Consider the following 141,168-nt stretch of genomic DNA (forward strand, 5'->3'; position numbering starts at 1 on the left):
ATTAACCTGATCTCCCTCCCTGCTCCTTCCTCGTGATTGTCAGTTTGCACTTGTTGAATCCTAATGCCTTTCCCTGGTGCAACAATCTGCTCCTGTTCCCCAGACGCCTTCGCCCCCAGAGCACAGGCTCCACTTCTATTTTGCCTCTATGAGCTCATGCTCCAGCTGCCTGAGGAACAGCAACAGCTCCCACTCCTTCGCGGCAAAATTCCACTTTTTTCAACATTTCCCATTAGCCTTGGGAAAGGAAATCACCCAGGGATTGCAGTTTTCCACTAAAATTTTCATTTTTCAAAGCTGTTGTCTGTAGGGTTTTTTCAGTGACAGTTACAGTGCTGTGGAATCATGGAATCATGGGATGGTTTGGGTTGGAAAAGGCCTTAAATCCCATCCAGCGCCACCCCTGCCACGGACAGGGACACCTTCCACTGTCCCAGGCTGCTCCAAGCCCCAATGTCCAACCTGGCCCTGGGCACTGCCAGGGATCCAGGGGCAGCCACAGCTGCTCTGGGCACCCTGTGCCAGGGCCTGCCCACCCTCCCAGGGAACAATCCCTTCCCAACATCCAATTTAAATCTCCTCCCCTCCAGCTTAAAGCCATTCCCTCTGTCCTGTCAGTCTGTGCCCTTGTGCGAAATCCATCAGCATGTTCCTGTTGCAAATGTTTCCTGCAAAAACTTGAGGAGAAGGAATCCAGACTCTTGTCAGATTCACAGATGTCCACAGGCATTTTGTGCAAAAGCCCATTTTTTGGGGGGGTGGATAATTTCCCTCAGCTCCATCTTGACCAAAAGCCCATTGATTTCAGACAGGAGGCACCCAGGCTGTTCTCAGCATGCAAAACATTTCTTGAGGCTGAAAAAAAGAAGCTCCTGAAAGGAATTGAGATGTTTTGGAGACATTTTAGTCTTTGTGTGACTCAGTTCCCTGAGACTGATGTGGGAGCACAGAGCCTTCCAAGCTTCCACGTGTGGCGACAGCGGGCACAAAAATGTTTGTGAAGCTTCCAGCTTTCAGGGGAATATTTTCAGGTTGGATATTTGGAAAATTTCTTCCCTGAAAGGGTGGTCAGGCATTGGCACAGGCTGGCTGGGCAGTGCTGGAGTCGCCATCCCTGGAAGTGTTCAAAAAATGGGCAAAGGTGGCACTTGGGGATTACTGGGCATGGTCAAAGGTTGGACTTGATGGTCCTGGAGGTCTTCTCCAGACTCAATGACTCCGTGGTTGTTTCCATGCTCCTACAACACCCATGGGCACCATGTGGCCAGGGAAATGCTGAGGGTGGAGCTGTGGGGGGGGTGAATTTGCAGCCCGGGAGCAGGGAGGCGAGTGCGGGACGTGGCACCACGGGGACACCGAGGCACAAAGCCCGCTTTCGCGCCGTGTGGGAAACCAGGGCCCTGCAGCAAGGCAAGGCAAGGACAAGGCGCTGCAGAGGGCCCAGGGACAGGTGGGATTGCTCACGTGCATTCCCATGGGAACAGCCTGGCACAGCTGGGCACAGTGAGCCCAGGGGAGGAGGGAGCTGAGGGATTTCACCCCAAGCCCAGCGTGCACCGTGAGAAGAAGCAAAGGGGACGCCCTGGGCCCTGTCCTGGGCTCCAGTGCCCTCTCCCCTGGCTGGCCACTGCTGAGATCCCTCGGGGGGCAGAAGCAGAGCAGGGACCAGAGCTGTGCTCCCCACCCTTGGCAGAGCTCCCAGGGCTGGCCTGGGGGACAGGAGGTGGCCTCCGCCCACCTCTCTCAGGGACTGGCACCTCACTGCAGGCCGCTGTTACTGAGCTTCTGCTTCCACTGTCAAGCCTGAAATAGAACCAATCCCACAGCTTTTTTTTCTGTTGAACGCATAGTTTTTGTCTTTCCAGTCCTCCTGAGGCAAAAAACTTAAATTTGGAAAAACGCTGATATTTCCATTGGGTCCAACTCTTCTGGCCTCAAGGATTACTGGGATGTTGAGTGGCTCAGCTCCCTGCTGAGACTCAGGCGGGAACACTGAGACTTCCAAACCGCCTCGGGAAGTGGCACTGGGAGCAAAAAAATGCTGGAAAAGTTTCAAGACACTGACGTGGCCATGGAAATGCTGAGGGTTGGGGTGGGGTCCAAATTCAGAGAATGAACCTGCACCCCAAAACACTGTCATTAGAGACAGCTGGGAAATTTGCCCAGAGCAGCTGTGGCTGCCCCTGGATCCCTGGCAGTGCCCAAGGCCAGGCTGGATGGGGCTTGGAGTGGCCCGGGACAGTGGGAGGTGTCCCTGCCCAGGGCAGGGGTGGGAGCAGATGTCCTTTAAAGGCCCCTCGCAAGCCAACGCATTCCATGATTTTATAAATGCTGCCTGTTAGCTGAATGCTTGGGATGGAAGGAATATAAATGCCATAATTTTGAGGAGTTTTCTGTTATTCTTGTGGGTTTTGTTTGGGTTTTTTTTAACTTGTATGTCACCCTCAGAGCAGTCCAATCAGGATCTTTCATTTGCTGAAAAGGAGGAGTTTGGGAGCAGCTTCCTGGCACTTTGCTGCTCTAACAACCAAAGCCCAGGTGCATTTTGGGCAGATGAGAGGTCACCAACCCCAGCCCTGCTCTCCAAGCACCTGGAAAAAACCACTGCCTACAATGCTGATAAAATAACCTCCCTATTTTCCAACATTTAAAAACCTTCCTGGCTGGCTGGGAAGCGCCTGGACACCACAGCAACGAGCAGCAGCCCATTTTTAGTGCTCTATCCAGAGCAGGGCTGGGGGAAAGAGGCCATGCATGAAGCAGTGCCTGTGGGAAGCAGAACCGAGCTGCTCTTCCACCCCCGGTGCTCTCGAGGTTGAGTGAGGTGAGGCCACGTTGGGGGGGGAATGATGAGATCATTTCATTCCTCATCTGAAGAAATGTTTGCCAGGATCTGGCCCCATGGGGGGCAGCCCTGGAATTCCTACCTTATCCCACCACAAGGTCGCTCCCCAAGCCAGGCTTTCCAGCTCCAGCTGCCCCTCCTGAGGGGGGAAATGTCTCGGACCTGATATAGTCCTCTGGTAGTGAAACACAAGAGGAAATGTGAAGGAGAAACCATATATAAGTGAATTTATGTATTTGGGAAAGATGCTGATTGTTGCTCAGTTCAAGATTTAAATTCTGAATATTATGTGAGCCCTGGATGAAAACACAGCAGTTCGAGCCCAAATCCCACTTCTGCTCCCACCCTTTGAGGCCACCTGGGGCATTTTACTCACCCAGAGCCTCCATTTCTCTATGAGCAGCGACAACACGGGGCTGAGCCCTTCCTGCAGGGAATGAGGTGTGGAAGAGCAGCTCTGCCTTTCTCTGTGACACTCCTGTCACACAGGGCTCTGGGGACTCTGCTTTGGCTGTTGAAGACGGGAAGAAAAGGTCACGGGAGCTCTAAAGGAACAGGGTGCAAACACCTTCCAGGGACTGCCCCCATTCCCTGGCGAACCTCCAGTGTCCAGCACAGCACCTGGGCTCCATCCCCCCCAGGGCAGCTGCCACATCCCAAGTGGGCCAACACAAGGCAAAGCAGGCCTGGAGCAGGGGAGAGGGGGAGGCTGGCCTTAAAATAAAATTCTTGGGGAAAGAAAAAAAAAAGAAAAGGCAAAAAAACCCCCCACCACGCCCCCTCTCCAACTGAAATGCTTTGGAAATGTGAGAGTTTCTCTGAGGCTGAGAGATGACAAAGAAGGAGCCCCAGGGAGAGGGGCTCAGTGGGAAGGAGAAAGCCCCAGGAACAGCAGGGCTTTGCCAGGGCCTGGGGGGTGCAGGGGGATGCCAGTTATCCTACCACAGCACATTTGTTTCCTTTCTGACTGTCCTGCTGTTGCTACAGCCATTAAAAGCTGCCCGTAAATAGCTCGGTGTGGTGATTTCCTAATTGAGTTAACTGCTGCAGTGGCTGTGCTGCTGAGGGATGTGGCTGGTGATTAGATAAGAGCATTACCCCTTGCAAAACGAACACCACAGCGAGGGGTTTTTCTAGGTCAGGCCGGGCTGCTCAGCACAGCTCCGGCAGAGCCCAGAGCCCGTGGCCCCAGCCCATGGCAGACACTCATTACAGCTAATGAAGGGCTGTGCTCTCCTTCCCCCAGGGAGCCAGCATGGAAAACAGCAGCATCTTCAAGCTGGAGTTAAGTGTCCCCTGCCACAAAGTCCAGGGTGGCCAACTCAGGGTGCTTGGATTTGCCAGGTCCTGCTGGGCAGGCGGTGAGTGATGTGTCCCCGAGCCCTCAGTGGCTCTGAATTCCCCCCAGGATCAATCGCTGGTCGTGGACCTCAGTGCAGAGCACAACAGCTCTGGAGTGTGATGGTCCCTCAGCGCAAACCCCGCTGGAGCCTCCCCTGCAGATCTGTTTCTCCCCAGATGTGCCAGCCCCACGCTGACCCTGGCCAAACCTTATTCCAGGGCAGCAAACTCTGGGTCAGATGGTTCCTCCCTGGGTCACATCTCCGGTGCATCTCCCAGGGTGCTGAGAGCCAGACCCACATCAGGAGGACCCACAGCCCCAGGTGCAGGGCTTGGTGCCCTGATTCCCTGGGATGCCCACAGGAGACTTGATGGAGTTGGTGGATCGCAGAATCACAGAATCAAGTAATGGTTTGGGTTGGAAAGGTCCTTAAAGCCCATCCCATCCACCCCTGCCATGGGCAGGGACACCTCCCACTATCCCAGGCTGCTCCAAGCCCCACTCAACCTGGCCTTGGGCACTGCCAGGGATCCAGGGGCAGCCACAGCTGCTCTGGGCACCCTGTGCCAGGGCCTGCCCACCCTCCCCGGGAACAATTCCTCCCCGATATGCCATCCGTCCCTGGGCTCAGTCATAGCACCAGCAGCCCAGCCTAGATGCAAAATGGGTGATGCTGAGGTGCCACCAATCCCCAAGAGTTTCACCCCTCCAGAGTCAGCCCAGAAGGACAATGAGATGCAGCAAGCCCTGGGGTTTCTCAGTCCCTCATGTCCTCCAGCTCGCAGTGACAAAGAGTTGGAGGCAAACCCTTCATTTCTGATATCACAGAACTCAGAGCAAAGGGGTTCTTGTTCCCTTGGTGGTGCTGAGGCACCTAAACCTGCACTATATCCCAAAGGAGTGGCCAAGGGAACAGCAGGGCTGGGGACAAGCCATGAGGAAAGACTACCACAGCCACATTCCTGGATTCACTCCTCCACCCAAGTGCTTCCAGCCTGGAGGAGATGTCCCACTGGAGAGCAGCTCCATGTCACACCCCCAACACCTGTGCTGCTCCAGGGCTGAATCCAGAGGCTGGTTCTGCCTGGCTGAAAGCCCAGAGGGAGCTGCAGGACATCTCAGCTGCCCCTGGAGCCTTCTCCTCTCCAGGTGAGCACCCCCAGCTCTCCCAGCCTGGCTTCAGAGCAGAGGGGCTCCAGCCCTGGAGCAGCTCCGTGGCCTCCTCTGGAGTGGCTCCAGCAGCTCCAGGTGCTTCCTGTGCTGGGCCCCAGGGCTGGGGCAGCTCTGCAGGTGGGGTCTCGCCTGAGTGGGGCAGAGGGGCAGAATCCCCCCTCCCTGGGAACAGCCCAGGCTTGGGAGGTTTCAGGGCTGGGGCAGGTCCAGCCCTCAGCCACCAACACTCAAACACCAGCTGAACATGAAATACACCCCTTTTAACAAGAACTGAAAGTTTTAAAGAGTGAAATCCTATTTTCCCTGTCAGCCCAGAGCTGGAATTGGCAGCACAAAAGCACCTGCCAGGGCTGGGCTGGAGTCATTAGCAGGATCAGAGCCCTGGCAGAGCAGCGGGAGCCTGGACTCGCTGACCTAATTTGCGTCCCTTCCAGCTCCGAGAGGCCTGTGATGTATTTTTAATGAAGCACACACAATAAACTGCTAACATAATATTAGAGGCTCACTTCAAAGCTCCATCAGGCAGGGAAATCAAGGTGAAAGTTTCTGGATTCATCATTATTTTGTGTCACTCATCTTCACTATGACAACCCCTGGGCACTCCAGATGCTTCCTTTCCAGCCTTTGGAACGTGGTTTGGAGCCCACTCTCCTCCTCATTTTTTTCCAAGCAAACCAAAAATAACCTGGAAAGTAGAAATCTTGCCTAGATTCCCCTTATACACACATGCATTGTTCCCGCACCACAAAAGCTTTTGCAAGCAGCAAAATTTAGCAGCTCTGGAGAAAGCTGAGGCCACCTTAGACAAGTTTTCGGCCACCTGGGTGGCTCTTGTTCTGCTCACCCCTTCGGAGCTGGCATCTGGGAGGTTTGGGATGTGTCAGGGAACAGCAAGAGCACTGCTGTTCCCTCAGGGAAGGCCAGGATTAGGATGCTACGACTGGAAAAGGCCCCTCCAGTCACAGCTTGGCCCAAAGGACCTGGGTGAGGGAGCAAGACCAAGGGATGGTGGCCAGGTCCAGCCCGCACAGCTCCAAGGGGAAGCCAGGGAATCAATCCACAGGTCAGGACAAGGTCCAGGGATCATCCAGCAGAGTCACAGTGAGGTGACAGCTCCAAGGGCAAGCCATGGAATCACCCCATGGAGAAGCCAGGAGGGACACGGCAATGGCCAGTGCAGACCAGCACCCCCCAGTATGGCCTGGAGGCACCAGGCTGGACAAAACTGGAGCTCCTGGGGCCAGGGTTTGGGTGGAAACACCAAACCAGGCTGGCCAGGACCAGGAGCACCCAGAGTTAGAGCAGGGCCCTGGCAGGGTGGGAGCTGCACCAACAAAACAACAGAAAATGGGGGCTCTGAGGTCACTTTGCTCCTTCCCTGAACTCTCAGGCCACTTCTTCTCCCAAGTATTTTCTCCCACAAAGCCAGGCCCAGGGTGGGGTTGTTGGGGTGTCTGTGCAGGGCCAGGAGTTGGACTGATGATCCTTGTGGGCCCCTTCCAACTCAGGATATTCCATGATTCTACAAAACCCCCCTTCCTTCTGGGATGGCTCTGCATCCCCCAGTGGCTGGAAATCATCTCTTAGGTTGTTTAAAGCCCACAGATCCTCTGGAAATAAAGAATATATTCCAAGGGTAGGAACAGATCAAAACCTCAACGGTCCTCTGACTTCACCTAAATATTCCTGACCCCTCCAGCTGACAACAGCTGGCCAAGAGCAATGTGGTCGAAGTCCAAAGCACCTCTCAGGTCCTACCAAACCGACAATGTAGAACTTACCCACACGGAGGAGTGTGGAGGAAGCTGGTATTGAACCCCTCTGGTGAGCTGGAATTGCTGGAAAATTCCTAGAGGTGACACACAAATTAAAACATAGAGAGCAAAGTTAAACATCCTGGGGGTTTTCCACTCCCACCCCTAATTCCCAGAAATCAGGTGTGTGTCTGGGAATGCATTCCCAGACTTCACATTGCTTCTCCTTCGTCCCCACATCCCAGCAAGGTCACTCTGGCAGCATGGCAGGAAAAGAGCAAAGAAAAGGCATTTAGTGAGATACAGAATGTAACAGCCTTGCTCGGGAACCTCGTTAGAATTCCAGCTTTTACTGCCCAAAGCGAACGGGAACATTTAGTCCCGGAGTCTCGAAGTGAAGCTGGCTGGGTGCGGGCGCCTGCCGGGGGTGAGGAGCCGCTGCTGCTGCCCAGGCTCCCGCAGCTCCCGCAGCCTCCCTGCGGGCAGGGCAGAGCCCAGGCGCGGTGCTGGCTGCGGAGCGGGGCTGGGGTGCTCCGGGCGGAGCGACAGTGACGGATGCCTGTGCCGGTGTCAGGACACGAGGCACGGGAATGTCACCGGGACTTGCGAAGCGCTTGTAAGTAACCACGACACACAGCACTCGGAGTAAGGATCACAGGAGATAACTTCCCGAGCCCGCTGCTCCGGGAGGGCGTTCGTACAACCGCTGGCTCTTCTTGACATTTCTGCAAACAGCTCATGAATATTCCATGGCAGCGGCTGCTCCCGCTGCTGCTGTGGTTTGAATGGAAATACCGGGGAGAAGAGAGCAGCTCTGCCCTTACTGAGCAGCGTGCGGCTCAGTCCGAGTCCTCAGGCAGCCACTCCAGAGCTGGGCTCCGGTGAGAGCAGAGAGCAGCCGAGCATCCTGCCCCTCTCCTGCTGCGGGAGAAGCTTGGATGCGTCTGGAGACCCAGCCCACCGCACCCAGACGGGCCCCGGGAGGGACTGAAGGACGCACCCGCCGTGTCACCGTGTCGGAGGCTGCAGCATCTCCCCGGCTGTGCCCCAGGGCTCAGAGGCAAACAGAGCTCCTCGGGATGATGTCTGAGGGTCTGGGGCAGCTCCACGTGGATTTGGGCACTGTGGAAGGAAGGTGCTGGGTCCCTCCTGGCAGCCACAGGCACGGGAGAGCCCAGCACAGCCCCTGCCCAGGGCAGCGGGAGGGTCCCCAGCCTGTCGGGGCACCTGGTGAAAGGTGCTCCTGCTGCCCATCCCAGGAAACTCCTGCTCCTTCTCCAGAGGTGCTGGATCCACCTGCACTGGGAGGCTGGTGCAGAAAGCAGAGCAGGATGTCCCAGCTCAGCAGGGAGCTGCAGGAATTACAGTTGAAACCCCAGCAACCACCACCACCAGAGAGGTGCAGCCTCACTGCTTCAAAACGTGAGCTGCCCACTCCCATGGAAAAGCCCAGCACTCCCTCCTCACACCAGACCTTGCAGTTGTTCCCTTCCTAGTTGAAATTCCAGGGATAACACTCCGGACCAGCCACGGAACAACAAATCCAAGTGGGATCCAGCCCCAACTACACCAGCAAAGAGGAGCTGAGCAGTCAGCAAAGCACTGCCCACAGACCCGACCCAAAACAAACCCCTGAAGGTGGAACCTGCCACAAATAAACCCCTGCAGGAGGACCCTGACACCAGTAAAGCCCTGCAGGTGGGCACTGGGACCAGTAAATCAGTGCAGATGGAGACTGGGACCAGTAAAGCCATGCAGATGGACCCCAACACCAGTAAGGCCCTGCAGATGGACCCTGACACCAGTAAAGCCCTGAAGGTGGGCACTGACACCAGTAAGGCCCTGCATATGGACCCTGACACCAGTAAATCAGTGCAGATGGAGACTGGGACCAGTAAATCAGTGCAGATGGACACTGGGATCAGTCAGGCCCTGCAGGAGGACCCTGACACCAGTAAATCAGTGCAGATGGACACTGGGATCAGTCAGGCCCTGCAGGAGGACCCTGACACCAGTAAATCAGTGCAGATGGAGCCGCCCACCAGCGAGAGGCTGCGAAGGAGCCCAGCCCGTGAGTCATGCGAGCAGCGCCCGTGTCGCTGCCATGTGGAGTGCAGCAGGCTATCAAAAGCGATGATTTCATCCCAAAAAACGGCCCTGTTTTTGTGCTTGATGACAGCTGGGCCTTTTTGGTACCTGCTGACCTAGAACAAGTCTCTCCACCAGCACTGAAGGTGGGTCACTCTGAGATTTGAAGTGCCTCATCCTTCAGTGAGTGGGCAGGGTGCACCGTTATTTCCATTGTGCCTCTTTTTGCCAAGGCTCTGTTATCCCTATTTATAGATACCTTGGGATGCAATTCCAATAAGTCTCACCTGCCTCAGCAGTTCCCCCTGCAGTGTCCTACTTATGGCACAAATCAAGGGGGCTCTAATTAGAGTTTCTGGCCCAAGCCAGACTCAAATATTTGACTTTGGATTTATAAGAAAGCTTTTCACAGATTCCTTGCCCTCACTGTGGTCATAGGCAGAGTTCCTGCTGTCTCCAGAGCTTCCCACCAGCAATCCTGCACCGTGGCCCAACATCATCCCTAAAAACTCCTGTCTCTCCTGCCTGTTCTCTGCTCTCCTGCCCACCCCCAGCTCTCAACAATTCTTTTTTTTATCCTTTCCTGATTTTGAGAAGGAGGCAGAACAGCAATAACTCTACTCCCTGACTGCCTAATGATGGGGAACTAATCCAGAAACACAGCTTGGAATTAAAAACCCTTCCAGCCTTTATTATTTCTATGCATCATGTTTGTTTGGAGCAAAACTCAGCAGCTCGGATAATCTGCTCCGTGTCAGAGCAGAGATGTGGAAACACGGCTTGCTCACAGGGTTATGGGGAGTCTCTTTAGGAGCAGAGATCTCATCCCTGTGGAGTCACAGCCAGCTGGGAATTTGCCACAGGATCTTCTTTTGGGGAAGGATGGAGCAGAGAGGCCACCTGCCTGCAGCCCAGGTGTCCCCACGGACAGGTGAGGAGAACAGCTCCCTGACACAGCTCTCAGTGCTCTCCTCATTCTTGTGGCATTTGGGGTTTTCCCTTGGTTCCCCAAGTCCTGGGAGGAGTGGGGAGACTCCAGGCTCAGATGAGAAAAGCCTGGAAAAAGAATCCCCAGTCCCAGAATGCAGCTAACAGGACTCAGGTGAGCTTTGTTAAGGAGCTGATTTCAGCTCGGGAAGCTGAGCAGGGGGAGAGTCCCAGTGCTGCTGTCGGGAACAGCTTGGAAACGGGAGCTCCTTGTCCCAGGAGAAGGGCAGGAGAGGCAAAGGCAGCTCCTCCCACATCCAGTGAAAGAGGGGGAAGTGGGGAAATAAACACATTTGAGGCAACTGTCGATTCCTCAATCTGAAGCCAGGAGACACCACCAGAGCAGGCACTGAGGTGAGCAGGGACAGCAGCCAGGGAACGGCTGGAGATCAGGGGAAGGTTCTTCCCCCAGAGGCTGCTGGGCCCTGCCCAGGCTCCCCAGGGAATGGGCACGGCCCCGAGGCTGCCAGAGCTCCAGGAGTGTTTGGACAGGGCTGCCAGGGATGCCCAGGGTGGGGTCGTTGGGGTGTCTGGGCAGGGCCGGGGGGGATTCCGTGATCCTTGTCCCATCCAGCTCAGCGTATTCCGTGATTCTGTCATTCTGCATGGAGCAAAATGCCTGGAACACTCCTGCGGACACAGCCTGGTGTGGACAGAGGATGTCCCCCAGTGCCTGCCATGGTCCCTTTGGCTGCCCCTGTCCTGCTCCCAGTCTCTCCCAGTCACCTGCTGGGGCGTTCCCAGCAGGGCTGACTCAGCAGCTGCAGCCATGAGCTCCAGTCCCAGCCCCATGGGGCACTGTCCCTGCCCAGACTCGGACTGTCTGTGTTGCAAAGGCTTGCAGGGGCTCTGGACAGGGACAGAGAGGAATCCTCAGGAGAACACAGCTTGTACTCGAACTGCTGAGCCACAGTGTCCGAGCAGCTCAGTCCTTCCCGATCCATGGCCAGGATATCTGCTGAACCAGGCCATCAGTGGGGCTTCTTCCACACTGCATTCCCCCTCTCTTGCCTCCAGCTTTGATGGGAAAGGTCTTGCTGATGGAAATGACATCAGCGCCACAGCACCCCTCCATGAAGTTTTGATCCCGGTGAATCACAGTTATCCATTAGCAAAGGAAAAAAAAAATCTTTCAAAACCAGTTGGATGAAATTCCTCTTCCATAGAATCTGTCCACATCAAGTGTTGCAGCTTGGCAGCAGAGATGGGGTCCCCCGGAGTGAGGGTCACCACACCTGTGTGTCAGGGACCCATTTAGGATGAGACAAATCCCCACCTGTAGAGGCCTTTGGGATCCACTTCCCCATCCACAGGCAGAGGAGCAGCCCCATCCCCTGTGCAGGAGGGTGGGAAGAGGGAGGGAGGGGCAGAGGATCAACACCCTCCCCGTGTGACCATGACAGGGAGGGGCACAATCATCTCATTGCCAGCTTGGGTTGTCCTTCCAGGTGGACCCGAAAACCTGCAAAAAGGGTTTCTCTTTTGGTTCTGTTCCTGCTTGGAGCTACCAGCCAGCAATCCCTGGAGACAAATTCTGGAATTAAGGATGAATGTGGTGTGTTCCCACCGCTGCTGGAGGGGCTGTGGTGCCGCTCCTCTTCAGCGCTGCCAGGGCTCTGCGTGGGGACGCTGCCAGGGGGCAGTGGGTGCTGGGGGGTGCAGCTCTGTGCTGGTGATGGGGAGCCCATTCTTCCCAGGGATTCCATCCCTCATCCCTCCTGGCTCCTTGCTGCTGACTTGATTTCATTGCTGGCATCAATGTCAGGAGCAGGAAATTGAGTGTGACTTGCACAGGAGAAAGGAAGGGAGAGGGAGGATCCTGAGATGAGGAACAGCCAACAGGGTCCTGAGCCCTGCTGGGTGAATCCCACTCAACTCAGTGACATCCGAGTGTAAAATATGTCTGGGAATATCTGGAAGAGTTGTCCCAGTCCCAGCATGGCACAAAGCAGGAGCAAAACTCCCTTCATTTGAATTCCTCTCCTCCCTCACCAATACCAGAGCTCAGCCTTTGCCTCTTCCAAGCTCCTACGGGAATTCCTGCTGCCCACTGCATCCCCTTCTTCAATATTTGTCATTCCAATGGCCTTCTAATGCCTGTAAACACAGGAATTGGCATCTGGACAGCAGGAAATCTAGGAAATTAGCACGAGGGACTCTTCTGGGCTTGTGGCCAATGTCTAGTCCTAGGAGCCACTGAAAGCATGGCAAAGTCGAGCTCTAGAAAGCGGGAACGGTGTCACTGGGTTGGCAGAGCACAGCTCCTGCTCCGTTCAGGATAACGACAGGAATTCCTTGTCTGCTTTGCATTATCCACAGGGAGCCAAACTCCTGAGACCCTGATCTGGGCAGGGCAAGCCCAGCTCCCAGCTCTGCCCTTCCGCTCCTGGGTGGAAATGCCACAATGGTCTCTTTTTTCTCAATTTTTCCTTTCAGGTCTATCCTACATTTTTGCCACCTGGTCTGGCTTCCTTGTGCCCATGGAGCAGGAATCTGGACCACAAGCCTCGCTGATTACTGTACAAGGGGGTCACACTGAGCCTATGACCCAAACAGGAGGTTCCACGGGAGCCTGTCACAGCAGAAATCTTCCAGCTTTTCCACGGGCTTTGGGGCGGTGCTGACCCCATGACCAAGCTGCTCTCTACTCCTGAGCTTCAGATTCCAGTGCAGCTTTGAATCCTTCAGGAGTCTCGATGATGCATTTTGGGATGAGTGGGAGAGGACAGGGAATGCAGGGCCTTGGGAAATCCTTCAGCGCTGGCATGATGGGACAGATCCGAGCAGGAATGGCAGAAGTGGCTGGTGAGGTCCCAGTCAGCGGCCTGTGAGTGTGGACAAGTGCACACCAGGCTGGGCACACCCAGCAGGGCTGGCAGGGCTGGCCAGCTCACCCCGGCACTGTCCCAGCACATTTCCTGCTCCATCCTTCTGGCAGGACAAGGAATTTGCACCCAAACACACCTCAACCCTCTGCAGAGGCTGGATCGTGGAGCTGGGCTGGCAGGAATCAGATCTGCTAGGATCCGAGGGCTGTTCTGCACAGCAGCTCCTGCCTAGCTGGGACGGACAGACCTGTCCCCATCTCGGTGACACGAGGAAGATGTTCACTCCCGGGGCTCTGTGCCACACCTTTTTGGCAGCTCCAGGTGGGGATTTGGAGACAGATCACGAATGCAGCGCTTTGGGCACTCCCTGTCACTCACCGAGGTGGGAACTGGCTGCGGCAGAGGTGGGAAGAGCCAGCAGCACCCCAGAGTGGGACACAGCCCCTGCCACGCTGCCCTGCAGCATCCCGGGGGGAACATCGGCCATCCAAGCATCTTCCCATGGTTTCTGCTCCCTCCTCATGAGCCATCAGGCCCAGGACAAGGCTGGAGTAAGCCACAGCCCTGCTGATGCCCATCACTCCTGGCTGCCAGGGCCTCACTCCATCTGGGAAGCTCAGCACCAGCCCCAGTGCTGGGAACCCCAAGGGATGGTGCAGCCTGGAGCCCCCCCAGTCTGACTTCCTCACATAATCCTGGAGTGCACGTTCCCTTCGGACTGTGGCACTGCCCTTCTCTGGCCTCCATCCCATTCCAGCTGCATGTGACAGGCTGCTCCTGCCTGCACGGAGCTCCAAACCCCAGCAGGACAGAGGGGCACAGGAGAATCTCTGTGGTTTGATGAGGAGAAGCAGCCTCCTGATAAGCTCTGTGCCCAGCCCTTCCTAGCCTGGCCCAGGAGGTGGCTGCAGTGCCAGGAGGGCACAGCCATGTCCACTTTATGGCCCACTGGGTCCTATGGGGTGGCATCCACTGTATGTGGACAGCAATGGTTTATTCTTTCAGCATCCCAAGGTGACCCTGGAGATGAAGCCACTGGCACGGTGACCCCAAGGATGGACACCTGAGCTGCCAGGCTGGGAGCTGTGTTTTTGAGGAGATACCTCCCCATTTCCTAAATCCCAGTGCTGCTCCACTCGGGATCTACCACAGAGCTGAGCCCATCTGTGCAGAGCAGGAGAAAAATGGCCCTGCCCAAATCTTGGGATTGTTGCTGACATTCCTCTACCCCAGCTCTGAGGGGCTGGGCCAATATTTCCTGCTCTTCTGAGCATCCTGGAATCTGAATGATGCCAGGAGAAGGTGGGACAGTTTGAAGAGAAACAGGAGCATGAGCAGGGCATGTTTCACACGACCAAACCCTTTGCTGGCACCAGTTAAAGGTTGCATAACCATCCAAAAATGCCTTATTTATCACTGTGGTGTTAAATGCTCAGATCACACTTCACATCCCTTTAAATTTTCAGCTTTTGAGCTGCTCCAACTCCTTCACCCCTCGCAGATGACAAGCACTTAGGAAAAAGAAATCTTTATTTTATAGGTTTTTTGTATACTTGTACACAAGTAAAATAAAATGCATATCTATATATACTGCAATCTTGTGGAGGGGCAGGCAGCATTCTTTAACAAATGCTGCCCGTAAACATGGAAGGATGGAATGGAGATGGAAAAACTGCAAGAGTCATCAACATAGGATTAAAACAGCATAAAATCCATTACCTCTGCAAATGGGAACCTGCAACATTGTTCAGTGTGATGGTGAGTTACAAACAGATTTTGGACATTCTTTTCAGAGCATTTCTTACACTTCTTTTTTTTTTTTTCCTGTAAATAAACCATATTTCTTTACCATCTGCTGTAGCAAAAGCTGCTTTGTGGGCAAGTGCAGTTCCGAAGACCAAAGGTATAATTCACAGGTTTCAGGACAAATAAATTATGTACATCTCAGTATTTGTCTTTTTGTTTTGTTTGTTTGTTTGTTTGTTTGTTTTAATAAAGGCATCCAGTTAAGTTTTGTGTAACAAAGCTTTCTCAGGGTGGATGGGAGTCCTGCTTTTGTTTGCAACATTTATGGAGGTCAGCAAAAGTCGAGTATTAAAGTGTCATCAACCCAGGAAAAGAGTTAATTTTAGCAGAACAACAGTAAGCTCCACAGCAAGGGGGGGATCAAAAGGCTTAGGCTGAGCTGTAACGTGGAGCTGTTCCCCTGCTGGGTGAGGCGGCACTGGGCCTTTGATCTGTTCTTTTTAGAGCAGCCCTGCCTCTTTTTGGTTGGGACTGTGGAAGGTTCAATGGGCTCTAGAAATTCGGGTCTCAACTTGGTCAAAGGAGGGTCTACAATGCTGGGGAAGGTCCCAAAGGGGGAATCGTTTATCTGCTTGTTGCTGCCGTTTTTGGAAGGGTCCGTCTCCATGTACTTGGGCCTGGACATGTTCTCCTTCTCCTTGAGGTGGTTGTTGGACGAGCGGCTGCTGTGGGAGGAGGGCCCTGCCTTGCCTTTAGCTTCGTAAATAAAAGACTTGTCCATCTCAGGCTGGCAGCACTTGGAGGAGCCATCGTGGGAGCCCAGCGGGGGGAGCCCCGTCGGGAGTTTCCCCGACCTGGTTTTGGTGCTAAAAACGCTGGTGCGGATCTGGTTGAAGGAGTCCACGCAGCCGTCCAGGTCGGAGCTCTGCAGCCGCTTGAGGTCCCGCCCTGCCAGGCGAGGGGGCAGGTGGCACTCCAGCTCCGAGGAGGAGCCCTTGAACTGCTTAAACCAATTCCAGAGCGAGCGGGCCTGGCAGTCACAGATCCACTGGTTGCCGTTGAGGCGCAGGTACTGCAGGGACACCAGGGGGGCCATGGTGTCCCCCGTGAGCACGGTCAGGTTGTTGTTGAACAGGTACAAGGTCATCACCTTCCCCAGGTCGTGGAAGGCGCGCCGGTGCACCAGGCTCACCCTGTTCTGGTGCAGCAGCAGCCGGTCGAGGTTGATCAGCCCACGGAAGACGTTCTCCGACAAGCTCTTGATTTTGTTCCCGTGCAAGAACAGGTACGTGAGGTTCGCCAGGTCGATGAAGGTGTCGTCCAGCAGGATCTGGAGGTTATTATCCTGAAGGTAGAGGTACTGCAAGGAGAACAACCCTCGGAAAAGCCCCGTGGAGAGCTCCAGGAGCCCGCAGCGGTCCAGGTGCAGGGTGTGGAGGTGCACGAGCCCCCGGAAGGTGACGGGGTTGATGGATTTCAGGTTTGTGTTGTCGCTGAGGTCCAGCTCCTCCAGTTTGGTGAGCCCGTAGAAGGCCCCAGGCTCGATGAGGCTGATGTTGTTGGAGTGGATCCACAGGATGGTCATGTTGCGGCAGGAGGTGAAGCTGGTGGCCCTCACCAGGGTGATCCGGTTGTTGTGCAGGAAGATGCGCTGGCTCTGGATGGGGATCTCCGTGGGGATCGCTGTCAGCCCCTGCTGCTGGCAGCTGATGGTGATCTTGGGTTCACTGTAGCATACACACGCCCCGGGGCAGGACTCCACTTCTGATGGGATGTTCAAACAAAGCACCAAAATCAGCAGTTTGCTTCCTGAGGAATGACAAGAAAAGGGTGGGAATTAGGCAGGGTCATGGAGAGAGCTTCTCCTTGCAGAGGAGCCTGCAATCCCCCTCTGAGTGCGGCACCACCAACCACAACCAGATGCCAGGGCAGCCAGCGATAAAAAGGTAAGATTAAAAATGGGATCCTACCACTCAACTCAAAAGCCTAAATCAATGTACACTTGTAGAGATGGAGTCTGAGTGTCTCCTCTGCCCTGCACCCTCGGGACATGAAAGAGAGGGATCGGCACTTGGATTTGCACATCCAACACCAGCCCTATTCCCAAGATCTTACCTGAGCAAAGGGACTGAATTTTAGGGCATTTCCCTCTGCCATGGGCACACCTGGCACAGCTCAGCCCCTGGAAAAGCACCTGGAATGGACCAGGAAACTCCAAATCCCATCCCAGCACTGCCACCAGCTCCTCGCTTCGCAAGGTCACAGAACAACTCTTCCAAACAAGCAGGTGTCCCCACACTGCTCTCAAAACAGAACTGTGGCTTTCCACAAATAATTTTGGACGGATTTGATCTTCCTGGGAGAAATAACTGTGAGACATTCCCAGAATAACTTTCAGGTCAGACCTGCCTGGAGAAGTCTCAGGGCCAAGAGGATCCTTTCCTTCTCCTGCTCAAACTTTCAGACACATATTCCTGCTTCCTCTCTCCCCATTTGTTTTTTCTTTGAACCTGTGCAGCCATGGAGGAAGAGGAGGAAACAGCAGGATCTTCCACGGTGCTGTTGTAGGAGAAAGGCACATGGCAGGCTTCATTCAGGGATCCCCCCCCCAAGTATGCCAGGCAGGAACAGATTCCATGTGTCCCAAGCGTGCAGGCAGCCCCATGGGGCTGGAAAACTCCTGAGAGGAACAATTTTTCCTGGTGATGCCCACCTGCTTCCCCAGGAGCTGGGCTGCACTGGAATCACAAGGAAGCATTTTGGTTCACCAAATTCCCCAGCTGGGGAGCTGGGAATGAGCCTGGAGGGAGGGAAGGGATGGACAGAGCAGCAGCTGCTGCTCTTTCTTCTCCAAAGGGACCTCGAGGGTCCCTGAAGCTCTTGCGGAGACACCTGAGGAGAGCCAGGCTGTTCCCTGCTCCCGGTGGGGAAGGGAAGCAGTGCCAGCAGTGCTTTCCCAGCAATTAGCAGTCAGTAATTAGTCTGATTCCTCCGAAAGGGAGCTGAAATGAATGGGCAGCAGCCGGAGAAGCGGGGGGCTCCATTTGGGAATGCCACGTGTGAGCAGGGACACCGTGTCCCCTTCCCAGCTCCTCACAGCACCTCTGGCAAAGGGACGCGGCCTCCCCGTGGCTGGGAGTCTCCAGCCCGGGGACAAGAGTAGCTTTGCCTCTCTTGTGGGAGGGTTTTTCCTCCTCTGAACCACTCAAAACTTCGTTCAGGGATGTTGATGCCTCATTACGAAGAAAGGTGGAAAAGAAGAGTTCAAAAAGCCAGACAGGAGAGCCCAGCGGTGCAGAATGAGATGAACTGGGGAGACTGGAGCTGCATCCAGCCTTGCAAATTCCCAAGGGGGAACCCAAAGGCAAAACCTGCTCCTCCCTTAGAGCCTGGCAGGTGCTCATGTGGCCAATGAAACCACATCAAACACCAACAATAACAGATTAAATCACACGGAAACCTCGCCAAATGTTTACTGCAGGAATAACAATTGGAAAAGCTGAGGTGGGAAAGTCTCTTTCCTGCAAGAACAGGCCGGGATCCCAGGTGTGGGTGTCGGCCTGGTCAAAACGATTCCCCGTGTGCAGTTAATAAAGCTGGTGTGATCCAACAGTCCCATATAGGCAGGAGGCTCCCATATATCATATTCCACGAGGGATAAAAACCCCAGCTCAGCATGCAGAGATAATTGGGGCCTGATGTTATCAGCTGCTGAGCCGCCCTGCAAGGCAGAGTTTGAGCGCAGTGTTGTGACACATTTTGGCTGCCTTGTCATGTTTTGACGTGTCACGTCCCATTGCAGGAAGCACAGTAACACGAGACAGCTGAAGTTCCCCGCTGGAGCCGTGGCACACCAAGAGCAGCCTCCTGGGAAATTAAAACAGTGCTGGCGACTCTCCGGCCATCCCTCTGCAGCTGATAATGAAACCCCATGGGCAGGGAAATGGGACTTTCTGGAGCCTCTCTCTTCAGCTCCGTGACTGGGGTGATGGGGATGGGGTGACACCGGAGCAGTGGGAGTCACCTCATTATGCAACACCTCCCACTCCAGCAAAACAGCTTGGACTGGGACACTGTCCCCAGCTGTCCCCAGCTGCTCCTCCCTGCCATGGCCTGGGGCAAATCCAGCCACAGCCCGGGTGCATCCCACAGGCTTTAGGAATACATGGAAACAGCGGTGGGAGTGCAAAGAGGAACCGCAGTGATGCCATCCCTGTCCCAGCTCCAGCCAAGGGCACGATAAATCCATGTAAATCCATGTATACACGGGGAGAGAGGAGAGGACAGGAGGCAGCTGGCAGAGGATGAGCCATGAGCATCACCCTGCCCGGTGCCACCCATCCTGGCAGCTGAGCGCGCACGGGTGATCCACAGGATCTCTCTTCCCATGGGAAGCTCCCGGGCCGGCAGCAGGGTCCTGTCCCAGCTCCTGGGTGTGCCCAGAGCCGGAGCACTGCGGCTCCTGGCTGGCACAGAGGAGCAGCAGGGAAGGGGCACATCCTGCTCCGCTCCGAGCCTCGGCTCCCCCTGTCCCGCTCCGATGCCCCGGAGGCTGCCAGCAGCGGTGAGTCAGTGCCACTGAGAGCGCTGCCAGCCAGCAGCACGGGGAAATTAATTACAGCAGGGCCAGGCTATGTGCTTTAATTAGGGACCTGGTGTTCATGAGCTGCTCGGATTAGCTCCTTCCACCGAGACAGTTCCTGTCAATCATTCCCCAAAGCCTTTTTCCAGTGACTTTCCCGCCGTGCAGCTCAGCCGTGTTCTGACTGATCCACGACAAAGCCCAGCCGCTGTCAGTCCCAGCCAGGGCAGGGCCAGAGGGACGGGCAGGAGTGGATGAAGCCGTGGGAAGCCAAGGTGACACTTTCATCCCCAGCCAGGCTGGGTGTGCTGTGACAGAGACCCCAGGGACCCTGCCGTGGCTTTCCCTGCTCCTCCAAAATCCTCCTTCAGTGCCTGGTGTCCAACCAGCAGCTGTGCCTGCTCCAGCATGTCCCAGACCCCAGTGGCCACCAAATGCCATGAGCCACCCAGACTTTGCACTGGGATATTTTGATTTGTTTTCCTGGAGCACTGGGTTCAGCTCTGGCCATGGGGTCCTTCCTTTTCCAGGAAAAACACCCCCTGCCCTTAGGCCAGAAGTGCAGGAGATGTTCAAGGCCAGGTTGGACAGGGCTTGGGGCAACCTGGGACAGTGGAAGGAGTCAGGGGGTGGAACGAGATGAGCTTAAAGGTCCTTCCCAACCCAAACCATTCCAGGATTCTGTGATTCACGGGTGTTACAGGGAGGAGGGAGGTCAGAATGTTCCCTGTCTGCCCATTCCCAGAACATGCCATGCTCAGCTCCCAGGGAGGAACAGCATCCTCCCCTCACCGTCCAGATAAACCCATGCCGAGTTCTGTATGTGCAGTGAGCTCCCACCACCACTGGATGCTGGATCCTGCACCTCCAGCTGGACTCTTCCACCTCAGGACCCCTCTCAGTGCCCATCCCTGATGAAAAGCCTCTTGGAATGACACCCATCCACTCCTCTCTTAGCTGAGAAACCATCCCTCCCTCTTGCAGAACATGATTAAAACTTAACTTGAGAGTTCCTGTCAAAAGCAAAAGATGAAAGAAATTCCAGAACCTGGAACCTTCAGTCCCTCCAAGACTTTGGCTTTGAGTTTAGCATTTGTTCCTCCAGAGCTTTCTTAAAAGCCAGAAAGCTCCTTCAGTGAAGCTGCAGTGCTTCTCCTTTGCCATCCCCGAGTGTTCTGACTCATGGAACTGGAAGCAATTAAAGTGGGTCCATTATCTGCCTCTCCGCTGCTCCCCCGGGCCATCGCCTTGTCAAACGTGGCAATTAGAAAGAAAAGGCTCCAGAGACCTCCAACAGATGCTTTGCAAACTTTTTCCAGGAGGCCAAAGTGAGCAGCAATTTGGTGCCGTTTGCAGAGCCACGGCCTCTCCCTGCTGCTCTGCTCACGCCTCGATTGATTCGGAGATATTCTAATGTGGCTTTCCTGCAGTGGAGGGTCAATAACCATCTGAGTTCTCTCCTGCTCGGACATAAAGGGAGTACTTCACAATACGAAGCCTTTTGCTGATGCACACAGCGTTTTGCCTTTGTTTATAGTAGGGACACACTGGAGCTGCCGAATTTCCGGCTCGGAGTGGGCATCGTTTGAAATTCCGTGGGCATCGTTTGAAATTGCGCACTTGGCTGCTCCCGGTGCCTCCCGCTTTGTCCTGCGGCCAAAGGTGGGGCTGTGCCTGTGCCGCAGGGAAGGGGGCAGCGCTTTGATGCATTTCAAGTGAAGGTGAACCGAGAGGTCAATGAGGAAGGACAACTGGTTCGGAGTAATCTGGAGTTTCCCTCCCTTCTGCTGCGGAGAGGAAGGATGGAGCACGATGATGCAGCTGGAGCGGCTCCAGCTGGGAGGAGAGGACGGGGTGAAGCTTTGGCACCATAAAACACCGGGGACAGGCACCAGAGTCACAGCTCCGGGGCACTGAGGCCTTGCGGCAGGGACAGAGCAGGTCCGTGCCGCCCTCAGGCAGCTGCAGCACAACATTTTGGGGCTGAGGCAGATCCTGGGACACCTCTGCATCTCCGTGGGGGTGTTGGGGTGTCAGACACCCCTCTGAGGTGGGACAGTCAGTGGGGTCACTGGGATGAGCGAGCTCTGGAGTTCTGAACCACTCCCGAGGCTCTGCTGGGGATGCACCCTGTCCAGGGGCTGGAGCTCAAGCCCCAACTCACACCAAAACACCAGTGATGATTCCCAGCGGCCTAAAAAAAGGGAGCTAATTCCCTTTTGGACACCCTTGGGGGCCTGAGGCAGCAGGAATGGTGCAGGCAGGTTGGGCACAGCTCCCATGTGAGACCTGCACCAGCCCTGCCTGGAGCTGCTGGGATATGAGCGCCAGTAGGAGCAGCAATTTAGGCACCTGTCCCTGGTCCCACATCCTCTGGGACTGCATCCAGAACCATTAACCTTTGGGACTGTGGTGCTCTTCCTTGCCTTTGGCAGCACAGCCCTGCTGGAACATCCAGGCTATGCCCTGGACAGGATTTGAGCAGGAAAATTCTCAGCTGTGGCCAGGGCTGAAAGGTCATTTCCGTAATGCATCCCGGCAGGGAGGCAGGCAATGGCTGTGCCATTTCCTCACTCCGGGGTGTTCATCTTTTCCTCTTAAATCACACTCCCTTAATGTGATTTTTGGACTTAATATTGCAGGGATATTTTGAAGGGAAGAAGGTAAAAACGAGTTATATCTTGTGCAATTCTTCCACTCCATCCTCCCAAACCTCCAGGGGGGTTTGAATGCTGATTCTTCAGCATCGCTCGGGGCTGAGCTCCACAGCTCATCCCAGGAGCTCAGGGCAGCACAAACCTTCCCTGGGACGGCTCCATCCTTTCCTGGGGTGTTCCAAAGCACCTCCGACTTGTGGGGCTCCCCATCCCTCGCTCCCAAAATTTTGGCGGCAGCCTGGATTTAGCCTAAGAACATTTAGGCGGGGTTACGCTTTTGGTGCTTTGCCAGCATTTCTCTCGGCAGCAGCACGGAGAGGAAGGAGAAGGGGAGAGTGAACAGGTTGTATTTCAGCCCATTTGAATGAGAACTCGACAAGGAGCAGAAAAATTAAAGTTTCTTCTGTAGCCAGAAGGTTTTCATCCTGCTGGATTCCCAAGGCCTGCTGCAAGGCACCGAGGTGTGAGAGCCTCGCAGAGAAAAGGTCACCAGAGCCCTTCCGAGGGGAAATATCAAGGGATTTAACCCCAGGAGTCATCAGGTCCCTGGTTAACAATAACAATTATCAATTATTACAGCCCAGGAGTGCCCTGGGAGGCCAGGGAATGGGAAAAGTCCTGATTCCAATAAAAGGAGGTGAGAAGAGCTGCAGGGAGACAGGCCAGGGACATCTGGGCTGGGCTGAGATGGGATCCAGCAGCAGACAGAGGTGGGAATGCAACTCTAAATAGTGAGAGCGTTTCCCAGGCAGCTTCTCCAAGCCCTGGGCACACAATGAGGCAGAGCTTCCCTGGCTCCCTAACAGCCATAAAACCTTCTTTCCCCTCTTCAGGATTCTTCCAGGCCCTAGGTCCTTGTGGGAATGCTGCTCCAGATGTTTTTGCTGTTCTTCACAGCTTTTCCTCTTCGCTGCAGGGGTGGGAGGGCGATACTTGGGATAGCAGGGTAGCGTGGGCCATCGCAGAGGTGCGGATGGAATTGGGCAGAGATTTAGACGGAATTTTGCAGAAATTTAGGTGGACTTGTGCAGAAGTTCAGATGGACCACTCCAGAGGTTCAAAAGGACTTTTGAAGTGTTTTAGATGGACTTTTGCAGAGATTTAGATGGACAATTCCAGAGCTTCAGATGGACTTTGCAGAGTTTCAGATGGAATTTTGCAGATGTTTACATGGACCGTTCCAGAGGTTCAGATGGACAATTCCAGAGGTTCAAAAGGACTTTTGCAGCATTTTAGATGGACTTTTGCAGAGGTTCAGGTGGACAATTGCAGAGGTTTCAGCTGGGCCATTGCACAGATTTAGCTGGACAATTGCAGGGGTTCAGATGGACTTTTGTAGAAGTTCAGATGTTCTGCTCTGTCCCGTAGTCCTGCACTCTTCTGCCACTGCAGGCCCCAGGCTGAGCGTTGCAAAGATCCCTCCCCGGAGTCCCCGGGTCCCTCTGGTGAGTGGCAGCAGCTCATTCCCAGCCCCTCTCTGTGTTTGTTCAGGGTGGCTCCGGGCTGGCTGCCAGGGTCCATTAAAGCTCAGCTGGGCTTGGGAATCTCTCCATGAACCCCTCATGCAACAAATCCCGTGCCCAAACATGCACTGCCCTTCAAGCAGAGATGTTATCACAGCTCACAGTGCCCAGAGCTTCAGAGGTCAGCTGGCTGTGAGCAGGGACATCTCCCTGAGCCTTCAGCCAAGCTGCAGCAGGAGGTCACAGAAACAGCCATGGGATCACAGAATTATGGGATGGTTTGGGTTGGGAGGGACCTTAAAGCCCATCCAGTGCCACCCCTGCCATGGGCAGGGACACCTCCCACTGTCCCAGGCTGCTCCAAGCCCCAATGTCCAACCTGGCCTTGGACACTGCCAGGGATCCAGGAGCAGCCACAGCTGCTCTGGGAATTCCATTTTAGTGCCTCTCCTACCACAGGGAACAATAAATAAGGACTTGGCCAATCCTACACAGGTTAAAGATGGTGTTTGAAGTGGTTTTCATGAAATCAGGAATAATCTTTGAGGTTCTTAAGCACTAAAAACCTGACCTAGCTATCCCTGTTTCCTATGGATAGGCATTGGAAAATCCTATGGATATACTGGCCCTCTTTCTAGTGAGTGTTCCTGCCTGTGCTGTGCTCTGCCCCTCAGCTGCTGGGGCTCTCTCTGACACGTCAATCAGCACAAGCAGAATTTTCAGCTCTTCTCGTGTAATATGGAACAAATCTGCATGGTTGACACCTGTTCTCTTTCCATTTGGGCCATATCTGGAAGGGGAAGGCTCCTGACCTTTTACAGGGAGAAGATGATGAGCTTAAAGTAAAACATGGGGAATTCCTGTGGAAAAGGCCTCTTAGGTGGGTTTATTCCAGCCCTGGGCTTGACAGAGTCCAACCCTGGTCCTTTCTGTGCAGACAGTGCAGGTCCCAGGTGCTGCTGGCCCACCCAGAATCCCAGTTCCCTTTTCCTTCCTCAGAGGTGGACTGGTTCCCCCACTGCATGCAGGAGTGTGGCCCTTTTTGGGATGTGATCACATCTGCAGCTGGAAAAACCATGGACACGTCCCATTCTCCTCAACACCTAATGCAAAGTCTTGTGCTGGTGTCCTCTCCACCCGTGTGACACCACAAAGCCCCTGCACCACACCAGCAGGCTCTGGACCCCGTGGAGCACGTGGGATTTGCAGGGATTTGGCTCAGAGCAGGTGAGTTGGACTTGATCCTTTGCCAGGTACCAAATTCCACAGCGACAGCAGGAGGAGAGGCCAAAATCTCCTGGAGATGCACCGAGCAGGGGACAGGCTGTGCCAGAGGCAGGGATCCAAGGCTGTGGGAGCTGGATGAGAGGCAGCAACAGCCCAGTGCCCAAAGGGAAGGTGAAAGCACATGGCCTGGAATGTGCCTTTGGAGAGCTTGGGGCACACCTGGGGAAAACGGGCACAAAAAGGGGAAGAGAATGGGCAGGAGGGCTGCAGGACAGGGGGACATCCCTGAAAGCCTGCACGTACTTGCTGGACTCTCCAAATCCACCTGAATTCACCTTGGACAGCAGCTCTGAGTAGCTGCTGTGATCCTGATCCACCTCCCAGGGCTGTGCCGGGCACCTGCCAGGCTGGGCCTGGCCACACTGAGCTCAGGGGCCAAGGAAGAGGGAGGCCTCCTCCCTCACAGCCTGGGAGAACCAGATGGGTTGGAAAGAGTTCATCATCAAGGTGTCTTCCCACCCAGACCATCCCAGGGTCATATGAAATGTCACAGCTGCATTGTCCCAAGTGACAGCCACCGATGGCCACGGTATTGTCCCAGCTATCACAGGACTGTGGGATGGTTTGGATGGGAAGGGACCTTAAAGCCCATCCAGTGCCACCCCTGCCATGGGCAGGGACACCTCCCACTGTCCCAGGCTGCTCCAAGCCCCAATGTCCAGCCTGGCCTTGGGCACTGCCAGGGATCCAGGGGCAGCCACAGCTGCTCTGGGCACCCTGTGCCAGGGCCTCCCCACCCTCCCAGGGAACAATTCCTTCCCCAAATCTGTCCCTGTCACGCTGCCTTTGCCAAGAGTCCCATGGCCAAACCCACACCCAGCCCAATAAAGCCAAACCCAGCAGCTCCCTAAGAACAGAGCAGCAAAGCCGTGCCTGGTTCCAGTACTGTGCTAGGGCATCCTAAGCGGTCTGAATCCTCGTTCCCATCCTATCCAGATGGGATGCATCCAGCACACTGCACGAGCAGGATCATGTGTGATCCTGCCACCATTCCATCCCCACGCTGGGGAGAATGAAGTGACAAAATATTCATTGTGAATCACAAGCAGCTCCTCCAGAAGTCAGGATTATCTGTGCCGTATCTGTAAAAAAGCAGGGACAAACAGGTGTCCAGAGGAAGGAAACTCAGGTTCCCGAGATGATTTAGGTCTCCCATGAAGCACAAAGTACCTCAGGAATGCTTCAAAACCCTCCTAGGAAGAAGGAGAGTTTCCTGCAGCTCCAAGCCTGGCGTTGGTGGCTGCTCTGTGTGTGAGTGACTCAGAGACAGGAGAGGTGAAGCTCCAGATGGGATTTACACCTGCTCCCCCCCAGCCATCTGCGACTGCACCCCCTGCCAGCTGCAAATCCCGCCCCCACAGCTTCTGGAAGAGCCCCCTCGCCCGAGGCAGCATTCGCCTCTAAAATAACATTATCTCCGTTTTTGCTCGCAGCCCCAGCATCTGCATCATGTGGAGTGAGGGACGAAGTTTAGGAAAGAGCCTGGAAGGGAAAGTTGTTCCAAACATCCCCCACGGCCTCAGCTTGGTTGTGTGTGTGGATGCAGAGTGACCAAACAGCCCTGGGCAGCTCAGGCAGGACAGGGAGGGGGAAAACATTCCAACTCGAAGCTCGGACACAGCCACGTTCCCAAAGAACAGCTGGAAATGAAAACATGGGAGAGCAGACACGCGGGACTGGAGATGACGTTCTCTGGCCTGCTCACGACTTGTTGCTCCCCTTGCTGTGCCTGGAGGACCAGAGCTCTCCAGACATCCCAAGGTTTGTCACCTGGAGCAGGGGGGGAGCAGTGGAGGAGCAGAGCTGTGCAACCATCTGTGAGGTCTCCACCTCAATGTTCCTTTCAACGGCTCAGGTCATTTCTCATTCCCCCTGGGACACCCAGCCCCTCCAGCCTGGCCATGATCCCCCTCTCCCTCCTTTCCCCTTTTCCCTCAGCATCTCTCCTGGCTCCTGGCACACATCCCTGGCTCGTCCTTTCATTCCCAGATAAAGCTGGGAGTGGTGTTTGATAAGTGTGTGTGTCTCAGGTGAGTGCAGCTCACTCAGCCACGCTCCCCAGGTGAGGAGCACGACACCCACAGCTCCATCAATAAATATACTCCTCCGAACATAACTCTATAAATAAACATATTCCTCTGCAATGTGCAGCTCTGTGAAGCCAAGCTAAACACGGACTCAACAGGCTGCTAATGATACAACTTCCTGTTTTCCTGGAAATTGGGAAGGGAGCAGTGGGGAAGGGATCCTGCAGCTCATCAGGGCTTGAGCCCCCGTGCTGGGCTGAGCTCACCTCACACCCACCCTGAGATCCCACAGAATTCCACCAGGAATTCACACCAGATTTCCATGCCCGAGGCCTTCAGTTCAAGGTCTCATTACAGGCAGAGGGATGACAGCCCCTTCCTGCTTCTCATTCCCGCTGGATAAAAGCTCCCTGTTCTGCTGCAGCCTCCCCTTTTCCCCCACGCCCGTGCCCATCCATTTCCCCACTCCAGGGCCTTAAATGTCCATAACCACCTGTTCTCCAATGTGGTCTTAAATCAGTTTTAGACCCTGCGGCTCCCAGGCTGCCGGAATGCCCCATTCCCTGTTCCCAGACGGATGGCCAAGCATCTGGCTGGACTCAGATTCCTGTTGTTTCCCAGTCGCCAGTCTCCCAAGCAGTTGCAGTTGCTCTGCATTAGAGCCCTGCCTTCAGCTTTATTTATCAGGGCAAAATCTCAGCCAGCTGCCAACTTTACGGGCAGTAATTTATAGATATTTTCTGGATCATTCATGGAAAGAGGGAAATACAGCGGGGTGGAAGCTGAATCCCGCAAAGCTCCTGTGCAAGCAGCTTGTTCTGCACTGAGCCTCCACCAACAATCGCATTTGGAGGGCTTTAAGCTGCCTGGTTCTTAATCCATTTAATAACTGTCCATTGATTCCATAGACAGGATATTCTCCGCCGCAGAAATCAAGCGCCTGACATAAATCTGAATTTATTATGATAATCCAGATCCATGAGCAGAGGCTGGGGGAGTTTGTGCACATCTCATCCGCCAGGACATCGGTCCAGGCCTGGGGCTTGCTGGCACTGAGGGGATGCCATCAATAAATAATTGTGACAGCAGGACCTTTAAAAATAATATCAGGAAAAAAAAAAAGAAGACAACTGTGCTTAAGAAAAATTCCTGAGAAATCTAGCAGCAGAAATTATTGGCATTTCATGGAATCGTAGAATCAATAAGGTTGGAAAAGCCCTCTAAGATTTCCAAGCCCAGGTGTCAACCCAGTACCATTGAACCACATCCCCAGGTGCCACTGGAGCACTCCCAGGGATGGTGACTCCCTGGGCAGCCTGTTCCAGTGCTTTCCCGTGTATTTGTCTCTGGATTTCCATGCCTCCATGGAAAACATCTCCTCCTTCTCCACAGCACTGATCCCGAGCTGAGCAGCCTCTCCTCACCGCCGGGGCTTTCCAACTTTCTGCTTCCAACCTTCCCTGGCCTTCCCTGCCTCTGGGAATCCTGTGGTTTTCAGGTTTATAAGGAATTAGAACCAGGATCTTGTCAGCAAGTCCTGGCCATGCTCCCACACACAGTCCTTAGAAAGGGCCTTGAGCATCCATCCGTGTGGGATTATTGTCCATAAATGAGCCTGGTGGGTGGGGTCTCATCCCAGCTGGGCATCCCTCTCCACAGACAAGTTGTTTAAGCATTCAGGATCATTTCAGAGGAAAGAAAAGATTTCCTTGAGCAAGAACAGCATTTTCTCCTTTCCATGGGAGTTGTTTTTCTGCAGGACTGGGCATTCCCATCACCCCAGCATGCCCTGGTGGTGAGGCCACCTGTCCTTCCTCTCCCACACCAAGCACACAGGGTCAGGCTGTCCCTGAGCTCAGCAGCCCCTGGAGCTCATTTCCTAATTAAGAGAACCAAGCCATGAACGTGATTGAAGACAATCACCATCCCATAGCCGAGCCCTGCAAATCCCCTGGGGCACAGAGAATTCCCACCCTGCAGGTCCCTCCCTCCAGCAGAACCCTTCCAGAGCAGCAGGGCTCACTTCCCGTAAGTGCCTGTTAATATTTCATGGGACTAAGTGAATTTCTTTCCATTTCATTTCCCATCTTTGTTTAATTCACCTCCTTCAGCGCCCTCCTTGGAAGGGAGACCAGGGACCAACTGCTGATGTGGGGGAAATATGAATCATCTCGTCAAAGGAATGAACTCAAGTGAAAAAAGGAAGAAATCGGTCAAATTAGGAATAGAAATTACAGCAGAATCACAGAAATGCCACTGGAAAGCTCAAACCTGCAGGGGCAATAGCATCAGGCACCCAAATGGCACCTCATAGGAAATATATGCATTTCCAAGCAGAATACCCCATCTCTTCCAACCTGGAAAAGCCTCATCCCAGCATATTCACAGTTATTTTCTTCATGATTTCTCATATGATGCAAGTCAAGGAAAAAGAAGAGTAAATTTTGTGGATTTGAAGACAGAAATAACCATCTCCTCATGTCCTCCTGCTCTTTTTCCCTGGCAAAGTGGAAGGAAACTCTCCTTTCCCTGGGGAAGTCATTTGTGCCGCTTCTGACAGGAGCAAGGACAGGGAGCACAAACCCTGCTGCTTCCAGCGGGAACTCTACAGACATCACTTCCCAAAATGTGCTTGGTGCCAGCCTTGGTTCCCAAACCTGCTCAGTATTCCCACCTCCCAACCCCAAAGCTCCACAAAAACTGCCCAGCAAATCCCCTCCCAGCCTCTTGTGGGGCATCAGGCCTGGGACCTCTCACAGGAAAACCAGGAATACTTTGGAGTGAAGCTGGGAATTCCAAATCGTCCTTTTCCTCTGGTGCCTCTGTCTCTGCCTTCCCTTCCTTAAGGACTTTTTCAGAGCCAGTCTCCCCTCAGTTCCAGAGTCCAAATCCTACATTACCACTCATGGAAATGTGTAGATACAAAAATGCTGCTAGCAAGGATTTTCTTGCTATTTTCTAAGTCTGTGAGAGACTTTTCTCTCTCACAGAAGAGGTAGCAGAGTTATGTAAACACCCAAGCCACCTGCAACCTTGGAAAGTCTTGTTTATGGTATAGTAGAAAAATATTTTGACAATGGATGTTTTAGGATTTTAGCCAATCACCCCAAGGGGTGGCTGATCCTTTGTCCAATTAGACTATGAAGAAAAAAGTCTATAAAAGAGTTTGTAAAATAATTAAATAAATCAATCTTGCTGCACAATTCCTGCCTGCTGGATCATCTCTCCTCCTCCTCCCTATGGCTGTGGGACACGGTGATATACCGTAGGAACCAGGCCTGCGGTAATAGAAATGTTTCCTCCCAGGATGTGATGCTGCTGGTTCTGCTTCACTGATGCCTTTTCCTGGTCTTAAAACCAAGAGTCAAACACGGTTAGAAGGGAAAAAGGGCTTTTACCTCAGCATTTATTTTAAGGACCCTTAGGTGCACACGTCCAGGTGGAATGCACTGAAATGCACACCACAAAGCCCCCACACAATAGACTGGGTATGTCATTATAGGTCTTACTAATTAGCAGATCTATCAAGGATTCCCCAGTGAGAGGCTCGAGTGAGACCCCCTCCCCAAGGAACCTTCCCCTGGATGGTTCTATCTTAGTTTACAGAATGTGTTCTGGAGAGGACCTTGGGGTCTGGGGTTTTCTGATCCCTAGCTACGAGGTTTCTAAGATGTTTAGTCTCCTAGCTTAACAAAATAAGTCTAAGAATGTAGGCTTAAAAAACACTAAGAATACAAAAAGCTGTAAAAAGGTATATAAAAGGGGTAGAAAAGAAAAGGCAAAAAATCATCATGGCATCATCACCACCCATGGCCTCTCTCTTGCTACTTTCCTGCTGAGACGTTATTTGGGGGAAAGCAGCCCAAACCCTCTTCCCTTGTGCACAGCCTGGTCAGACCCACACGGGGCAGCGCCAGCTCTGGGGGTTGGCGACAGCAAATCAGGGTGGCAACAAAGAAACCAGGGGCAAATTCTGCTCTCTTTTGTGCATGTCCTGGGCTGATCCCACAGAGTGGGGGACCAAGGGAGGGGATTCTGCCCCTCTGCCCTGCTCAGGTGAGACCCCACCTGCAGAGCTGCCCCAGCCCTGGGGCCCAGCACAGGAAACACCTGTAGCTGCTGGAGAGAGTCCAGAGGAGGCCACAGAGATGCTGCAAGGGCTGGAGCCCCTCTGCTCTGGAGCCAGGCTGGGAGAGCTGGGGGTGCTCACCTGGAGAGGAGAAGGCTCCAGGGAGAGCTCAGAGCCCCTTGCAGGGCCTAAAGGGGCTCCAGGAGAGCTGAAGAGGGACTGGGGACAAGGCATGGAGGGACAGGACACAGGGAATGGCTTCCCAGTGCCAGAGGGCAGGGCTGGATGGGATAGTGGGAAGGAATTGTTCCCTGGGAGGGTGGGCAGGCCCTGGCACAGGGTGCCCAGAGCAGCTGTGGCTGCCCCTGGATCCCTGGCAGTGTCCAAGGCCAGGCTGGACATTGGGGCTTGGAGCAGCCTGGGACAGTGGGAGGTGTCCCTGCCCATGGACTACCTGACATTTAAGAGGTCCCTTCCAACCCCAGCTGTTCTGTGGTTCCATGAGTGAAGCAGCAGCAGTGACGTGTCCTTGGGACAAGGGAGCCTCTTGCAGTGGCAAATGTCCCCAGGAGCTGCCAGCACCTGAACTGCAGCTGCCACGGCACCTCTCAACCCAGCTCCCTGGCACGTTTAGGTGTGAAATTTAGATGAAATCTCAGGCACTTTTCTGGCACGGGAATTCTGTTGCCACGCTGCAGCGTGAGGGTGCGCATTTCCATCCCCAGGGCTGATGGAACACGCAGTGTTTGCTTGGCCAGCCGGGCACGGGGGGGCTTCCAGAGGTCTGCAGGGGTGTGTGACCATTCCTTAACCACTCCTAAGGCACCCGGGAGCACAGTGGAGGGAGATCTGCTTGTTTGATCCTTCCAAAGCCTGGCTTGAGGCAGAGCCCTGCACCCTCACCCCACAGGCAGGACCACACCATGCTGCAGCATCAAGCTGCTCATTCCTGCTGGACTAGGGGAATGACTTCTCCACGTCATTCCATGGAGGAATCCCTCCTTCTGGCTGGGAGATCCCAACTCAGTGTTAAGTGGCTGATGTATGGAGAGGAGGACACTGTGCTGTGACAGGCCACTGGGACCACCATCACACCCAGCCTCATTAGAACTCTCATTAACGATCTAATGAGAAGGGGAGAAAATAGCAGGTTAATTAAATCTGCCCTTCCTGAGCCGGGGAAGGTTTCAGCTTTAGTGGGGATGGATGAATGACAGGGAGGGCTGTGGCAAGAGCTGGCAGATTGTTCTAGGCTGGAAAACTGCTCCTTGTGGGGAAATTGAGGCTCCTTCCACCTCATCAGGAAGGGGAGAGGCTGCAGATGAAAGAGTCGTGTGTGAGGAGCTGCCAGGAGCTGAGAGGTGATGCCTGATAATGAGAGAGGGAAGGTGGGGGCCTTGGGAGGGAATTTTTTGCTCTGAGCTTGTATTGCCAAATGTTACTCCTTGCCTGGGGCTCCTGGAGCCGATCAGAAAGAACCCAATTGTTATTGATCCCTGTTCCAACAGCTCTTAGGGGCTGATGTTCTTCCTTAGCCAAAACACCAGGAAACTCAGAGAAAGGGGGAGAGAAAGAGCTTTATCCACAGGTGAACTTGGAGCAGCACAGGGGGGAATGTCAGAGCTGGAGAGTCCTGGAAATACAGGAGGAAGCAGTGTGGGGCAGTAAACTAACTGAGCTGGAGGAGGACAAGCTCCAGGACTTCCAGGGCCCATCAGCAAGGAGATATGGAAAGAGTGCAGGGAAGAATGCTGTGTGATCTCTCTGGTTCAAACTGACCTCCTAACTGAGCTGTGCCGTGATGGGAACCCCCGTGTAGGAGGGTACCACAAGGCCCCAGGGCAAGGGCACACCAGGACAACACCTGGCAGCTCGCAAAGAGCTGGCAAAACAAAAGCACCCAGGAAATTATGGGCAAAATAGCCCCAGCTCAATGTCTGTGTTACCCTGGGACACGGCAACTGGAAGGCTTGGAGCAGCCTGGGATAGTGGAAGGTGTCCCTGCCATGGCAGGGGGTGGAATTCCATGATTTTTAAGGTCCCTTCCCACCCAAACCATTCTGGGATTCTGTGATTTGGTGTAAAATCATCCCTCAGACCAGCACAGCACCAGAGGTCAGCGCTGTTTGGCCTCCTTTCTGTCATCCCTATCCAAGGGAAAGGAAGAGAAGGACATTTGGTGCTCCACAAAAATAAATATTTTAGGAGAAAATGCCTGCAGAAAAGGAAACAACAAAATGTCGCCTTTCCAAGGCAGAAATGTGTGCAGAGTGTGTCTGTCCCAAGTTCTGCTCTCTCCAGAGTCAGAACTTCCCTGGAATCCTCCAACTTAAACCAGCTGCAGTCCAAGTGCTCTCTGAAACCACATTTAGTCACAGCAGTGAAAGACTAAATGACTTAAACCCTTTTCTAAAGGCAGGGACTTCAAACAAGAGGGAGAAGATAGTCAAGGCAAATGTGGAAGTATGACTACTTGAAACAGCTCCTGAAGAGCAGAGACGAGGCAACAAAGCAAGCTCGGAAAAAAAAGGTGTTAAGGCTTGAGAGCAGCATTAATGCACAAAATCAAAGCAATTTCTCTAAGCTGTCAAAATAATCTCTGGATGTTGGGAGGAGCAGACCCACAATTGGAGAAGGAAGGGATCCCTCCTGCCTGGGGGGTGGGAATTCAGCCATTCCTGACAATCACAATAGGAGCAAAGCCCATGGCTGAGTGGCATTTACAGGAGACTGAGAGGAAAATCTAAATGAGAAAGAGAGAATTGAAAAGCCCTGGCAAGCAGGGACACAAAAGGTTTCTGTTGAGATGCTTGTAAGCCTTGGTGCATCTGAGACGTGCAGAAATTAATAAATCAGTGGTGTAGGGCTCTGATTAAAAAAATAAAACCATATATAAATAAGAGGTTTTCAGCTCTCAAATCCACGTTGTGTCACCACCAATCAGATCTCACGCAGCATGAGCAGCTCAGCACCAGAGTGAAATTAAAGACAAAAGGCACAAAATCAGCATTTCTGACTTATGAGCTTGTTCTAAACTCCCTCACTCGAGAGGAGAAACCCTCCAGGATCAGAGGGATAGACCAAGAGGCTTCAGCTGAGTTCTGGGTTGGAGTGGAGCTCCTGGAGGCTGCGCAGCTGAGGAAGGGCCTGGAGCATCTCCGTGCCCAGCACAGGCTGAGGGAGCCGGGGCTGCTCAGCCTCGAGAGGAGCCCCAGCTGAGAGGGGCCCTCAGCCCTGGCTGTCCCTGGCTGCAGGGAGGGCTCAGGGCAGGGCCTGGGCTCTGCTCCGGGGCCCAGCAGCGGCACCAGAGCACCGGGCAGGGCCTGAGCCCGGCAATTGCCCTGCCCAGGAGGCAGAACTGCTGCCCTGGGCAGGGCCCGGCCCTGAGCAGAGCCCAGAGAGGCTCTGGGGTCTCCTCGCTGGGGATATTGCAGAGCTGTGGGCACACACTGCTGTGCCCTGGGCTCTGGGATGGCCCTGCTGGAGCAGGGGGTGGCACCAGTGACCCTCTGTGCTCCCTTCCAGGCTGACCCATCCCGGGATCCTGTAACTGTGATATTGGAGACTCTGAGAACCTGTGGCACTTTAAAGAACATTTGAAAGGGCTCTGATGGAGCAGAGGATCCCACCCAGCTTTCCCAGAGAGCCGGATATCAGCTGAAAGGGCACATCCCCACCTCTGCCTCTTCTGCATTTCCCTCTCCCACCTGAGGTGTGGAGATCAGCTGGAGCCCAGGATAAGTTTTCCATCCCTCACCCTGTCCCTGGGACTGCCTAGAATGACAGGCAGGGGGAGGGAAGGGGCCACAGCTCTGCCTGAGATCTTTACCAACATTTGCACGAAGGCCCAACCTTTAAGAGGAGTGGTCTGAGCTAACCTTCAGCTGAAATCCCTGCCCCAGTACCCCTGGAGGAAGCACAACCCATGTGACATTTTGGAGCACGGCCTCTGCGGCGACTCTGACATTACAGAGAGAGAAAACAACGTCAGACTGCAAGGAAAGTTAACATCAGCTCCAGAAACCTCGGCTGACAGCAAACACCCAGGGCTGGTGCCAGCCCAGTCACAGCCCCAGCACTGGTGTGACAGTCTGGGCTCAGGAAGAGCTGAGCTGGGGACCGTGGCCAAGCACAGCACAGCACAAACAAACCCAGATGCTGATGGGCTCCATCCCTAAGCAAAAATGGAGATGTCAATTGAGAAATTCTTGCTTATGAAGAGATCTAAACATTTTAGACCCCTTTAACAACAGTGAGTCTGTGGGCACAGCACGGCACAGATCCTAGGAAAATGGAATTCAAAGGGTGGGAAGCAAAGCCCCTGGGTGTAAATCGTGACCTTTTAACAACCAAGCCCCTCTTGGATGATCAGCTGCAGCTCTGTCCCAGCACCACAGCATGAAGCTCTGCTCACACACTGGCCACACTCTCACACCTGCCCAGAGAGGAGAGCCATCCCTCAGGTGCTCTCCAAGCACATAAATCCTGGGAGCAGAGCTCAGATCCCACGTGCAGGTTAAAAATCACCAGCTTCTTGCAAAAGGCAGCACCAGCATTGATTCACGGTGATAATGTTGATGCAGGGGTGTCACAGCATGAGGAGAAGCTCCTCCACAGACCTGGTGTCCCATGAAACTCCGTGTCTACCTGCACTTCCCAGGCAAATTCCCAAGCTCAAAGCTGTGCCTGTGCATCCCAGAGCATCTCAGTGCTTGGTGGGAGGTTCCAGAGAAGGGGGGAGGGGCACTCAGGCATGGAATTCTCCAGCTCACAGCCACATCCAAGTGGATTCGAGAGGAGTGATCGGGCTGGGTCACGAACCTTGTCAAGAAGGACTGGAAATTGAAACAGTTCTGCCATGACAAATACAGCCAGAGCTTGCACAAAATGAGGCAGGAGATGAACTGGAGAGCAGGACAGAGAGCAGAAGGAGAAGGTTTATTTCAGGCCCTGCTCTGAGGACTGTTCCTGTATCTGACATGACACAGCTGGGAATTAAAAACCAGCAATGCTCTGCTGAGAAGGGAGGAGGGGAAAGGGCTCCTTCCCTCCTGCGTGTTCCTGCTGTCCTCTGCATGCTCCCTCGGGATCCCTGCACTGCTGGATGCATCGGGGATGGGAAGGAAAAGCTGCAGAGCACCACTTCCCTCTCCCTCCCTTCCCAGTGTGTCCATCACTTGGGGTGGCCGCTGGCAGCAGCCTGGACCAGGGATCTCAGCCTCTGCCTTGGCTCCCCCATCTCAGAGCCTGACGGTGAAGCACGGGCAGGTGTCACCCTCAGGCTGCCATGAAGTATTTGGAATTCATTCCTTGCTGACCCCTGCTCCACCTGGAGCACTGCATCCAGCCCTGGGTCCAACAGCAGAAGCACCTGGAGCTGCTGGAGCCACTCCAGAGGAGGCCACGGAGATGCTCCAAGGGCTGGAGCCCCTCTGCTCTGGAGCCAGGCTGGGAGAGCTGGGGGTGCTCACCTGGAGAGGAGAAGGCTCCAGGGAGAGCTCAGAGCCCCTTCCAGGGCCTAAAGGGGCTCCAGCAGAGCTGGAGAGGGACTGGGGACAAGGCATGGAGGGACAGGACACAGGGAATGGCTTCCCAGTGCCAGAGGGCAGGGATGGATGGGATATTGGGAAGGAATTGTTCCCTGGGAGGGTGGGCAGGCCCTGGCACAGGGTGCCCAGAGCAGCTGTGGCTGCCCCTGGATCCCTGGCAGTGTCCAAGGCCAGGCTGGACATTGGGGCTTGGAGCAGCCTGGGACAGTGGAAGGGGTGGAACAGGATGGGTTTTCCCACCCAAACCCATCCATGATTCCATTGTCTTCTGCACTTCTCATGTTGACTTTATTCCTCAGGAGCTCTAACACTGCATCCCGAGGGTGCCACATCCCCTGAGCACAGCAGGAATGCAGCTGTGCATTATCCAGCAGAGTCGTGTGGCTCAGCACTCTGGAGCTGAGGAGCTGGGGTTGGCTGGGTTACCATGACCAGGTGTGGGCACCCAATAGGGCACATTTGGTGTGTAAAAATAATAAATACTTGAGTGAGAAGTTGTCAGGCCCTGGAGAGAGCGAGGTCACCGAGGGTTTGCCATCCTAAGATATCGTCTTCCCAACAGCTGCCACTCAGCTCTGCTCTCCCACTGCTCCTGCAGCCTCTCCCTGTGCTGAACTCCAGCTCTTGCTCCCCTTTCTGCACCCCAAAAACGCCCCAGCCTGTCAGAAACCCACAGCTGGGTGCAGGTACAACATCCTGGGGGAGGGATGACATTCACCACCACTCCCCCGACACTACAGACAAGAAGCAGCTCTGAAATGCCTTTAAAGCAGGAGAGCTCAGAGAAGTGTGGATACAAAAATGCTGCTAGCAAGAATGTTCTTGCTATTTTCTAAGTCCGTGGGAGACTTTTCTCTCTCACAGAAGAGGTAGTAGAGTTCTATAAACAATGAAACACCTGCAACCTTGAAAAGTCTTGTTTATGGTAGAGTAGAAAAATATTTTGACAATTAACCCAGGGGGTGGCGGATCCTTTGTCCAATTAGACTATGAAGAAAAAAGTCTGTAAAAGAGTTTGTAAAATAATTAAATAAATCAATCTTGTTGCACAAGTCCTGCCTGCTGGATCTTCTCTCCTCCTCCCCACGGCTGCAGGACACGGTGATATTTTACGGCGTTAATAGAGAAGGAGCTCCAAACATCACCTGTGGTTTCCTCGAGACAGGCTGACCCAGGGGAGGTTACAGAGCTGTCACCCGCTGCCAGCACCAAGGGGAAATGATGGGATCAGGCTGCTGGGGAGTGTCTGTGACCCCGTTAAACACAGGCTGCCCCATCTCTGGCCGCCCAGGGATGGCAGGGAGGGGGCAGGAGCCCCCTGAGCTCAGCCCAAGGCGGGGAATGTGTGGCACTCCCACGCTGCAGCTCTCGCCACATTGCAGGGTTTGGCACTCATCTTGAGCAAATTTTTTGAGGTGCCAGCTTCCGGATTCGGGGGCTCCTCACATCTTTCTCTACAATGCTATTTTATTTTTCTGGCAAAGGAGATACAAACATGAACTCTACCAACCCTCAGAGAGAAGGAGGGATATGAAATATCCCAAACCGTGTTCTCTGGGAATCTCCTTCCCTGTTCCTGAGGTTTGAAGCTGCTGTTTGCAAGCAGAGTGCATGAGGAAAGGCTCAGGGACAGGTTCCCAAATCACATCACCCCTGGAGAGAGCAACACCCCTCTCCTCAGGAACACGGCACCATTTTCCACGATTTTCTAATTTCAGGAGGGCTCCAAGCAGGGCTGGGTGGAAAGATCTGGAGAAGGGGTCACAACCAGAGCCCGAGCACTGAAGAGGATGGTGTGAAAGGACAGGGGATGGTGTGGAAGGACAGAGGACCGTTTGAAAAGCCAGCAGGGAGGGAGGACAATGCTGACAATCCTCCAGCACAGGCTGAGCTCAAGGCTCGGCTCAGCCCGGCCTGCGGGCTCTGATTTACAGGGTTGTGCCTTCTGGAGCGCAGATGACCAATAAGTGCTCGTCGCTTTTAAGAAAGCCCTTGTGCCTCGCAATAACTCAGCGCTGATTGCCCGCATTTCCTTAAAAGAGCTCATTTAGGGTTGATTTAAGCACTCCTGGGGAGGGCAGGCAGGCGGGGGGGGAGGTGATTTATAGGGCTGGTGTAGCCGCAGAGGCAGCTCGGGCTTGCCTGCCTGAAATGTGGGACTGGCTGGAGAATGGGAGAGCCAAGGACTCCCCAGAAAGGGTCCTGGAGCTGAGCCGTGGGAAGGATAAATTCTTCTCCCCCTTTTTAAGGGCCAGCTCTGCTTCCAGCACGGATTTGCTGTGCACCACAGGTGCCAGAGGTCGGGTGGTGTTTGTAATTGCATTTCACCGCTCGCATTTGGGGGAGGGCATCAGTCTGGGCTGGCTCTGGGAAACCGGGGAGTTCAGGAGGAAACACCACGCCCTGGACTCCACTGAGCACAAAGGTGACCTGCAGGGACTTTCAAATGACCAAGTAAACGTCACTGGACAAGGAGATTGGACGCACACATCCCCACGGGGCTGGTCCCTCTGTTCTTGCAGCGACACCTCTGCAGGAGCCTCCAGTGAGGCCCTGTGGGCCCTGACGGGAGGAGGTTTTGCCCTCCTGTGTTACAAAGCCTCCTCCCTGTGTTCTCCTGGCTCTGCAGGGAACTGCTCCCCTCGGGACAGCCCTGGGAGCAGAGGCTAGGGAATGTTCCCCCATTCCTGAGCACTGCAGGACATTCCTGCTGTGGCAGAGGTGTCTGGGAATGACAGGAAAGTGATCCCCAGGACTGTCCAGCTCTTCCTGCTCAGCCACAGCCTCTGACATTCCCAGGAGCTGCCTGGCAGGTGCCTGCCATGCTCCTGGCAAAAGCAGAAAAGCAGGAATAATCCAAACTTTTAATGACACATCTCCTAGTCCTGTAAGTGTGCTGCCTCTTTAAAACACTGCCTGATATTTCTGTGCAGTCTGGAAGGGCTGGAAAAGATTGAGAAAAGGAATGAGGAGGAGAAAAGGATCAGTTAAGAAATGAGCAGAATGGGGCGATTTCTGCTGTCCTGCCCTCCCTGTGCCGAGTCCCCCTCTCCATCCCTGCCCACCCAAATTGGGAGCAAGGCCAGAAAACCAAGGAGCTGCCCCATGTGTGCCCCAGCGAGGTGCAGCAGAGGCTCAGAGTCTCTCTCCTGCTCACTGCTCCCCACCCTGGAGCCTTGTCTGTGATTCCTGGCTGGCTGAGGGCTGGAGCTGTCAGAGCAGGGCCTGGTTTCCATAGCAAACGCGGTGTTAGCAGAGGGAGAGGCTCAGGCCCACACTCAGCAGAGCTGAGAAGAAAAGCCTTTATTTCCCCACGAGCATGAAGGGCACGGAGAACTCCGGTGCCACGTGTGGTTTAGTTTCCATGAGCTTCTTCAAAGCCGGAGGAGCCTGTGAGCCAGGTCCTGCTGGCAGCTTTTCTCTCCAGCTCGAGCCAGGGGTTGAAGCCTTTGTAGTTCTGAGCTGAGTTTTGCTCCCAATTTAGGGATTTGTTGTTCTCCCGAAGGATCCAAGGCTGTGTCCAGGGGGAGGATGGGCTGCTCCTGCCCCACGATGCACAGAGGGAAACCTGCCCCAGGGCAAAGGGCAGTGAAGGCACCAGGACCTCCGGGCAGGACAGAAGGGAGATGGAAATGGCCAAGAATGCTGAGTCCTGTGGGAGGCAGGGAAAAACCAGGTCCAGGCAGGTGGGATGAAGGCCCTGGGCTACCCCCAGGGAGGTGCTGGGCATTGCCAGGGCCACAAGAGGTGAGAGCCCCTGGATCAGGCGGGGTGGGACACTCCCATTATGGCTCTGCTCTGTCCCACCCCGCTCCTGGGGACACTGAGGCTGCACCCAGGGTGTTCCCCCTCCCACAGCAGCCAGGAGAGCAGCACGGGGACAAACTGTACTCCCCCCAGCACAGCCGGGTCACTGCCACCCTCCAGCACCTCTGCTGCTCGTGCCAAACTGCCTGCACAGGGACACACCCGTGAGCTTGGCTCTGGCTCCATGGAAAACAGGAGAGGACGCTTCCCACATCCACCTCCCCAAGCACCATCCAGATCATGGCATCTCCTGTGGCTCACCAGCGCTGTGGGGCTGGTGAGCTGTGGTTCTGTGTGTGCATCCAAAGGGCTGGGTTATCTCATCTCTCCTCTCTGCCATCAGGATCACAAACTGCTCCCAGAACCGCAGCCCTGCTCCCAGAACCGCAGCCCTGCTCCCAGAACTGCAGCCCTGCTCCCAGCAGCTCCAGCCTTCCTCAGGGATGGGGCTGCAGAGGGCTGGGAGGGGACACTTGTTTAGCTGACAGAGGAGAGGCAGAGGGATCCACTCCCAAAGAGACAAAGGGTTGCAGAACCCGTTATGGGAGTTATTTCTCTGCTCCCCTGTGGGTGAGGATCCCCAGCTCACTTGGCACAGGCCGTGTGCCAGGCAGTCCCTGTGGTGTCCCCTGCGAGGCTTTGGGGACTGGGAAGGGCTGGGGGGTGGTGGGGACATCTTTGCCTACATGGGGGCTGGTTCCACATTCCCAGGGGCACACGGGAATCCATCCTCTCCTGGACTGCTCCTTGGCAGTCCCCCAGGAGCAGAGGGATCCCCCTCTGGTGAGGGTGTCACAGGGCAGCTGTGACAGTCCTGTCCTGTCCCCTGGCAGGACCTGAGGGCTGTGTCCGTGCCCTCCTGAGCAGGTTCCTGAGCAGAGCAGGCAGAGCAGGCCTCCACCCCTGCTCCAGGAGCAGAGATCTGCATTTGCAGTGGACATTAAATCCACAGCGATGATAAAAAAGAAAAACTGTGCTGCAGCCACAAAGCTCCTTCCCTCAGCCAGAGCCCTGGGAGTGCCTGCGGTGGCAGAGACACTGTCCAGGCCAGGGGAGGCAGGAGGGGACACGGGTGACCTCTGAGAGGTCTCACCTTTCTCACAGCTACCCAAGGGCAGGACAAGCATCCAGCTCTTCCCCTGCTGGATTCCCATGCAGGAATGTACCAGAACACTGGGAATGTGCTGGCAGGAATTCCCTCAGCCCCAGCTGCCCCGGGGCTTTTCCCTGGCTCTGGGATGGTCAGGCATAGCTCGGGGCTGAGCATTCTGCAGGTGGAAGGGAACACTCCTTTTCCCAGCTGGATGTTGGACACAGGCTCTTCCTGCTCCCTTGCCCCATGAATTCCCTTTCCCGTGGGAGGTGGGAACAGCCCATCCTGCAGCCCTGTGCTGGGAACAGACCCCCGCCCTGGTGCAGAAGGAGAACTCCAAACTCGTTTCCAAAGGGCCGGTTAAGGAAAGGCAGTGAAGGAGGGAAGATGCTCTTTATGTATTAATTAGACATTAACTAATTTGCTCTAGAGCTACACCAGGAGCACAGGAAGAATTACTGCATTAATTAGGGAGTAAATGACCCTGAACTCATCCCTGCCAGGCTCCCAGCCCTGGCAGCCGTTTGTCACCAGCAAGGAAAAGCCCCAGGTCTCACTGCAGAGCAGAACAACGAGCGACCACACACTCAGCACTTCAGCGTTCCCCTGCTGGAGCACAGGGAACTCGGCTGTCCCGCTGGAATCAGCCGGAGCCGCTCCATACAACGCTCCCAGCATCTCACACCTTTGATTTTGGGACCAAGAGATTTTTCCTCCAGCTGAAAATCTCTGCAGCAGCACATCAGAGCAATGACCAGGGGCAGCTTTCAGTCCTGCACAGCTCATCCCCTGCCAGAGCCCCAGCAGCCTGTGCATTCTTAATTGACAGAATTAGGAAGCTTATTTGAAGAATACTTGAGTCCTCAGAGTCTAATTTCCTGCTGTATAAATAATACATCAGCAACAACAGGCTCCGGGAAAACCAAATAAATAAATAAATAAATAAATAAAAATAAAGAACCAAAGGAGCCCAGATGAATATTCCAGCTTCCATCACACCGTGAGAAATCCTTTGCAGAGGCTTTTCACAATAGCCCCCAACTGCATTGTACCATTTCTCGCCTTGTCTGCTGCAACCAAGGGGATGGGAGCTGAAAATTATTCTTGGGGGCCTCTCTCTGCAGGCGTGACCACACCTTGTGATGAGCACAGCAGCGCTGGGCTGGCCAAAATAACCATTCCAGCCTCCCAGAGCCTGGCCTTCGGCTCTACATCCAGGGAAACCACCAGCATTCCCAGGAGACCCCCCAGCCCTGCTGCCACAGCCACAAAGGCTCATGACAAAAAAACCACCATGAATTTCCCAGCCAGTGCCAGCTCCCAGTTCAGCCAGTGAAGCCCAGACTGGTTTGGGCGGGAAGGGATCTTAAAGCTCATCCCATTCCACCTCCCTGCCATGGGCAGGGACACCTCCCACTGTCCCAGGCTGCTCCAAGCCCCAATGTCCAGCCTGGCCTTGGACACTGCCAGGGATCCAGGGGCATTCCTGCCCATGGCAGCCCCGGGGCTGGCACAGTGCCAGGAGCTCACATAGCAGGTGCCTGTGGGATTGAATCCCGGGCAGGGAGGGGATGAGAACTGCACAGGCATCTGGAGTTTGGGCGCATTGCAACCTGTTAGGGCTGCGTTTGAAGCTGCCAGCTCCCTCAGCAGGTCCAGCCCCAGGGTGACAGGGCAGTCTGGGCTATGGGGCCCATGTCCCTGGAGCTCTCCATGTCCCAGCACCCTCCCTTGCTCCCGGCTTCCGTCCCAGGAGCTGCACCACTGCCGAGCAAAGCTGCACTCAGCAGCTGCCCCCCAGATTTACCTGGAATTACTCAGCCCTGGCCCCTCTACATTCTGATTTCATTCTTGCTTCAGTTCCACACTGCTGAGAGATCCAGGGAACCAGAGAAATCATGGAATGGTTTGGGTTGGAAGGGACCTTAAATCCCATCCACTGCCACCCCTGCCATGGGCAGGGACACCTCCCACTGTCCCAGGCTGCTCCCAGCCCCAATGTCCAGCCTGGCCTTGGGCACTGCCAGGGATCCAGGGGCAGCCACAGCTGCTCTGGGCACCCTGTGCCAGGGCCTGCCCACCCTCTCAGGTTAATTCCTTCTTAACATCTGATCTAAATCTCTCCTATTTCAATTCAAAACCATTTCCCCCTTTTCCTGTCCCTGCAAAAGCAGCTCCATGTCCTACAGCCCGGGAAGCACAACAGGCCTGTGAAAGGCTAAAAGGAATTGAGCAGGAGAGCTCCAGGACTTCATGGGAAGTGTTTCTGCAGCACAAATATTTGTACTCCTCTGCTGTGGGATTTACAAGCACACACTCGACTCCAGCAGGGAGAGCCTGCAAACAGAGGCGAGGTGTCTGTGTACTCACCACTTGCTCCTGCCTTTCTCCCTCCCTCTGGCTTCTCCCTCATGTTATCTCCATTTTTTCCTGTGCCTGACCCAGGGAATTGTGGTTTCTCACAGGAGAAAATCGTCACTGGGTGCTCTCACCAGAGGCAAAGCAGCCCCTGAGAAGGGGAGCACACACTGCCTGGCTGCAGAATGACCACCCAGACTGTCCCTTTCCTTCCTGGAATCATGGAATCACAGGGTTGGAAAAGCCCTCTAAGGTCATTGAGTCCAACTGTCAGCGTAACACTGCCAGGGCCACCACTGACCCCTGTCCTCCACATCCACACGGCTCTTCAATCCCTCCTGAGACGGGGACTCCAGCACTGCCCTGGGCAGTCTGTTCCAATGCTTGACCACCCTTTCCATGAAGAAATGCCCCCAAATTCCAACCTGCCCCTCCCCAGCCCAGCCTGAGGCCGTTCCCTCTCCTCCTGTCCCTGTTCCCTGCGAGCAGAGCCCGACCCCCCCGGCTGCCCCCTCCTGTCAGGGACTTGTGCAGAGCTACAAGGTCCCCCCTGAGCCTCCTTTGCTCCAGCCTGAGCCCCTTTCCCAGCTCCCTCAGCCGCTCCTGGGGCTCCAGCCCCTTCCCAGCTCCGTTCCCTTCCCTGGACACGCTCCAGCCCCTCCAGGTCTCTCTTGTCAGGAGGGTCCCAGAGCTGCCCCAGCACTGGAGGTGCCCCAGCAGTGCCAGCACAGGGGGATGTGGAGGGACGTTCCCGGCCCTCGGGGCCCGTGCAGGGATTGGGTGGGACACAGGGGCAGAGGTGCCAGGCACCCTGAGCTGATGCACCCCGGGCCTGAAGCAGGGCGGGGACAGCCTTGGGGCTGCCCTGCTCCAGACACCTCCATCTCCACAGGAACCTCACTTACAGGATCCCTACGGCTGGAAAACAGCTCCAGGATCATCGAGTCCAGCCTTGGACCCAACACCTTCAGCTCCCTCTCCACCGGCAGCCCCACAGCTTCCAGGCATTCCCGTTGTTCCCACCTGGCAGAGTGGAACGGGCAAGGCTGTGGGACGTGGAGCTGTTCCTGTCCCCAGCTCTGCCTCGGAGGAGTGGCCTCGTCTCCACCTGGGAGCACCGAAATGTGGAGCAAACGGCGCAGACAAAGGGCCCTGTTAGAACCAGCACTGCCGATAAATAATTCATGGGAGAGAAGTGGGGCGTCTCCAGGGAGCCAGCGCAGGGATCTGTGAATCCGGATGAGTTTGCAGTGCTTTAATTATGCAAATTGACAAATGTCTCTACACTGAGAAATTCTGCTAGCCCTGCAAAAGAGCAAGAGCTGGAAAACAGCAAGAATTTCCCAAGGCCGCGTGCCCAGCCAGCTGCCAGCCACAGCTGGCAGGGGAGCATCCCCCAGGCCTCTCTGGAGCTGGCTCTGCTCCTTGGAAGGGCAGCCAGGAGCATCCGCCATGCAGGAACAGGGGGGCAGTGCCTCGACAGCCCCACCTGCCCTGCACAGCCATGGCCTCAGAGCCTCCCTGGCTCCAGCACCTTTGCTCCCTGCCGGCTCAGGGAGAGGGGGTGAACACCCAGCTCAGGGCTGCTGTCAGATCACAGGTTATGAGTTTGTGGAATCACAGTATCACAGGATTTCCTGACTTGAGAGGAACCCACAAGGACCATCCAGTCCAACCCCCGGCCCTGCCCAGACACCCCAACAACCCCAGCCTGGGCATCCCTGGCAGCGCTGTCCAAACGCTCCTGGAGCTCTGGCAGCCTCGGGGCCGTGCCCATTCCCTGGGGAGCCTGGGCAGTGCCCAGCAGCCTCTGGGGGAAGAACCTTTCCCTGCTCTGCAGCCTGAGCCTGCCCTGGCCCAGCTCCAGCCGTTCCCTGGCTGCTGTCCCTGGCCCAGGGAGCAGAGATCAGAGCTGCCCCTTGGGAGGAGCTGCCACCCCTGGTGAAGTCTGAGCTCAGTGTCCCCTGCTCCAGCTGAACATTCCAAGTGCCCTTGGAGTCCCCCCCCCCCGGCCCTGAGCCCTGCACCAGTGCAGCCCAGCACCCAAAGCACGGAGAACCCGCAGGTGATGCCCTCTTGTTCCCAGACACATCCAGAGACGATCCACCATGGCTTGGAGAAGCAAAGCCTTTGCCTGTGGAATACTTTTGGAAAGCTGAGCCTGCCTTGGCACCTCGATGGGCCAGGCAGAAGTAGGGCAGAGGAAGCCGAATCCAGGGCACCAGGGGCTGGCACAGCCCTAGCAGCAGCCAGCCCATATGGGGCCTGTGGGAATGTGCTCCATTCCAGAGCCTGTGTCCCCTGGGACCCAGACAGTGTCCAACACCATCTGCCACCAGAGTGGATTAATTAGGTGCCTTAATTAGGTGCCTCATCCAGCTTCATTAGGATCAAACCAAGGAAGGGGCAGAGAGCAGGAGATGGGCACAGGGAAATCCCAGCACAGGGAAGGCATCGTGGGCTCCGGGTCATGAGGAGCAGGATGGAGCCGAGGGCAGGGACACTGCTGTCCTCCCTGTGCTCAGGGCTGCAGGGCTGAGGGACACAGCATCCCCCGTTCCTCTCTGCAAACCCTTCCCCAGGTCGTTCTGGTACCCCCACTCCATTACCTGTTAATGGTTTAATTTCTGACAACTGAGTTTTCCTCGGTTTGGAGGGAAAATATTTGATTTGCTCTCAAAATATGCAGTCCTCTGTTACCCAAAACCAGACACTTTCACTGAAAAATTAACACTCCCTCTGAATTATTTTTGGGCTTGTCTCTTTGGAAGACAGTGGGAGAAGGAAGGAAGGGAAGTGTATCATTGAAAAAAAATGGAGAAATGTCAATGCAAACAATATTTCATGCAGAAACGCCTGCTTTGATTGAAAATCCATTTTCTTGCAAAATAAATTTTTCATGAAAACCCTGTCAGTGCCAGCTCCAAAGAGGGACAACCTGGAGTGGAGACAAGTCACCGTGTTCCTCTGCTTCTGATTTACGCCAGGCTGGGAGCAGGAGCTGGTGGCAGCTGCCTTGACCTGCCACATGCTGAAAAAGTGGTTGAACCTCCCCATCCCAAGGCTCTGGATGTTGTTCAGGTTCTTTCCAGCACCTTGGCATTGTATTGCTGGCTGCACCGATGCCTCCTGAAGCAAATCATCCTCTTCCCTCACATTTTTGGGATGCTTCGGGTGGGGCAGGATGAGGGCAATGAGATGGAAGGCCTGTTCAGGGTGATGTGCTCTGGACTGGCGGGGCACAGCCCTGCCCCTCATGGTCCCCGCTGTTCCTCGGAGGGCTCTGGGACACACGGAAAAGGAGGCACCCCAAAATTACCGTGCTCCACACGGCTGCAGAGCGACTCCTCTGAGGTTGGTCCCGATCCCGATGCTCCCATCTCTGTGGGGATGGAAAAACTGCTCCTGACGTTCCTCGGGGCTGCAGCAGAGTGTGTGACACATCCCGCTCCGCCAGTGCCTCTGGAAATGTTCAGTCCCAGCAGGACGGGCACCCAGGGCACTTCAGGGCACTGGGGATGCTCTGGGATCAGCTCCGTGCTGGGGGCAGGGTGCTGGCAGCTGGAATCTCCATTTCCCACGCACTCTGCCCTGAGGGGTTTTCCAACAGCAGCGGTGGAGATCCATCACTGTGCCCTGCAGGTTGGGCTCACAGCCGCATCAGGTCACGGGATGGAATTTGGGAGGGGGTTGGGAGGGGTTTTGGAGGAGCAGGGTCTGCTGACTGCCCTGCCCCTCCCACAGGAGCTCCGGCCAGGGACGGAGCCGGGTGGAAGCACAATCATCCCAACGCTCCAGGCGCAGTCAGTGGAGCTGCTGCCACGCGGAGAACAGGGAATGAAGCTCTTGAGGCACCGCTGGGGCACCTCCAGTGCTGGGGACAGTTCTGGGCCCCTCAATTCAAGAAGGACCTGGAGGGGCTGGAGCGTGTCCAGGGAAGGGAACGGAGCTGGGAAGGGGCTGGAGCCCCAGGAGCGGCTGAGGGAGCTGGGAAAGGGGCTCAGCCTGGAGCAAAGGAGGCTCAGGGGGGACCTTGTGGCTCTGCACAAGTCCCTGACAGGAGGGGGCAGCCGGGGGGGTCGGGCTCTGCTCGCAGGGAACAGGGACAGGAGGAGAGGGAACGGCCTCAGGCTGGGCTGGGGAGGGGCAGGTTGGACATCAGCAGGAATTTCTCCATGGGAAGGGTGCTCAGGCCTTGGCAGGAGCTGCCCAGGGAGGTTTGGAGTCCCCATCCCTGGAGGTGTCCAAGGAAGGCCTGGATGTGGCACTCAGAGCTCTGGGCTGGGGACAAGGTGGGGATTGGGCATAGCTTGGACTCGATGGCCTGGGAGGGATTTTCCAGCTTCAGAGATCCTGGGATCTCTGAAGAACTTCATGTGAGAAAGGTGATCTGGCCACAGCCCCTCCCTGGTGACGAGCTGCCATGCCCTGGTTGTTCCCAGCACCTCCAGATGTACCATGAGAGCTGGACATTGGTTATCCCCTGACCCCCAAGCAAAGGCCACCAGCCCCAGGACAGACTGCAGGAGCCTCGACTGGATTGGAGCAATTCCTGAATGGATTTTTGGGAGTGTCTTCAGGTCTCTGCACTGCCATTCATCTACCAGAGCCATCAGCTCTGCGAATGCATCATCTCCAGCCGCCCTTCCTGCTGCCCCTGGCGGGGAGCTGAGAGCTCCCCTGTGCCAGCAGGACACACAGCCCTGTGTCCCTGAGAGCACAAAGGGACCCGGGCTTCTCCCCAGGGCCTGTCCAGCCCCAGACCTGCCACGAGAGTGACACAGCATGGTCCTACTGCAGAGCCAGCGTTTGTCCTCTGCAGGACAGGGCTGCTCCTTTCCCTGGAACCAGAGAGGCTCCTGACCCGTTGCAGCATCAGCTCCATGGAAACACAGAACCATGGAATAGTTTGGGTGAGAAGGGACCTCAAAGCTCATCCAGTGCCACCCCTGCCATGGGCAGGGACACCTTCCACTGTCCCAGGCTGCTCCAAGCCCCAGTGTCCAGCCTGGCCTTGGACACTGCCAGGGATCCAGGGGCAGCCACAGCTGCTCTGGGCACCCTGTGCCAGGGCCTGCCCACCCTCCCAGGGAACAATTCCTTCCCAATATCCCATCTAAATCTACTCCATCCCAGTTCCAGCCATTCCCCCCTGTTCCATCACTCTGTGCCCTTGTCCCAAGTCAGTGGCCACATTTCCTGGGGACCCTGAAGCCTTTGCAGGGCAGCTCTGGCTCTTCTGCCTGTTCCCTGCTCCTCCTCTCCCGGGAGGGTCCGCAGGGATCCGTGCCAGGCCCTGGGGGGAGCACGGCCTTGTTGTGCAGTTCTGCCTGGGCAGCTTGGCCAGGTGCTCAGAGAAAGCTGCAGCTGCCCTTGAGCAGGGGTCAGAGGTCGGTGCCACCTGGTGCACTGGGCATGGCCAAAGAGGAGAAGGCCCTGTTATTTTCTGCCTCGGCACTGGAGACAGACAGCAGCGCCTTAAAACAGGATCCTCTCATCAATCATTTATTGGATTTATGCAGCTTCACTTAGGAACCTGATTTATATTTCCTCTCAATTTACTGCGTTTGAATTGTTTGCAAATGGGCACGTGAATCATCGGCTGGAGAGGGAAAAAAAGCTATTTTCAAGCTTCATTTAGGCCTTTCCAAGCATTAATTTTTAGTTGCAAAGGCTATTTTTTGCTAAATTGGTTTTTAGATGTTGTCTTTCTTGTGCTGGGTTATAAATTTAGTGCTGCTGGAGCAAAAATGAGCAGAATTGGATTCTTTTCAGCCTTCTGAGGCAGGTGCAAGGGCCCAGCCCTGTGCTGGGTTGTGCAGCGGGACGAGAGGATGGAATTTGACAGAAATACCCACCCTGCCCCCAGCACAATTCAGCACAAGGGCTTCAGAACAAGCACTGTGCACACTCCCTTGTCTTTCCTTGGTATCAGGATTGGATCTTTCCTTCAAGAAGATTACAAATCCTTCAGCTGCACTCCAAGGGTGCCTTTGCTCCTGGAGCATCACCTCAGAATGCAGCAGGAGAAAAGCCTCCAGCTCAGCTGTTTTAGAGGTGAACTCATTCCAGGGCCACAGCCTCCAGCAGCTTGTGTGGGTGGCTGGTGGCTGATGTTTTATTTAAACACAAAGCCATGAGATTCCAGCTCAGTTAAACAAATCCTTTGCTGGGAAAATATGCACATATTTTTGACACAAATCTGTCCGCGGCTCTATTAATTCTCCACCAAAGTGCTTTACCTGCTGGAGCAGATGATAATTCAGCAATGTAAACAGAGCCTTTTAATTTCATTTTGGGATCGTGAAGAGAAACAAACTGATTAACAAAAGCAGGGTAAACAATGGTTCTGCCTTCTCCTGTTAGGATTAATATTCGCCTGGAATTGATGCTGCTCTCCCGGGAGCCGGTGCCACGCAATGCCATGCCCTGCTCGGGGCCTGGCACATCCAAGGACATGGGACAGGGCCAGCAGGGTGGGTTTGGCTGCCTGGACACAGGGACAGTGCCTTCTCCACACTGGGATCCACCAGCACAGAGGGAATGCATCCCCTCAGCTTCTGCAGTGCCCCAGTGCCCCTCTGTCCCTGCTGCCAGGGCTGCCCCACCACCCACAGGGTCAGCTCATGGAATCATCACATGGAATGGTTTAGGTGGGAAGGGACCTCAAAGCCCATCCAGTGCCACCCCTGCCATGGGCAGGGACACCTCCCACTGTCCCAGGCTGCTCCAAGCCCCAATGTCCAACCTGGCCTTGGACACTGCCAGGGATCCAGGGGCAGCCACAGCTGCTCTGGGCACCCTGTGCCAGGGCCTGCCCACCCTCCCAGGGAACAATTCCTTCCCAATATCCCTTTATATATATATTTATATATATATATATGTATATATATATATGATAAAGTGTGAGATATATATATATATATTTATTTATATATGTATATATCACACTTTATCAGTGTGAATCCCTTTCCCCCCTTGTCCTTGGCACTCCAGGGCCTTTAAATTGTCTCCCTCCATCTTTCTTGTCATCTCCTCCAGGCACTGGAAAGCCACTTCCTTGCACGCCCGATGCCAACACTGCCAGGGAGGGGACATGAAAGTCCAGGGTGGGATTGTTGGGGTGTCTGTGCAGGGCCAGGAGTTGGACTGGGTGATCCTGGTGGGTCCCTTCCAGCTCAGGAGATTCCATGGTTTATATGATTCACTGGGCAGGTGAGCCTTCAGGCAGCCCAAAAAAGTTTTGTTCAGGAGCAAGGGGAAGGGACAAATCTCTACCCTCGGAGGTTTTGTCCCTGAGAGCAGCACGGAGTGGCAGCCCCAGCCCCAGCCCGGCTGATCCGGGAACTCTCCGGAGCTGCAGGAAGCGCTGGGAGTGCCACTGCCCCTCTCCAGGTGTCAGGAATGCCTGTGGGTTCAGTGCAAACACGGGGGAGGGACAAAATGGTACCCCAGCTGCAGCAAGGGCACAGGGATGTGCTCAGAGCTCTTTTTCTTGGCCCTCATCCCACGCTGCAAACCCAACATCCAGGGAAGGGCTGGGTACCCCAGGGGTGGCAGGGCACCGTGGGGCTGGGGCAGGGGACATCACGGCTGCTCTGTCTCCTCAACACCTGAGCAATAAAAAACAGTTCAAGCAATAAAAGAGAGCAAGATGTGGCTGCTGGCTGGTCAACAGCTCCATCCCATCCAGCTAGCTGGATCTGATCCATGCTGAGACGCAGGCAGGGAGGCAGATGGAGAAGGGAAAGGGCCTCAGGACAAGTACAGAGATCATGTTCAAGCCACAGGCTGAATTAAATCTTGATGATCTCGTTCATGCTGCAGCTGCCAGAGGAGGGAAACCCAGAAGGCAGCAAAGTTTTGGGGCTACAAACACAGGTTTTTCTTGCTTGATTTCGATGCTGCTGGAGAATGCCAGGCTGGGCCTCTGCAAGACAGAGCAGGATGATGACTTAGGATTTTAGCTTTTGTATTTTTCATATCCTGCAATTCTTTAGTGTTTACCTCTGAACTCCACACAGCCTGTTAGCTGCTGGTCTCCCATCTTGGTCAGAGAAAACAATTCCTCTCCAGGCCTGGGAATCAAGGGCACCTCACTGCCTCAGGCCCCGAGAAATGTAAACAACAGTGAGTTGGGGGAGCAAACTTGGGGTGAATGACTTCATTACCTGAAGCTGTAATTGGAGGATTAACCCCTGATATCCAAATGGACCAAACCTATAAAAGTATGGAAACTTGTGACCCCTGTGCTCCATTCTGGGTATAGCTCCTGGGTGCTTTGACTGCCCTGAATGTACCTGAAGGCCCTCCAATAAATATCACAGTTTTTATTCTCTTGATTTGGTCTGGCCTCTGGTTTTAGGTAGTCCCCTCAAGGTGTCAAGGGGAGCATCTCCTCACACACCTGTGAACCCAGAGTGGGCCATGGGTACCACGGTGGCAGAGCTGGGCTGGAGAACAGACACTGGCATCAGGGAGTACCATGCCCATGGGGAAGGGATCCCTGGGGAAGCCCCAAAGGAAGTGTTTGTGTGTGGGGACAAGGAGAAGAGGGAGAGAAGCCAGCTGGGCTCATATGAGGTGCTCACAGGAGACCAGGGAGGTGAAGGGAAGGCACAGCATCCACACCTGGCTTTGCTGGGCCTGAGCTTAAGGAGGGGATATCTAGACCAAGAACTCACTAAGACAGCTCAGACAGGTATCCTGAACCTTTGGATGCTAATAGCAGATCTCTCTGGCTGTGGCAGAGTGGTTAGCCTCATCCTGGGGCACTCCAAGATGCTGGAGATGTCAAATCAGAAACCTGGGAGAGATCAGCAGGACATCTGATGCTGCAAAGGCTGGAGCCCCTCTGCTCTGGAGCCAGGCTGGGAGAGCTGGAGGTGTTCACCTGGAGAGGAGAAGGCTCCAGGGAGAGCTCAGAGCCCCTTCCAGGGCCTAAAGGGGCTCCAGCAGAGCTGGAGAGGGACTGGGGACAAGGCATGGAGGGACAGGACCCAGGGAATGGCTTCCCACTGCCAGAGGGCAGGGCTGGATGGGATATTGGGAAGCAATTGTTCCCTGGGAGGGTGGGCAGGCCCTGGCACAGGGTGCCCAGAGCAGCTGTGGCTGCCCCTGGATCCCTGGCAGTGTCCAAGGCCAGGCTGGACATTGGGGCTTGGAGCAGCCTGGGACAGTGGAAGGGGTAGAACAGGATGGGTTTTCCCACCCAAATCCATCCATGATTCCATTGTCTTCCTGCTCAAACTGTGGCAAGTCCAGGTCAGGGGGAGAACTCCCACTGCTGCTGGAGGAACTGAGGAAAGGGATGGAAGGAAATTCACGGAGAGTGGTGAAGTACAGAGCTCCCAGGCACCATCAGAGCGTTGCAAGGAAACCATGAAAAATAAGGGTTCCAGGAAAGTAATTCAGGAATTGTGTGGGAACAAAGTACCCACCTGTGTGCTTGTTTGTTGCAACTTAATTTGCATTCCAAGGGTGTCATAGGTATTGAATAAACAATGATTTCGGAAATGCTCTTATTGCAGGTTCTTTGTGAAGGAGTGAAAAGGTTCCCATGGAAAGGGAAGGAGGAGAAAAATGAGCTCAGATGAGTGGGGACACCGAGGGCCTGGTGTAGTGCGGGAGCTGCAAAGTGCTGCAACGCCTTCTTCCCACTGCAGTTCAACTGCCTCTTGCAAGAAGAGGCAAACAGGCACAAAACCATCACTTGAGGGTCTCATTTTCTTATCCAAGAGATTCCTTCTCAAATCCCCTGAAGAGCATTTCCTCAGCAGGCCCTCAGGCGCTCGAGGGGCAGCAGCAGCAGGATGCCAATATAAGGAAGCCCCAACAGCAGTAGAATGAAAAGCTCCCTGTGATGGTGTCTGGGATGGGTGTGGATGTGATTCCAGAGGCACCAGGACATCTCTGGACCCTGCACATGAGCTCTGTGGTTCTCCCTGCCAAGGGCACACACGAGAAGTCACAGAACCATGGAGTCATGGAATGGTTTGGGTGGGAAGGGACCCTACACATCATCCAGTGCCACCCCTGCCATGGGCAGGGACACCTTCCACTGTCCCAGGCTGCTCCAAGCCCCATCTAACCTGGCCTTGGACCCTTCCAGGGATCCAGGGGCAGCCACAGCTTCTCTGGGAATTCCATCCCAGCCCTTCCCCACCCTCCTGGGGAGGAATTCCTTCCCAATATCCCATCCATCCCTGCCCTCTGGCAGTGGGAACCCTGTGTCCTGTCCCTCCATGCCTTGTCCTAAGTCCCTCTCCAGCTCTGCTGGAGCCCCTTCAGGCACTGAACAATCACAGAGCTAAGGTTGGAAAAGCCCTCCAAGGCCATCGAGTCCAAGCACTGACCTCATTAACCAGACCTTGCCCAGGCCACCACCGAACTCTATCCCTCCATCGCCACATCTGCATGTGCAGGGATGGTGACTGCACCCCTCCCCTGGTTCATACACCAGGCAGGACCTTCTGTGGTGTGGAACAGAAGTTCTGTTCCCTCTGGCCAGGGCGGGTCAGCTCTCCTGGCCATGTTCCATCCCAACTCACGGGCAGAGCCTGGGAGCCTGAAAACTCCTGGATTTGGAGTAAGCACAGCTTGGCACCAACCACAGCCTCAGTGTGTTCTCAACATTATCCTCACACCAAATCCCAAACACTGCCCTGCATCAGCTCCAGGAAGGAAGGGATCCTAACCCAGCCCAAACCAGGACAGCAGGACAGTGGTGACAGCAGGACAGTGGTGGCAGAGGGACGGTGGTGATGGCATCTTGCTAAAGGTGCCACGAGGTCCAGCCAGAGCAACTCCGACCTCAGCACACACAGAGAGGGGATGGAAAGCTGGGACAGATTGTTCACCACCCTGCATTTGTGGACTGGTGACATCAAGAGTCCTGAGCACAGAAACGTCCTCGGAAGGTGACAGCCAGGCCCTGGCTCAGAGCGAGCTTAGGGAAGGAGAGTTCCTGCTCTCATCCCACTCCCAGCAAAGCTTCCAGCCGAGACAGCAGAGCACGGAGAACTGGGAAGGTCAATGATGTTATTTGGGATCTTCCATTTAAAAAGAATTCCAGCTCTTTCAGAACACCTGCAGTGATTTAGGGAATTTGTGTTTGCCATGTGATCCCTGCGACTGGCACAGAGCAGCTGTGGCTGCCCCTGGATCCCTGGCAGTGTCCAAGGCCAGGCTGGACAGGGCGTGGGGCAGCCTGGGACAGTGGGAGGTGTCCCTGCCCAGGGCAGGGGTGGGACTGGATGGGCTTTCAGGTCCCTTCCCACCTAACCCATCCCACAATTCTGTGATACTCATTTCACCAATCAGCTGCAGGGTCTGTGTGTCTCTGGAGACCAAGCAGGGTGCATCAGCGTGCTGTGGATTTTCACACTCACACACAATAAACCAATCAGAAATCCACCATCTGTGGGTGCTTTTTGGTAATTTTAGAAAACCATTAAAAAAAACCATAAAACGACAGACGAGAGCCAGGACGAAATCTGCAGCTTCTAAAAGTTAAATCCCTGTTTCTGCAGCACCCAAGCAGCTCGGAATCTGGGTCTTGGCCGCTCCTGTGAACCCTTTTAAAATGCTTTCTTTGTACAAGCCCTGGAATATTGAAGCCCTACAAAGACCATGGGGCTTTCATCCTGCTCTGGCACAGGCAGAGGCTCCACGTGGGTCTGAGCAGGTGACAGGGCAGAGCGTGACAGCCCTGCCCTGCCTCTCTGCCAGAGGGAACAGGCAGCACTTGGACACTTCCAGATTTGGGATTATTCACATGCACCACCCGCTCCACAGCCACAATGGATCCCAGGCAGCCACTCTGCCTTTCCTCTCTTCAAACTCACTCTGTCCTTTGGCTCCCACAGCATCCTGGAGCAAAGCCCTCCACGAGCGATGGATGTGTGGTGAGGTTCCAGCCTCACCTGTTCCCTGAGTGCCACCAGGGTGAAAAATGTGACCAGTTCCTCAGTGCCCCCCTGCCCTGCTCTGCACACCTTTGGCAAAAAGGTCTCCAAAAGTGTAAAACCTCCCTGAGGGTCCTTCCTTACCCCAGCCCTCTGCTCACCCTGGCTGCCCTTCTCAGCAGCTTTTCCTTTACTCCAGCATCTTCTCTGAGACAAGACAATGAGAAATCCATGGATTATTCAAACCATGGACATAGCATATGGCTTATTATATCCATATTAAAAACCCTTCTCTCTTAGTGGCATAAAATCTTCGCACATTCAAAACAAATTGATTCCTTGTTAGCATTAAAAAGGGATCTCAGCTTGCAAGGCACCAAGTGGCTGTAAAATTCCTGTGCACGCGGGCTGACATTTCCAAAGGGAGCAGGATAAAATCAGCCTCGTGCTCCAGGCAAAGGGAAAAGGGAAGGGTTTGCTGAAGAATTTCAATGCCTGAGGTGCTCAAGTCCCAATTAGTTCAACCTGGAAACTCTGATCGGGTAAAAAATCACAGAATGGTTTGGGTTGGAAGGGACCTTGCAGCCCATCCACTGCCACCCCTGCCATGGGCAGGGACACCTTCCACTGTCCCAGGCTGCTCCAAGCCCCAGTGTCCAGCCTGGCCTTGGACACTGCCAGGGATCCAGGGGCAGCCCCAGCTGCTCTGGGCACCCTGTGCCAGGGCCTGCCCACCCTCCCAGGGAACAATTCCTTCCCAATATCCCATCCAGCCCTGCCCTCTGGCACTGGGAAGCCATTCCCTGGGTCCTGTCCCTCCATGCCTTGTCCCAAGTCCCTCTCCAGCTCTGCTGGAGCCCCTTTAGGCCCTGGAAGGGGCTCTGAGCTCTTTCCAGAGCCTTCTCTTATCCAGGCTGAGTAATCCCAATCTCTCAGCCTTTCCTAATAGGAAGAGTGCTCCAGCCTTCTGATCATCTTTGTGATGATTGATGATTGATGATTGATGATGATCAATCTTTGTGACCTGTAAGGTCAAATCACAGCCCCTGGATGCCTCCCAGTGCATTAGAACTGGACACTGAGCCTCAGCAAATGTGCCTGCATCATTCCTACAGCCAAGCCTTCCCTTTCACTTCATGTCTTTCCGTATGGATGAGCTTTTTTAAGCCTAACCTTAAGAAATCAACTTCAGAAGAAGAACAAGTCTCCATAGGAAAGCTGGGAAGCTGCTAAGAAACTAATTAAAGGAACAAGCACAAAACAACCACTTCAGCAGTACCAGCCTCTAAGAGGAGCAGAAAATGAGGGAAAGAAAATGCAGCCCCGCAACATGAAAAGAAATAAAACTCATTTAAATTTTAAAAACTTTTAAAAAATTTATTTATTTTTTTAAATTTTTTTTCCCAGTTGCTTTGTGCTTACCCTGGTTTCTCTGCACACAACAGCCCTGGGCCACAGATCAGCCACTGCCACCTCACACCCAGGGAATTCTGAGCAAAGCTGCACTTTGAAGCTCATTTGGATCACCAGATCCTCCAGCAGGGTCAGGAACAGTGTCCAAGGCAAGGTGTGTGCCTTCAGGGAGGATGTCCCTCCTCTTGACATGCAGTCATAGAACCTGGTTGGAAAAGCCCTCCGAGACCACCAGGTCCAACCATTCCCAGCCCTCCAGGGATGGAGCCATGGGCTGGGCACTGTCCTGCAGCTCCTGTGTGTGCCAGGGCGAGCAGGGGGCTGGGAATGCAGGTGACAACACCCTGTCCCTGCAGCAGCATTCCTGCCTGGAATCACTGGACAGAAAATTGTTTCTCTGACCTCCTCAAAAGCAGACACAACAAAACTCCCTGGGTTTAATTCTGTCCCACAGCTGGTCAGGAGGGAAATGCCAACTCTGCCAGTTGCCCCAGACCTGCCCCCCTCCCTGTGGCAGCAGCCTCCTCCTGCTCCTCAAACAGGGGTTTTAGCTCCAGCTGCTGACACCAACCCCTGCCTGACCAAAGGAGCTCTTTGCACTCCGGTGTCTCAGTGCTTGAGCCACTCCAAAGTTCTCCAGCCCCAAGGTAGGAGCTGAGCTGGGGCGGGCATGGCCATGGTGGGATGGAACCCACAGCTCTGGGCAAGACCTGCTGGGAAGAGATCCTGCCCCACACAGCCCCTGCCTCTGCATGGTGCTGGTGTGAGCTGCTCCTGCAGTGTGGAATCACAGAATCATGGAGTCATTCAGGTTGGAAAAGAGCTCCAGGGTCACTGAGCCCAACCTGTGCCCGATCCCCACCTTGTCCCCAGCCCAGAGCACCGAGTGCCATGTCCAGAACACCTCCAGGCATGGGGACTCCAAGCTTCCCTGGGCAGCTCCTGCCAGTGCCTGAGCACCCTTCCCATGGAGAAATTCCTGCTGATGTCCACCCTGCCCCTCCCCAGCCCAGCCTGAGGCCGTTTCCTCTCCTCCTGTCCCTGTTCCCTTCGAGCAGAGCCCGACCCCCCCCGGCTGCCCCCTCCTGTCAGGGAGTTGTGCAGTTCCCAGCTCTGCCCTTGCATGGATCCCAGGGGCCTCCTGCCTCCTCCAGCTCCCAGTGCCACATTCCTGGGATCACTGGGCTGCCCTGACTTCATCAGGGAAACTCAGAGACCCAAACCATCAGCAGGACCCAGTACAACCCAGTACAACCCAGCACAACCCAGTACGACCCAGCACAACCTTGTATGATCCAGAAAAATCCAGTACGACCCAGCAAAACCCAGTACAACCCAGTAAAACCCAGTACGATCCAGCACAACCCAGCACAACCCAGTATGACCCAGCACAACCCAGCACCACCCAGTACGATCCAGCACAACCCAGTATGACCTAGCAAAATCCAGTACAACCCAGCAAAACCCAGTACAACCCAGTAAAACCCAGTACGATCCAGCACAACCCAGTACTACCCAGCATGACCCAGCACAACCCAGTACAACCCACTATGACCCAGCAAAACCCAGACTAACCCAGTAAAACTCAGTACGATCCAGCACAACCCAGTACGATCCAGCACAACCCAGTACAACCCACTATGACCCAGCAAAACCCAATACAATCCAGTAAAACCCAGTACAACCCAGCACAACCCAGTATGACCCAGTAAAACCCAGTACGATCCAGCACAGCCCAGTACAACCCAGTACAACCCACTATGATCCAGCAAAACCCAGTATGACCCAGCACAACCCAGTACAACCCAGTATGACCCAGCAAAACCCAGCACAACCCAGTAAAACCCAGTACGATCCAGCACAACCCAGTAAAACCCAGTATGACCCAGCACAACCCAGTATCACCCAGTACAACCCAGTATGACCCAGCACAACCCAGTATCACCCAGTATGACCCAGTACAACCCAGTATGACCCACCACATTGTCCTCCCAGAGCAGCACCAGCCCCGTACCCGTGGCAGAGCCATGTGTGGAGGTCTGCCAGGACCTTTCACCACCAGCCCTGCAAAGGGTGGCCCAGGTGTCCCCAGCCACCCTCAGAAGCAGCAGCTGGGGACACCAGACAGGTCCCTCGGGGTCCAGCTGCAGCGCTGCTCTCTGCCAAGCACAGGCTGTGTGGGGTCGGAAGGGTTCCCAGGCACTTCCCAGCCTGAGCCTCGCACTCAGGAATTGCAGGGAGATGGGAAAGGTCGAGCATTAAGAGCCCTTGATGTGATTCTTTGCTGAACCACTCTGGAACCTGGAAACGCTCAGCCTGCTATTTACAGAGGGGCTTTCCCAGGAGACGGGCCTGGAGCAGACAGTGGGAGAGGATGGAGTTATTACCCTCCCTACACTTTGTCTAGGAGAGCTTCCCCAGCCTAAACCCCATGGAAACACCTGAAATGGATGTTGCAGAAGCTGTGGGGGAGGGGATTCCTGCAGGGAACACGGCCAAGCGTGGGAAAGGAGGGAAGCAAGCAGTGCCTGCTCGGAGGTTTGTGCAGAGCCCAGTGTCACTGCCGGTCTGTCACCTGTAGCAGGACAAGCCCCAGATGAGGGAGCTGTGGATGTGATCAGGCTGGATCCTTGGGAGATGTGGAGCTCCCTGCAGCTGAGGGAAGTTCTCCTTGCTGGTGGGAACAGATCATCCATGGAGGGAAACAGGGAACAGGGCAGGGGAAGCTCAGAGCCACCAAGGACACAGACACCAAACAGCTCAGCACAGGAGGACACAGGACCAGGCACCCTTGGGTGAACCACGGGTCAGTGGGTGCTGTCCCTCCTGGGATGGAGGTTTTGTAGGATTTGAGACAGTTCTGCCTAAAATCAGACTGTCCTGCCCAGCTCCCAGAGCTCTGTGTCCTCTCAGACACGAGCAAAGCCACTGGCTCTGCACCCTCCCTGCAGACAGGGACCTGATCCTGGGATTCACGGTTGTCCTGGCTGTCCTGGAAGCCCCAAGGAAAGCCATCCCATGTCGAAAGTCTGCCCCAGACAGTGCTGGCAGCCTCAGGAAAGGGTCCTGTGCCAAAGAAGAGGGGCTGGCTCCTATTTCCAAGGCTCCTGGTTCACCCCCCTGCCCTGGGTGAGGTGAAAATACTGATTTTTCACTTTCATGGAATCACAGAATCCCAGAATGGTTTCAATTGAAAGGGACCTTAAAGCCCATCCCATCCCACCCCCTGCCACGGGCAGGGACACCTTCCATGGGCAGGGACACCTTCCATTATCCCAGGCTGCTCCAAGCCCTGTGCAGCCTGGCCTTGGACATTGCCGGGGTGGGGAATGTGTTTTTTTCCAGGGAAAGGGAGTATTTCTGTGAAACACCTGGAGCTCAGTGTGAACACAGGAGGAGAATCAGCGAGCCAGAGGGATTTCACTGGAGAGATTGGCAGGGCAGGGGAAGAACCTGGAGCAGCTCTGTGCAGGTTCACACCTGCCTTGGTTACACCTGCAGTGCTCATCCCCCCTGTACTTCCCACCACATCCCTGACATTCAGGCACCAGCCGTCATCCCCCCCAAACTTAAAACTGGGAACTAAAACTGTCACTGCCCTGAAGGCACTGCTGAAGGACCCTGATGGTTTTAGCTCCACATCCCCAGGATAACCACGTCCTGGGAATTTCTCATGGAACTACCACAGCTGCCAGGAGTGGAACAGTCAGAGGGACCTGAGAACCTACTGATCCAATCCTGGCTGCAGCCTACATGGAGAGGAAAGGGCTTTGAGAGCACAACTGAGCAGTGATGTCCAGCTTGGGAGGAACAGGAGGTGGCTGAGTGTGCCCAGGGCAATGCCTCATCCCTGCAAGTTGGTCCCAAGTGAATTCTGGTGCAAGGCTTGGTGCTGCTTTCCCTCGCCATCACTGCACTATCCTCGCTCTCTGCAGCAGGAGAAGGGAGCCGGGATGATGGGGTGCTGAGGGCAGGACCTCCAGGGGTGCACAGGTGTAGGTTTAGGGGTTCCGGGGTGCTGGGGTTCAGTCGGGACGGCCGGACGTAGACGGTGACGGATGGAGACGAGAGATCTCTATAGGCAGGTCTCGGGACACAGTTGGTTTATTGTAAAGGGCGTGGGTATTGGGGCACTGCTCAGAGCTGGTAGACTCAGCTCTGAGCAGGCCCAAGAGAGCAAGAGAGTGAACGAGTGAGAGAGAGAGTGTAAGAGCAAGAGTAAGAGCAAGAGTAGAAGTGGAAGTAAGGAAAGGAATGAATAGAAGTGTCTGAAGTCCTGGTTACAATACAATAAATCATCTTCTGTACTGAATATTCTAATTGTCACTAACCAATCTAATACAAGATACAAATCCTATAGCATTTACATACAGCCTATAAGAGTTCTTATATTACCATAGAGTGTTACATCTTAACTTCTAAAAACTACTCTTTGGACCCCTTCTGCTGAGCTAGTAGGGTCTGCTCTGACCCTTGGACCTGTTTGCAAGCAGAGGGTATTGTTCAATCAAGAGGGGATTACTTCAGTCGGCCATACCATTGTTTTCCAGTTGTTCAGTAACTAAGACTTGGTATTTCAAAAGTGGCTTTCATTTCGATGTTGCCTGTAGTTTTCATATTCCCAAAATCTTTTGTCAGGCAATCATATTTACAAAGCTTTCCTGTTTCATCTTCCCCAACACACAGGAATGGGCCTGGGCTGCACAAGCAGTTCCCTGCTTTGGCCGTGGTCCCCAGCTCTCTCGGGTGGGCAAAGGCCCTGGAATGCCTTCTCTCTCCAGCTGAGCTGGCATTCCTGGCTTCTCCAGGAGGATGACATTTCCCTCCCTTCTCCCAGGAGGCCTCAGGATGCAGCTCCCTCCAGCTGCCACAACCAGGCCAGGATCCAGCCCACGGGTTTGGGTCTCAGGGAGATTGGGAGTCACTCCTTGGTGCAGGGATGGGGATGGAGCTCAGCCCTGCCTCTGCCACCCACCATTGGATGTTCCTGGATGAGCCTCAAGCCAAGATTCAGCTTCACAGAGAGGGGAATAAAGTAAAATAAAACTTCATTTTCTGTGTCCAAACACAGCAGATCCAGCTCTTCCTGCTCCACACATCCATGAGTGTGGCACGGTATGTCCAAAACCAGCAACTGCTCATAAAAAGTGCAGCTTCCAGCCAGTGTCAGCTCAAGCCACAGTGCTGGGACTGAACTCCAAAATTAATCCCACCTGGGTGGCCTTCTGCATGTCCAGAAGGGAATTGGCCCACGCTGCACCAAAGGGAAGGCAGGATTAGAGTATTGCTGCAGTGGAAAACTATCCCAAGGGAGTTCAGAGAAAGGCACAAGACTGAGACCAGTTGTGAAGAAGAGCCTAAAATGATGCCAAGAGCCAGGACAAATGGTGCGAAGTAAAGACACCTGATCTGACTGTCCCTGAAGAAAAGCTAAAAGGTGACGTGATACCAGCCCTTGAGCACTTCCAGGGGAGGAAACCACTGAGCACTCAAAGGCTCTTTAGTCCAGCAGAAGATGGCAAAGCAAGACCCAGGTTCCAGCCAGGGAATTTAGTTCAGGAGTGAGCCACAGTGATCAACCACAGCCACAAAAGCTGGGGGGGAGCAGCAGCTGCTGCATCGGCTGGTGCCTTCCAGGGCAGACTGCCCAAGATCCAGCCTGCATTCCTGCACCCAGCCCCTGTTAGCTGTGCCTGCCTGCTGAGCCCCATTTATGGCCCTGCTCCCAGGCCTTATCAATGGGAACCAGGCAGCCTTGTCCTCCCAGACAGCGTTTGCTGATGCACAGCCCTGGCACAGAGGCAGGGGAGGCTCTGGACCTGCCTCTGTAAGAGTGTTCCCATTCTCTCGTGGCACAGAATCACAGAATCACTGAATGGTTTGGGTTGGAAAGGTCCTTAAAGCCCATCCCATCCACCCCTGCCATGGACAGGGACACCTCCCACTGTCCCAGGCTGCTCCAAGCCCCAATGTCCAGCCTGGCCTTGGACACTGCCAGGGATCCAGGGGCAGCCACAGCTGCTCTGGGCACCCTGTGCCAGGGCCTGCCCACCCTCCCAGGGAACAATTCCTTCCCAATATCCCATCCAGCCCTGCCCTCTGACAGTTCCAATCCACTGCCCCTTGTCCTGTCCCTCCACTGGGACACTCCACTGCTGGGGCCCTGCTCTGTCCCTCTTCCAGCAGAGCCCCTCAGGAGTGATGTGAGGCTGCAGCAGCCAGGCCCAGGCTGGACCCAGCACCTGCAGTTCCCCGTCAGAGGTCCCTGTCTGGGTCCTTGAGGAGATGTCACAGCCCTGTTTCTATTCCAGCCAGTGCCTGACACCCCGAAACTGCCCCTTTCAAGGTGGGACTTTGAACGCTCATGGTGCCTTTAGCTCCTAAAATCGGGTGATGACATGCAGGGCAGGCAGCAAAGCCCAGCACTGCTCACAGCTCCTTCTGCAGTGATGGGACAAGGGCCCTGCTGGCGCTTGCTGCTCTCTCCGCTCCCAGGTTTCCAGGATTTTGCTGGAATTCCAGTGCAGCTAGTGGGAGAGTGACGCCGGGGGTGTGCAGCACATGGACCACACGAACCCTCCACCGCCCTCCGAGCACACCCAGCAGCAGCACCAAGTTCTGTGGCCAGCTTTGCCCCGGGCCATTTGCTGCTGAGCCGAGCACGACCCCATCGTGCCGGGTTTTCCAGCCTCTCCCGGGGCTCCCATCACCCTGTTTCGACACCTTTCAGCTCCGCTCCATCTGCGGTGCCAGCGCCGGGCGCCCCGCCGCTCGCTAATGAAGCTGTTAATGAGAGCGCGTCCCCTGCGCACCCCCTGCCCAAAGCCCCCGGGCAGTCTCTGCTCGTTGTGACAGCGCTTCCAAACCCATCCCGAGACACAGATTCCCTGAGAATCCACTCCAAATGTTTTAGCAATCGCGCCTTGCCCGGCCTCTTCATTTTACGATTCCAGTCCCGGGGGTGGAGCCAGAGGAGGGGCTTTTGGCAGGGCCTTTGGAAAGGGACACACTGAGCCATCACATCTCTTTCAGCAGAGCCTCCCAAACAAACACCTCAACACAGTTTGCTTTGTTACCCTGGTTTCCTGAACATCAATTCCAAAATGGATCCTGTGGCTGTGTTTTTATTGGTGCAAAGCCTGCTCGGGAAGCGCAGAGAGAGAGACGCTCCCGTGTTTGCAAAGCAGTCAAGATCGCATTTCCATGGGAAAACTTCACAGTTATTTTTATTCTTCCTTGGGAAATCTGGACTGGGGAGAAGAGGGGCTAACACTGGAATCTCCCAAAGAATACAAATGCTGGGTTTTCAGCATCTCTCCTGAACAGCAATCCCGTTTTCTTAGCAGGATTAATTTCTGATAATCCTAGAGTCGAGATTGCCCTGGGACCAGCTCTTTGCTCGGCCCTCGTTCCCGAGTTTGGCAGTGTCAGAGGGGCGGTGCCACGAGGTGTCCCCGCAGCAGGACAGGGTCCCAGGGTGCCAAGAGCTCTTTTTCTCCGCTTATCCCGTGTCTGCCGGAGCTGCTGTGCAAGGAAAGGGCCCATTCCTGCTGGGAGAAGCACACACCTGGGCTCCAGTCCCACTGAGCTGCAGGCACCGTACTTCCCTCTCCCACAAAACTCCTGTGGGACGAAGCTCCAGGTTGTTGGAGCTGGACCAAAGGAGCAGCTCCCAGCAGGCTCCGGGAATGACAGCCCTGTTTGAATTCCCAGGGCAGCTCCCTGTTTCAAGGACACAGCTCTGTCCTCCCACCCCAGGGAATCATTCAGGGCATTTGGGCCTCAGCTTCAGCAGCGGCTTCCCTGGAGGAGCTCAAAGCTCCACTGCAGGAAATGTCCTCTGGAACCTCGTGCCACCATCCCTGTCTGTCACGGAGCAGCTCCATGCTCGGAGCCCAGCACATCCAGGTTCTCCCCCATTCCCTGGTTCACCAGGGGTAGAAGTTGGCACCGGGCTCTCACTGCTGCCCTGGGCCACCTCGGGTGCCCGGCCAGACCAGCACCGCCTTTCCCTGCCCCAGCCTCGGGGGGATGCCTCCATCAGGAAAAGTTCATCCCCTTCACCTGAGCACAGCGAGGTGCCAGGGCAGGTAAAAGCACACCTGGGGCTGAGGAAACCACCCTGGCTCCCTGCTGGCTGAGCAGGGAAAAGGGATACTGCAGTTTTCTCCATGGCCAGGGCTCTGCAGGATTAGGGACGTGAAGGTACAGGACTGGCCATGGCCAGCTCGGATTCCCGGAGTGGGGGAGCTCCAGGACACAACCAGAGAGGAGCTCTGTGCCTGGAGAGGGAAGGTGAATTCACAGCTCAGCAGAACACAACAGCATCCAACTGACTGGAGCACATCTTCTGTTTGTCAAAATAAAATGTAGATGCTTAATAATTAATCAGCTCATATGCAAAATAGGTATCATAGCAGAAGGGGGGAGGGGGGAACGCATTGTTCCTTTAGAATAAATATTTAACATGATACAGAACAGCATGAATTTTTAAAGACGAGTTTTTGTAACTGCTGAGGCTCCGTTAAAGAAGCAGAACATCTTCAAGCAGCAGTGCCAGCTTCTTGAGTGGGCACAGCCATTTCCACACAGGGACTGCAGAGGAGGAGGAGGAGGAAGGACAGGAGAGCCTGGGCCCCAGGAACAGCAGATTTTCAACCCCCTCCTCCTACAGCCACAGTAACTCTGAAACTGCAGCTCCAGCCGGGAGGGGCAGCTGGATGGGAAAGGGCTCGGCCTGCCCTGGTGGGTCCGTGAAGAAATCCAAGGAATTCCTGCTGATTTCAGGCTTTTCAAGATTTCAATGAGAGCGAAGGCTCAGGGAGCTGAGATGCTCCAGCCATTTCTGCTTTCTGGGATGTGAGGAAGGTTTGTGCCCTACTGGGGCTGGTGGGTGCAGCGCCCAGGGCCTGGGACCCTGCTTACACCCACCTTTCCCTCAGCCTACCCCTCGCAGTGCCTCTGCACCATCAGCCGCTCCAGGCCCTGCCTGCAGCCTCAGGAATGAGTCAGAAAGGGATTTATCCTGCAGGGAATGCAGCCTGCTCCAGCCCAGCTCAGCCCTCACAGCTCTCCAGCCCCAGCACTGCCAGCATCAAACCCAGCAGAGCCTTTGCCAGCCCTGGGCTGCTCCAGGCTCACCCAGCAGCTCCCACTGGGATTCTGCTGTGGTGTCCAGCAGCTGCTGGCATCCCCAGCTCCAGTCCAGCAGCTCCCACTGGGATGTGGTGCTTCATCCAGCAGCTCCCAGAGGAATTCCTGCTATCCCTATCTGCTGAACACTGGATGTCCCCGGCACCCTGTTCCCAGATGGTCCCTGCCCCCTCCAGCTCAGCTCTCCTGCCTGGCACCTCCCCAGCCAGGGCAGCCCCTGGGGCTTCTCTATGGGGGTGGGTGACGGGCACAGCACCATGGGGCAGGGAGAGGACAGAGGTCACCCCCACAGCTCCATCCCCACCCTCCCAAGGGCTCCAGGATGCTCAGGAGAGCTTTGGGAATGGGAAGTGAAACAGGAGCCAATCTGCCCCTTGCTGCCTGTCCCACGAACCAAGGGACCCTGGGCCGTTTTCACAGGCAGGAGCACCGGGAGGTGGCAGTGCCTGAAGGGACACCTTGGGACAGGTCCCCAGGGCTGGGCCAGGAGGCAGAGAGGGGCCGGAAGGCAGAGAGAGCCCAGCAGCAGCACCAGCTCTGGGTACCAGCAGGGAGGGCCAGGAAGGACAAACTGGCCGTGGTGGGGTCAGGAGCACGGAGAGAGGGTGGGCACGGACAGGACACTGCAGGAGGGTCCTGCAGGAAGAGCAGGGAGTTGGCTTGGTTGAGCTTTGGGAAATCTCCCCTTCTTCCATTTCCCATTCACTGCCAGAAGCCAAAGGGCTTTGGATCTCACTGCCAGCTTCCTCCCAGCACAGGATCAGCACCTTGGGCACTCTGGGGTACTGGCAGGATTGTCCCTTCCCTGCTGCTGAGGTGAAGGAGTTACAGCAGCAACACCGGTGAGTGTTCCCACAGCTGTCCCTGCTCCCAGAGACTCCAGGATGTCCCCCCCGGAGACGGGCCACAGGAAAGCTATTACACTGTGCCTTGATATATACCTCCCATAAATCCAGGGCCCATAAATTAGGGTAACCTTCTGCTTTAAGGGCTGTCTGAGTCTGCAAAGACATCCCAAAGTCAGGCACATCCTCGCTGGAGACACGGGAACTCTGTTCTCACTTCCCTTGGGAGCACGGCCCTGGGACAAGGGACAAACGTGCCCCAGCCCAGGGGTGCAGAAGAGCTGTGCCAACAGCTGAGGGCCTGGGAAAACCCCCAATTTCTGTCCTCAGAGGGGACCAGTGCTGAGCTGGTGTCTGAGCTACTCCTGCTGTTCGCAGGGCCTGTCACCCCTCGGGATGCAGCTCCTCTGTCCCCGTGCCCCTGGTTCGGTCTCACCGAGTGCACAGAATGAGCTCTGAGTCCTCGCCAGCCTCTCAGAGGTCAAGGAAAGGGCCATAAAAAGGATGCAGCACTTCCCTGCTCCTCTGGAAGCACCTCACCCTCCCATGACACTCAGGCGTGCCCTGGCAGGAGCAGGGGCAGCGCTGGGCCAGCACAGAGCCTCTCCTCATCCTCCACCAGAGCTAAGTGGTCACTGTGGCCTCGTGCCATGTCCATGCTCGGCATCCAGCCCCAGGCTGACTCTCGCTGCACCAAGGCTGCCTGGGCTCCCTCTGCCCTGTCCCATCCTCCCCTCCACCCCACATCCCAAACACCATCCCAGGCTGTGCTGGGAGCCCCAGGGATGAGAGCAACACAAATGGAAACAGACCCAAACTGGGATTTACGCTCCTGGATCCAGCTCCAGGCTGATGCCAGGAATAACAACCTTGACCACAGCCCCATGGGAACAGGATCCACCAGTCCCCACTGCCCTGGGGCAGCTGAAACCCCTCATGGAGTTACAGCCCTTTGACTTTCACCTCATTCCTTCCCACTCTTCTCTTGCCTCTCCTTGGGAATTTCTCCTGCACAAGAAATTAGTCCTAGAATCATGGATTTTGGGTTGGAAGGGGCCTCAAAGGTTCCAAGCCCTCTGCCAGGCACAGGGGCACCTTCCACTACCCCCGGTTGCAGGAGCTGGGAAGTGACAGCCAGGAGCATGAGGGCATTGCTGTGGGGCAGCACTTGCCAGCCATGATCCAGCTTTCATCCCTGAGGAAATCTTGTTTTCCCAGCACCAGGATCGTGCAGGAGCTCCAAACACAGGAGAGCACAGCCAGGGCATGAGGGAGCAGATCCCCATCACCCTGGGCTGCCAGAAACTCAGAGGATCCAGACAATCCGGCCCAGATCCCTGTGGGATTGACCCCTTCACATTCCCAGGCTGTGGGGAAGCAGCTGCAGGGGTGAAGGGGCCAAGCCCGACCTGGAGCACCCCGGTGTGAAGCACTGCATGTCCCAGCCTGGGTCCAGGGCTGGCACCCAGCCTGGCAGCATTTACCACACACCAGCAGTCACAGCTGAAACTAAGTAGGATCAGCTTCCCAGCAGAAAACACTCCCCAAACCCAGCCTGCTCATCTGCTCCGGGATGAGGAATCCAATAAAGTCATCGAGGTGAGTTCGGGCTGGGCACCATTATTCTGCCCCAATTTGAGCTGTCAGCCCCGTGTAAAACATGACATATGGCCCTGAAAATTCATCTTGGGCACCAAACTGGATTTATTCTGCTGTAAAAAAGAAAGAGACAGTGAACAGTGGCCCAGGGACCTCCACACCACTGCAAACACACCCGCACTGATCTCAGCAAACAATTTATTTGATTCCCCACCGCCGCCATCCGTCTCCGCTCCATCCATTGCCTGACCAGGCTGGCAGGAGAAGATGAGTTTTAAAGGTCACTACTTAATGATGTTAAGGAGCCATCCTCCCTCCCAGATAAAATACGGATCAATCTGTAATATTTCTGACGGGACTCTGCTCGTGGAGAAGATACAGGCGGGATTCTCTTCTCCTTTATGCTTCCTATAAACTCAAAGCTTTGCTGACACCGGGCTGGGCCCAGACCCAGCTGCAAGTGGCACATCCCGGGAGCAGGGAGCAGGCAGGAGGGGGATGAAGCTGGGATTGCACTGCAGCATAAAGTGCCGTTAAATCCTTACATCATTTAATGTAGAAACCTATGGCTCTTGCCTCTCCTGTCACCTGTGGGGAAAGAGAACAGTTGGAGCAGCTCTGGCTCCACTTTTCCCCTGGATTTCTGCACTTTGGGTGCCCAGAAGGAGCTCACACCCAGCTCAGAGGTGCTGCTGCGGCTGCTCAGTGCTCAGCAGACCTGGAGCAGCATCTCCCACGTGGATTTGGGATGGCTGGGATGCTGAGCAGGCACAGGGACAGCAGCACCTCCCTCTGAGTGTGGCATCCCAGGGACTTCCTGTCACTGCCACAGGGCTGGGCTGCAAAGTGTCCCCCAGCGAGGCTCCTTGGGGACCACTCTGGCGAGACCTTCCCGAATCTTTGCTGAGCCACTTCTGGCTGCTCCCAAAGCACAGCAGCCACCAAGGCTCTGTGTGACAGCTCCATCTCCCTACAGCCTATCCCTGCTCCGAGGAGACCCAGCAGCACCCTGGACCCCATCCCAAGGGATTCCCAGGAGCCCTCCCACAGCCCAGCCCAGGCACCTGCGCTCTCCTGGCTTTGGAGAGGCTCCTGAGCCCTCTCTCTGGAGAGCATCACACACCCTGTCCCACCCACCCCTTCCCAGCTGGGCTCCCAGGCAGAGATTCCCCTCCTGAGCAGCCTGAGAAAAAGGTAAATACTCTGAATCCACAATCATCAAACTGAAGCAAACGTCTCCATTCGATATTGCACTGAAGAGGATTTAATTTGCTTTTGGCTGTGCAGCCTCTGCCCGAGGATAGGGTTTATAATTTATTCAGCAGCCAGAGCATTTCCGAGTCTGTCAGAAGTTCCTCACAAAGAAAGCCGAGGGGAGGGGGGGTGTGCAGCAGAATTTTATTTATATTTTAATTTTTTTTAAACAAAGCAAGCAGGGTCAGCTCTGAATTTCTAAAGCATCTGCGAGGTGTGCAGGCTTTTAAAGCTCTCCTGAGAGAGCACTCACATCTTTTCTTCCATCCTGGCTCGTTTTGCTCTGCAAAGTCGATGCCTGAAACTTTGTTTTGCAAACAAACCAACACAAACCTGCCTGCCTTGCTCAGGGAGCAGCCAGGCTCCAACCCCCCGTGGTTCCTTTAGCAAAAACAAAGAGCGAATTAACACCCCGGACCTCTCTTTACTCTCAAACAATTCCACAGAAAAACAATTTAGCTTTTACTAATCGAGGCCAGGAGCTTAAAGCAGCCAAGGAGCCTGGGCTGTGCACAGCAAACAAAAACGGGTCAGGTTTTTGCCTCTTTTCCCTCGGGCTGGGTTTCAGAGCAGCTCCCAGACGCTGATGCAGCTGCAGCTGAGGCTGCATCAGAGAGGGCTGGAAAGATGCTGAGCCCCAGAGGCCTCTGTGGATGCCCCACGGAGGGTGGGATGTGTGGCGCAGCCTCCTGAATCCTCTGTCTCCTGTGTCCTTGTTCCCCAGACCTTCCAGAGCCACCCTGGGGATGCAGCCAAACCTCCAATCCCCACCTTTCTCCTGCCCCAGCAGACGCAAAAACGAGAGAGAGCATTTCGAGGATGCCTTAATTCAGGGATACCCCAAAAGGCTTTTCCCAGGAATGCCTGGCAGGGACATGGAATTATCAGGGCAGCCTGGGACCTGTCTGGGATGCAGCTGAGCTCGGTTCCAACTCCCTCAGTCACTGTCAGGGCCTTGTTTAACACCATCAGCAGTGACTGGGGGCAGCAGGGGAGGGGGGGATTCTGCCCCGCTGCCCCACCTGAGGCCAGCACAGGAAGGACCTGGAGCTGCTGGAGGAGTCCAGAGGAGGCCACGGAGCTGCTCCAGGGCTGGAGCCCCTCTGCTCTGGAGCCAGGCTGGGAGAGCTGGGGGTGCTCACCTGGAGAGGAGAAGGCTCCAGGGAGAGCTCAGAGCCCCTTGCAGGGCCTAAAGGGGCTCCAGCAGAGCTGGAGAGGGACTGGGGACAAGGGATGGAGGGACAGGACCCAGGGAATGGCTTCCCAGTGCCAGAGGGCAGGGCTGGATGGGATATTGGGAAGGAATTGTTCCCTGGGAGGGTGGGCAGGCCCTGGCACAGGGTGCCCAGAGCAGCTGTGGCTGCCCCTGGATCCCTGGCAGTGTCCAAGGCCAGGCTGGACATTGGGGCTTGGAGCAGCCTGGGACAGTGGGAGGTGTCCCTGCCCATGGCAGGGGTGGCACTGGATGGGCTTTGAGGTCCATCCCAACCCAAACCAGTCCATGATTTTATGATTTTACAAGCAGATGGAATCCCAGGCCAAAGTCAGATTCCATCCTGTGCAGTGCTCCTACGGACACAATGCCTATGGAAAAGGGCAGGACTAACGCAGGGCTGGGGGTGTGCAGGCCGCCCCATGGCTGGCAGGGGCTGAACCACAACAACCCCTTCCAGGGCAGCTGCTGCAGCTCGGCGACAACGGGGTGAGGCTGCCCCAGCTGTCACAGGCTCAGGAGAAACAAGGCCTGTGGTTTGGGAATGAACAGGAGCTGTAATTCCTGTCTATTTTACCCCTGAAAGCTCTCAGGGTTACAGCCCTGGCTTCAGCCCTTCCCTCTGCTGGAACAAAGCCTGCAGAGAGCCCAGGACTGGCTGCAGGTGTGCACAGAACCACTCCAGGGACTGCCTCAGCACCCCCAGGGGAATCCCAGGGCTCTGGGGGAAAGCTGGGGATGGTCTTGGGATTTGTAAAGGGAAAAAATCTCCCAGATAACTTTGTGACCCAAAAGCTGCAAACCCACAAATCCACGGGGTACCCACCTGCCAGCCATGGAGCCTGCTGGGCCTTCAGCAGCCGTGGGATTCCTACGGTTTGGACACTTGGAATGTTTCACCCCGGCAATTTGTAACTCAGGCAGGAAAGGGCCCCCGTGGAGGTGAGACAGGCACAGACACTGCTGCCACACCACGGGGGGCAGAAAACAAACCATCATGGAATCAGAAAGGCTGGAAAAGCCCTCTGAGATCCCCAATTCCAACTCCTCAGGCCATCATTACCCCATGTCCCCAAGTGCCACATCCACAGGGATGGGGACCCCACCCTGCCCTGGGCAGCTGTGCCAGGGCTTGATTTCCTCTTCCTCAGGTGTTCCCCCGGATCCTCCCCAAACTCAGGGCCCAGATCCCACTGGCTGCATCTCAGAGCTCAAATAATCAGGAATAAGCAGCAGTTCTGGTTGCTGACATTCCTGGATCCCAGCACAGGCACGGAGCATCCTTCCTCTCCAGCGGGATCCCGCTGCTGCCCACCTGACCCTGAAAGCAGCTTAGGGGTGAGCATGGAGCTGAGTGGTGGGGCAGGGCCGGCACTCCCGTATTAGCTGCCCAAAGGAGGGGGATTACACACTGCAGCCTGTCCTGGGAGTGCGCAGCACTCGGGGCTGGCTCAGAGAAGCTGCCAGGGAATGGGAAGAAGGGAAAAGTCAGGGCTGGGCTGGCTGGGAATGGGGACAGTGACATGAGGCTGCAGGCCCTGTCCCCAGGAAGGGCTGTCCCTGCTGATGGTGCTCCCATCCCCAAGCACTGTCCCAGCCCTGCTCCATTCTCCTCACAACACCAGGATGCTGAGCACGGGATGTGAGGAGGTAAAGGTGCTCATGCCATGGCCCCAGGAGCAGAACAGGAGATCCAGGTGAACATGGAAGAGCTGCATTTCCCAGCAATATCCCAACTCTAGAGCAGTGTGAAGAGAATGAAATAAAGGCCTTAAATATGACAGATTAATGGGCTAGAGCTGAAATATGAGATTAGAAATTTCAGAATATGCCTGCATATTCCAGGTGCTCTTTAAATTTGTACAATCCAGTTACTCTATTATGTGCAATTTAATTGCCTAAGAAATCCATATCACTCCATGCTCTCAGCCGCCAGAGCAGGGGCTCCTTACTTCTGCAATCTTTATTCAGGTTGGTTTTAAAGATTGAAATGTGAGCTCTCCTGGGTGCAGGGAGTTTACTAAATCAAGTGCCAGCCTTAGGCTGGAGCACAAAAGGACGTGTCCAACAGCACAGGGAAGCAGGGTCTGCATGGCCAGGCTGCCCATCAGCTCCTGGGGTTAACGAAATCCATGGAATCACAGAATCATGGGATGGTTTGAGCTGGAAGGGACCTTGCAGCTCATCCAGTGCCACCCCTGCCATGGGCAGGGACACCTTCCACTTTCCCAGGCTGCTCCAAGCCCCAGTGTCCAGCCTGGCCTTGGACACTGCCAGGGATCCAGGGGCAGCCCCTGCTTCTCTGGGCACCCTGTGCCAGGGCCTCCCCACCCTCAGAGGGGGAACAATTCCTTCCCAATATCCCATCCATCCCTGCCCTCTGGCAGTGGAAATCCATTCCCCCTTGTCCTGTCTGTATATTCCCTTGTAAATTGTCCCTCTCCAGCTCTCCTGGAGCCCCTTTAGGCCCTGCAAGGGGCTCTGAGCTCTCCCTGGAGCCTTCTCCTCTCCAGGCTCTCCCAGCCTGGCTCCAGTCCTGGGAGCATCCCGTGGCCTACCCCGGTCCCAAAATGAGAGGGTTTAGCACAGCCCGGGCAGCAGAGCAGGGCTGGCACAGCAGCAGGACCCTGGACACAGGAGGGTTTAAAGGATGCTGAGCAGACACTGGGGGGGCACAGGTCAGGGCCAGCACCCCCCTGCTCCCGCCTGAGCTCTGCCCCATGAGCAGAGGGATGGAGAGAGGGCTCAGAGCCACTGTGATCATGGGATGCCCTGACACGGGCTCTGAGCTCTGGCAGCCCTTTCTGAGAAAATCCCAGCTCCTGTGCCTGAGGATGCACGAGGACAGGAGGATCAGGGCTGATCCCAGCCTGGGCAAGGAGCCCACGTGGAAGGGAAGGAGCCTCTCAGTAGGGGCTGAATGCATCAGGCTGTGAGCCATGTCCAAGGACAGCAATCATCCTGGAATCTCACCCACAGCCTCCCTTCTCCGGGACTCATCCTGTCTGGCTGGGCTTGGGACAAGGCATGGAGGGACAGGACACAGGGAATGGCTTCCCAGTGCCAGAGGGCAGGGCTGGATGGGATATTGGGAAGGAATTGTTCCCTGGGAGGGTGGGGAGGCCCTGGCACAGGGTGCCCAGAGCAGCTGTGGCTGCCCCTGGATCCCTGGCAGTGCCCAAGGCCAGGCTGGACAGGGTTGAACACTCTCCCTTCTTGTCCCTGCTAGTATCCCGTGGTTCTGGGGGATATCAGGCACTGAACAGCAATCCCTGAGCTAAAAATCACACCTGCAAATCCACTCAGGCCCCTCTCAGAGCCGCTGGGCAGAGCCAGGCCCTGTGCAGAGAGCTCTCTGTGAATAATCCACCCCGCAGACACTCAGCCTTGCAGAAGCAGAGCAACCAGCGGAGGGATATTTAAGGTTGCTCCTGAGCACTTAATATAGTTTATATTTACAGCTTAATGGCTTTTCAGCATCACTAACTTCCACTCCAGCAAAAAGACCTCTACTGTATTGCCTCGGCTTAAGTGCTAACGACATCTTCACATTAATAAATATTTTAAAACAGTGGAACTCTAAACTCCTCTGACACCGAGCCGGCATCCGCTCAGCTGGAGCCGGCATCTGCACACGAGGGAGAACAGACGGAAAACCCCTTCCAGACCCTCGGGACATGGCAGCCAGGGGCCTCTCCAGCTGCAGCACAGCACCCCTGCCTGGGGGAGCTGCCTTCTTCCCTCTCCACATCGCAGGGCACGGCCACACGGATCCCCAGCTCCTGCAGGCCGTGCTCCTGATGCCAGACTGCCATGGGTGCTCCCAGGCTCTGCCGACACATCCGTTCCCAGGGATTTCCCGGGGTTCCTTCCTGGATGATGGGGCCAAGCCCTCAGCTCAGCCCCCCACTGCTCCTCAAAATTCCCCTTCCCCTTCCCTGCACCCACTCATCCCTTTCGTGTCTGAGCTCTGGGGCTGGGAACGGTACGAGGGGCCTTCTGTGTGTGCTCCCACACCTCAGACACCCCAAAACCTCCACACACACCCCAAACCTTCACATACACCCCCAAACCCTCACATACCCCCTAAACCTCCACACAGACCCCAAAGCCTCCGTGTATACCCCAAACCTTGACATAAACCCCAAATCTTGACATACACACCAAAGCTTCCACGTACACCTCAAACCTCCACATACACCCCAAAGCCCCCATATACACCCCAAATGTCCACATACACCCCAATTGCCCCCCAAGGCCCCAGAAGGCAGAGCCACAGAGCCTTCTCCTGGCAGCCCCAGCAGGCGCTGCTGCCTCCAGTGCCAGGGCCTGTGGTGTCCTCAGACTGTCCCCAAGGTCTGAGATATCCCCAAGATGCAAACAGAGCCATGGAGAAGGGCAAATGTCCAGGCTGGCTGAGCTGAGCTGAGCCAGGAGCTCAGCAGTTCCCAGGAGATCCCTTGATCTGTGGTTCTCCCACAGGGATGGAGCTGCCATGGAGTGGGACAAGGACTAGGAGGGCTCCTGGCACACCGAGGGCTCTGCTGCTCCACAGAATCCTCGCTCCCCCTGCAGAAATCCAGATGCTGTGCTCCTCCAGAGCTCCTGGATCATCCACTCTCTCCCAGACCTGGGTCCTGAGGCCCACGGAGCTGGGCAGTGCTGGGGAGTTGCCCCTCTCCTTGCTGGAAACCCCGGATTCCCGCCCAGCTCCTCAGCCTGGAGGAGACTGCCCCGTGCTAACCACACCAGCCTTTCCAAATCCAGAGGTCCTGCTGGAAACTCCCCCTTGGGATCAGCCCTGGGGGATCCCTCTGGCAAGGGAAGGGCTCAGGAAGCAATGGGATGGGGCTCTGTGTCCCTTCAAGGGGGACAGTGGCACCAGAGCCTCACCCACACCCTCCTCTGCCACTGAGAGCGGTGAACACATCAAGGACACGCTGGGGAAGCTCTGCTTTGAATTCTCGAGATGGTTTCCTCCAGGAGGGACAGAAAAACGCCACCCCACCTGGCTGTGGAGGATCCAGCTCTGTAGCAGTGTTCGGATTGCACAGGAAATTTTACAAAGCTCAGCTGAAGGAAAGCCTTGCCTTGTACAGGGAGAGATAAAAATCCTCCGCGCTCACAAATGAACGTTCACATCTGCTGTGCACAGCATTAGCTCGCTCAAAGAGGGCAGAAAAGAAAGAAAGGGAAAGGCATAAAAGAAGAAAGTGAATGGAATGTTGGATGCTTTTCATTTCCCAACAATGTGCAGCAAACTGTGATTCCTATTCATTAAGAGGGAAGATTGACATTCATTAGAGGGAGCATTAAATTCCTCATTCTTCTTCTCCCCTCAAAATTAATCCGCAGAGGGTCGTACGCAGTCATTTTGATATTGAATTTCTAGGAACTACAGTGGGTTTTTTCCAACTAAGCCGGGCAATTACACCAGGACACACTTCTCCCTGGAATGGGAATACAGGCAGTGCCATCTGAACCTTCTGCTGCTCCCTTTCCAGCTGCAGCTCCAATGTGCACCAGCAGCTCATGTTTGCTCCTGAAGGAATTTGGGAAGCAACAGCTCTGCCCCAGAGCTCAGGAGCTCAAAATCCCAGAATCCCAGACTGGTTTGAGTTGGGAAGGACCTCAAAGCCCATCCAGTGCCACCCCTGCCACGGGCAGGGACACCTCCCACTGTCCCAGGCTGCTCCAAGCCCCAATGTCCAGCCTGGCCTTGGACACTGCCAGGGATCCAGGGGCAGCCACAGCTGCTCTGGGTACCCTGTGCCAGGGCCTCCCCACCCTCCCAGGGAACAATTCCTTCCCAATCTCCCATCCATCCCTTCCCTCTGGCAGTGGGAAGCCATTCCCTGTGTTGTGTCTGTACATTCCCTTGTAAATTGTCCCTCTCCAATGTCTGCCAGGTTTGGATTTGTGTAATCACAACGTGTGATCAGATATGGGAACCCCACCATCCTCCATGCACATGTGGCTGGCTGGGAATCAGATATTCCCATTCCTGCACCACGGGATGCTGCACAGGGAGATCTGATCCCTGTGGAGGTGCCTCTGCATGGACAAGCCAGGAATTGGCTCCCCCATCATTTGTCCTTCCTCAGCTGAATGCCAGAGAATTGGTCCATCCATTATGGAATCTCAGGGTGCCCAGAGAAGCTGTGGCTGCCCCTGGATCCCTGGCAGTGCCCAAGGCCAGGCTGGACACTGGGGCTTGGAGCAGCCTGGGACAGTGGGAGGTGTCCCTGCCCATGGCAGGGGTGGCAGTGGATGGGCTTCAAGGTCCCTTCCCACCCAACCCATTCCATGGCTCTGTGACAGTGGTGGCTGGAAAGCTTTAGCACAGGTGCCCACAGAGGTGGGCTGGGGTGACCCTCTGGGACCCCCTTGCTGGGACAGGGACATGGCACTTGGTGTGTCACACAGCTGTGGGGAGCAGCTGGGGACAGCCAGGGCAGCACAGCTGGAGAGGAACCTGTGAGTGCCTTCAGCACTCAGCCCCTGCTCCTTCAGACACCCCTGGAGACAGGGAAGCCTCAGAGCAGACACAGCCTTTTTACAAAAGCACAGCAATTTGGGTATTTCGCTATTTCCAGGCCACGTTCCAAGGTCCAAGCTCTGTCCTTAAGGAACAAACTCACAGCCACTGAACCTCCTTGCACGGGACCTGGAAGCACCATGAGCTCCCCCAGGACAGGCTCAGGAGAGGGTGCAAGGACAGGAATGGGCATTGATGGACACGGGGGTTCCTGAGGGGCACAGGCAGCAGGGGACAGAGCAGTTTCCTGCCCCAGGACAGGTGAAGAGGAGAGTCTGTTCTAGAAACTGCCGGTCTGGAGCTGCCAGGGCCCTCAGATGTTACCTGGGGATTGCTTAGATTTTGTCTCTGTGCCTGGCAAGGTCTCCTTTAGCCCTGCTGGTCCCTGAGCTCAGCACCAGACCCTTGTCACACAGCAGGGACACAGCCTGGGGGCACACAGGGAGCCTGGACAGGAGCTCTGCACAAGGAGCTCCAAAATCACCTTGTCAGGGTCAGCCACCTCGTCAGGGACATCCAGGCCTCTGAGCCCACCGAGCAAGGGAACAACTCCCTTCTTGCTCTGAAGGAGCTGCACCACCAGTGCCGACACGGGAATTGGGAGAGCTTGAGTAAAATCAGGATACTCCCCTGGCACAGCATTCCAGGGACATGATCCCACCACAGCTGGGGACCTGAGTGTCCCACCCAGGCACCCACCTCCTTCTGGCAGCTGTGGATTGACCACACCTGCAGCTCAAACCCCTTGAGGGTCCTCTCTTTTTAAGGAATGAGGAGTACCTTTCACAGAGGGGAGCTTTAATCAGGAGATGTGGATACGGTGGCAACTCTGTGTGCCACTGCTGGTTTCAGGAAAACTTGACCAGGAAGGGGTGTCCCACACCAGGGAGACACTTCTGGTCAAGGCCCATACAAAGTCCAAAGCTGCTCCAGGGGTCAAGGAACTGATCCAGTGCTTGGGCCAGTTCAGATCCCAGTTAGCCAGTGAGGAGAGAAACATGGAATCACAGAAAGGTTTGGTGGGAAGGGACCCCAAAGCCCATCTCATCCCACCCCTGCCATGGGCAGGGACACCTCCCACTGTCCCAGGCTGCTCCAAGCCCCAGTGTCCAGCCTGGCCTTGGACACTGCCAGGGATCCAGGGGCAGCCCCAGCTGCTCTGGGCACCCTGTGCCAGGGCCTCCCCACCCTCTGAGTAAAGAATAAATCAGGCCTTGGCCATCCCCAGCCATAATCACAGCTTAAAGGTGCTCCTTAAAATGGTTTGCATGAAGAGAGGGATGAACTTTGCTCACATCTTTGGGATGAGGTTCTTCTCTCAGGCATTAAAAAGCTGACCTGGTTCTCACGGTTTCCTATGGATAGGCCCAGGATAATCCTATGGATGTCGCAGGCCATGCTCCCAGCTGGGTAGGGAATGTTCCACACCAGCCGCTGCTGTGAGCAGTAAATGCTCCAATCCCCAGCTGCATTTGGGGCCATTCCCCTTTGTGTAAAAAATCCAACACCTCGCAGAGCCTGCCTGGCCTGGGCCGGGCTGTCCCTGCTCTGGTGCAGGGCCCCTTGTCCCCCAGGCACCACCACTGGCCAGGCGCTCTCAGGTTGCACAGGAAGGGAAACCCATCCCTGCCCTGTTCCCATCTTCCCCTCCCCACTGCCGGGACAAAGCCTGGGATGTTTTCCCGGCCCCAGGGTGGGCTCAGCTGGTGCTGATAACACCAAGGTTCAATGCCAGCATGGGCCCTTCACTTCAGAGCTGGACTCGATGATCCTTGTGGGTCCCTTCCAGCTCAGAATATTCCATGATCTGGCAGATCCAAGGGCTCTGGAAGTCGCTGATGAACCGTGAGAGCAGCAGCTCTGCCATGTGGATCCTGCCCTACTCCCTTTGTTTCACTGCCTTGATTACACCTTGTGATGGATTTGTGATTGCTCTTATCTGACCGTACAGAACTGCAGCACACATAGCACAGCTCCGACCTTCTCCTAATTAGCAGCCAAAGACCAGGAGCACAGCAGATCCAGGGATCCACAGGGCCCCACGCTCCTCCCAGAGCCTCTGGAGGTGTGAGTGCAATCCCAAACAGCTCAGGCTGCTCGGAAGGGCACCTCCAAGGCATCTGTCATTGCTTCCAATCCCTTATTTACTCTCTACTGCTTCCCAAATCTCCTCTGGGAGCTGGGAAATGAATCTGTTCTCCTGTTGGAACCCACCACGTGGACCTCCTGCCTTGCTCATTTTGGCACCTGCTCTGGTTTTTCAGGATCCTGCTCTGCTTTTCCAGGGTGCTGTTGGCCCAGAGCTGCCCATGCTGCTCCTAGGGGAGAGTCTTGGCCTGTCCTTGGAGAGCTCCGGCCCTGCTGACCCCAGGCATTTGTCCCACACAGAGACAGACCCGAAGTGGCAGCTGAAGTCGCTCTGCAGAGGACACGGCACCAGGGCCACCCACCCTGAGCTCTCCAGGTGTGCTCTGCCTGCCCAAAGCCACGGCTGGAGCTGGCACAGCCCACTGGGAATCACAGAATTGTCTGGGTTGGAAAAAACCTCTGAGATTGTTGAGTCCAACCCCTAACCCAGCAGCACCACACTCACCACTAACCCATGTCCCCAGGTGCCACATTCACACAGCTTTCTGAGCTTTTCCAGGGATGGGGACTCCAGCACCGCCCTGGGCAGCTGTGCCAGGGCCTGAGCACCCTTTCCAGGAAGAAATGTTCCCAATATCCACCCTGCCCCTCCCCAGCCCAGCCTGAGGCCGTTCCCTCTCCTCCTGTCCCTGTTCCCTGCGAGCAGAGCCCGACTCCCCCGGCTGCCCCCTCCTGTCAGGGACTTGTGCAGAGCCACAAGGTCCCCCCTGAGCCTCCTTTGCTCCAGGCTGAGCCCCTTTCCCAGCTCCCTCAGCTGCTCCTCAGTGGAATCATGGAATTATTCCATGAGAATGGTGAGAATGCTGTGGACATCAGCACATCCACCCTGGCGGGAGCTGCCAGGAGCCACAGAGCTGATGTGGCAGGAGAGGCTTTGCCCTGGGATGGTCCTGCAGCCAGAGCAAAGCCCTCCAGGGGTGTTGATAAAGGCTTTGGTTATTCCGGTGCTGAAATTCCTCTCTTTCCCACAGTCACTCCTGCCCCCACCTCAATCACGCCTTTGTTTGTCCCACAGGTGCCTCCCAGGAAACTCAACCCTTCATCTCAGTCTGGGCTGGGCTGGGATGGTCCCATCAGCCACTGCCAGCTCTGCCAGCTGCGATTCCCCTCCTCTCTCCACACAGACAGGGAGCTCCCTCTGCCGCAGCAGCACCCTCTGGATCCATCCATGGAGCACAGGAGCCTCCCCAGCATGGCACTGGCTTCCAAGCCTCTCCCAGCAGCAGCAGATGTGTCACTGCTCCCAGCCATGGGGACACGAGGACACAACCCTCCCTCTGCCACTCAGGAGCTGGCTCCGGTCACCAGAGTGTTCATCCCATCCCATCCCATCCCATCCCATCCCATCCCATCCCATCCCATCCCTGCTGACAGCAGGGCAGGGCAGGGCAGGGCAGGGCAGCTCCCACTGCTCCCAGAACACCGAAGGCTCCCTGGAGGAGCCAGCTCCATGCCGGATCATCCCCAGGAACCAGGCACACGCCACTGATGCTCATTCCCCCAGTCCCAGGAGCAGGCGATCCCAGCTTGGTGCCCCCAGTGACATTTCCCAGGAAAAGAACAGCGCAGTAAATTCAAAGGTTAAATTTGCATATTCCCTGTGCTGCTCCAAAGAGCCAGGCAGACATCCAGGAGGAACTGCTGCCAGCCTGGGGCACGGGGGCACCAACAGCCTGTGCCAGCAGGGCTCAGGGACCTGTTCAGGTGGCACCAGGCACCTTCCTGGGCAAGAGGGAAAGGGGAAACGGCCTCAAGCTGCACCAAGGGAGGTTCAGGTTGGAAATCAGGGAAAATTTCTCCACTGAAAGAGGGGTCAGGCCCTGGAACAGGCTGGAGTCACCATCCCTGGAGGTGTTCAAGAAAAGAGCAGACGTGGCACTTCACAATATGATTTGGTGGCCATGGGGGTGTTGGTCACAGGCTGGGTTTGATGGTCCTGGGGACCTTTCCCAGCCCTAAGGATTCCATGATTCCGTGGCTCTCCACAGCGGCCTTTGGCTCTGGGAGGGAGCAAAGCAAAGGAGGGGACACAGCTGTGACCCTGCCTCTGTAGAGCAGCCCAGGGCAGGGAGGGGGAAGCCACCATCACCTCCTTGTCCCCCTGTGAGGGACAGTGTGGCTGCACCCTGGGAAGGGCCATGGAGCCACCTCTGCATTTGCTAACACAGCATCTGCTTCCAGCTGTGTCCCTGGGACTGCAGCACCGCAGGGTGCCCAGGGAGGCCACAGAAACCTCCCCAGCAGAGCTCCAAGGGCCCCAGGCTCAGCACGAGGCTCCCATTCAACACCTCCCGGAGTGGTTACAAATCCAGGTGAACGATCCACGAGTGAATCACCCAGCAGGGAAGGAAGGGTGGGAAGGGCTGGCTCTGGCTAAGCAAGGAGGGCTCTCCAGGACAGGACTCAGGCTCAGTGAGAGCCCCTTGGGGGAGGTGCAGAGGGTCCCCAGCTCAGCACCAGTCACGGAACCACGGGGTCACTGAGGTTGGACAAGACCTCCAGGTTCAAGGAGCCCATCCTTCAATCCTTTGGCACCACCAAACTGTTAGAAGAGCATTCCAGATCCATCATTTCCTATCACCACTGCTTCCCAAGCCTTGGCTGCTCCTCCAGGCATTTGTGTTATGCCCTGAGGGATCCCCCTTCCCAGTCTCAGCTCCTTGGAAGCTCCTCTGGAACACAAACTGAGGTGGCAGTGCTTGAGAGGGAGCAGGTTTGGGGATACCCCTGAGCCCAGAACTGTCACCTGAGGAGAAAACAGGGTCCCCAGAGGGGCAGAGGGCACCAGCTGCTGGTTTTGCAGGAGGAGCTGCTCTGGTGGGCACTGGTGATGACCCTTGCTTGCATTCCCACAGGGAGCAGGACTCTCTCCAAGCCCGGCCAGAGGTGGGAGAGCTGCAGGCTGGATGCTGGATGGTCTCCTGAAAATAGAAACATGTGGCCCTTGCTGCACCTGCCGTGGACTTGGAGCTCAGGAGGCCTCTCCTGCTCACGGAACGCCCTCCTGTGCCATTTGTCACCAGCCTGCCTCCTGTACACTGTCCCCTTGTTCCATCTCCCTTTGCAGCCCCTGTGAGCCCTGCCCATGCCAAACTCCCCGTGTGTCCTCAGCATTTTGGGTCTGTTGGGAGAGAAGGGGATGGAAGGAACCATAATTCTCCAAGGGAGAGGCACCACTTTACATCTACACCTTCCATTTCCTCCTCACACACATCAGAGAGGAGAAGGAGGAGAAGGAGAAGGAGAAGGAGAAGGAGAAGGAGAAGGAGAAGGAGAAGGAGAAGGAGAAGGAGAAGGAGAAGGAGAAGGAGAAGGAGAAGGAGGGAGGACAAGGAGAGGCCTTTCACCAGCTCCAAACCCTTGAGTTCACACGCTGCCCATGCAGTGCTGACCACAGCCCAGGTGCCTGGCAGAGCCTGTCCTTGCCCTGTGTTCAGCATTTGTTTCATTGTTTCAGAGCCATGTCCCTGATTTTCCTGTCCCTCCTGGGTGACAGACAAGCCGTGGCCCATTCCCCTTCACGAGCTGTGTGCCCATCCCATGCTGATTTTCACCCCTGTCACACGCAGGGGAGGTGGTGGGGGGGCTGCTGGCCCGTGGCCCCTGTGTGCCCCTCACTAAAGCATTGTCCGGACAGCAGGGCTGGATCTCCTGCCCCTCCCAGTGACCCCACTGCCGGCACAGCCACGCTGCACACATCCCCCACCAGCACGGGGGGAACACTCCCAGGCTCATCCCGCAGAGCTTTTAGGAGCTTTCACATTGCTGTTCCCACACAGAGCCTTCAGGGTGGCTTCAGCAGCAGGGAAGGGCAAGGGAGTCGTGCTCAGATGGGCCACAGTGAAGGTTTAATTTTAGGAGGAGAGGAGCAAGTCAGAAACACTCAGAAACCCAGGTGAGACCAACAGAGCCCCAACAGTGCCAGAGGGTCCATCCCAGCTGCAGCGAGAGGAGGGATCAGAGGGCACAGCACCCAGGAGCTGCCTCGGCCAGCACCCTGTGCACGTTTGCCAATGGAACAAGCTCAAAACGCAGGCAGGGAATGTGTCAGAGGGCACATCCAGCACCAAAGCAGAGCCCACGCAGGGCAGGGAGTCCCAGGGATGCCAGCACAGCTCCTGCCAGTCCTGCAGCTGATCCATCAGGGCTCACTCCCAAAGCATGTCACCTGAAGCCGTGGAGGGAGCAGCGCTGGAGCAGGCACAGGCTGAGCTGGGGGGGGGTCTCATGACAATAAAAACAGGATCACAGAACCATGGAATGGTTTGGGCTGGCAGGGACCTCAAAGCCCATCCAGTGCCACCCCTGCCATGGCAGGGACACCTCCCACTGTCCCAGGCTGCTCCAAGCCCCAATGTCCAGCCTGGCCTTGGACACTGCCAGGGATCCAGGGGCAGCCACAGCTGCTCTGGGCACCCTGTGCCAGGGCCTCCCCACCCTCTGCACAAAGAACTTTGTACCATCCAATCTAAACCACTCTCTTCGTTTAAAACCATCCCCCTTGTCCTGTCACCATCCACTGGTGCAGGAACCTGCCAGGTGTCCCTGGCAAGGGGCAGGCCCAGCTCTGACACATGCACACCTCCCTACCAAGGTGCCACCAGCCCAGGCACCCAGTGACTCACATTTGTGTCCCTTCTCTCCCAGCAGCAATGGCCCAGCCGCTGCCTCTCCCAGGGCAGAGCACATTCCCTGTCCAGCTGATGGGGGAGAGCCAAGGGGCTTCTCCACTGCCTTCCCTGTGCAGGCTGCAGCCACAGGGACCTCTTCTCATGGAATCACAGAGCCCCAGAATCATGGAATCATAGAACCACAGAGTCATGGAATCACAGAGCCCCAGAAACATGGAATCATAGAACCATGGAATCATAGAACCACAGAGTCATGGAATCACAGAACCACAGAGTCATGGAATCACAGAGTCACTGAATGGTTTAGGTTGGAAGGTACCCAAAGACCTGCCCATTCCAACCATCCTGCCATGGGCAGGGACACCTTCCCCTGTCCCAGCTGTCTCTCCATCCAAAGCACTCTGCACATGCCCCAGGTGTCCCCAGGTTAAGCTATTCCAAGCTCCCAGTAAATCTGAGGTCCCCAGGAAATGACCAAACCCGGTGTTCTGAGGCAGACTTTGTCCCCGCAGCCCAGCTGGCCACCCCAAAGCTCAGGATTAATTGTAAGCCTTGAGAAACTCCAGGAAAGCCAAAAATAAACACAACGAAAGCAAAGCATTTCCCACTGAAAGCCATGGCCAAGGAAAGGCTCTCCTGGGCTCCTCCCCGGAGGCAGCTCGGGCTCATTTATTGTGCCACTGGTACAAATGTCTCTCCTTGGCCGTGCTGCTGCCTTGGAGCTCCTTTCCAGCCTGGGAGAGAAGGGGACAGGGACTGGACACGATCCCGGGCCAGCAGCACCCCCAGCCCCTCACAGAGCCCCTTCCCAGGGCTTGGGGCACCCAGCAGAGGGTGCAGCCTCAGGAAAACAGGAATAGTGCTGGAATAGTGGGGATGATGTTTAAACAAGCACTGTCTGATGTCCAGACCCCACACTGCCCTCAGAGCCTCAGCAGCAAAATGTGTGTCGTGGTAGAAACTGGGTCTTGGCAAAAGCCGGGGAGAAATGGCTCCTTGGGCTTGTGGGTGACATGAAACCCAAGGATGTCACCTTGGATGTCACCTGAAGATGAAGCCACAGCCCCCAGCCAGGCTCTGCCTGCAAGCCCAGCTGAAGTCTCCTCTCACTTCACCCCCTGATGTTGGAACTTGAGGTTCAAACCTGACACATCAAGGCCTGCAGGAGCTGAGCCTGCGGCCCCAGGGAGGGCAGAATCCCTTTGCCTCCCACCCAGAAGGGCTAAAATCCATTTTGTGGCCTGAAATGGACCCAGCCAAGGGGGGATTCAGCAGCTCTGCACGGAGTTGTGTAAAGGCAGGGGAGCAGGGTGGGGTGAGTGATGCAGCCCATGAACCCAGCCTGGGCAGCTGCCCCAGCCCTGAAGTGTCCAAGGCCAGGCTGGAAGGGGCTTGGAGCAGCCTGGGATAGTGGAAGGTGTCCCTGTCCATGGCAGGGGTGGCACTGGCTTTAGGGTCCCTCCCAACCCAACCCATTCCATGTTTCTGTGATTCCTGAACTGCCCTGCCTGGCTGGCACATGGGCAGGGCACAGCAGCTCTGTGCCAGGAGGGTTCAGGTGGTGCCCTCCTGCCTGCCCAGAGCCAGCTATGCCCTGGGTGACAGGGACAGGGACAGCCAGGCGATGCTGCCTGCAGCAGTGACCCCTGAGCAGCAGAGGGGCCCATCTCGGACCCTCGGCCCGGGGACATCGCTGTCCTGAGCCCAGGTGACAGCAGGTCCCAGCTGCTCCCACTGCTGCTCCTGCTCCTGTCCCAGCCATGGGTGGGGTGGATGCAGAGCAGGTCCAACACTGGATCCCTCTTGCCATGGCCCAGCAGTGTCCCACCACCATCACTGGGGTCAGTGCCACCACTCAGAGCCACTGCCACCACCATCATTAACCCCTCTCCTTCAGGACACATTGGGGGTAAATTGAGGGAGGGAGAGAAGTGCCTGGAGTTCATAAATCGTCTTGTGCCAAAGAACCATCCTCTGCACTTCGGTGTGTGCTGGACACGGCCCCAGAGCGCTCCCAGTGCCACCAGTGCCTCCCCTCCACTTGCTCCTGGCCACCCCAGCTGGTTCCCCCACTCCTACCAGCCCTCCTCACTGGGGCAGACCCTTGGGCAGGGTTCAGGGACTTTGCTGCTCTCAATTATCGCCACTCCTGCCCAAACTGAGCCAAACCTTGACTGCTCAGGCATCCAGGAACAGGAAAAACCGTGTCACAAATGCAGTTGGCACGAGGCACATGGGAGTCACTGAGGGGTTGTGTTTGGGGCTGGAATTCTCCAGGCAGGCAGCCTGGTTTAATGACAGGCCTCAATTCAAGCCAAGTCTGTCAGGCAAAGGCAACCTCAGCTGGTTCCATCTTTACCTGAGCTAAAAATGAGTGGGGATAGAATTAAACAAATCAATTAAATCAAACCAGCAGGAAGCTGGGCCAGGGCAGGCTCAGGCTGGAGAGCAGGGAAAGGTTCTTCCCCCAGAGGCTGCTGGGCACTGCCCAGGCTCCCCAGGGAATGGGCACGGCCCCGAGGCTGCCAGAGCTCCAGGAGCGTTTGGACAGCGCTGCCAGGGATGCCCAGGCTGGGGTTGTTGGGGTGTCTGTGCAGGGCCAGGAGCTGGGCTGGGTGGTCCCTGTGGGTCCCTTCCAGCTCAGGATATTCTGTGATTCCTTGAAAGCTGTCGACCAAAGCAAGTGTCCTTCATGGTGGCAATGTCCCCACAGAGGTCCCAGTCCTGCAGGTGACAGGAGAGCCAGAGGAGCTGTCCCAGCTGAACTTTCAGGCAGTAGCTCCCAAATCTCTTTCAGCCCAGAGCATCCCTGTTGCTAGCACTGACTGCTCTACTCCTGACAGCAAAAGGGGCCTGGAAAAACAGCAGGGGAAGGAAACCTGTTTGGAAACTGCTGCTTCCTGCTGAGCTGGCCAGGGGGACAGAGCCAGAGAGCCCCACTTCACCCGGGCAAACAGCTCCAAAGTGCCTCCAGCCCAGGGCAGGGATGTTCTGAGCAGCACAGAGAGCAGGGCTGAGCAGCAAACACCAGCCTGCAGCACATGCCCCAGGACAGGACGGGATGCTGTCAAACTGAGGGATCCTGTGGATAGGAACATTCCCAGCACACGGACTGCGATCCAAAGGGAAAGGGACAGACAGCCCTCTAGTGTAAAGCCAATGCTAACCGTGTTTGCACGGCCATGGAGAGCATTGATCAGGGCCAGGTCCATGAGGATGTGTGCCTGGGAAGGAACCTGGGCACAGGAAGAGGGATTTGCTCCCTCCACAGCTCCCACTGCTCCTGAAAACATGCCAGTGCCACAGGGATGTGCAATCCCAGAATCCCTGAACGGTTTGGGTTGGGAGGAACCTCAAAGCCCATCCAGTGCCACCCCTGCCATGGGCAGGGACACCTCCCACTGTCCCAGGCTGCTCCAAGCCCCAATGTCCAGCCTGGCCTTGGACACTGCCAGGGATCCAGGGGCAGCCACAGCTGCTCTGGGCACCCTGTGCCAGGGCCTGCCCACCCTCCCAGGGAACAATTCCTTCCCAATATCCCATCCATCCCTGCCCTGGGGCAGTGGGGAGCCATTCCCTGTGTCCTGTCCCTCCAGATCCTTGTAGTGCAAGTCCTACAGGTCCCGGTGGTTTCCAGGTGACCATTTCTCTCTGCAGAGACAAATCCCACGTTCCCAAATTCCGGATTTGCTCTTAGGCTTTCCAAAGACCCCTCTGGTCCAGGGGAGGGTGTGGAGCCCTCCCAGCCTTATCCCAGCACCCCCAAAAGGCTTCTGAGAGCCCAACTTGCCCAGCAGCTCATGGCACATCCCTGACAGCCCCCACAGGAGCAGGGAAAGCTGAATTGGGGCCTCCAAAGATATTTTCCTTTCCTCTCCCTACCCTCTGCTGAAGAGCCAGGCTGAGTTCCCAGCTCCTGGTGCACGTGGCTGTGTTGTGCACAGGGCTTATTGTCCGTGGCTCCCACCATCACTCACAGCCTTAAGAAAGACACACAATTAAAATCAATATTTAAAGTCATCAAACAAGCAGAGGCAAATTTGAACAGCCCCACAATTCACCATGACATAACAACCCAGGGTGCAGGGCTGAGCGCTGAGCTGCAGCGCCGAGAGCACAGTTCTGCCCACAGTCTTCAAAATTTAATGAAAACACACCAGTTTTAAACACTTTCCCAAATCCAGCTCACAAAATCTGTCACTTTGATGTGAATGGTCCCAGTCTCAGACTAATCAGTCACTTTTACTTCCTCTTTAGTAGCTGAAGACGCAAATGAACTCCCAGCAAACCGCACAGCTCCGGGAGGAGAATTTAGCAGCCAGATGGTTCTTGCAAAAGATTGGTTTTTAACAAAAAAATAAAAGTGAACCCGTTTCCCCCACGAGCAGCTCACGGGAGTTGAGGTGACACATCACAAGTCACTGCGGAGTGTGACATTAGAGCATCACTTCTGCCACAGAAATGCCCCTTCCTAAAGCACGGTGTAAATCAGAATTATCGCTAATAATGGATCAATTAGTGCAAGGCACTGTAATTATCCCGTGCACTCAGGGAAGAAAGGGAAGCGTCACACTGGAATGCAAACATCCCTTTGTTTCCAGAGGAAGGCACAGCACGGAGAGAAAAACAAAGCACGAAGTGCTGGAAAGGCACCAGGACTCCCAGAGCCATCGGAGGGAATGTGTCCAGCTCCCATGGGATGGAGAAAAGCTGGGATGGGCTGGAAACTCCCATCCAGGCAGTGAACCTCCCTCTCTACTGCTGTATCCATTTCTTTCTCCAGACTGTTCCCACCTCCGTGTGGAATTGCAGCTGGGGATGGGGATCAGAGCACAGCTGACAATGAGGACTCTCCAGACCTCCATGGATCAAGGACAGAAGTGCTGGACAAGGAAGTTTCTGTGAGTCAGCTCCAGGAGTGAACGCCAAAACAAGCACCATGGGGCAAAAGGGTTTGGGTCTCCTCAGGATGCAGATCCTGGAAGGAAGAAGGAGTCCTTATCCAGTGCTTGTCCTTGGCTGTCTGGGCTGGAACTGGGGCAGCAGCACAGGGAACAAATCCCATCCCACAGGTGATTTGGAGATCTGCAGGGTGGGAACCCTACGCTCCTTCAGATGTTTCTGACCCACTGCTAAATAACTCCTCAGCACCATGAAGAGAGAAATCATGTGCTGGGCACCCAAATGTCAGAGCTTTTTCAATGTCTGAGTGAAAGGGGACAAGATTAAGAAGCAATATCATCATTAATGGGACAGGAAGTGCAGGAAGTTCTGCTCCTGGGGTTCCAGCCCCTTCCCAGCTCCGTTCCCTGCCCTGGACACGCTCCAGCCCCTCCAGGTCTCTCTTGTCAGGAGGGTCCCAGAGCTGCCCCAGCACTGGAGGTGCCCCAGCAGTGCCAGCACAGGGGACGGGCCCTGCCCTGCTCCTGCTGCCACCCCAGGGCTGGCACAGCCCAGGATGACCAGAGATGACCAGAAGCCGATAGAATGTCATAGAACCAGAGAACCAGAGTCCCAGACTGGTTTGGGTGGGAGGGCCCTGAAGCCCATCCAGTGCCACCCCTGCCACGGGCAGGGACACCTCCCACTGTCCCAGGCTGCTCCACACCCCAATGTCCAACCCGGCCTTGGACACTGCCAGGGATCCAGGGGCAGCCACAGCTGCTCTGGGCACCCTGTGCCAGGGCCTGCCCACCCTCCCAGGGAACAATTCCTTCCTAATATATATCCTAGTATGTCCTACAGGGTCAGGCAGAGGGAATTATGATAGCTGGGTCTGGCAAAGAGAAGGTGAAGGGAGATTTAACTCCAGCCTCCAGTTACTCCAAGGCAGTTGAAAGGATGGCAGAGCCAAGCACACCTTTGTGTGGCCAGGTGACACAGCAAGGAGCCACAGCCAAGAACTACCGCTTGGGAGGTTCAGTTCAGCCGTCAGGAAAAGCTTTTTAATCAGCTCCAGAACTGGGAAAGGCCAGCAAGGCTCCAGCATTGGAGGTTTCCAAAGCTTGGATAGAGAAATCCATGGCAGACCTGAGTGGAGGTGCAATAGTCCTGTTCTGGACCCTCCCACCAGCACCTCCAGGGTTCTGGGATTTGGCCAGGTCTGTGTGCCCCCAGAGAGGTCCCTGCCCCTGCAGGGTGTCAGGAAAGGCTTCCAGCACAGGGTGCATCTGAGGACTCCAGAGCTCCAGGGAAGCTCTGCTTTAATTACCATCGATGTGGGACACCAGGCTGGGGCGGCTGGAACCAGTCCACACAAAACGTGCCCAGGGGCTTCGACCCCAGGAGCAGCCAGCAAAGCAAGCACAGGCACAGGACAACGTCTGCAAGGGTGCACTGCCATCCTGAGTGTCCCTGCCACCATCCCTGGCTGTGACCCCAGCACCTGCTCTGAACTCACAGGGAGCCAGCACAATGCTCACCATCGCTCTGGCCCCAGCCCTGCCACGCCCAGGGACAGAGCCAGGTACCCCACCCCACCCGTGGTGCTGATCCAGGCCAGGTGACAAAGGGCTTGGGCTGCCTCGGCCAGACAGGCCATGGAGCTGTGGAGGAGGACAGGGTATCTCCATCCTTGAGAAGACATCCATCCTTGGGAAAGACATCCATCCTTGGGAAAGACATCCATCCTTGGGAAAACATTGATCCTTGGGAAGATCTCCATGCTGGACAGGACAAACCCCTGAGCAATCAGACCCAGCTTTGAAATCAGCTGTGCTTTGAGCAAGAGGTTCTTTAGATCCCTCCAGAGGTACTCCAGGGGTATCCAGGTGATTCCTCCAAAATATTCCATGATTTCTTGAAAGCAAATATTCTGAGCCATGCCTTGCCTGACCCATGCAGACAGGACCCAACACTGACCCACTTGAGAGTCATCAGGGTGATGTCTTGAACTACTGAGCCCTCCAGAAACTGAACTAAAAATCCCAGCACTGGAGTGTTTGTTTTTTCTTGTTTCCAGACTCCTTGATGCTTTGCACGTGCTTGTGGAGTGTTTCTGCTTTCCTTGACAACCAGGGAGGATTCCAAATAAAACTCAAGTGCTTTTCTAATCCCCTGGTTCCAGGAGAGGGACGATAAATGGTGTAAAATCTGCTGGTGCTGTTGATCAGCTCCAGTGTGAAGGCTGGGAGGAAGGTGGGCCAGCCCAGAGACACGAACCTGCTGTGAATGCAGCAACACCCCTCAGGAGATCATCAGTCTTGTCACCTGACACTGTGTCACTGCTAAAGAGGTGATCAGTGACTGCTCAGACCTCCACATTTCAGCTCTGGGCTGAATTTAAGCATATCCTGGGTCCCCTGGGAGATAACTCAGCACCACTCTCCGAGGGACAGAGCTGGAAAAGCTGAGACTACATCACAGAAAGGCTCATTGACCTGGTCAAGGATACACAGAAGGCAGACGCAGGACCAAGACCAGACTCCAGAGGCCTTCTAGGAGCACTCTGAAAGCAAAGCCAGCATGGTCAGAGTCTGTGCCACACCACGAGATGTGCTCTGCCCACACAGGCAGGGCCTGGCTGTGAGTTGCACACAGCCCAAGGGGAACACCCGTGTCACCTGGTGCCACTGCCCTGAGCCCACACCCCCACCCTGAACACCACCCAAAGGGTAACCAGCCACTCCGAACTCCCACTCCGGTGTGTCCCAGCAGCCTCAGTCAGACCCAGCTCAGGCTGAGGTGAGTTTGCATATTTGAGCAAACTCTGCACGAATTCCTTCGGCATCTCTGCGCAAGCAAGGCAGGATCCACCCTCGGCCTCTTTTAGCTGATTAAGACTTTTCAGTACAATTGTCCCCTTTTCCCTCAGCCTCTGGAAACCTCCAGGGGTTGCAACCACAGCAGGAAAGGGGAGGAGAAGCTGGGCTTTGTGTGTCACCAGCCTCACTCCTCCCTCCCACACCTCTGTGTGTCTGTGATGGAGGAGTCCTGACTACTCACAAATCCCAGACAGATCCATCCGGCTCCGGGACACAGCACAGAGCTTTCCACACGGCCAGGAAGGACAAGCCCTCCCAGAAACTCCCAGCCCTCACAGGCCCCACACTGACATGCTGCCTCTGCCAGCCCCTCTGTGCAGCGGTGCAGGATACTCCTGTCCCACTGGGGCTGCGCCTCCTGCATAAAGAGAAAACCTCTTTAGGAACATCAAAAGAGGCGCCTGGCACTCGGAGATTCGTCTTAATGAAGGTGACAGCAGCAGAGAGCACTGCAAATCCAAGGGGAAGAGGACACACATCTAACCAGACCGGCTCCTTTCCTGTCCCCTGCACTCCAGCCCTTCCAGCAGGATGGGCTCCCAGCACGGCAGGGCTGAGCCGCCCGAGCTGCGGCACAGGGCCGGGGGCAGGCTCCGAGCAGAGATTAGTGCTCAGCTCTGTGCAATCTGTCTTGTCCTGCTTTGTGTGCAGGCTCAGGCGATTTTCCCTCTCCTTCCGCATGGCTCGGGAGGGTGGGAAGGGAAGGAGGCCCAGCCCTTCCCAGGGCAGGCCCCGGTGCCCTCAGCCAGCAGAGCTGTGCATTCAGGGGTGCAGCAGCCTCGGAGCATCCGTTCCTTTCCTGCCCCCAGCTCACAGGCTCCTCGCTGCTTCCAAGAAGGAAAACATGGAAAATTCACATCTGTGCTGCTGGATTTTGTGGATTTTGGTTATTCCTCTGGAAGGCTCAATGGCCAAAGTCGTCATTGGCATCAGAAGAAGATTACACAGCACAGGGCCTATGTCAGCAGCCACAGACTGGCACAAGGAATGTGGGATCTCAGCCATGCACCCCAGGTCCCTTGCCAGCTTCCAGCTCCACAGGAAGAGTGGATGCAGCAACAACCATTCCCCCGCCCTCTCATTCCAGGCCCCTGGAGCAGGGCAGGGAGCAGGGGAGAGCAGAGGGAGACACGCTGTGTAACAAACTGTCCCCTTGCTGCTTCCCACCAGTGGCTCCCGCTCCTTCCCACTCCTTTATGGACACAACAGGCTCCCAGGAGGTTTTCCCAAGCCAGGCCCGGAGCTCCTGAGCTCGGGATGGAGGGATCTAATGAGGGGCCCGGCTGTTTCAGCTCCCTGTGCTGGTGGAGCTCAGCATGTGCTGCTCACAGCCCTCAGCACTTTCTCACTGCTTCTCATTAACTCATCCTCTGGCCCAGCTTTGTCTGGGAAAACATCCCAGATCCAGCAGGCAACAACGACGACTGCACCAGTTCAATGCCCAGGCACCGAGTGGTGCAACAGCACCTCCACCTTTTTGCCCTAAAATTCCTCTTTAAGCACATTCCTCTTTAGAAAACCTCTCCAAACACAGCTTCTGGTGGGCCCATGGAATACAGGTCTGAGGGCTGGGCCACTTGCTGGGAAAGGGGGGACAAAGCCCAGAAAATGCAGCGGCCCCTCGATAAAAAATTTACATTATAAAGACAGGAAATACAGAATAATGCAATGAATGGTGTTTTCTCTCAAGAGGAAAAAAAAGAGCTGCTCTCATATCAGTGATGTTGATGTAGGTTCTCATATTACAGGGATTTGTATTCAGGTTTAAAAAAAAATGAATAAGCATAGAAAGCCCTTTTTCAGTAAAAATGAATTGTGTTAATAAAGCAGCAAGTGCTGAGAACAGGGAAAGCTCTGCCTGTCCAACTGCCCCTGGTGGCTATTTCTGGCTTACAAGGCACTTGAAGCATCCTGGCAGCCCACAGTGGGAAATGTAGTCCAGATCCAGCAGGATGGACACTCAGCTAAACAGAATCTCCCAGGTTCATAAGGACTTCCCAGCCAGATCTGCCAGCAAGCCAGGCTCCCCAGCCTCTCACAGGAGCAATTCATAAACTGCAGCAAAAACCCAAATAATTCAACCCCAACCCCCTCCAAGCCTTGTTCTATAAATAAAGCTGTTGTAACACGGTTTTTATATTTCATTATCCTCTGTGTTGTTCCACACGATGCTGGCGGCAGCCGGGAATGTCACAGTGTGGGGAGAGCAGTGCTGCAGCATCGGGGATGGGAGCAGAGGGGATCGGGGTGGCCGTACCACACCCAGCACCTGGACGCTGCTCTGCCAGCACCGCCAGCCCCACGGGTGACAAAGAGCCCCCGGCACAGCCTGGCACCGGCGGGCTGAGCACGGGCACGGAGCCGCCGGGCTCAGATCGATGGTAACTCCTGCACCCGGCAAATGGAGGCTCGGATATCAGGACCCCCCCAGGGCCCGGGGAGAAGCTGGCACCGGAGCCTGGTGTTCCCAAGGTGTTCCCCAAACAGGAATAAACTGGCCATTTCACGTTTCAGATCGACACAAAGCCTCTCAAGGAGGCGGTGTGCGGTGTGGATCACAGCTTGGATGTGTCCTTTGATAGTCACAAATAAATCAGCCAGAGTGTCCTCCAAAATAGAAAGGAAAAGAGAATTATATCTGTGCCGCTGACGGGAACGGGAAGCCAGCTGGAGACGGCACAGCTGGGAACAGAGTCCTTGCAGCCAGAGGCTCCGCATGCCCAAATCTCCCCTGCCCAGCAGCCCGGCCAGCCCTGGAGCTCCCACGATGGGCTGATCCCTCCAGTTAAAAACTGCAATCCGTGGGCTGGGCTCCCAGGGAGCACACCTGGGTGGCACTCGCTTCTCCGAGCGGGCTGAGCCCGCAGCCTGGCGCCAGTGTCCCTTCCGAGCTGGGGCCGCATCCCGGTCCCCCCGCAGCCTCCGCAAGCGGCGCGGCGGGACCGGGGGGTTCCGAGAGCCGCCGCAGCCCCCGGCCCCTGTGCCAGCCCTGCCCCAGCCCCAGCCCGCACACGGGGGGCCAGGAAGCAAAGATTATCGCCGGAGTCCCTGGAAAAGGGCTGGTTCCACGGCTGTGCCAGGCTGAATGTTCCGTGCCTCTCCCGCGGCGCAGTGAGCGGAAAGGGGGTCCAGCCCCTGCACCCCCCGCCCTTCCCAGCCCCTGGCTCCCGGGCACGAAGCGGGGGCACCCTGAGGGGGGGCTCTGCGGGAAGCCCGCACCGCACCCCGGGACCCGCTGTCCCTGCGGGGAGCCCGGACCCTCCGCGAACTTCCCCGTCCGGAGGCACCGCGAGCGGGACGGGCTCGGGCAGCGGGGCCGGAGCTCCCCCGGCGGCCGGGCTGGGAGCGGGAGAAGCCGGGCTGCCCCATCCCCTCTGCCGCCCGTCCCGGCCCCCTCCGCCGCGGGATGCGGGCTGGGGATGCGCTTCCCCCGGAGGCACCAACTTCGCCCGGTCACCCCAAGGCCGAGCCGAGCCAAGCCGAGGATGGGCGGCGGCTGGAGGGGGCTCAGCCCGTTGCTCTCCTTCCGTCGCGCTGCTCCCCTTCTATCCCTCTGTCCTCCTTCCATCCTGCTGCTCCCCTTCCATCCCTCTGTCCTCCTTCCATCCCTCTGTCCTCCTTCCATCCTGCTGCTCCACTTCCATCCCGCTGCTCCCTTTCCACCCCGCTGTCCTCCTTCCATCCCGCTGCCGTGCTCCGCGGCTGGAGACGAGCCGTGCCCGGTGCTCGCTCCCCCTCCGGCCTCGCCTCCGCTCCGCTCCGCTCCCGCAGCCGCGGCGCTCCCGCTCCCCCCGCGCCCTCCTCGCCGCCTCTCCCGGCCCCAGCGCCCGCTCCCGGCCCGGCGCCCGGCCCCTCTTCCCCTCGTGGGACCTCGGCCGCTCCCGAAGACGCCACGGGGAAAAAAAGTTGCAGCGAGGGAAGTTCCCGGCGCAGGGCGAAGTTGGGGCCGCGGCCGCCGTGCCCAGCCCGGGGGAGCTGCGGCGGTGGAGGGGGCCGGGGCGCACCTACCTTCAGCTATCGCCCTCTTCATCTTAGGGGTCGGGGAAGGCACGTCTGGAGGCGCAAAGTGGAGCGGCAGCGGTACAATCCTTGGGAAAGCGGGACAGATCCCGGTGCCAAACTTCAGCCCGAGCGGGGAGCGGCGGCGCACGGGGAGGGGGGGGCGCTCCCGGTGCCGGCGCCCTCGCTCATCGGGGGAATGAGCAGCCCCCGAGCTGGAGTCAGCATCCAGGCGAGGCTCCCCCTCCCTGCCTCGCCTCGCCTCGCCTCGCCTGCCTCCTCCTCCCTCCGCCCGCCCGCCCGCCGCACGCACGGGGTCGGGGCTGCGGCGGATCCCGCGGCGGAGAGCGGAGCCGGCTGCGCTGTATCCCGGGAGCGAGCGGCGAGCGAGCGGGGATGGAGAGGCGATGAATGTTTTATGGGATCATGTGGTTTGACGTGAGAGGAATCAGCCTAGATCGGATTTACTGGCTGGAGGAGTGAGCGGGAGGACGGGGGAGCCGGGCACGGGCTGGCGGGGGGGAGGAGGGGCCGCTCCGACGGCGGCGGCTCCGCGGCGGAGCCCCCGCGGTGCGCGGCCGCGGCCCGGGCAGGGCTGCGCGGGGCCGGAAGCCTCATTCCTGGAGGAGAGGTGCCACCTAAAGGAAGCGACGGAGAGGGACGCCCGGGCGGCGGCGGGCACCGGGCCCGCTCCCTCCTCCCCACCTCCCGCCGCAGCCGCGCCCGCACCGCCCCGGGGGCCGCGGGGACCATGGCTCGGAGCCCCTCGGGAGGCAGCCACCGGAGACCTCGGCGGGTGTTTTCCCCTGCTCTGGATCTGCGCACCGGGGAGGCGGCGAGAGACACTCGAACCCGCGGTGCCTCCTCTTCCTCACCAGATTCGGCTGCTGCAGGTGCGGAGCTGCTGCTTTCCCGAGGGAAGGATGTCTACGAGCCCCTTGGGTACAGCCCGAAGGAGAACTCTTCCCTGTTCTCTGTGGCTGAGCCCTCCCGCCATCCCTGCCCCTTGGGATCACTCTCCCACGGGCAGGAGGGACAGCAGCTTGCCTCAGTTTACCCAAAGAGCACGAGTTACACTGTAGATGAAGCAGGGCTGGATTTCCACCCTGCTGAGCTCTCCGGCAGCCTTCCCTGTCCTGGAGGGACAAGGGCTCCCACACGGGCAGATCCCACCTGCAGCTGTCCTGGGAAGCAGAAAGATGGATTTTTATTAAGTGAACTCCTTCGCTCAGTGGGGAAAGGAGGAGGGAAGGATGGTGCCAGGGAAAGCTGAACATCCGCAATACAGAGAGGCGGTGGCTCTGTCCCTGCTAGTCAGAGGTCCAGCTGCCACCAGATCCATGTACAGTGTGTGTGTACGTCTGTATCCATGTGAAACCCCACTTGGAATTCTGCATACAGTCCTGGTGCCCCCAACATACAGGACATGGAACTGTGGGAGCAAGTCCGGAGGATGCCATGAAGTGCTCAGGGGACTGGAGCCCCTCCCCTATGGAGACAGGGTGGGAGTTGGGATTGCGCAGCCTGGAGAAGAGAAGGTTGTGTGGGGACCTCACAGCACCTTCCAAGGTCTGAAGGGGCTACAAGGAAGCCAGGGAGGGACTTTTCATCAAGAACTGGAGTGCCAGGACAAGGGGAATGGCTTCCCACTGCCAGAGGGCAGGGATAGGTGGGATATTGGGAAGGAATTGTTCCCTGGGAGGGTGGGCAGGCCCTGGCACAGGGTGCCCAGAGCAGCTGTGGCTGCCCCTGGATCCCTGGCAGTGTCCAAGGCCAGGCTGGACACTGGGACTTGGAGCAGCCTGGGACAGTGGGAGGTGTCCCTGCCATGGCAGGGGTGGCACTGGATGGGCTTTGAGGTCCCTTCCCACCCAAACCATCCTGGCATTCTACAGTGTGTGTATTTGTCTTTACCTACGTACCCCAGGTATAGAAATGCTGTTGAACCTTCATTCCTCACTTACACTTTGTCACCCCAGTATTGGCCACCTCTTCCAGCTTGCCCTCAGGGCTGGTGTCACAACCACATCCTCCAAGGCCTGCGCAGTTTCCACCTTTCCACGCAGGCATCACTCCAAGGTGAGCCAGGGTTCAGTTTCTTCTGTGTGTGATAACCCTCTCACCTCACCCACAGGCTGTGGGGGCCTCACACTGACCCACCCCACAATCATCTGTGGGAAAAGGAAACACAACCAAAGGCACCCAACTGGGCACCTGAGGCAGATGGAGGTGATTTACTACGTGTGGGCTTTATTTGTGCCAACAGCCTCAGCTGGCCCAAGCTCCTGGGCTCAGAATCACAGAATCACAGGATGGGTTGGGTTAGAAGGGACCTTAAAGCTCATCTGGTTCCAATCCTACTGCCACAGGCAGGGATACCTTCACTAGATCCTTGAAATCCCATCTGAAAATGATCCAGGAGAACTGTCCAGACACCCTCTAACTGTGCAGATGTGAAGTTCTGTACAGCCTAGGGCCTGCAGCCCCTTCCTCCAGCCCCCTGGAGAGGGCAGGTGACACCTGGGGAGGGCAGGGGGCTCCCTCTGGCCACTCACTTTCTGCTCCTCCAGAATGCAAAAGTGCAGAGATGATTCCCTAATCCTCTTCCTTCCCACACCTCCAGCTCAGCTCAGGCATCCACTGACCTTCTCTACCCCTTCTGCCTTGCCTGCCCCCTTCCCTCTATTTGCTCTGAGTGACTCCCAGCTGTATCCTGCCCATCCTGGATTTTCCAGGAGCCCTGTACACGTGTAATGAACAGGATAACACTTAATGACCATGCTGCCAGAGGAGCACTGTGCCCACAGGGCCCCAGCTGGGACACTTGGGTCACTCTTGGGTGCTTGGGCCATGGCAGGTCTGCTCTGAAGGAACAGAAGGGTTTTCTGGGAATGCCAGGATAGGTGAGTTCTGGGAATGCCAGGATAGGTGAGTTCTGGGAAGAGACAAGGAACATTCCTGTGCAATCTGCTGCAGCGCACTCTGTTGTTGATTTATGGACATCTTCTGGGAGGGAGGATGATCCCACCCTGCCCTGCTACTCCTGCAGTGGCAGCCCAGCTGCCACAGGTTAGGAATGTGCTGTTCCTCCCTTTTGAGCACACCTTCAAACACTCCTGTTTCAGCAGTGCCCTTTGACTCCACCATCCCAACTGGTGCAGCAGGAGAGAGAGGTCACTGACGTGCAGGGCATCGAAACAGCTGCAGAAGAAAGGACCCTGGAGCTGGAATTTCCTGGGAGAGGGCTGGAAGGTGAGCAGGAGCACTGAAGGAGTTAATTGAAGCTGTAGTCACAGGCCCAAAAATTCCATGTTGTACCAGGGAGGCGGCGGCTGTTTGGCTGACATTTCTGAAAGGTTAATCTGGAAACAGAGAGAGCACATCTGCACAGGCTGGGCCTGACTCCTCCTGCAGGTCCCTGCACCTCCTTGGGCTTGTTCGACGTGGCAGCTGTTACACTGAGGTCACCATGAGGCAGCGTGGGGCTGTGACCTTGGCTTGCTCTGATGCTCCACAGTGTCCTCGGGCCAGCTCTGCTCCCAAGCCCGTGTGACAAGGCACAGGAAACCGGCTCTGCTTTGTGCCTCGTGTTGGACATCTGCGCTTCCCATTTCTCCACGTGGCAAGGGGTTGTCCAGCAAGAACTGGGTGAAGGAGGGGGTCTCCAAGCAGGAGATCTCCGGCGGAGCTGGGGTGCTGGCAGTTGCAGTGGGAGCAACTCCGTGCAGCTCTGGAGAGGAGCCAGCGCTCCCCGGGATGAGGACACCTTGCTTTGACTGGATAATTATATGTTTGTCTCTACCTACTGCCTGATCACACTTGGATCAGTTCTCTTCCTTCGCACTGGGAGTCTTGTTTGCAAAGTGCCAGCCCCTCCCTGCTCTCTGGAACCCGGGGTGTAAGCACATGGGCCCCAAAGGATTTAGGGCACATTCCTGGGCCTTGTGGGCACTGAAGGGAGAGCTGGATGTGAGGGTACATAAAATAGGAATTCATTGCCCTTTGCTGTGCTCACACCCACCTCTTTCTTTTTCAATAGAGCCTAAAGGAATCGACTCCTGAATCCCAGTATTGAATAAAGTGTATCTTGTGCTGGTCCAGGATAGGCTTTTCACCTTTCTTCTCCACAGCCTTATGGCTGCACCTGTCCTGTGTCTGATGTGGCTGGGAGCATCTGAAACCATCTCTGAGAGGAGCAAGGAGGCAGAAGAAGGACACCAAAAGACCAGGTTTTTTTCTCTTTCTAGTGGAAGGGGAAAAAGATGATCTTTTAAGGTGCCTTCCAACCCAGACCATCCTGGGACTCCGTGTTGTGTCTCTGCCGAGTTCTGGCACTGCCTGTGCTCACAGGAGACAGGAGCAGATGTGGGCACGTGGTGCAGCCTGGGCAATCAGCAGCTGAGGGAACATCACCTGCTCCAGTGGATAACGATCCTTCTGGCCCTCTGGAAGAGTCACCCTTCAGAGACACCAGAAGAGCTGCTTGAAGTAGCCTCCACCTGCTCTGAGGCCAGGCACGGGCACACCATGGGGCAGACTCTCAGATACAGAACTGAAAGGGCTCCCCAGACCCACCAACACCGGACTACTGACAAAGTTTATGTTTGACACCTTCTACCTGTTGACTTGTGTGAAGGGCACCAAGACCACAGCCACAAGGCCACAATGTCTCTCCTGGACATTTCCAGCAGCTGGAACATAGCCCCTGCAGACTGGGAGGCACTGGGAGGCTCTGCATGAGCACGAGGATGATCTGTGCTGACAGGATTTATCCAGGCACCCAGCGTAGCTCCTGCTCCATTTTCAGGACCTGAACTGATGCACTCCAGTGGGCAGAGACGTTCTGTGCAGAGTGGCTCTTCCAGCAGAACAGAGTGCCAAGACTGGATCAGCCTACCAGCACTCCAAATACATAGAAATTTAAAATAGATATTTTACATGTAGCTATATTAGCCATTGACATGAAGTTGTGGCAGGTGGGACTGGGATCGTTCTCCAGAACTCCTCAGCTTCCACAAGAAGTGCAGCACAGAGAGAAGGGGCCAGGTGTCCACAGGAGGAATTTCCTGGGGAAGAGGAGGGGCAGCTCCGATCTCTGCTCCCTGGGCCAGGGACAGCAGCCAGGGAACGGCTGGAGCTGGGCCAGGGCAGGCTCAGGCTGCAGAGCAGGGAAAGGTTCTTCCCCCAGAGGCTGCTGGGCACTGCCCAGGCTCCCCAGGGAATGGGCACGGCCCCGAGGCTGCCAGAGCTCCAGGAGCGTTTGGGCAGCGCTGCCAGGGATGCCCAGGGTGGGGCTGTTGGGGTGTCTGGGCAGGGCCGGGAGCTGGGCTGGATGGTCCCTGTGGGTCCCTTCCAGCTCACGGGTGATGTGCCAGGTCTGGTTTCTGCCCTGCAGCTGGGTGTGCCCTGGGTACCAGAGCACCTCAGAAGCTGCACGGGGCCAGCACCTGGCAGGCCCAGCCCAGTGACCAGAGGACGGAGGCATGGCTGCCCACCCCTGGATCCTTTGCAGGGACACAGGACATGGCAGGGAGCTGCTGGCTGACCCTGGGCCCTGGTGTGAGTTGTGCCTGGCTCCAGCCCCAGCAGGCAGGGCACTCCATCTCTGCCCGCTGCTCAGCTCCTAACCAGAGCTCGTTAGTTCAGGGAAAGGCACTGAGTGTCTGTGTGGTTCCATGGGCTGCTTTGCTCCTCCTGCCATGAAAAACTGCGCCAGAGCCTGGCTGGGCAGGGCAGAGAGAGAAAAGCTCCCCCTCTGTCAGTGCATCCACCCCTGCACCACCAGCAGTGCAGTTCCCCCGGATGCTGCTTCTCCCGGGAGTGAATTATGGCCCTCGCAGCTCCTGCTCCGTGATTTCGCTCACATTTCAGGCCTCTCCTGCCTGAGCAATGGGGTCGGCGTGGACGAGTTGTTCCTGTAAATCATCCCAGCGCCGCTCCAGCCTGACACATCAATCCCCTCTGCAAAAGGTTCCCACCTGGTCCTGGCGGTGCTGCTGAGATTGGGATGTGCCAGGAATCCTTCAGAGGCCTCTGCAGGAAGGGCTGCAGATTTATTCAGGTGTCTCTTGCAGAAAGCTGCTCCCTTTCCAGCCCTGGGGAAACTCACCTGGCTGAGGGCTGGCACTGGGCTTGGAGCTGCCCTGAGCTTGTCCTGCACTGGCTGTGAAGCAGCTGGGATCAATCAGAGAATCCCAGACTGGTTTGGGTGGAAGGGACCTTAAAGCCCATCCAGTGCCACCCCTGCCACGGGCAGGGACACCTCCCACTGTCCCAGGCTGCTCCAAGCCCCAGTGTCCAACCTGGCCTTGGACACTGCCAGGGATCCAGGGGCAGCCACAGCTGCTCTGGGCACCCTGTGCCAGGGCCTGCCCACCCTCCCAGGGAACAATTCCTTCCCAATATCCCATCCAGCCCTGTCCTCTGGCAGTGGGAAGCCATTCCCTGTGTCCTGTCCCTCCATGCCTTGTCCCAAGTCCCTCTCCAGCTCTCCTGGAGCCCCTTTAGGCCCTGGAAGGGGCTCTGAGCTCTCCCTGGAGCCTTCTCCTCTCCAGGTGAGCACCCCCAGCTCTCCCAGCCTGGCTCCAGAGCAGAGAGCCCAGGAAGGAGGGAGAGGTGGAAGAAAGCTGTTTTTAAGATTTATTTTATTCTCATTATCCTGCTCTGATTTTTTGGCAATAAATTCAATCAATATCCCCGGGTTCAGTCTGCTGTGCCCGTGATGGTGACCAGGGAGGGATTTCTCCCGGTGTTTATCTCAACTCATTCACCTCTCACTTTATCTTCTCTCCCCTTTCCAAGTGCAGAGGGCACTGATAAAGCAGCTTTGGTGGGCACCCAACATCCAGCTGGGGCCAGCCCACCCCAGAGATTCTTCACGTGCAGGGGGAGCCAAGGGGAGTGGGAGAAGTGCAGCAAAATCTGAATAAGGACCGAGCAGTAAAAGCTGCTCCTCCAGGGAGCTGGGCCAGGGCAGTGCTGTGCATTCCGTGGGTGTTGGCAGTGGAGTGAAGGAGGCTGGGCTGAACTGGGAATGCTGTGTGTCCCACAGGCCATCCCAGGGACCTCGGCCATGGTGATGACTTTTGGGACTACCTAAAACAGAGGCCAGACTGAATCAAGAGGATAAAAGCAGTGATATTTACTGGAGGGCCTTCAGGTACATTCAGGGCAAATGAAGCCCCTGGAGGTCACAGGTTTCCATACTTTTATAGGTTTGGTCCATTTGGATATCAGGGGTTAATCCTCCAATTACAGCTTCAGGTAATGAAGTCATTCACCCCAAGTTTGCTCCCCCAACTCACTGTTGTTTACATTTCTCGGGGCCTGAGGCACTGAGGTGCCCTTGATTCCCAGGCCTGGAGAGGAATTGTTTTCTCTGACCAAGATGGGAGACCAGCAGCTAACAGGCTGTGTGGAGTTCAGAGGTAAACACTAAAGAATTGCAGGATATGAAAAATATATGAAAAATATAAAAGCTAAAACCTTAAGGCATCACTGGGAACCCAACATGGCCACAACCTCTCCATTTCTGCACCGGCAGCTCCCATCCCCACCTGAATGCCAAACCTCCAGGTGGACACAGGACCCAAACCGAGCTGGTTTTTGGGATGAAAAGCCCTCCCAGCACCCTTCGGTCAGAGCAGGTGGGCACATCCTGCACAGTCTGGGGTGTCCCTGCATCACAAGCACGTGTTTGTACACGGTGCCAAGGAGCGGGAGGAGCCCAGCTGAAGAATGGCTGCTCCATCCCAGGTGATGCCTGAAGATTTTTGCTTTTTATGTATTTTTCATGTATTTGTGGCTTTGTAGACCATTAATACGTGGTTATACAGCTCCTGGTATTTTTCTTACCCTTTCTCTTAGATTTTGGAGTAATAAATGAACCTTCTAACACATTCCTGAAATACTGCTTAGTCTTATTTTCAAGCAGAGGACCTACAAGAAGAACATTCCATTTTCTAATCAGAATTTGAGAAGACATAACAAGAAGTGGGGCAAAGAAGCCCTGGACCAACTCCAGTGGGGCAGTACCTGGGGGACAAATTCCCTAGCCCACTGCTCTTCTAACTGGACAATGTTTGTTAGATTTGCTGATTCATTAAATTTATAAAAATTGTAGAAATCCAATACTGGGTGTGCCCATGACCAGCGGGACACCTGGAAGCTTCTGAATAAAGGTCAGCTTTTTATTTTACTATTTTAACACTGTTGCGAGAGTTCCCCCTTTTGATCCCACCCCAGTAGGATCCAGCTGGGGTCCCCTTCCAGGTCCTGTCCCTGCTCCGAGCTCTGCGTTCCAGGGGCTCTGCTGTTCCCAGGGCAGCATGTGGTGGGGTGGGCTGCGATCCGTGTGTTATCCGTGTGTTCTCTGAGGGCTCAGCTTTGTGTTTCCCTCCAATCCAACGGTGTCTCCACTGGGATGGAGCTTGGGATGGACATTGCTGCCCAGACTTCCTCTGCCTTGAGTTTCTGGGACGTGGCTTCTCCTCCTCAGTTTGTTTGTTTGTTTGTTTGTTTTCCATTTCCTTGGGTATTTTTAAGGCTGACTCCTCCTCTCCCAAGGCCTCTGGCTGTCCTGGCAGAGGCAGCTGTTGGGCTTTGCAGGAAGGCTGCTGGAAGCACTGGCAGAGAATGAACACGGAATTTGTGACTGGGAGCAGCCGCCCTTGCAGCCCCATTCCGAGCGTCACCGAGATCTCATGGAGGAACGGGAGCATGGCAGCACCACCTGACCAGTCACAACAGCTCTGATTTCAGATCTGCAGTGCTCCCAGCAGAGTTAGCAAATGAGTTGCAGACCGGGAACTATCTGCAAATAGTTTCCAATAATGAATTGAGGTGCGAAAGCTGCAATCTGCTCCGAGACAATCTGTAAACAGAGGGAAGGAAAATTCACCAAAATAAATTATTCATTTCGGATTACTCCTCTAGCTCATGTCTTAACTTGAAAATCTCCAGGGCCTGCAGAGATTTCCAGGGATGCTCCTGCACCTCAAGCAGAGCTGTGTTGGAGCAGGCACAGGGATGTGAGACAGACCAGGGCATCCTATCAACACCCGGCCAGCTCTGCTCCCCCAGCTGATGGGGATTTGCTACCAAACACGGACCAGCTCCATGGGTGGTCCAAGGGCAGTGAAGGTAAATCTATTCCAGGCCAAAAACTGGACTCTTCCCCTCTCACTGCTGCCATCAGCAGAGAGGACAAGGAGCCACCCTGGAGCAGGAACCAAAGCAGAGGCGGGATGGGGAATGGGGGAAGGAGAGCGCACGGGGGTAGGGGAGCAGGGCTGGCTGGAGGCAAATCACAGCTTCAAGCTGGACCAGACCATGTGGGACACACAGATGTGCCCACCATGGCGTGGCAGTCCTGGGCAAGGGCACAGGGGGTGCCGGGTGCTGTGTGAGGCACCAGGAGCTGTGCTCAGCCACCCTTTGGAAACCTTCCAAACAGCCCGAGGAGGAGAAACCGGCCCTGAGGAAGGAGATCCCCAAGATCAGCCTGAGGGGCACAACAGGACAAGCTGTTGCCCCAGGCAAGGGGAGCCGTGATTGGGCTCTGCCTGAGGGATGTCAGGGACTCAGTGTCCCATCCCTGCACAGCTTCCTGATGAGTCTGGGACTGGCGTGGCACTTGGCGTGGCACTTGGCATGGCACTTGGCGTGCCTTGGTGCTGGAGAAAGTGGCTAAAGAGCAGAAAAACTGCACATGGAAAAGAGAAACATATGGAGCTGGAGGAAGGTGCAAGATGGGAAGCTGGGGTAGAGCAGTGATTACTTGTTCTGTTGTCTGCAAAGATTGGCTTGAGCTGCTCCTGGGTCCTCCTAGGCACGATCTTCAGCTGGGACAGGCCAGGTTTAAGCAGCTCTGTCCTTCTGCCCCATGGATCTCCAGGTCCCACTGTCTGGCTCTTTAGTTTTTAACCCTTTTAGTGCAGTCCCAAGTCTTCAACCTCACCATGGAAAGCAGCAGAGTGGACTGGAGCACACCCAGGAGCTTCACAGAGAGGTGTGAGGCAATATTGTCTTCTTTAGTTAGAATTAAACAAGTAAACAAAATTCTAGTGTGTGTTTTCCTGAAATTGTAATGTGGGGACTGCAGGGAAGGGCAAAGTTCAGAGAAGAATTCTCCAGTCCTGATTGTGCCAAACTGGGCAGAAGATTGGAGAGCCAAAGTATTGCTCGCACTCCAAGGGGGTTTGAGACTAAACCTGACCCCAGACATCACCAGGAGAGAGCCTGCGGCAAGCTGGACTTTTTCAGACCTTTTTTTCTGCTCTGAAACTCGCTCTATATTCAGGGGAGTGCAGGAATACTCAAACAGTGAGCTCAAATCTGGTGGATTTGTCTTTGATCCAGTTTGGCAATTATTGTCCCAAACTCCCATGATCCCAGCAAATGCCAGGGTTTGGCCTTTTGGAGCTGCTGGTGTTAGAGCCCAGCTAACCCTGCTCACCAGCCACAGAATTACCGGGGCATTATTGCTGCTCTGGACCACAGAGGTTTTCCAGAGAATGTGCTGGAACTTCCAGGGCTTTACAAGAAGTGTTTCAGCTTTAAGTAACCCCAAGAAAATGCTGTCAGCACTGTTCAACCAGCTCCTAATGAAGGCTTTAGAAATACCCCTGCCAAGGCCATGCTCTGCTGGCAAAGGGCAGGGGAGCATTTGGGTGCCCAATTCCACAGGGGAAGTGGCAAATGAAAATCATAGAATTGAGTATTTTGGCAAAAAAAAACCCCACTGAGTACAGTGAGAGGGAGGTGTGGTTTTGGCAGTGGCCTGAGTCTAGATGAGCTCCTGGGATTAGGCCACCTCCTGAACCCCCTGGTCTGGTGGCCCCTCCATCATCCACCCTTCCACAGAGCAGTGCAGACACTGGAGTGACAGCTGAGAGCTGTTCCTGCAGAGTGCCCCCAGGAAAAGCGAAGTGCCCACGTAGCTTCCTAAAGCAAGTGGTTTTCAGGAAAAGACAGAAGGCTGCAGGAAAACAGAATGCAGCTCTGTGGGAAGGCTCAGCGGCCCGTGGAAATCAGCTCCTCTCATTGAAAACTTGACTCTCTGCAGAGCAGCTGCTTGGTTCAGAGCCCTGGCAGCAGCACCAAGAGCTGGGAATCCAACGTCCTTGTTCCCATCTCCTGCAGGACCGGCGCTCCCGAGGCTGTGCTGGCCAGTCCATGAGGAGGGGATGGCACTCAGGACACTCAGGCCATGCTGCTCCTCCAGGGTGAATGTCATACATGTGTGGAGCTGAGATGCCACCAGGAGTGCTGGAGGATGTTGTGGGAATGACACACAAACCACATCTCCAGCAAACCCTTCCACATTCCTGAACTGGAGGAACCTCCATGAGGCTCCTGCTTGCCCTGGGGGCTGCTGTTTGTGCCACCTCTTGGCAAAGGATGTAAAATGGGCAGCACAAGGATGCTGGTTTGGGGTTTTTTTTGTTCCAGAGATCTCAAAGCCCTGAAGAGCACCTCGGGATTGCCCCCAGTGCAGGCTCAGGAGCTCAGGGAACTGGTGCAGGTGTTGCAGATGTGCCTGAGTGTGAGCTGGAGGGATTTCTGGCACTGAAGGTGCTGCTTGGACCGGTACTGACGGGGCTGCGGTGCTGCCTCGCTGAGCAACATGTCCCTGTTAGTGGGACCCCTGAAGCCATCAGAGAGTGCTGGCACCGGGGCTGTGCTCAGGTGTGAGCTTGGCTTTGAACCGTGCTGCCAAATCGGTGCCGAGCCAGCGCTGCCCATTCCTTCACAACGAAATAATCTTCTGTTTTCTGGCTGCTTGCAATTAGCCTCCTGCAGCAGATGAATAATCTGTTCTTGTTGGTTCGACAGAGACGCTTGGAAAGGGGACAAACAGCGTGTTCCGCCTTGCCCGGCAATCGCAGGCAGTGAGGGAGGAAAACACGGACACACCACTAATTCCCAGCAACAATCCCGTAGATTTAGCAGTGCTGGCACAAAGCAGGCGAGAAATGCAACCAACAGGGATTGGAGGAGCAGCAGAACTGCTGCCACCAGGCAAAGCAGCCCCTGGGCACCCGAGCGTGGCTGGAGAGAGGGGTCAGGGAGGGCAAGGCAGCCCCTGGCCGGGCTGCTCGGAGCCGGGGGGTGCCAGCCCACGTCCCCACAACCCCCGTGGGAGAGCTGCTTTCTCGCCGTCAGAAAATCAAAGCCATTTTCAGAAGGAGAACAGATTTTGGTTGGGAGGTGAGGGAAGCAGAGGGCCAAGAATAGAAGGGAACAGTGGGTGGAATTCTGACTCCCTGCTGCATTCAAAGTAAAGTACAGGACAAGTTTCAAGGAAGCAGCGGGGCAGCCCTCGGGGGAGCTGGCAGGGACAGAGGAGCCCGGCAGGGTGCTGGGAGCCGGCCCTGCTACCCCGGGGGCCGCGGGAGGGCAGCGCTGCAGGAACATCACAGAGCGGAGCTGCACCACTGCAATTCCCTCAAGCAGGGTCCAGGGGCCCCAGTCACAGCCCCTCCACCAGGGATTTTAAGGGAGACAGGGATTTTACAGCAGGACATGATGCTGCTGGGTGGCAGCGCTGAAGGGGACTTTGAGCGTGACAGCGCTGAGCGTGAAACGGAGAGAAATCACTCAGGTCAGAGCGCTGACCGCTGTCCAAACACGGCAGTTTTGGGTATTTATCTCCGTGTCCACGCACCTGGCCGGCCCTGCAGGGCTGCGCTCACACGGCCGGGCCCAAGGCGCGGCTCCGCGGCCGCGCAGCCCAACGCCATCTGTGCGGCCACGGCAGGAACTGCACCGGACCCGCGGGAACTGCACCGGACCGCCTGGAACTGCACCGGACTGGCCGGGAACTGCACCGGACTGGCCAGGAACTGCACCGGACCGGCCGGGAACTGCACCGGACCGCCAGGAACTGCACCGGACTGGCCGGGAACTGCACCGGACCGGCCGGGAACTGCACCGGACCGGCCGGGAACTGCACCGGACCGCCGGGAGCTGCACCGGACCGCCAGGAACTGCACCGGACCGGCCAGGAACTGCACCGGACTGGCCGGGAACTGCACCGGACTGGCCGGGAACTGCACCGGACCGCCGGGAGCTGCACCGGACCGCCAGGAACTGCACCGGACCGGCCAGGAACTGCACCGGACTGGCCGGGAACTGCACCGGACCGGCCGGGAACTGCACCGGACTGGCCGGGAACTGCACTGAACCGCCAGGAACTGCACTGGACCCACGGGAACTGCACCGGACCGGCCGGGAACTGCACTGGACCGCCAGGAACTGCACCGGACCCACGGGAACTGCACCGGACCGGCTGGGAACTGCACCGGACTGGCCGGGAACTGCACCGGACCGCCAGGAACTGCACCGGACCGGCCGGGAACTGCATCGGACCGCCAGGAACTGCACCGGACCCACGGGAACTGCACCGGACCGGCCGGGAACTGCACTGGACCGCCAGGAACTGCACCGGACCGCCCGGAACTGCACCGGACTGGCCGGGAACTGCACCGGACCGGCCGGGAACTGCACCGGACCGGCCGGGAACTGCACCGGACCGCCCGGAACTGCACCGGACCGCCGGGAACTGCACCGGACCGGCCGGGAGCTGCACCGGACCGGCCGGGAACTGCACCGGACCGGCCGGGAACTGCACCGGACCCGCGGGAGCTGCACCGGACCGGCCGGGAGCTGCACCGGACCGCCGGGAACGGCACCGGACCGGCCGGGAACTGCACCGGACCGGCTGGGAACTGCACCGGACCGCCGGGAGCTGCACCGGACCGCCAGGAACTGCACCGGACCGGCTGGGAACTGCACCGGACCGGCCGGGAGCTGCACCGGACCGGCCGGGAACTGCACCGGACCGGCTGGGAACTGCACCGGACCGCCGGGAGCTGCACCGGACCAGCTGGGAACTGCACCGGACCGCCGGGAACTGCACCGGACCGGCCGGGAACTGCACCGGACCGGCTGGGAACTGCACCGGACCGCCGGGAGCTGCACCGGACTGGCCGGGAACTGCTCCAGACCGCCAGGAACTGCACTGGACTGCCGGCAGGAACTGCACCGGACCGCCAGCAGGAACTGCACTGGACCGTAGGCAGGAACTGCACCAGACCGCCGGCAGGAACTGCACTGGGCCGGCCGGGAACTGCTCCGGACTGCCGGGAACTCAGGGTGGAGGGATGAGCGGAGGGCATCACTTTGTGCTCCGCTGTCATCTCTGCCCCCTCCAAGGGCAGCACTGTCAGGGCTTGGCACGAGGCTGCTCCCATGGGCTCTTTGTGTTGGTCCATGAGATTCTGGGAACATCAGGCAAAACCAGCACAAGGCTGAGACTGCTGCAGGTGCCAGGCAAGACAGCCTTGAGCATTTCCGTGCTGCAGGAACTGCAATTTTGGCTTCTTTTCTCTGTGAGAGATTCCTGCAGGGCTGGGGGCTTTGCCCAGAGTCTGCTGGAAGTGAGAACCTTGGCTTTATTCACACAATCCCAGAATCACTGAGGTTGGAAAAGCCCTCCAAAGTCATTGATCCCCACCCTGTCCCCTGCCCAGAGCTCTGAGTGCCACATCCAGCCCTTCCTTGGACACCTCCAGGGATGGGGACTCCAAACCTCCCTGGGCAGCCCCTGCCAAGGCCTGACCTCCCTTTCCATGGGGAAATTCCTGCTGATGTCCAGCCTGACATTTTTGCTGAGCACTGTAGTGCTGGGGTTGTTTGCAGATGAGCTGGAGGCAGAGGCAGTGTGGAAGATGTGCTGCTGCCCTGGGCATCCCGGGGAGGATGGGCAGGGCTGAAGCGGCCTTTTCCCTGTGGAACGGGGCCATGGTGCTGAGGCCACATCCCAGCTCCATCTCTGCATCAGGAGTGATGCTCAGGGAGCAGAGCAGGAACAGAGTATGGAGGAGACAACCCCTGGCAGCCCCTGCAGATGGATGCTGGCATGGCAAGGACAGCAGGGATTCCTTATCCCTCCTCCTGGGGTTTCTCCCACCCCAGAGCCCAGCTGGCCCTTTGGCTAATGCCCCCCCTCCGTGCCTTTCCCACCTTTCACAGTCCTGCTCTTCCTTTCCTGACACTCCCATTTCCCCCTGGGCTGCAGTCTCAAGGACGGGGAGCCAAGGAGAACCATTACACCACGAAGGAGCCTGGCCGAGGTTCATTCCCACCCTGCTGCAGCTCCTCCCCTGCGATTACTGCCCTCAGAACGGGCAGAGGGCAGGAAGGTGGGACTGAGCAAGTGCACAGGTGTGCGTGTCTGGTTGGCCCCACCTGTGACTGTCTGAGTTCCCACCAGAGCAGCAGGAGGAGGCCCCTGGGAACGCCTCCATCTGCCACAGCTGTGCATGGACCGTGCTCAGCTCTGCTCCAACAGAGCCCTGTGGAGAGGGGCTGTGCCCTGGAAAACTGCAGCTTGGGAAGCTCTTGCACCACTGCCTGTGTGGAAGGAGTTTTGGTGTCTGGGGCTGCTCTTCCTCCAGCTCCGGAGGGTCTGTGAATCACACGGGCAACTTGATGTCACTGTAAAGCAGCAGAGAAGCCATCTCTGAAGGGCACCTTCCTGTGTGCGTGTGACAAAGTGCTCTGAAATATATAAAACATTTTCAGAGTGGGGAAGATCACTGAGAGCTTTACCAAAGCTAACTTGAGAAGCTGTTTCAAAGCATTCCGAATGGAGCTTGCAAATATCTGGCCGTGTTTGCTGTTCTCTGGGAGGAGTGGGTGGTGGGTGCCTTCTGCAGCGCTCCCGAGGAGCTGCTGGGAATATCCGAGCTGTGCAAAGCACGCTGGTGCAGCATCCCTGCGATGCCAGCAGTGTGTGTGTCACTGGAGAGGGAAGATGGGCTCCAGGAGCACAGGGAAGTCTTTAAGTCAGGCTGAGCATCCCAGCAGCCCCTCAGCCCATGGTGGAATCACTTTTTCCCCTTTCAGTTGGATGGAATATCTGATGCTCACGGCTGGGTTGGCCCCCAGACCAGGATGGTGATGCACTGGAAAATAGAAAACCAGGAGGGAACTTCGCTGTACCTCCAGTGTGGGATCTTGTGGCAGCGCCCTGGCGCTGTTGCCCTTCCTGGGGAGCTGGGACAGACCGAGGGGGTTTTCCTGTTGAACCAGGGCTGAGCTGAGCACCTGTGAAGGAGGAGTGGGATCGGGAAAGTTCCCAAAGCTGCTGACAGCTCATGTTGTCCCCTGTCCCCCCAGGGTTTCCCTGGCAGTCCTGTCCAGGTGTCCCGACTGCAGCAGGTCCTGAACTGGGCTCTGATCACTCAGGACTTTGGAGAGCCCAGCAGCATGTCCAGAACATCTCCTGGCGTGTTCCCCGCCCCACACGGGTGGTGAGCAGCCTGCCTGCCTCACAGCTCCTGGCAAACACAGCTCCCCACTCACTCCTGATAACAACAGCCTGAAAAAAAGGAAAGAAAATGGATTTTCCCCCTTCCTTTTTCAGGAATTCTGGCAAGATGTCAAAATGCTCCTCTGCCACTTAGAGTGGAGAGCGTTGCCCAGCTCTTCCCCGTGCTCGTCTGCCAGGCCTGGAGCGATTGCAGAGCTTATTTTCGGCAGCTGAAGCAGCAGCAGGAGCGGGAGGGGAAGGCTGGGCTATCAGTCACTGGGAGAGGCTGCTCACTCCCACGGAGGAGTTTACAGGAGGGGCGTGAGTGCGACTGGGAGCCAGCTGCCATTAGCATTGCAGATCGGGCACTTGTTAGCTGAGTGCTTCGCCCCTGCTTTACAATTTGCTAATAATAAAGCATTTGTTCCCGGCAAACAAACGCCCAGATTTATGTCTTGCTCACAAAGGACTTCAATAGATATATTGATACCTTGTGAAGCTGCAGCGGGGAGAGGGATTGAAAAGCTGCTGTTTGCTTGACTCCATCCAGCTCCTCTATTGATGACTGGGAGGCATTTATTTCACTGAGGATAGAGCACTCAGCACTGGGAACTCTCTGTTGCCAATAGTGCCATATTTAGGGTTATTATATCACCATAAAACAGCTTTATGGGGCCGTGAATATCGGGGCACGTCGATACCCACTACTGCACCATAGCTGGGCCTTCTGCCTGCCGGGGCTGGCAGAGCCCAGGCAGCCCTGGAGCCCAGAAAGCAGGGAAGAAGAGGTTTTGGGGGAGAAATAGGCACAGGAAGAGCTCTTGGAGCTTTCACCTGCCCTGCTGCTGAGCCCAGTGAGCAGAGGCGGTGTGCAGACCTGTGCTGGCACTGGGGACTCAGTTTCCCAGCACGTCGAGCCAAGGCAGGGATGCCATTGCTCTGGGAATGGCTGGCAATGTGGCAGGCACCAAAAAACAAGGGCAGGAGCTCCAGTCCTCCTCCCCAGCCGTGGCTGCAGGGTCACGGTGAGGGCCGGCGCGTGCTGTGGTGCTGCCAGGCCAGCACAGATGGGACCTGTCAGAGCAGTGTCCCCTGTCCTCCTGCTTGGCAGGAACCTTGTTCTGGAATCGTTCTCCAGAACTCCTCAGCTCCCAGGGGCAGCACAGCCTGGAGGGAAGGAGCTCAGGTGTCCACAGGAGGAATTTCCTGGGGAAGAGGAGGGGCAGCTCCGATCTCTGCTCCCTGGGCCAGGGACAGCAGCCAGGGAACGGCTGGAGCTGGGCCAGGGCAGGCTCAGGCTGGAGAGCAGGGAAAGGTTCTTCCTCCAGAGGCTGCTGGGCACTGCCCAGGCTCCCCAGGGAATGGGCACGGCCCCGAGGCTGCCAGAGCTCCAGGAGCGTTTGGACAGCGCTGCCAGGGATGCCCAGGCTGGGGTTGTTGGGGTGTCTGGGCAGGGCCAGGAGCTGGGCTGGATGATCCCTGTGGGTCCCTCCCAGCTCAGGATATTCCACGATCCTGTGATTCTTCTATGGGAGGAGTCCCAGCCCCAGGAAGGACAGGCAGGCCCTGCTGGGATCCCACTGGAGGGGTTGTACCATCCACTGCTAAAACCTCCCACAGCCCAGACACCCCTGTGGGTCTGGGCTCTCCCTTCCCACCCCATTCCCGTGTTCAACCACGGCATCCACACTCCCAGGTGAGCCCTCATTCCTGGTGATCCATTAAACCTGGAGTAAGCTCTGCGGGTGCAGGAGGAAGCACAGCCCTGTACCCGCTCCAGAGCAGGCTCTCCCTGTCAGCTCCCATCCTCTCTTACATTTTAGCTGCTAAATAATGCACTAATGGAAAAGGAAACCTTAGCCAGGGCAGTCAGATTAAGATGCAGAGCAACCACAGCTTTTAGCTTTCATTTTCTGGCTCCAAATGCTGCATTTTTTAGCTTTATTTCTGTGCATTTTTGTCGGTGGAGGGGTTTTTTTGCATGGGCTTTCCAAGAAGAGGAGATAGATTTTGACTGCAGCACTTGAACTTCTGTTATCAGCGTTCTCCTTGCAATAAATCTTGGCTTCGACAGGAAGCTGCTGGATCTAAGAAATCACAAACAGGGGAACCAAAGCACAGAAAAGACTGAGAGGTGCCTTCAGCCTTTTGCGAAGACTCTGTTAAGACGCTCTAACTCTTGGATTGTGTTTTAGCCTGAGTCTATCTTTCTGCTCACTGCTGTATTCACCTTCAAGAGGGAGAGGCCTTTCTCTTTACAACCTGAGAGAGTTTTATTCTGACTATTAAATTAGTAATTAGCACTTCATTTAGCCGGGATCTCCAGTGCCCAGACAGTATTGATTTGTCAGAGATGGAAAGATGGAGCCTCTTTCACCGCGGTTTTGGGCACAGAGTCAAGGGGGCTTCTCAGCTATTTAAAGGTGCATTTCCCATGCAGAGCACAGGCAGGATGGGACAGAGGGGCCAGGGAGGGTTTGTCACTGCAGGTGTGTCATCCCTGCACGGTTCTGCCCAAATCCCACCTGGCAAAGGGCCCCTGGGCAGGACACAGGAGCTGGGGCACCCCAAGGCTCCAGGGGACATCCCCTTCCCAACAAGGCACAGTCACCCGTGTCTTTCCTGCCCTTCCAATCCCCATGGACAGACCATTCTCAGAATCCTCGGGATGTAAAAAACCTTTCCTGTAAGGCTGTGCTGCCTAGGGGGGACTCCAGGCTCAGGGCTCACCTCAGCTCGGCCAGGAATTGACAGAGTCACCTGTGAGTTTTAACAAGAGCTTGTGATTCCTCTGGAGAGTTCTCAGCTGGGTCTGGAGAGAGAAATGAGTGTAGGAACTTGGCCAAGGAAAGCCAGGGCAGTGGTGGAGTCCCCATCCCTGGAAATGGTCAAAGAACAAGCAGAAGTGGCCCCTGGGGACATGGGTTAGTGACCGTGGTGGGATTAGGTCGAAGGTTGGACTTGATGATCTTGGAGGCCTTTTCCACGTTAATGATTCCACGGATTTAGGGAAGGAGCCTGACTGATGTTTTGTGTGTCAGATTCGCTCTTCTTCCACCCAAAGTTGAAACTAGAGCATAACTCAGCACTGCCCCACAGCTGAGTCCAATCCCAAGCATTCAGCAAATGTTTCATTTGAAGCAGCCATTGATGAACTGATAAAGCTTCGCTGAGGAATCGTGGCAAACTCAGGAGAGGAGACTGCCAGAGAGCAGGGCAACAAGAGGCAGGAGCTTACAGAGCTCCAGGTGAGGGTCTGCAAACCAGCACAGGAGTTCTCCTGTCACAGTGACCAGGGAATGGGCACGGCCCCGAGGCTGCCAGAGCTCCAGGAGCGTTGGGACAGCGCTGCCAGGGATGCCCAGGGTGGGGTTGTTGGGGTGTCTGGGCAGGGCCGGGAGCTGGGCTGGATGATCCTGATGGGTCCTTCCATGCAGGACATTCTGTGATTGTGTGACTCTGTAATCTGAATCCAAAAGGGATTCATGGAATCACAGAACATCCTGAGCTGGAAGGGACCCACAGGGATCACCCAGCCCAGCTCCCGGCCCTGCCCAGACACCCCAACAACCCCACCCTGGGCATCCCTGGCAGCGCTGTCCCAACGCTCCTGGAGCTCTGGCAGCCTCGGGGCCGTGCCCATTCCCTGGGGAGCCTGGGCAGTGCCCAGCAGCCTCTGGGGGAAGACCCTAACACACCTGGGGCACACCTGGAGTCCAAGCCCAGGGGAGGGGACCAAGGGCGTGGAAACGGTGGAGGCTCAGCAGGAGGCTCTGCTGGAGTTCAAATGCAGGAAGGAGGATCCTGTGAACTGCCAGGACTGCCCAGCCAGGCAGGAGCAGCACATCAGCCTGCACAGCTGTGCAGGGGATTAGCAGCTCAGAGAGGCTTTGTCCACAGCTGTGCAGCACAAGGGCAAACATCAAACATATGTAAAGAAAAAGCCTTTACAAATAATCCTAATCTAATCTGGGGCTGCAGACTCTCTACATTTACCCACAGTCTCACATCACAGCAGGGAAGCAGTGTGGTCCAGGGCTCTGTGCTGTTCACAGGCTGGCTCAGGGGTTGTCCAGTGCCACAGCCACGTCCTCTTGAGTCACAGGGACTGGCCATTGTCACACTGGGCATCTGCCTCTCACCTGCAGCATCACCCACCCCTGGCACTGCCCAAGAGCAGCTTAGTGAGGATCCAAACAGCACAAATTTACAAGATGCCATCTCGAGATAAAGCCTGGAGACATTTAAGGGATTAAGGGACTTATCTGCAACAGCTGATGATCTTTCCATGGCAGAGCAGTTCCATGGTCCCTCCAGTGGAGTGCAGGGAGCTGAGAAACTGCTCTGGGCTCTCCAGCTTTGTGGGGTTTTTAACTTTACAGAATCACAGAAAAATTTGGGTGGGAAGGGACCTTAAAGCCCATCCAGTGCCACCCCTGCTGTGGGCAGGGACACCTTCCACTTATCCCAGGCTGCTCCAATCCCCGTCCAGGCTGGCCTTGGGCACTGCCAGGGATCCAGGGGCAGCCACAGCTGCTCTATGCCAGCGCCTCATAAACCTTCTCCCATCAGAGGTTTTCCCACAGCTCCCAGCAGGGGAGGGTCTCTGCTCCCCCCACTGCCTGAAGGCTTCTGTCACACCACTATCTAGAAATATGTTATAACAACACCTGCTGCTATTACTGCCACCAGCAGTGGCTCAGGTATCTGGATTTTCCATTCTGCCCCTCCGGGATGCCTTGTGAGCCTGGATTCCCAGCTGGGAAAGCATCCTGCTTTTCCCTGCTGGGCTCCCCCACTTTGCCAGGCCCCAGCCCTGCCCTGCCAATCCATCCTGCATCCTAAATCTGACCAGCTGTGACACCCTGAGCAGGAGGAGAGGAGGGATCAGCTGGCTCTGGGAATAAACAGCCCACGGGAGGTCAGCCAGAGCACACAGCAGGAACAGGGCTGGGTTTGGGGCCGTCCCAGATACTGGAGTCAAGGGATGGCACCTAAAACTTTCGGGGGAGGTTGGTGTGTAGAACAAGGATTGAAGCCCTGGAGACCTGACCATCCAATGGCCTAAAGGCAGAGGGCAAGGGACACAGAGGCCCTGGCTTCGAGCCCCCTGGACAGGAGCAGGGAGCTGCAGGAAGGGTCAAACCAGGGAAAGCTGGAGTGACCACCAGCGTTGTTTGTTAGACAAGGACAGGACGGGCCTGAGCAGCTCAGAAACCCAGGGAGCACCAGGCAGGGCTGGGAGCACTGGTCGGTCTGGAGTGCAGCAGGCGACGTGTTCTCTGCTGGGCTGTGCTGCTCTCCTGGGTGACCTTGAACCCCAGTCCCGGTGCTGCAAGCACTGGGAGGGTTTTCCCTGGCACTGGGTTGAGCTGGGGCTGTCATGGGGTGGTCACTGGGCAATCAGGGGAGGAAGGGAGCCCAGGCGCCTCCCAGGAGTTCACAGAGTTGTGGGCAAACTGTGCCACTGGGAACTCCCAGAAAATCCATAAAAAGACCAAAAAAAACCCCAGATTTTTGTGTTCCAAGCTAATTAACTCGATATGAATTGAACCAAATTTGCAAACACAGGCCCAGTGCCCATCTCCTGCCCTTGGGGGGCTGCTGGGGTGCAAGAAGGAGCAAGGAGTTGCCCAGCCGGGGCAGAGCTGAGCAGCAGCCAGGATGGGCTCCAAGCAGGAAGCTTCTACGGTCTGGCCTCAGCATCCCAGATGGACTCAAGACCTCCCCAGGCTCCCACAGAAGCTGCTCCCCAGCTGGTGCGTGGTGCTCACAGGCTGCTCGTTTCCTGCTCAGGGCCCCTGGCTGCTGCCATCAGCAGAGTCAACAGGAGTCCTACAAATAGTTCAAACAGCTTGGAGTTAAATTTGTGGATATTTGTGGCTACTGGGAAGTGGCTTTATCTTTTGTGAAGGCAGCAGGGTTCAGGAGCAGGGGAGGAAGGAGGGAAAGAGGGCAGAAGGAAAAAAAAATCTGTAAAACTTAAGGATATTTGGAAAAATCTCTGAAAAAATCTAGTTATTTTTAAATCAGCCTCCTCGTTTTTAAGGACTTTTTTAAAAGATAATTTTTGAACTCTCAGGTTGCCTGGGCTTTCACAGGAGGAACAGAAAAACCTTGGTATTCTGGGTAAGTAGGAAAGAAAAACTGGATTTATCCATCAAAATCTGCACATCTTGTTCCTCTGTGCCAGCACCTAAAAGTACGTTCTAAAAGTGATCCTGTTAATCCTGCTCTCCTGAATACAGGGAAATATTCCGGATAATGCCAGACTTGACAAAAAACAGTTCTGTAAGGAGAACAAGAGAATGTCCTAAATTGCGAGGGACCCACAGGGACCATCCAGCCCAGCTCCTGGCCCTGCCCAGACCCCCCAACAACCCCACCCTGGGCATCCCTGGCAGCGCTGTCCAAACGCTCCTGGAGCTCTGGCAGCCTCGGGGCCGTGCCCATTCCCTGGGGAGCCTGGGCAGTGCCCAGCAGCCTCTGGGGGAAGAACCTTTCCCTGCTCTCCAGCCTGAGCCTGCCCTGGCCCAGCTCCAGCCGTTCCCTGGCTGCTGTCCCTGGCCCAGGGAGCAGAGATCGGAGCTGCCCTCGGGATGAGCTGCCCCAGCCTAGGGGACAGCTGTCAGTGACTGTGGTGACATGGCCTGATGTGCAATCCAGGCTGTGGGGGCAGAGGTGGAATGAACCCTGCTGAGAAGAGCCACGGGGTGTCTGGAGATGATTGCCACCTAAAAACAGACACTAGACAAGAATAAGGGAATAAAAGGAGGTACTGATTTGAAGGACCTTCGAGGTACACCCTGGGCAGGCCAAAGGCTCCACTCAACACAAAGCCCGGCTCACGGGTTCTTCACACTGCTGTAAATGTGGGGTTAATTCTCCAATTATAAGTTAATGATGTCATTACCCCAGGTTTGCCCCCCTCTTCAGAGGCTTTAGTTGACACATTTTGGGGCCCAGGACAATCGAGATGTCCTTGGAGAGCAAAGCTAGAGAGGTTTGTTATGTCTGACCAGCAGGAGAGAACAGCAGCTGACAGGGCCCACGGAACTTCAGAGTCACACACCCGGCAGTGCAGGATTTGGAAAATATCAAAACCTAAGGCATCAGAGAGGATGACCCAGGCTGAGGTCAGTGGAACAAACTGGGTGATACCTGACCTCCTAAAGGACAAGAGGAAAATCCCAGGGACACCGGAGGCAGAGCAGTGGGACACTGGCAGTGGCTGAGCGGTCCTGTCAGACACTGCCATGGCACAAGAGCAGAGATGGAATCTGGAGGCTGCACAGTTGTCAGGCTGAATTGGGTGTTGGGTGTGGACCTAGAAAGCGAAGGATGGAGCTGGGGGTTCCCTGGCTTGGTCACTACAAGGTGATATTCTACAAACACACATCCAATTGCTGCTGAAATCCCACGCTTTAAAGCCAAGGCATTTTTTCACAAATAAATCCCCCAGAAGTCTCTGGCATTGGCTTTCCCCTCCTGGATGGGCTCAGTGTGTTGGGTGCTCACCGACATTTTCACACAATCCCAGAATCGCTGAGGCTGGGAAAGCCCTCCCAGACCATCGAGTACAAGCTGTGCCCGATGCCCACCTTGTCCGCAGCCCAGAGCTCTGAGTGCCACATCCAGGCTGTCCTTGGACACCTCCAGGGACGGGGACTCCAAACCTCCCTGGGCAGCTCCTGCCAAGGCCTGAGCACCCTTCCCATGGAGAAATTCCTCCTGGTGTCCAACCTGCCCCTCCCCAGCCCAGCCTGAGGCCGTTCCCTCTCCTCCTGTCCCTGTTCCCCGCGAGCAGAGCCCGACCCCCCCGGCTGCCCCTTCCTGTCAGGGAGTTGTGCAGAGCCACAAGGTCCCCCCTGAGCCTCCTTTGCTCCAGGCTGAGCCCCTTTCCCAGCTCCCTCAGCCGCTCCTGGGGCTCCAGACCCTATTTTGTAATGTGGAGATTGAGGAAATCCACACACAGCCCAGAATTTGGGGCTGAACTTTCCCCAGCTGAGCTCTGGCTTCATGACATGAGTTATGTACCAGCGGCTCTGCAGGTTTGCAGTGACACAAACCAGGGTGTTTGGCCCATTCAGGTCAATTCCTGGAGGGTTTCCATGGGATGTCTGGGCCTGGAAATAAAATCTTGGTAAATACACCTGCCTGGAGCTGCTGTCAGCACTCTGGGGAATGAAGCAGTTAAGGACATTGAAAATAAATGTCAAGAAATTGCAAGGAGAGGCACCTGCTCATTATTTTTATCAGTCCTTGCTGAAAGAATGCAGCTTCAGGTAGCACATGACAGTGCTGTGAGAGGCTTTAACTGTCACATCTTTTTTCCTTAATTCACACCAGGCAAAGGCAGCTGCCTGTTACAAGTTCCTGCTAATGAAGGACACATGTAAGAGTGGCCACCCAGAGCTCTGCTTAACACGCTCAGCCTTCCCTGAGCGTTCGTCACAAAGCCAACCCTGCCTGCTGCAAGCTCCTCCAGCCCATTGCTGCTCTGCCACGTATTTGGGATCACTGAGCCACTGCAGAGCTTTGGGCTGGGAGGGAACAGCTTTGCCCTCCGAGCACTTGTGCATTCGTCACAAGCAGTGCTGGGGCAGGAGGGCCGGGGCTGCAGTCAGTAGGATGTGTCTGGCCTGGGGAAACAGGAGGGAAGAGCAGCCCAAGGGCCCGATGCCATGAGCGCCACATCCAGGCTGTCCTTGGACACCTCCAGGGATGGGCACTCCAAACCTCCCTGGGCAGCCCCTGCCAAGGCCTGACCACCCTTTCCATGGAGAAATTCCTCCTGGTGTCCAACCTGCCCCTCCCCAGCTCAGCCTGATGCTGTTTCCTCTCCTCCTGTCCCTGTTCCCCGGGAGCAGAGCCTGACCCTCCCCCAGCTGACATCTGAGGGATTTATTTGTGAAAAAATGCCTTGGCTTAAAGCCTGGGGTCTCAGCAGCAAATTGATGTAGTTTTATAGAATATCACCTTGTAGATGACCAAGTACCCAGTGCCGAGTTCCTGCAGCCTGAATGGGGCATTGGGAAAGATGTGGTACCCTTCTGCTCTATGCATAAAGAGGCCTTTCCCAGCCTTGTGAGCAGCCAGGCAGGGAGGAGGGAGGGAAAGGGGGATCAGGGAAAGGGGAATCAGGACCTGAGTGTCACAAAATCACAGAATCAAGTAATGGTTTGGGTTGGAAAGGACCTTAAAGCCCATCCAGTGCCACCCCCTGCCATGGGCAGGGACACCTTCCACTGTCTCAGGCTGCCCCAAGCCCCAATGTCCAGCCTGGCCTTGGACACTGCCAGGGATCCAGGGGCAGCCACAGCTTCTCTGGGCACCCTGTGCCAGGGCCTCCCCACCCTGCTCATCACCCCGCCATGGCCAGCAGCTCCTCTTCTCTCTGCCACCCTCCATAAGCTCCTGGTCTCCTCCACCTGTCACCAGACTGATCTCCATCCTTCAGGTCACCAAGGTCATGTTTGCCCCTGGACTGCCTGGGGACACGTTGATTCCTAGTGGAGTTGGAAAGGAAAATTTCCCTTGTCCTGGGGGGTTGCAGGACTGGCATGGCAGGCCCCAGGTCTGTGCGGTGTATAAAAATTTCAGAAATGTCTGTTTATTCCTCTCTGTGTCGCCAGGCTGGGAGAGCTGGGGGTGTTCACCTGGAGAAGAGAAGGCTCCAGTGAGAGCTCAGAGCCCCTTCAGTGCCTAAAGGCTGCGCAGCTGAGGAAGGGCCTGGAGCATCTCCGTGCCCAGCACAGGCTGAGGGAGCCGGGGCTGCTCAGCCTCGAGAGGAGCCCCAGCTGAGAGGGGCCCTCAGCCCTGGCTGTCCCTGGCTGCAGGGAGGGCTCAGGGCAGGGCCCGGGCTCTGCTCCGGGGCCCAGCAGCGGCCCCAGAGCACCGGGCAGGGCCTGAGCCCGGCAATTGCCCTGCCCAGGAGGCAGAACTGCTGCCCTGGGCAGGGCCCGGCCCTGAGCAGAGCCCAGAGAGGCTCTGGGGTCTCCTCGCTGGGGATATTGCAGAGCTGTGGGCACACACTGCTGTGCCCTGGGCTCTGGGATGGCCCTGCTGGAGCAGGGAGTGGCACCAGTCACCCTCTGTGCTCCCTTCCAGGCTGACCCATCCCGGGATTCTGTCACCCAGAGTGGCTGAAGCTGTGAAGTGGCCACTGTGCCTGCTCTGGTTTCTGCTGGCTCCTGCACGGGGCCGTTCCCCACACACCCGTGTGCCTCCAGCAGTGCACCAGGCATTGCCTCCCCGCCCTTTCCACACAGGAATTGTCCCTCTTGGGGATGACAGCAGGGGAGAAGCCAATGGGATGTTTCCTGTTAATCCAGCTCCTTCTCTTGAGCAGCAGAGACTCGAGGCAGCCGTGTGTCATTGCCTGCATCCCTGGGATGGAGCCTAGAGGTGGGAAAACATTCAGTGGGTAGGAAAACTTCCACAGTGTCTTTTTTTCCAGCAGAAAACACCAACAACTGCAGCCCTGCTGCCTCCTGACACTGTCAGGTGCTCGCTTGCTTTGAGGCCTTTGTCTGATTTCATAGCTGGGGACATTTCCTGGCAGTGCCCCCTGTGTCCACAGTGATGTGACCTGAGCAGGAGCCACCACAGTTGAGAAATCCCATAGCACCCACCAGCACAAGCATGGCCTGATCTGCTCCAGAGGAACCCAGGCTGGCTTTCAGCACCCAGGGCCTGATGCAGCAGGACTCTGATGCCCACGGTTATTTCAGCAGCAACACTCAGCAGACACTTCTGGAAGAAGCGAAACTGGGCCAGGAGCCAGCCTGGAGGGGCTGCAGGGACCTGTCAGGGTGGCCAGAGCCCTCTGTGCCCCGGGAGGGTGGGGGATGTTCCCCCTGCCCTTGCCAGGCTTGCGGGGTGCAGATAATGCCTGAGTCAGCAAGGGAGACAAACCCCTGCTGCCAATGCTCCCTGACCTTATCAGCCCCTCGGGCCTCTCTGTGCAGGTGGAATGTCCTGTCTCCATCCCCACCAAGGACTGGGATGAGCAGGTCCCTCCCTGGTGAGCTCTTAGGGAAGTTCTCCCCACTGGGACTCAGGGTCACCCCGCTCTGAAGGACATCCAACCCTGTACTGGCAGCATTGGGCACCAGTGCCAGCACTGAGCCGCCTGGGATCTCACTGACCCCAGTATGGAGGGCTGATAGCTGTGCTCTCTGATCTTATCAGCCCCCTCAGGCCCTACTGGGACACCCCGTGCACAGGGAATGTCCTGTCCCCATCCCCACAAAGGCCTGGGGTGGGCAGGGAGCCAGGGCAGAGCTGGGGAGCTCCCTCTGCTCATCCCAGCTCTGCTCAGGCTGCCATCCTGGCTCCTCTCACAGCGCTGATTCCACCGGGGATGGAGCCCAGCTGCAGCTTTTGTCCACGGATGAGCTGGGGTTGGCTCAGCAGGTCAGAGAGTGGTGCTGATAACACCACAGTGGGTTCCATCCCCACATGGGCCATTCACCGTCAGACTCGATGCTCCTTTGGGTCCCTTCCAACCAGAACATTCTGTGAGTCTGTGAAAATCATCTCAAACTTCCCCCTCCAAACACACATTCCCTTTCCAAGCTCCCCAATCACCCATCTGTGCCTGGTTTGAGGAGGCTGCTCCCACACCGTTCCCATCCCAGCACTGACTGGGACACGCTGGCGCCCAGCTGCTGGGCCAGGATCATTCCCAAGCTCGGCACTGCCAGACGGTCATGGCTCAACATTTAATCAAGCACTGGCATCCTGCACCCAGCCAGAGCTCCTGATAGCTCTCAAGGAGATGGAAATGTAACATTTGAATGAATGGCTCTTTAATGACGCCGTGCCCGCCCTGCTCTGTCCCTGCCCTGCAGAAGCCCAGGGAATGTTAATGGAGCAGGGCGCTCCCACCCGCACCTGCTGCTGGGGGCCTGCACTGGCAGTGATTGAGTAATTAAGGCAAGGGAGGTGACTCCTGCTCCTCAGCCCCAGTGAAATGCTCCCTCCCAGCACCGGGGACCCTCTCAGAGCACCTGTCCTTGGTGGAAATCCAGTTTAAGCTCCTGAATCCCTGCAAAAGCCCAGCAGGAGAGGCCGTGTCTTAGTCAGGCAAATGCAGCATTTGAGCTGCACAATGAGCCCGGCTCTTCCAGGGATTTCATCCAAGCGCAGGCTTGGCCTGACCTTTTCTTCCTTGTTTTTTGGGGGGGTGGGGGGGGTGCTCCTGGGGTGGAGCTCGCTCTGCTCAGAGAGAGAAGCACCATCGGAGCAGAATACAAAAGCTTTAAAAAGACTGCCAGAGCCAAACAGTTCTAAAACTCCTTTGTAACCCTCAGCTGGGAAGCAAATTCACTGTGCCCTGGCCAGCTGAGCTGTCCCTGGAGTCCTGGAGGGGACATGGCACACACCTCTCATTGCCAGGCTGGCAGGGGGTGATGCTGCAGCTCTGCTCCTTCGGGAGAACACCAGCACCTAAAGGGGCTCCAGCAGAGCTGGAGAGGGACTGGGGACAAGGCATGGAGGGACAGGACACAGGGAATGGCTTCCCACTGCCAGAGGACAGGGATGGATGGGATATTGGGAAGGAATTGTTCCCTGGGAGGGTGGGCAGGCCCTGGCACAGGGTGCCCAGAGCAGCTGTGGCTGCCCCTGGATCCCTGGCAGTGTCCAAGGCCAGGCTGGACATTGGGGCTTGGAGCAGCCTGGGACAGTGGAAGGTGTCCCTGCCCATGGCAGGGGTGGCACTGGATGGGCTTTAAGGTCCCTTCCAGCAGAAAGCATTTCATGGTTCTGAGAATATGGGAGAGGCTGTGTAAATCCAGGATTTATCTCACTGCTTTTTAGTGGAGGAAGGAAATGGAGATAAAGCATCAGGCAGGGTTTGACTCGAGACCTTGGAGAGTTTGCTATTGTCCTTTTAGCCAAATGAAAAGATGAAAAGAGCCAAGACCTTTGACAGGGATTTGTTAATTGGGGCAGAGTGTCTCCAACAGCCAACCTGCAGCTGTGTGAGCAGGATGGGAGGCAGGGATGGATTCCTGGAGGGGTCAGGCTCTTTGCCTCTTGCGAAGACGAGTCAGAGCATTTTGTATCAGCCCTCGACACGGAGGTCAGTGAGATCCCAGGCAGCTCGGTGCTGTCATAGAGCCGGGCATCGATGTCCAATCCTGCCACTAGAAGTGCGATGTCCCTCAGTGCAGGTGACCCTGAGTCCTAACGTGGATAATTTTCCTAAGAGCTCACCAGGAATTCATCTGCCCTCTGCTCCAGGCAAATATGAACAGAAATAGGGTGATGGAAGGTGGAGCCCTGGGAGGAGGCATCTGGCTGCCCCTCCAGACCTGCCACACCTGAGCACAGCACTGAGCCATCACATCCCACCTCCCCTCAGCCCCTTCTCCCACCTCCAGGGCTGCTTCCATGCTCTCCAGCCCAAAGCCAAGTGCAGCTGGTTGATCCCCTGTTTCTCTGACCCTCCTGCTGAGATTCATGGAGCCTTTCCAAACCCAACTGCACCTTTGGTCCTGCCCAGTGAGGAGCCCCTCTCCTCTCCTCTCCTCTCCTCTCCTCTCCTCTCCCTCTCCCTCTCCCTCTCCCTCTCCCTCTCCCTCTCCCTCTCCCCCTCCCCCTCCCCCTCCCCATCCCCATCCCCGGCACTGTGGAAAGAAAGATAAAATATCTACCTGAGAGATACCTGTACCTTAGTGAAATTTTCTTTATTTAATCCCAGGGAGAAGCAGGGCTGGGGGGGAATCTTTGCTATGCAGCCTGAGAGAAGAGGAATCTGGGGATACAGCTCCATGTGTCCAAAAATGTTAGGATATTTGTCATGCAAATAGCAAAAACCACTTAAAACCTGCACCGGTGTGAAAACCAGGTGCAGTGGCCTAGAAAACATCTCCTGCTGGGATAAGGAATTCACTCAGTCACCCATGGCCTTCCAAAGCAGGGGTGCTGTTAGAAATGCTGGAGAGGGTTGGTCAAAGAGCAGGGACCAGGATCTCATCCCTCGGGAAGGGAACACAGTCCTGCAGCCATTGTGCTTGGCCTGAGGGATTGTTCCTTTCTGGGGGCGCTGGATTTCCTCTCTCAGCTCTTTTGAAGTTTCTTTGCCTTCTGCACAGCTGCTCCTTCTATCTTGCGCTACTCAGACCCTACATCATGGAACCGTGGAGTCCTGGAGTGGTTTGGGTGGGAAGGGACCTTAACCCCCATCCAGTGCCACCCCTGCTGCGGGCAGGGACACCTCCCACTGTCCCAAAGTGCTCCAAACCCCAATGTCCAGCCTGGCCCAGAACAGCTGGGGGTGGCAAATGCCCAGCTGAGTTGTTGTCATAAAATAATAGAAAGATTTTGGTTGCCAGGGACCTCTGGAGGTCCCTCCTTCCCTCTTCTGCTCTAAGCAGGGCTAACTCTAGACCTGGCCAAGGTTTCTCAGTGTCTGTTTAGAAAATTTCCAGGGACTGAGATTTTCCCCACCTCTTTGGTCCTGAAAGTGAAGAACATTTCCCTGGAAATTTTCCCAGTTGCAGCTCATGCCCATTCTCTGTTAAACCTCATTATGCAGCCCTGGGAAGAGTTTGGCTCCATCCTCTCCACAGCCCCTTTTAGGTGACTGTTTTTAGAGCACTTGCATTTCATCCAAGCCACTCTAGTTTGAATCCTGCCCTTCATTCCAGCTGGGCATTCTTCACAGGGCTGGAAGCAGCCTCCCAATTCCATCCTGTAAACCAGGAATTAAAACTGGAAACAGGATCAGTCTCAGGCCAGCCCTGTATGAACAGCCCTCCTGCTTGGTCACAGCTTTGGAGGAGCTCTCTGGGAACAGCCTTCACCTGCTTGCACCCCCATCCTCTCACGAAATCTGGGTCTGTTTCCCTGCTTAGCTCAGGGAACATCCTCTTGTGCTCTGTTAACAGCCGTAGAGTCAAGAGATTTCGCATCTATTGCTTCTCTTTATCCACCGGGCCAGTTAACGTCAAAAAAAATGGCTCTGATTTGAAATGATTGGTTTCTGACAAATCCCAGCTGGTGCTTTTTCATCACCCAGAGATCTCATACGTGCAATAACTGCAGGCTTTGCACTTGCTGTCTCTCTGGTCTCAGCACCGGGCTGGGGCCGGTGACGCTGTTTGGCCCCTCCTGCTGCCCCCAGCTGCCGTCCCCCAGCCCTGCCCAGCGCCCTCAGGGGCTCTGCAGGGTGAGGTTTGTTCAGGGCTGGCAGCAGCTGCTGCAGGTTCTCCAGGCCCTGGCACCTTCATATCCCGCTCCAGAGGGAGTCAGAGCAGGCTGCGGTTCCAGCTCCCCCCTCAGCCCCTCCTCTGGAGCTGGCTGTGGCAGAAGGCTCCCTGCAGCTCTTGGGGGTCTCCTCCGAGCTCTTTCACCTTCCAAAGAGGTGACAGAGTGGTCTGACAGTGCCGGTATCCGGCTGCTGAGCACCCTAAGTATGTCCTGCTTTGTCCCTCTGAGCGAGGTGTGTTCAGATTCCTCAAGGGATTCCTGACTTGATCCCCCTCTGGCACCAAGAGTTGTTCTCCTGGAAACGCCTCTTCAAGCCCCAAGTCCTGGGAGTCCTTATCAATGGGAACAGATGAAAAAGAGGCATTTAATGAGCCTCTTCTGCATCCCTGTCGCTCCATGAGCCATCCCATTCCCAGCCCCCTTGGTCATCCCTGGCCTTTCCATGCTCATGCCTGACATCCCTTGGAGCCTTCATTTCAAGGTGAGCTTTGTCTTTCCCATCACCTCACCTGCATGCTGGGACAGTGCTTCTGTATCCCACCTTTCCCAGCTGTGGCAGGACAGCCTCCTCTCTCTCATGGCTGGGGCATTTGGAAGAGATAACTCAGGCCAGACTAACAGCCCAGCAAGGGGTCAGAGAGCCCAGCAAGGGGTCACCTCCAGGCTCCTGAGAGTCTGAGCCCCAGCCCCGAGTGCACATCTTGGTATGGGAGCAGATGTGAAAAGACATAAAAGAAAATAAACATTGGTGACCAAAAGACACGGTTCTCGTGTCTATAAAAGCCCACACAAATTATCACAGAGGCAGAGCCTCTCACACACTCCTTGGGAACGTGTGAGACGATTTCTGCCCAAAGCTTGGACGCAACTTCGTGGTTTCTTTTCCGGAAATGGAGGGAAAGGATTTCGATGTGTGCCCCTTCAACAATTTGGTGGTAAGAAACATTGGATCCTAAGTTACACTGTTTCTTAGCTAGCTGTAAATTTAAATTTAATTTAATTTAACACACCTTTAACTCCGTGTGTGCAATACAAGTATTCCCCTCTGTCTTATCTCTGTGCAGTAATAGTCTGCTTTAAGCCTCATGTCTGTTAGTTATGTGTCTGTTAATAAATAATTCATTCTATAACAGACCGAATCAGCCATTATTAAAGAACTTATGAATGAGAGTGGGTTTTGGGGTGCTGGATACCTCACTAAAGCTACTGCCTGCTGCCAGAGGCCTGGGCAAAAGGCGGGGACTGATTTAAACCCACACCATCCATTTCTAACACCAGCCCTTCCCCTCCTCTGTGTGTCCTCCTGTGCTGGAGCTCAGGCAGGAGCTCCCTCTTTAGCCAAACTGAACTTCTGACGTTCCTGAATGCTGGAAAGAATCGTCCTCCTGCTGGGCCAGCTGTCCTGGAACACCTGCCAGGCTTCCTGAGCTCCTCTACACTTCAGAGCTCCCACACATGGGCTCCCACCTACCAGCTCCCCCAAAAACCAGAGGTGCTCCCCTGTCTTGTGGTCACTGCCTCAGTGGCATCTCCAGAACATCCAAGGTCCCTGGGAAGCTCCAGACCTCCTGCGCCACAGCTCGGGAGCAGAGCTGTGTCCATCCTGCACAGGAGGGAACCTGAATTGAGCAGCACCAGCTGCCTCCTCCTCCTGCTCCTCGGGCTTTGTCCAGGAAACCCCCCCCCTCACTGGCTCTGGTCCCTTTCTTGGGCACAAAGGTTTGTCCAGGGCTGGCTGAAACCTGCCCTCACTGGCTGTGGTCCCTTTCGTGGACACAGAGGTTCTGCAGCACTTTGCTAACCCAGCCCAGCAGAGCAAGGCCATTATTCCCACGCTGCCACAATTGTCCAGTGTCAGCCAATCTTCGTCCAGAATCCTTCTAGCCCCATCTCCTGCTGTCCCACCTCCTTCTCCTCACAGACCTCAGGCTCTTTTTTCTCTTTAACTCTTCCCAAAGGCCATGTCACTCTTGTGTTCATCCTTCCTGCAGGTGCCTCTTTGTGCCCCCAGCTCCTTCCTGTGCCAAATCATGCTCTCAGCTGGCATTTGCCTCCCCCTGGGTGCCACCAACACCTCCAGCCCCAGGAGGGACCCCAGCAGCCACAGCCCACTGGTGCAAACCTTTTTAATGAGGGACCCCCCCACTGGGAGCAGCCAACGGAGGCACTAAGCCTGATGGTACCGGCAAGGAACAGAAGTGACAGATTAGGTTTGATTAAAAAACTGAAACTGAGACACCAGATGGATAAATAGAGATAAAAAGAGTGGTAGATGGACAGAGAGACAGATAAATCTATCAACCAGTGCACCCATGGAACAACTGCAGGAAGGTGTGGGAGAGGAGGGAGAAGCACCAAAACCCCCCTAACTAAATAAATAAAATGAAAAATGACTGACCAAAATCTGCATGTGGGAACAACAACAACAACAAACAACAACAACAAAAACGATTTAAAAAAAGCTGCTGGCCTCAAAACAGTCCCAAAAATATGGCCTAGCTAAATAATAAGCAGTGTTTGTCCTTACCCTGTGCCAGTGCATCCCTGTGGTGTTCCCTCAGTTTCTACACCTAAAGATCAGCCAGCATCGCAGGGAGTGCTGAATTTAGGAACACAAATAGGGAAGGCTCCCACAGGCCTGGTCTGTGCAGAGGGAAATGCCAGCATGGAGATGCAGATCAGCCCTATCAGGTCAACATCCGGTGCACTGAATCCTGATTTTTTATCTCAGCTGAGACTACCCAGCAAATGGGTGTGGGACAGGCAGCTCTTGCCCCACAGACTGGGCTCACCAGGGCCTCAGAGTGGCTGTGCTGGACAAGGTCCCTCCTCATTTTCTTGATCAGCTGTAAAATCAGAAAGTGGAGGGAAAGTTTTTTCTCCTCCAATGAATTAAATTATTCCTTGAACATAATTATTTTCTGTATAATACTGGGATAACAAATCTTATGAGGATGGAGTGTGATGAGGAGCGGCTGAGGGAGCTGGGAAAGGGGCTCAGCCTGGAGCAAAGGAGGCTCAGGGGGGACCTTGTGGCTCTGCACAAGTCCCTGACAGGAGGGGGCAGCCGGGGGGGTCGGGCTCTGCTCGCAGGGAACAGGGACAGGAGGAGAGGGAACGGCCTCAGGCTGGGCTGGGGAGGGGCAGGGTGGATATTGGGAAAACTTCTCCATGGAAAGGGCGGTCAGGCCCTGGCACAGGTGCCCAGGGAGGTTTGGAGTCCCCATCCCTGGAAGTGTTCAAAAACCTGTGGATGTGGCACTGGGGGCCGTGGCTTGGTGGGTTTGGTGGAACCTGGCTGTGCTGGGTTAATGGTTGGGCTCGGAGATCTTAGAGGGCTTTTCCAACCTTAATTATTCTCTGACTCTGAGTTGCTGCATAATCAGATGATGTTATGGTTGAATGTATTTCTGTGTTACACACACAGGTCCCTCTGGGGCCTCTCAGGCTGTGAACTGAGCTGCGCTATAAATTGCAAAGTTTTCTATGCTCAGCATTGATGTGAAAAACCTTTGCCTGTCCCTGCATCTCACAATGAGGAGCTCTCTGCCTGCACCCTGCCCTGCCCAGGGCTCACCCCCAGCCAAAAGGAGCAAGGTTTAGGGAGTTTCTAACTCCTGCTTTTCCAGCCAGGAGTCCCAAGCCCAAGTGCTCGGCTCTGAGAGCTGCCTGCCTCACAGTGGGCTGCCAGGAGCCTTGGAGTCCAGCCAGGCTGATGTCAGGGCTTTCTTCTCCCAGGGGGCCCTGCTGCCGTGTGGGAATCTGCATTATCCATTCTGACAGCATGGCAAAGCAAAAGAGGAATAAAACTGACTTTAATCCATCAAAGCACCATCAAACCCTGGCTGTGCAGTTTGTCAGGGATACAAAACAGGAAACAAATATGTGCACAAATGTTGACATTTACCAAAGATCCTTTTCTTTAAGGTCTCTGCTCTGGGGACTGCGGAGAGATCCTGAAGCTGATCCAGGCCAGGATGAGTCAGAGCTGCTCCCGCTTGGCTGCAGAGTCCTGGGCTGGACAGGAGCCCTGAAACCTGGCTGGACATCCCCATTAATCCTGGGGAAAGCAGTAATCTTCAGGGACAGCCATGGCCTCTCTCCTCCCCCAGGCCTGTTTGTGGAGTACAAACAAAGAGAACTGGGCACTGAGAGGGGTCAGCACACACACACTTACTGCTGAAGGATATTGGGACTTCACAGAATCCCATGATGGTTTCCGTGGGAAGGGACCTTAAAGCTCATCTCATCCCACCCCTGCCATGGGCAGGGACACCTCCCACTGTCCCAGGCTGCTCCAAGCCCCAATGTCCAGCCTGGCCTTGGACACTGCCAGGGATCTGCTCTGGACAACCTGTTCATCTCATTTTCCTCAGCTTTCAGGAGAAAAAAATCAATTCTGCTGTGGAGCTTCTCAGCAAATCTGTCTGACAGGGGCTGAAGGAGAAGCACAGGACTGAATCCCATCCCTTGGGGTGCTGCACACTCTCGAACACATTGGAACCTGGACCCAATGGGGACATAAGGACAAAGAGGCAACAGCTGCGTAGCCAGGACAGCCATGGAGCCAGTCCTGCTCTGCTCCTTCGGGGAAATAAAGGGTTCCCAGCAGCGTTACTGGCAAGGTGAGGAGGTGGACTCTCAGTGGAAAAAGGGTGAAGGACAAGCGAGAATTTGGTGTTATTCACTGAGCAAATGTTCGAATCTGCTGAAATTCATCAAGCTTTGGGTATCTCTCCATCCCTGGAAGTGTCCAAGGCCAGGCTGCATGGAGTAACCTGGGATACTGGAAGGTGTCCCTGCCCACAGATGGTGGGACTGGAGGAGCTTTAAGGTCCCTTCCAACCCAAACCATTCCATGGTGTGGGATTCTTTGGGTGTTCCCAAGCATTACCTAGCCCCACATCACAGCCAAAAGCCAGCAGATGTTGGCTTTGCCATCACAGGCAGAGAAGTCACTTCCCTCTCTGCAAGGACACCTGTGGCAGCGGCAGGCAGGTGGGACCAGGCAGGTGGGACCAGGTAGCTCCTCCTGAACCCCCCGTGAGAGCCTCAAACCCTACTCAGCCTGTGGGTGCAGGAATGCTCGACCCATCCCATGGTGGGGAGTTCTATCCTGGGATTTGCTGAGGAGCAGAAACCCCCCTGTACCACAGGCAGGATCACGGAACCCAGAGGTGAAGCAATTGCAGGTGAAGGGATTCATTAATTTCCAAGTCTTCAGTGTTCTCAGAAGCATCCCCACCCACCTCTCCATCCCCATTCCCTTCTCCATCCCCATCCCCTTCTCCATCCCCATCCCCCTCCCCCCTCCATCCCCATCCCCCTCCCCCTCTCCATCCCCATCCCCCTCTCCATCCCCATCCCCCTCCCCCTCTCCCTCTCCATCCCCATCCCCCTCCTTGTCCCCATCCCCCTCCCCCTCTCCATCCCCATCCCCCTCCCCCTCTCCATCCCCATCCCCCTCCCCCTCTCCATCCCCATCCCCCCTCCCCCCTCCATCCCCATCCCCCTCCCCCTCTCCCTCTCCATCCCCATCCCCATCCCTGTCCCCATCCCCATCCCCCTCTCCATCCCCATCCCCCTCCCCCCTCCATCCCCCTCCCCCTCTCCATCCCCATCCCCATCCCCATCCCTCCTTTCCCAGCCGGAGAAGGCTGCCCGGGGCTGGCAGCTCTGATGATTCAGCCCTCAGAGAGCTGTTCTGTTCTCACAGCCCCAGCTGCAAGAGTCAGGGGATTACATGAGACACTCAGTCCTGAATGAAAATCATACCACAGCCCAACTTGTGACTGCAGAGAAAAGCTGGAAACACAATTCCTAACATCAAAAAAAAAAAAAAAAAGAAAAGAGAAGGCAAATAAACAGCGCCTGAGTTTATTAATTTTTAAAATCTCATTATTTTTGGACAGCACAATGTTGTCAGAGACCCGAGTCAAGTGTTTGGAGCAGCGGGAGTTGATGAGGGAGCTCTGCATTCATTGCAAGCAGAGAAGGAGCAGCACACGAACTCCTCTCGAAGCCACCGGCGCTGTCTCCGTTCCCTGACGGCGTTCCCGGGGTGGAGCTGGGAATGTTCCCTGTTCAGGTCCATGGTGGGCTTGGTCCCCGTGAACGGCATGCGGAAGGAGGTGCATCGAGAAGTGTGGCGCACGCACAGCCTCACCTCAGCTGAAAGGTTCATCCCATGTCAGCGTGGCAGTCCCTGAGCCATCTCAGTCACTGGGATGTCCTCCCACGAGGACATTTGCCAAGAGCTTGACAGCTCCAGGGGTCCCAAGGGTGCTCTGGGTGAGGTGAAAAATGGAATTGTTGGCTCTTAGCGTGGCTGTGCTGGGCCCCATCTGCCCCTGCGGCTGCACCTCGTGGGTCAGGATGGGCCGGCAGAGCTGGGCAGCCCCAGCCCGGCATCTCTTGGCAGGGCAGAGCATGGCAGGATACAAGGACACGGGTGGGATCCCCCTCCCACCCCTCCCCTGTCCCCAGGGCTGCTCCAGCTCTGTTTGTCACCAGCAGAGTGGAAAAGCCCCGGAGCAGCCCAAGGAGCAGCTGGGCAGACTCGGAGCTGTCCCTCTGGAAATGCAGGAGAACAGGAGGAGCCTCCCTCCACTCACCTCCCCCAGAGCACCCTCGGGACCCCTGGAGCTCCAATGTCCCCATGGGAGCACATCCCAGTGACTGGGATGGCTCTGGGATTGCCACGCTGACAGGAAATGAATTTATTCTGCACCTCCATGTCCCAGGTGAAGCTCCTGCCCTGGTTTGAAGAGGAAGATGAGGAGTCTGTCCAGCAGGAAGTGCCCTCAGGGCTGGAGCAGCCCAAGCCCTCGTGGGTCTTGCTGGAGCCCGTTGCTCACAGGTGGGGGTTTGTTGGAGGGGATTATTCAGGACACAAGGCACATGCTTTTAGCAAACAATCTTTCCAATGTGTCAGAGGGAGGGGAAATGTCTGCAGGGAGGGGTGAAAATGAGCTGGAGAATACTCCATAATCGATGAGGAGCACGGGTTTAAAGTGAGCATAATTTGAGCAGCAAGCCAAGATTGATTTAGGCTGGATGGGACTTGGAGCAACCTGGTCTAGTGGGAGGCATCCCTGCCCAGGGCAGGGGAGGGGAACAAGATGGGCTTTAAGGGCCTTCCCAACCCAAACCATCCTATAATTCCATGATTTATGGGTAATTTCTGAATGAAAAGTGTGGGGAAGACAGGGAAATACTCGCACTTCACAGCTGCCCCTTTGTGCTCAGCACTGGTGCAGCCAGAAGAAGGCAGATCCGTGCCCACCACTGCTGCACTGGTCAGGAACATGGGCTGAGCAGCTCCCTGTCCCTCTCTGGTGCTGGTCACACCCATCCTGGCCTCACCCTGTGCCTGCAGGGAAACCCAAGGGTCCCACAGCCTTTGCAGTGCCAGGGAAACAGGCCCTGTGTATAACCCTGGGGTGAAAGCAGCATCTGTGCCATGGAACTGAGCAGCCACACTATGACAGCATGTGTGCGTGTGTGTGTGTGTGTCCCTGATCAGGGTGGCAGGGCAGCCCAGGACACACAACTTGGTCATTCCCAGCTGAAAGCCAAAGGCCTTTATTGACCTGGAGTGTCGGGGCAGGGCTGGACTGGGCTGGGCTGGGCTGGCCTTGGCCTGAGCTGCTTTCAGCAAGTGCTGACAGCAGCCCAGAGCAACCAGGGAGCTGTTGCTGTTGGGACAAACTCTGGGTATGGTGATGGTGTAACAAACCCAGGTTGTTGTATAGAATGAAAAGAGCCCTTTGGGTTAACTGGGGCTGTGGGAGGTTCCTGTGAAGCTTCCAAACTTCATCCAGGAGTTTAGGAAGGGAGGGGCATAAAACAAAATGGCCTGGGGTGTCCCAAATGGAGACAGAAGAAACCCCACCCTGAACATCAGATTCCTCCCAGCAAAGGGCTGAGGACACTCTGTGACTCCCCTCCACCTCTCCGTGACCCTTCCTGCTCTCTGTGACTCTGCCTCAGGGACCTGGGCACTCCAGGCCAGGTGTGGGTCCCTAGAGCCCCACAGGGACATTGTAGGGGTGGGCACAGCAACAGAGGAGAGGACACACGCGGGAAGTATTTGTGTGACAGTTTTGATTGCACCCCTAAATAGGGGGTTCTGTATTTGACCTCGACTGGTAGACTGCCACATATAAAGCTGACTTTGCTCCGTGTGGTGTTTTCCTTTTTTCCCATGATGAACTTCAGGCAGGAGTAGCCTGGAGGAGGCAGGCAGACCCTGAGCCCTGGGAAATGGTGGAGTTTGTCCCCTGGGGTCTGTTCTCCCCCTGCCAGGACCCAGCCCTGCCCCCTCCCGAGCTGTCTCTCCAGCTAACACCCAGAATAATCCATCCCTGTGATGTTTGCCATCCCCATTCCCACTGTATCAGCATTCCCAGCATCCCGTCAGGGGCTGACTGAGGCAGAACTGCCAGAACAGCCCCAGCCTGAGCAGTCCCTGCTGGGACAGTGGCTCTGATCCCTGTCTGCTGGCGGAGCTGGCAGCTCGCAAGTGGTTTCAGAGTCTTTAGGACTGGTCTCAACCAGTGCTGGGATTTAACTTCTCTGTGTCGTTGCACACTCCCACATCTGAAGTGAACTGGTCTGGACTAGCCAGGAAGCCTTTGGCCATGAGTCCAGAGCATCCAGTCCTGTGCTGGGATGCATCAGCCACCAGGAGTGTGACTGGTGGGCTCAGCCTGCCCCCAGGACTCCCCTCCCTCCCAGGAACTCCCATGTCTCTCCCTGGGCTTGGGACCAGCTGCCACCATCTCTGCACAGCCCAATTTTCCAGTTGGGAAAACTCACTGGGCACAGCCCTTTCCTGTTCCCCACTGGAACCCCAGCAGGAGCTGGGAACAGGCTCAGCCCAAGTGTTTTGCATCTCTCTGTGCTCCAGCCCGGCTCCTCCCTGTGCCTTCCTGCCTCTTCTGGGATAAATTGGCTCGGAGTGACTGCTCCGTGTCCTGTGCCCAGGCTGGCAGCAGAGCCCGGGCTGCAGCTGGCAGGGAAGGGAGGCTGTTGGCTCAGGACAGCAAGGTCATGAATGAAGCTCTGTTCTCCCTGAAATGTCCCGAGGCTGCTGATTGTGGAGACGGAAACGCCGCCGGTGTGTGCGGGGCAGGCTCAGGGCAGTGTGTGTGTGAACTCCCAGGGCTTCCCGCTGAAAGTGCTTGGAAACACTTCCCAGCAGCAATCCCAGCTCCACTGGAACTCTGGGGAAGGTCAGAACACTCCTCCTGGAGTATCAGCGTCCCCCATTCCACTTCCATCACAGTCCTTTGGGAAGCATTCCCACCTCTGGGGGGACTGAAACAGTGACAGGGCGGTGGTTCAGTGCATGGAGTACAAACCAGGCTGGGAGGATTTTCTCATGGCTCCCATCTTACTCCCACTGGTTCATGCCAATATTTTCACCCTCCTTGCCCTTCCCAGAGATGGGCAGTGCTCCCAGCACAGCTTCCCCTGTCAGCATGGGGAGGGGAGGGAGGCAGGGCATCCCTGCTGTGGGACCAGGAGTTGGGCTCTAGTGGAGGATGCCTGGAGATGTCCAGGCCACACAGACTCCCGCTTTTGGCAGAGGAGGAGTCTGTCTGCTGCAGCTCCCAGGAAATTCCCCCCCCCCAAGATTGTTCCCCTGCCCTAGGGCCAGGCTGGGTTTGGTGGGACAGTGCGACAGCCTGGCAAAGCCTTGCCCAGAGGGTTAAACCCTGCTGGGGGTCTGACCTTTGTCTCCTCCCACCACAGTGATCCACAAGGATAAACCTGTGAGGACAAGACATGGTTCTCGAGCCATTGTTTCATGTCCATCCCACCCCACGCCCCTCCCCAGGCACCAAACACCTTCACCCTGCAGCCAGGCCCTGGCACTCAGAGCTCTGCTGGCACCCACACCCCCCAGGTAACTGGAACCCCTCACCTGCTGCAGAGCTGGGGCCTTGTCTCGCCATCCTCCAGCATTCTGCCGTGTCCGTGTGTCCTGCCAGCATCCACCTGCCCAGATCTGGCTCTCTCCTCACCAGGACTCGGACCTGGCTGTGCTCTGGCAGCCACTGGCACTATTCCATGGGCTCTCCAGGGGAAAGACAGTGCTTGGACCCTGCAGGAATTACCTGCTCCTCGTGTCCCAGGCAGGAGGATGATGATCCATGCGGAAGTCCCCAGCACCTGAGGGTTGGGGATTATTCACACAACACCAACAGTTCAGGAGCGAGGCTCCTCTCGTGTCCCAAGGCTTGCGGTGGAGGCAGCTGAGCCATTGCAGGAGGGCACACGGGACAGCGCACGTTCTTGCACAGGTCCTGAGACGGGAACTTGGGGACTGGCAGAATGGGAGCAGGAAAATTCCCTTTCAGCAGAGAAGAGTTATTAATAATCTGGATGAGGGACTTTGTGCTGTGGTGGTTGAACAGGACCATGTGCAGGAGAAGGAATTGGAAAAGAGGCTCTGTGTTTGCCAGGACTGGAGCCTGTCCCCAGTGCAGAGGGCGCTGCCAGTGTGGTGATGCCTTGAGAGGCCACCTAAAACAGAGCCTAGACAGGAATAAGGGAATAAGGCAGGTATTTATTTGAAGGGCCTTCAAAGGCACACCCTGGGCAGCCAGAGGCCACTGCCAAGAGGGACCCCAAGATGGACAAAAGGTCACAAATTCTTCACACTTTTATAGGTTTGGTTCATTTGCATATCAGGGTTAATTCTCCAATTAAAGCTTCAGTTAATGAGGTAGTTTCTCCAAGCTCACACCCCTCTTAACATGTTGGTTTACACATTTTGGGCCTAGGACGGTCTGAGTGTCCCTGGAGAGCAGGCCCGGAGAGGCTTTGTTATGTCTGCCTGGCACGAGAGAGCAGAAGTGAACAGGTGCACTAGTTTGAAAACAAACCAGTGGGAGGCACCAAAGCAGAATAACAATTTAATGGGGAAACTAAAGAAAAGGAAAAGCTAAAAGAAAACACTGGTTCAAACTGACAGAGTCAAGATACAACCTGGCACCCTGTTGGTCAGGGTGGTGGCAGCAGTCTGGTAGAATGGTGGCTGCAGTCCTCTGAAGTGGTGATCCTGTAGAAAAAGGGTCTGCTCTTCCTGAGGTCCAGTGGTGGCTGTGTAGCTCCTGTCCTCTGGAAATCCAGTGGAAAGGTTGTCTCTGGTGTTCAGAATCTCAGATTATATCCACGATGGGATGCTTGGTTCCTCCCTCTGGGTGGAGCATCTCACAATGGGGTAATGAGTCATGAGGCCAAGTGTTGATTAGGCTCATTAACAGAAGATAGTCCAGAGGGAGTTATCTGTGAGTCATGTGGCAGGACAATGATGGGCCATTAACAGAAAGATAGTCTGGGGAGAGGAGGCAAGGAAACACTGCCCCACCTGATTTCAACAGCTCATGAGGATGGTAAGAGAATACACTGCAACCCAGGACAACAGGCCACAAGAAACTTCAGAGTTACCCACTGAGCAGTGCAGGATCTGAAAAACATGGAAGTTAAAACCTAAGGCATCAGTGGCACACATGGAAAGGTGTCATTGCAGGGATGTCATTGCAGCCACCCAAACACAGAGAGCAGAGCTGAGCAGTGTCCGTGAAACCACAGCTCTTGGAGGGCTCCAGACGGGTTTGTGCATCCTGTTCCCCACCAAGGGTACCAGGGTGTCAGAGCAGGGCACCAAAGGAGGGACACTTCAGCACCAGTCCCCCCACTGTCACAGACAGAGAGGGAACCTCATCCCTGCTCTCCTGGGCACCCGCCATCACCTGGCCATGAGCACGTGGGATCTTCTGGATCAGCACCTTCCTATCACCCCCACACCCTTCCCAGCTGACCTGAACCCCTGGCCACCATCCATCCTAAAGCATGGCTTGGCCTTACACGGCACAGAAAACGAGGGAACCCCATTGCCCACTGTGGCCTTCTGTTTGTGCAACTTTGTCAAGAAAGAAAGAATAAATAGAAGTTTTCTGGGCTGCGGAGTTAAACTGGCTTAAAAATAGTCCGAGTTCATTGTCCTGATGTGCCCCAAGTCCTGGTGTCACAATGAACGGATGCCACCAGCCTGGAACACGCAGGTGGGGAAACCTCCCAAGGCAAGTGGCCCCTTCTGTGCTGGGCTGGGCCCTGGCCAGGGAGGGTCCGTCCTGGAGCCGCAGGAATTGTCTCTGCTGGACATGGGGGAGACTTCTGGCAGCTCCTCACAGCAACCACCTCTGTTACACCCCTGCTCCCAAAACCTGGCCATGCAAACCCAAAACACCCCTTCAGAAACCCCACATTGCTCACTAACCTGCCAGCTAGGGATTATTTATTCTTCTTATTATTGTTATCTTCAGTTTTCCTTATCAGTTCCTACCTTTCCTTGCTGCACTTCATGCCAGTAACCACAAATTTTCCTTTTCTCCATTCTGTCCATGTGACTTTTTTTTTAGCAGCTCCTTGCCTTTACCACTAAACTGGTGCGGACTTTCAGGCAAAATCATCTTTCTTTGGGGTGAAATTCTGACCTAATCAGCCCCCGTGAAAGAGCTTCGTGTCTTCATTCACTTTTTTTTATTTCAATTTCCTTCCAAATTAATTCCAGTCCTCATTTTGCCCAGCTTTGGGAAATGAGTCTGTTTAAAGCACGGTGTGAGTGTGTTACAGACATGAATTGGTGGGGACTGCTCTCTCTTTGCCTATATTAAAGATAATCAGGTCATGATCATGGCTCCCTAGGCAACCACTAACTTCCAGCACGGTGATTAATTAATCTTTATCCATCATAACGAGGTCCAAAATAAATTACCCCGTGTTGGGTGCAGTACCTTTGCTGTAAGATAATGACCATCTCTAATGTGCAATAACGCTAACGAGGTTTGACTCCTGCCTCAGCAGGGCTGGGATTTCTCTCTGTGCCTCACGTGGGGGCTGCAGCTGCTCCTCCTCCTGCCTCAGCTGCCCAGAGGGAATCCCAACCCACTCCCAATAGGAGGAGGAAGGGGAAAAGGCACTGGGGACTTGAGAGGGGTCCCAGGCACCTTTGGTATGCCAGGGATGCCAAGGTGGGATCCCAGACTGGGCTGGCTCTTCCCAGAGCTTTGCCTGGATTTTCCACATCTCTGGTCTGTATTTTCCTGGTGCTGAGGCCAGGAGAGAGATGACATCCAGTGTGGGAATGCTGGTGCTGTTATTGCCGAGGAAAGGGCTGATGGAGCTGCTGGCAGAGAGTGACGCTCCAGAGACCTCCAAGAGGAACTGGAAAAGGTTGTCAAGGGAAGCTGTGGCTGCCCCTGGATCCCTGGCAGTGTCCAAGGCCAGGCTGGACAGGGCTTGGAGCAGCCTGGGACAGTGGGAGGTGTCCCTGCCCATGGCAGGGGTGGCACTGGATGGGCTTTGAGGTCCCTCCAGCCCAAACCATTCCATGATCCTGTGATTCTGTGAAGAGCAGGCAACAGTCCCACTTGATCAATCAGTATTCTCTTGGCTGCTTTAATCCTTCCCATGGCCTCTCCAGGGCCTTTTCTTCC

At 55.9% G+C, this 141,168-nt stretch overlaps 1 protein-coding gene across 1 annotated transcript; it reads right to left on the reverse strand.

The window, feature by feature from the left end:
- Positions 1-14,974: 14,974 nt before the first annotated feature.
- RTN4R (reticulon 4 receptor) lies at positions 14,975-96,631 on the reverse strand. Its single transcript, XM_048322802.1, has 2 exons — positions 96,127-96,631; positions 14,975-16,572 (listed from the first exon to the last, which is right to left on the reverse strand). Exons 1-2 carry the CDS (start codon positions 96,146-96,148, stop codon positions 15,146-15,148), a joined length of 1,449 nt encoding a protein of 482 aa, XP_048178759.1. The 5' UTR covers positions 96,149-96,631; the 3' UTR covers positions 14,975-15,145.
- Positions 96,632-141,168: the final 44,537 nt, after the last annotated feature.

This window comes from Corvus hawaiiensis, chromosome 18, assembly GCF_020740725.1.
Source record: "Corvus hawaiiensis isolate bCorHaw1 chromosome 18, bCorHaw1.pri.cur, whole genome shotgun sequence".
NCBI lineage: Eukaryota > Metazoa > Chordata > Aves > Passeriformes > Corvidae > Corvus > Corvus hawaiiensis.

What these genes read in the sequence shown, in the direction of transcription:
- RTN4R (XM_048322802.1), bottom strand. Translation starts at nt 96,148, where the DNA reads ATGAAGAGGGCGATAGCTGAAG. An exon ending in GAAGAGGGCGATAGCTGAAG is followed by an intron (nt 16,573 to 96,126) that starts GTAGGTGCGCCC and finishes GTCATTCCTCAG; the next exon opens with GAAGCAAACTGCTGATTTTG.